This window comes from Pipistrellus hanaki (assembly GCF_964339955.1).
Source record: "Pipistrellus hanaki genome assembly, chromosome: 5".
Taxonomy (NCBI): Eukaryota; Metazoa; Chordata; class Mammalia; order Chiroptera; family Vespertilionidae; genus Pipistrellus; species Pipistrellus hanaki.
Window position 1 is genome coordinate 26,864,770 of NC_140507.1, and position 121,896 is coordinate 26,986,665.

The 121,896-nt window shown below is 43.1% G+C and overlaps 7 protein-coding genes and 2 long non-coding RNA genes across 45 annotated transcripts in view; 6 read left to right on the plus strand and 3 right to left on the minus strand.

Annotated features, from left to right (window-relative positions):
* DNAJC18 (DnaJ heat shock protein family (Hsp40) member C18) overlaps nucleotides 1-7,091 on the plus strand; it is a 21,014-nt gene extending 13,923 nt beyond the window's left edge. The window contains exons 8-11 of one of the 11 annotated variants that reach the window (XR_014795119.1): nucleotides 3,728-3,874; nucleotides 4,456-4,519; nucleotides 4,613-5,515; nucleotides 6,931-7,090. Coding sequence is in view for 3 of the 11 variants with exons in the window: in XM_084885103.1 (XP_084741229.1) it covers nucleotides 3,728-3,852 (125 nt within the window). In the remaining 8 variants the exon portion in view is untranslated. Of the gene's footprint in view, nucleotides 759-3,727 lie in introns of those variants that run through there. The other 10 variants (XR_014795121.1, XR_014795118.1, XR_014795120.1 and 7 more) reach the window with 10 other exon arrangements.
* A 6,542-nt stretch (nucleotides 7,092-13,633) lies between these two features.
* On the plus strand, nucleotides 13,634-18,641 carry SPATA24 (spermatogenesis associated 24). Of its 3 annotated transcripts, none has more exons than XM_084885116.1 (6): nucleotides 13,634-13,807; nucleotides 14,960-15,025; nucleotides 15,251-15,381; nucleotides 15,463-15,533; nucleotides 18,276-18,378; nucleotides 18,460-18,641. In XM_084885116.1, the coding sequence occupies exons 1-6, from the start codon at nucleotides 13,691-13,693 to the stop codon at nucleotides 18,473-18,475; spliced, it is 504 nt and encodes a 167-aa protein (XP_084741242.1). In that variant the 5' UTR covers nucleotides 13,634-13,690; the 3' UTR covers nucleotides 18,476-18,641. The 3 variants fall into 3 exon arrangements, with proteins under 3 accessions (XP_084741242.1, XP_084741241.1, XP_084741240.1); XM_084885115.1 differs by having other exon boundaries at nucleotides 18,471-18,641; XM_084885114.1 differs by having other exon boundaries at nucleotides 13,635-13,807; nucleotides 18,490-18,641.
* Nucleotides 18,642-19,811: 1,170 nt separating this feature from the next.
* On the plus strand, nucleotides 19,812-24,317 carry PROB1 (proline rich basic protein 1). Its single transcript, XM_084885039.1, has one exon. It carries the CDS (start codon nucleotides 19,826-19,828, stop codon nucleotides 22,901-22,903), a length of 3,078 nt encoding a protein of 1,025 aa, XP_084741165.1. The 5' UTR covers nucleotides 19,812-19,825; the 3' UTR covers nucleotides 22,904-24,317.
* Nucleotides 24,318-24,468: 151 nt separating this feature from the next.
* Nucleotides 24,469-26,972, plus strand: MZB1 (marginal zone B and B1 cell specific protein). Its single transcript, XM_084885109.1, has 4 exons — nucleotides 24,469-25,139; nucleotides 25,930-26,048; nucleotides 26,401-26,511; nucleotides 26,608-26,972. The coding sequence occupies exons 1-4, from the start codon at nucleotides 24,615-24,617 to the stop codon at nucleotides 26,762-26,764; spliced, it is 912 nt and encodes a 303-aa protein (XP_084741235.1). The 5' UTR covers nucleotides 24,469-24,614; the 3' UTR covers nucleotides 26,765-26,972.
* Nucleotides 26,973-29,275: 2,303 nt separating this feature from the next.
* SLC23A1 (solute carrier family 23 member 1) lies at nucleotides 29,276-46,281 on the plus strand. 5 transcript variants are annotated; one of them, XM_084885087.1, is made up of 15 exons: nucleotides 29,276-29,429; nucleotides 30,035-30,169; nucleotides 30,549-30,706; nucleotides 32,111-32,199; nucleotides 32,363-32,430; nucleotides 32,616-32,797; nucleotides 32,930-33,050; nucleotides 33,307-33,463; nucleotides 33,777-33,924; nucleotides 34,728-34,833; nucleotides 35,094-35,223; nucleotides 35,329-35,472; nucleotides 35,961-36,056; nucleotides 38,995-39,261; nucleotides 44,013-46,281. In XM_084885087.1, exons 1-14 carry the CDS (start codon nucleotides 29,394-29,396, stop codon nucleotides 39,240-39,242), a joined length of 1,818 nt encoding a protein of 605 aa, XP_084741213.1. In that variant the 5' UTR covers nucleotides 29,276-29,393; the 3' UTR covers nucleotides 39,243-39,261; nucleotides 44,013-46,281. The 5 variants fall into 5 exon arrangements, with proteins under 5 accessions (XP_084741213.1, XP_084741212.1, XP_084741211.1 ...); XM_084885086.1 differs by lacking the exon at nucleotides 44,013-46,281 and adding an exon at nucleotides 39,838-39,914; XM_084885085.1 differs by lacking the exon at nucleotides 44,013-46,281 and having other exon boundaries at nucleotides 38,995-39,820.
* PAIP2 (poly(A) binding protein interacting protein 2) lies at nucleotides 42,531-61,416 on the minus strand. Of its 2 annotated transcripts, none has more exons than XM_084885121.1 (4): nucleotides 61,258-61,416; nucleotides 47,675-47,838; nucleotides 46,288-46,467; nucleotides 42,531-43,521 (listed from the first exon to the last, which is right to left on the minus strand). In XM_084885121.1, exons 2-4 carry the CDS (start codon nucleotides 47,810-47,812, stop codon nucleotides 43,465-43,467), a joined length of 375 nt encoding a protein of 124 aa, XP_084741247.1. In that variant the 5' UTR covers nucleotides 47,813-47,838; nucleotides 61,258-61,416; the 3' UTR covers nucleotides 42,531-43,464. The 2 variants fall into 2 exon arrangements, with proteins under 2 accessions (XP_084741247.1, XP_084741248.1); XM_084885122.1 differs by lacking the exon at nucleotides 61,258-61,416 and adding an exon at nucleotides 58,105-58,219.
* A 338-nt stretch (nucleotides 61,417-61,754) lies between these two features.
* LOC311623212 lies at nucleotides 61,755-67,374 on the plus strand. Its single transcript, XR_014795128.1, has 2 exons — nucleotides 61,755-64,993; nucleotides 66,660-67,374. It is a non-coding gene; the product is annotated as an uncharacterized lncRNA (long non-coding RNA).
* On the minus strand, nucleotides 66,867-121,512 carry MATR3 (matrin 3). 20 transcript variants are annotated; one of them, XM_084885065.1, is made up of 21 exons: nucleotides 121,429-121,512; nucleotides 120,209-120,237; nucleotides 118,745-118,821; nucleotides 116,866-116,942; nucleotides 115,884-115,927; nucleotides 114,404-114,573; nucleotides 109,509-109,593; nucleotides 84,512-85,600; nucleotides 79,826-79,887; nucleotides 78,876-78,917; nucleotides 78,234-78,346; nucleotides 77,945-77,997; nucleotides 77,109-77,234; nucleotides 76,094-76,219; nucleotides 75,748-75,915; nucleotides 74,380-74,511; nucleotides 73,962-74,005; nucleotides 73,491-73,863; nucleotides 70,595-70,961; nucleotides 70,014-70,135; nucleotides 66,867-67,960 (listed from the first exon to the last, which is right to left on the minus strand). In XM_084885065.1, the coding sequence occupies exons 8-21, from the start codon at nucleotides 85,421-85,423 to the stop codon at nucleotides 67,910-67,912; spliced, it is 2,691 nt and encodes an 896-aa protein (XP_084741191.1). In that variant the 5' UTR covers nucleotides 85,424-85,600; nucleotides 109,509-109,593; nucleotides 114,404-114,573; nucleotides 115,884-115,927; nucleotides 116,866-116,942; nucleotides 118,745-118,821; nucleotides 120,209-120,237; nucleotides 121,429-121,512; the 3' UTR covers nucleotides 66,867-67,909. The 20 variants fall into 20 exon arrangements, with proteins under 20 accessions (XP_084741191.1, XP_084741195.1, XP_084741199.1 ...); XM_084885069.1 differs by lacking the exon at nucleotides 116,866-116,942; XM_084885073.1 differs by lacking the exon at nucleotides 115,884-115,927 and having other exon boundaries at nucleotides 70,595-70,817.
* On the minus strand, nucleotides 86,979-96,679 carry LOC311623211. Its single transcript, XR_014795127.1, has 2 exons — nucleotides 92,955-96,679; nucleotides 86,979-91,333 (listed from the first exon to the last, which is right to left on the minus strand). It is a non-coding gene; the product is annotated as an uncharacterized lncRNA (long non-coding RNA).
* Nucleotides 121,513-121,896: the final 384 nt, after the last annotated feature.

Consider the following 121,896-nt stretch of genomic DNA (forward strand, 5'->3'; position numbering starts at 1 on the left):
AATGCTGAGGCTTAGGAATCACAGAACAGGGTTAGTGTCCTAACCCTAGTCCTTAGGGACCTTGTCTCTGCCCCCAACATGCAGCTGGACTCTCAGGTGCATTCGGAGCATGGTAGGCAATGACTCTGGGATGCAGGGGGAATTAAGCAGGAGGAAGTTGTTTTTTTATTGAGAAGTCTGGGGGTTCAGAAAGTACCCTACCTCATGTTAAACTAGGTTTTGCAAGATTTTAAAAAATCAGAAAAGAAAATGGAGCAAGATAAAGGCCTTTGACTAAAAGGCCATATATTTGTGGATCCAAATCACATAAAGGCCATAGTGTGTGTCCTGAACACTCCCCATGTTTTGGACCCTGGGAGGGTTTGAAACGGGTTGCTTTCTACAAGAACTGGATGCAAATCTGCATTTCACATTGTTCAGACACACACACATACCCCAACGGGAACTATGCAAAGAGCTTATAATAAGGATTGCACCCACTATAAGGTGGCTTCTAGGCTTTTGTCCTCATCCCCATGAGGCCTAGTTTCGGGGTTTTGCGGTCTCCAGATATAAATAAAAATCCAGTGAGTAAACATAATGCATGTACCCACAAGTTCTAAATGGGGTTATCAGCACACATCCCTTAAAAATCTATTTCTGGTATTTAAGGATGGTGATGGTTGTCCGTAGCCTCCACACAACCCAAGTGCCATTTGAGAACCAGCAGCATCTGCCCTCTGGTTCCAGCAGCAAGTGCAGCCAACAAGGTTAAATTTAGCACTTGGAGATTGTAAAAATAAACCCACTTGAGAACAAAGTTCACTCTTGGCAAAATACTGAGTGGAAACTGTTTTTAGTAAAATTAGCCATTATCTTTTTAAATCTTTTGTTCATGTCTTTGCTCTCCCTGAGAATGCTTAATCTGAATGAACTTCTATGAATAATCCTTTAATATGAATACAATTGCCCTGTTTTCTCCTTCACAGCTGCATCTAGATAACAAACCTGATGCCAGGGGAAGTGGCCATGCCACTGGGCTGGGATGGACCAAAGCAATAGGCAGGAACTGCCTCCTGGCCTGTCTGAACTGATCTGAGGTCCTCTCCAGGCCCTGGAGCAGGGTCGCAGAGTGGGTAGAAGCTTAGGCTTTGAAATGGGGACAAATGAACTTCTTCCTAGGGAGGTTCTATGGATAACAGAAGATGATATGGGCATAACGCTTACCATGGTGGTGGAGCCCTTGCTTGCTAGACTGGATGCAGCACTGTCTCATGGGGCTGGCTCATAAGTGTGGCTGGGATCTGTTGGAGTCTTCCAACTGTCAAGAGTCTGATCTGAGCTTTTGTGCAGAGTTCTCTTGGGAGACGTTCTGGGACTTGCTTCTGTTGACAATTTGCCTGAGTTCGTTTACCTTGAAGACTCAAGCTCTGTCCAATTACACTGGCATTGAGGGCAAGGGAAATATTTTACAAAGAATAAAAGATGTTCTTTTGATACTGTCCCTCCCAAAGATTTTTTTCTTAGAAGTTATTGAATATTAACAGAACTTGTAAAAAGTAACATATTCATTAGTTGACCTTTTGCTTCATCAAAGGGCAAAAGAATTCACTGGCAGTTTAGAGAGAGGTTTCTTTAAGCATGGTGGTAAGGTGTGGGACATGGTTCCTTGAAACACTGACCTTGTGCAAGGTCATTGCTCTGGAGCAGGGGTCTCAAGCTCTACAGCATTGAAACCCAGTTTCATTGAATTTTACAAGAAGTAATGTGGCGTTTTGAGAAAGGCATTCATATATGTACAGTTATCTTTCACCAGCTTGCTACTGTGGTCTTCAGTGTAGAAAATATAATAGTAAGAATCTCCGAAACCGGTTTGGCTCAGTGGATAGAGCGTCGGCCTGCAGACTGAAAGGTCCCAGGTTCGATTCCGGTACCTTAGTTGCGGGCATATCCCTGGTGGGGGGTGTGCAAGAGGCAGCTGATCAATGTTTCTCTCTCATCGATGTTTCTAACTCTCTATCCCTCTCTATTCATCTCTGTAAAAAATTAATAAAATATATATTTTTAAAAAAGAAAATAGTAAGAATCACTAGCCTTAATGTTTTCTGAATGTGATGTCAGGCAATGAGGCATTTAGATAAGCTTGGTAAGCCAAAAATCTAAGGAAATTAAAAAAAAAAAATTAAAAAGGATGAGAAGGAAGAAGGAAAAACACCCTAAGAAAATCATTTAAAGGAAAAGCAAAGCCACAGAATCTGTTCTGTACACTGATGTAACTGTGATTCCAGAGAACCAAAGGGATAGACTGATTTTATAGAGGCCTCCTAAACAGCTTCCCACATGCCAAAGGAGCCAGAGAAATGGAGCTAATGCCACACGCTGGGCAGGACCTAAGAGCTTTCACTTGGGTGCAGCACATGATCCTTGTGAAGCCAAGGCAAGCTCTGGCCAGCAGGCCCTGCAGGCACTGCACCAAGGGGAGAGAGCGCATTGTTCTGAAGCCTAGGAGGCCGCTCTTTGCCAACAACTGCTGGGCGAGGGCCCAGACCCTGAGCCCTCATTGTAGAGGAAGGGTTTTCATGCATAGCCACCCCTCACCCTGGAGTCCTGCACTTAATCCGCACTCTGGGCCTTACTTGGTGTAAATAGAATCATTGTGAGCAGAAATGCCAGACAGTGTTTTGTGTTGATAGAAGCTTATTCAGAAACCAGTGCCCATTGTTCCCCCTGTCTAAGTATTAATTCCTGTGTCCAGGCAGCTTGCTGATTAACGACAGGTGCCTCTGGTTCCACCAAGGAAAACAAAACCTGTCGGCAGATGATTAAGAATGGATAGCACATCTCCAAATGATTAAAATGGCATTTCCACAAGTATGGTCATTTCAACATTGAGTAGCTACCCACTGTTGGAGGTTTTCAGAGGCCACACAGCCCATCCAAGCATGCCATCCTATTCATACATGTCTCTGGAGGTGCTTTTCAGGCCTTCCCTCCTAATATTACCTCTGAAACTTTACAAAAGAATAAAAAGTAGAGGCAGCCAACCACTGTTGAATTGGGGAAGACAGCAGAGATTATGTTCTGGTTAAAAATAGAATGTCCTTCTCCACCATTAAGAGAAAATGAAATTCCTTTAGTCAAGGAGACAAAAGTCACCAGATCCAGATGATTTCACTTTTTAAAGGGCCCGGCTGCCTCTGGCCTTTGAATCAGGGACTCCACATGTGGTGAGGGAATGAAGAAAGCCGCCAGCTTTCTCTAGCAGGCTTACCCACCAGAAGTAGGTGCATCAGTTAGTGTGTATGAATTATGATCCAGCAATGCAAGGGAAAGAATGAAGCAGCTGTCTTTGTTTCAGATGACAGGAACAGGCGATTGGACTCCATTCTCTCCCAACTGCCATCTGAATACCATTTGTAGAAGGACCATGAAACAGTCTCCTCTTACTGCACATGTGCAGGCTTCCCAACTCCGCTGCCAAATGTTCTATTGATAAGAACTAAGCCCTGTGCTTTTATAACGAAGCACAGATCCTGTAGCTCTCTAGGACCACAGGTGTCCTTTAATCCTCAGCACCTGGTGTAGTATAGCTGCCTGGTACTGTTTCTTGAATAAATTCCTGTTTCTTAAATATAATTGAAAGAGAAAGTATTAAATAAAGTAAAAGAAGCTTTGATTCCAGAAATATAGATATGAAACAAAGGGCCTCACGTCTTTTGATGAATTGGTTCTCTCTTTTATCTTTCAGAGTCCGAGCTGACCAATTTGGCAGGATTATACAGAGATGAGCGACTGAAAGAGAAAGCAGAGTCGCTGAAACTTGAAAACTGTGAAAAACTTTCCAAACTTATTGGCCTACGCAGAGGTGGCTGAGAGGATGATAGCTCTGCACAGGGTCTGGGTTTTGCTACTTGTTACTATTTATGTTCCTAATTCCATTTTATAATACAAAATTAGGAAATGATGAACATTTTACAATTTGCTAACTTTATTTGGTGGGCCGAGCTGAAAGCGCTTGAGCATGGAGCCAGACTTGTCATCACAGAATCCTTCCTGGGGATCGGCTCCAGGGCCAGGAGCAGTTCATCTAAGTTGAATTAATGACAAAGTGTTGGATTCAGCCCTCCTGCTCCACACCTGTCTGCCTCTAGGAATGTAGTTCAGGGCGTCCCAGAGCAGATTCATGTATTATTCTTTTTTTCTCTTCTTCGCTAACCATGCATTCCTAGGCAGAGCCAAAGCAGCTTAATATTAGTTGTTTACAAAGTGCACCAAGAATTATATCTCTCCCTTCATGAGAGTCCCCCCAGGATTCAGCCTTTGGAACATACTCCTCAGATTTCCACTTTCTAAGGGGAATGTGGTGAAATGTAAACTATTGTAGTCAATAGTTTCCTATTTTCCTAATCCCTATTCAGAGTTACTAGAAAAATGCCTGATTTTAGTTTTTTACTTCCTTAATTGTCTCTCTTGCAGAGGGACCAGAAATTAAGAGCTATTGAGTGAAACAGCTCAATGGAAGCAGGGGCCAAGGATGAAGGTAAAATATAACATCAGTCTCAGCTTCTCACTGAAAGTTCTCTAGTCCATCATAGAACCCAGAGAATGTTCTTTTTGCCATTTCCCCTTGCAGCATCACAGGAGCTGAACAGAGGAATTGTGGTCAGACTAAGAGGAAGCACTGCCAGCTAACTGGACTATTTGCTCAAGCCTAGAGAGAGCGGGGAGAGACCTTTCCATGGCTCTGGGGATCTGGTTTTGGCTCCAGCAGTCCTTTGTCTAATCCTATAGTTTGTGAAATGAGATGCTTTTTCCTATAGTCAACATACACTGAGTGCCTGGGATGAAGCAAGGGCACTTACATGCATTTCCCTACTTTAGCCTCCTCACAGCTCTGTGAAGTGGACATGTTTTTATGAATGAGAATATTGACCCGGAGAGGATGAAAGGTTAACCTGGGTCACATAAGCAGTAATGGCAGAGCTAGATGGAGGTCTGATTATCAAGTAGAAAGTGTGAGATCATCCTCATTTCTCAGGTCATTCTAGCCAGATTGATAAAGCTGAATCTTTCCCAAAGATGTCCCAGCCCCCTTTCCTCTGACCCTGTATCCTTTCTGTGGCAGTCCATCGTCCATTCAGGACACCTTTCCCCCTGTCTTAGGAACCAAGGCTCCATGCCAATTTTGTATACAAAACAAAAGGTCCCTCAGAGGCAGGTGACAAGGAAGGAGTAAATTGCTTCCTGGGCCATGTAATCCCAGACTTCCTGCAGAGCCCAGACTTCCTGCAGAGCCCAGCTGCGGGAGCTGCCTAGATTATCAGGAGTCCGAACCTGGAAGGATCAGTAAGTGACTGTGGTCTACATTCATGTTTTCTTCAGGATGGAAGAAAAATTCCTGTTGGAAGGAGACTGCATGAAAACTGATTTCCAGAGTGGAGTTTCTCCTTTCAGATGCACGGCCATGATTCAGACAGATGTGTCTAGCATGGTTCAACAAGTGGACATTCCACAGGGTCAGGAGATGCCTCCAGAGGTAAAGAGTGGGTCTTTAGTGGCTGGTGGAGGACAACTGCTCAGTTGTGGGGAGGAGCAGCTCCAGAGATAATCAGATTCTGCTGCCCAACTATGTCTCTCCTCCTGGATTTGGGGGGCTTTCTTGACTCCCTCTGAGTGACAGAGGGGGTTTACACAGTAAAATGTGCCTGTGAGCCAAACAGGCTTATAGAACATTTTCCTGTGCACACCAAAATCAACGCTCTCCTCTCAACCCCAACCTCTGGGCCATAAATTAAACTGAATTGACAGGTTAGAAAACCCTACTGTAGATGCCCCTGAAGAATGTGGCCACACATTTTATAGATTTCATGGCAGACATTAGTTATCTGTGATGATACTAAATAGAGGCAATACTAACTCCAATAAATGTCAGACCTATTGTCTGTCTTTATAGAACTGATAGTACTATTTATTACCTAGTAGACCACAACACTCACATCTGGTTTTCCTCAAGAGAATATTTGCATTTGGTTAAAGGATAGTTTAATCTATTTGGTACAGTCCAGAATATTGTTAAACTAAAATTTCATAGGTTATATTTTAGATGGGTTGCCTACATGGCGGTAATATGATTTTCCTCTAGCCGACATCCTTTGGAAGGTTTCCTAGTCATAGATAAGCTCTTTAGGTAAGGCTTATTCTTGCTGTCAGAACTTGGTGTGCAGCGCTATACTGTGTCTATGAGCATTAGAACAGCTTGAAGATGTGTAATGGGAGAAGGGCTAAGAAATAAGGCTTGAGGCTCAAGCAAAAATGGAAGCTCTCATCATTAGGATGATAGTGCTCTTTGCACTGCATGATCAGCAGTGAGGAGGGGAGCGGGAAAGTCCTCACCACAAAGGACACTACAGCTTGAAGGAATCCATGACCCCTGATGAGCAACCCTGGGGTTCATCTGCTCAAACCAGAAAATGTCTGAACTTCCTTATCAGCTCCAGGCCTCACAGGTTGGAAGAAGTGACCAGTAAAAAATGCAATTGCTTTGCTTTCTGTTGGAAACTATTAAAAATTACACTGAACTCCAAACCCAACTGGAACATGAGATCCAACAGTCTGGCCAAGCTATGTGTTATTCTCATTTCATCCTCACACTCAGGACACGCTTTGTGAGGAGGCACTTTGGGGATTCTAGAAGGTTTCTGTTACAACTAGCCACACATGCAAGTAGTCTCTGCATGCATAATCCTCACTGGAGCTAGCAGTTAATCAGTATTTATTTTGAATTCATTTAAGGTGTAAGCTTAGTTTTCTAATACACTTGTTTTTGGAAAGGGCCAAGTTATTGTACATCTTATTTTTTGAGCCTGCGTTGTTAATACCTCATGCAATGACCACCAAGTAACCACATACCCGTGTGTTAGATATTAATTACATCATTTGCATCCCATTCAGTATTTGGAATTAAAGATGTGAATGTTCTGTGACCAGAACCAGGTTTGATACAGATGGAATCAGCTCCGGTGGAGTCCTGAGAAATCTGGTCGCCTGATCTGCTGCATCTGAATTAATTGTATTTTAACACAGAAAGAAATTAAAAGATTTTATATATAAAATGAGGCTTTGTTTTTCCTTTCTTGTTTTTAAATACATTTTTTATTAATTTCAGCGAGAAAGGGAAAGGAGGAGATAGAAACATCAATGATGAGAGAGAATCATTGATCGGCTGCCTCCTGTATGCCACTGAGGATGAAGCTGGCAACCCGGACATGTGCCCTGACTGGGAATTGAACCATGACCTTCTGGTTCATAGGTTGATGCTCAACCACTGAGCAGCACCGGCTGGGCCTCCTATCCTTTTACCTTTGCCCATGGCACCTTTCAGCACTGCATATTGCCTGACTCCTTGAAGCCACTGGAGACTAGAGCAGTTGACCTTTTCCCTAGTCTTTCCTCATCCATCGGTGGAATTATTGGTGTTTAGAATAATAGCTTTGGTGGCATCACCCGTTCTGCATTTTCTGCAGCATATTACAGCCAATGTACAGATCAAAACTATTTAGCATCTGCAAATCGGCTGTTATTCCAGTTCTTTGCTGGCTTTGTCCCTAATGCCCTATATTTAGGAAAGTTTTTACTTAAAAATATAGTACATGTTTCAGTTGGTTTCTCCAGAGCTGAACTACTCATAATAATGCCTATCATTTGGAGAAAGATTGAGATGAGATGCAATTCAACAAAATGGAGAAGTTAGTGTATGCCAGGTGAGCTGAGCTTTTGGGATGGGGGTCGGGAACAGTGAGACCCAGCACCACGGCTCCTGGAGCTCGCATCGAATGTGGAACCTAATTTAGACAATGCTCCCCAGTGGGATGATTGTCAAAGGCGGGACCAAGAGAACCTTGGGAATACATAACAAATGGATTTAATCCAGTATGAGGGATCAGTGAAAGCAACTCTGAGGAAGAGAAGCTTGAAATATAGTCACCCTCCTTACAGAGTACAGTGATTTATTTTTTAATGGAGGAAATGGGAGCGACACCGTGAGTCTCCCATTTCTATGAATAGCATCATCATCCATGAAAGTACAAAAGTCAGAAACCAGAAAACGCTGGTATACTTGACTTGATGTCCCCCAATGGACCACACCTAATATTCATGCCCTACTGTTTGTAGTCCCCTTTCTGATCTAGGCCAGCCTTTGCTCTTTAATCCATAGAATGTGGCAAAACTAGCAGCTTCCATTTCGCCACTTAGGGGAAGCCAGCTGCCAGGTAAGTTCAACCTCCCTGAGACCACCAAGCTAACCACATAAAGCAGGTATGCAGAGAACCAAACGAAAATCGAGACCTGTTTAACTTAATCCAGCTGGTGGGCAGAGCAAAAATTAGCTGCCTCACCAAGCCCTCTTCAAACTGTAGAATCATGAGCAAATAATAAAATAGTTACTGTTTTAAGCCTTTAATTATGTTTTGTGGTAGTTTGCAGCAATAAGCAACCAAAACACCTTGGCTCCCTTTTCCCTCTATCTCTCTATCATTATTAAGTCCTGTCAGTTTTAACTCCAGAACATCCTAAATCCATCTCCTCTCTTATCTCCTCTGACACCATCTGACTTCCCAACTACCATCCATTTCCTCTGATTAAAAACTTGCAGTAGCCAAAACCGGTTTGGTCCAGTGGATAGAGCATCGGTCTGGGGACTGAAGGGTTCCAGGTTCAATTCCGGTCGAGGGCATGTACATTGGTTGTGGGCATATCCTCGGTAGGGGGTGTGCAGGAGGCAGCTGATCGATATTTCTCTCTCATCGATGTTTCTGGCTCTCCATCCCTCTCCCTTCCTCTCTGTAAAAAAATCAATAAAATATATTTTTTTTAAAAACAAACAAAAAAACTTGCAGTAGCCTCACAAGTATAAGTGTCTCTGTGCATCAACTCAGGGCCCCTCCAATCTGCACCTTGCTGCAAACCAGGAAGACCATATACATAATTGATTTCAGAGAGAAAGGAAGAGGGAAAGAGAGATAGAAACATCAATGATGAGAGAGAATCACTGATTGGCTGCCTCTTTCATGTCCCTACTGGGGATCAAGCCTGCAACCCGGGCATGTGCCCTTGACCAGAATAGAACCTGGGACCCTTCACTCTGCAGGCTGATGCTCTATCCACTGAGCCAAACTGGCTAGGGCAAGGAAGATCTTTTCTAAGCATAAATTATGTCACCCTCTTGCTTAAAATATTTCAGTTTTCTTTTGCCCCCCCAAATTATTATTTTTATTCTGGGGGCAAAAGTCCTTAGCATGACCTAATGCTTAATAAGACTCTACCAAGTTTCTGGCCTCCACCCCTGCTTGTCCTACATATCCTTTTCTTTTTCTGCCATACTAGCCTTTTCCTTAGACCACTCTGCCATCCCCTTTGGGTCTAGGAACTTTGTGTATACTGTTCCCTCTTTCTGGAACCTTTCCTGCTCACCTGGCCCTCCTCTCTTTGCTAAGTGCCACCTGGTTATCTTACTAGGTTTCAGCTCAAAAATCACTTCCTCACAGAAGCTTTCCCCATATCCCAGATTGGGCTAAATATTTAAAAATACTCTCATTCCTCTTTCTTAGCACCTGTCATAACTCTGGTGCTATTTATTTATTTATTTATTTATTTATTTATTTATTAAATATATTTTATTGATTTTATACAGAGAGGAAGGGAGAGAGATAGAGAGTTAGAAACATCGATGAGAGAGAGTCATCGATCAGCTGCCTCCTGCACACCCCCCACTGGGGATATGCCCACAACCAAGGCACATGCCCTTGCCCGGAATCGAACCCAGGACCCTTCAGTCCCCAAGCCGACGCTCTATCCATTGAGCCAAACCGGTCCCGGCTGGTGCTATTTATTTAAATAATTACTTACTTTGAGATTTGAGTGTTTATTATTGTCTGTCTCCCCCACTAGATTGTTTCAGTCTAATTTTATCTGAGCTGAACCCTGACCAGAATGACACACCATCTGTTAGGACTGCCTCTGACAGTGCAGCCCAAATGAAAACTCCTCCCATCAAAAGGTGGATGTGTCCCCTCTCCTTGAAGCTGGACTCTGGCTTATTTACCAATAGAATACAGCAGATGCCTCTTTTGGGGGGCCCAGGCCTTAAGAAAGTGGTATCTTCCATTTCCCGCCACTTGGGATACTTCCTCTTGAACCCAGTCGACATGCTAGGAGAAAGCCCACACAGCCAATGGAGAGGAACAAGAGGTGCAGCCTCAGATGAGCTCCCAACGGATAGCACCAATGTGCCAATTATGTGAGGGAGCCATGAATCATGGGGGTGGGACTTGTAGCCTCCCTCTCTCTCCCAACAGCTGATACTACATGGAGCAGAGATGAGCTTTCACTATTGAACTCTGCCCAAACTGATGATTCCTGAGCAAAATAAAATTTTTAAGGTATAAATAAACGTAGGGCCGAGACCGGTTTGGCTCAATGGATAGAGCGTCGGCTTGGGGACTGAAAGAAAGGTCCCGGTTTCGATTCCGGACAAGGGCATGTACATGGGTTGCGGGCACATCCCCGGTAGGGGGTGTGCAGGAGGCAGCTGATTGATGATTCTCTCTCATTGATGTTTCTAACTGTATCCCTCTCTCTTCCTCTCTGTAAAAAATCAATAAAATATATTTTTTAAAAATAATAAATAAATAAAATAAACGTAGGGTGGTGTGTTACATAGCAATAGATAACCAGAAAATCAACCAGGATGACAACACTATGCAGAAAGCCGCCCTTCCTGGGCAGGATCACAGAGCTGTTTGTGGTGTCATGTCATCCTGAGCCCCACTGAGCCCTGGTTGGCCAGGAGCTCATAGTGTTTGTTGATAATAGAGAGTAGGGGTCTGTGGCAGTCCCCAACCAGTCTATGCTGGTATGCAGAGTGCAGACCTGTATCCAGTGTTCTATCTTGCTCAGGGAACTGGCTGCAGGAGCCTATTGTACCCCAGGATTTTGGCCTAAGTGTACAAGGCAATCTGTCCCAGCTGGTTGAGGTAAATGGGTAGTGGCAAGAGAGATCAGGCAGCACCTCATGAAAAAACCCACAGAAGGGACACGGTTCAAAGGGAAGATTCAGGGATCCCTGCCCCAGAGGAATGTGCAGCTTTGTTCAGGGTGATTCAGGTGAACATTCACATTTGATAAAGTTACAAGAAGGCTCTGTGCTGAGGCACACAATCTATATATACAGCATCCTCTAGGCCAGTGTTTCCCAACCTTCTCTCATGATGAGAATCACCTGGTGGAGTTGTTAAAACACAGATTCCTGAATCCCAACTAAGAAGTGCTAAACTAGAATTTTTGGGAACATATAGGTAAAATTGTATACTTAACTAGTGCTCTAAGACAGATTTTATATACAGAGCACTAAGTTAGGTATGAATTTTACCTATATGTTCTCAAAAATTCTAGTTTAGCACTTCTTAGTTGAGATTCAGGAATCTGTGTTTTAACAACTCCACCAGGTGATTCTCATCATGAGAGAAGTTTGGGAAACACTGCTCTAGGCCCATGTGTCCAATATAGTAGCTACCAGCCATATAAAACTATTTAAATGTAAATTGTACTAATTAAATTTTTTTAACTGTTTGTTTGAATATATAATTTTTTTTTAATTTAAAAAGTAATTCCTCAGTCACACGAGCCATATTTCAAGGGTTGAATAGCCCACATGTGGCCTGTGGCTGCAGTACTGGACAGAAGTCCTATTGAACTGTGCTGCTCTGCGCCCTTTTTAGATTGGCCAACAGAAATAGCCTTGCCCTCAAGGATATGAGAACAAACATGAAAAAAAAAAAAAAAAAAAGGAAAAGTAAAACAAGGGTATCACACCCTGGGCGGGTAGCTCAGTTGGTTAGCATTCTCCCAAAACACAAAGGTTGGGGGCGTTGATTCCCAGTCAGGGCACATACAAGAGTCAACCAATGAATGCATAAACAAGTGGAACAACGAATTGATGTTTCTCTCTCTCTCTCCATGCCCCCCACCCCTGCTTTCCAATCAATCAAAAGTTTTATTTTTATAAAGGGCTATCCCTGGGAGACCCACAGGAATGACAATGTTTATCAGGCCACAACAGCTGAAAAAGAGGCCCCTAGGTAGTTCTGGGGAGCAACCAGAGCGGCTTACCTAACTTTCAGTTTCCTTTCTTGGACACTGAAAACATTTCTTGCAAACTCCTTTTTTGTTGTGAACCCTCACCTGAGTTTTAGAAAGAGTGGAAGGTAAGAAGAGGGAGGGAAGGGAGGGAGAGGGAAAGGGAGAAGGAGAGGGAGAGGGAGAGGGAGAGGGAGAGGGAGAGGGAGAGGGGGAGAGGGGGTGAGAGAGAGAGAGAGAGAGAGAGAGAGAGAGAGAGAGAGAGAACACGAGAGAGAGGCATCAATGTGATAGAGACAGACCAATTTGTTGCCTCCTGCACAGCCCCCACCAGGCTGGGGATCCCGCAACTCTTCAGTGGGAGGGTTGGTGCTCTAACCACTAAGCAACAGCAGCCAGGGCCGAAAACTCTTTAATATAATTGTTCATGCTTCCACAACTTTAGTATCATGTTCAACAAAAATGCAGCCCAGTATCAAGACTGAGAACATGAATTCTAGAATCAAACTGCCCACATGAAAACCTTATACTGAGGCTTAGCAGCTTGACCAAGTTAGTCACTCTCAGAGAATCTGTAAAGTGTGGAAATTAGAACTTACTTCCCAAGGTTTTTATGGAGATCAAGTAAAATAATACTAATATGGCACAATTGTGCCACGAAATAGTGAATACTCAATAAATATTAGCTCTGATATTCCCCAAGCTTAATCTTACTGGTTTTCAAAAAAAAAAGCGGGGAGGGAGTTGGTGAAGATGTGTGGTCACCTTATCCTTTCCTACTCCATACCTGTTTTAGAAATCTCCTTCATGCCCCACTTCCGTTCTAATCTCTTCAGGCTCTTCCGTGCCCTCCGCAGCACCTTGATACGGTCGCCCTTGGCTCCAAGTATGACTGACTGCTCAGAGCTTGGTACCAGACTCTGAGGACTTGCCTTGGGTGTGTTTCCACCATGATGCTGGCTATGTACACAGTTCTTTGTTCTTGTATCTTCTTCCCTCCTCCCTACGTACCGCTTCCATTAAAAGTTGACTAGCTGAAGTCACAGAGGCCCACTTCCTACACTTTCCTTGTCTGTTCTTGAGCCCCACCATCATTGCTTAGGTTCAGGACTTCTAAATAGTGAATATGCTGTAGGAGAAAGACAGCTCTGAGGAGGCTGGAGTCTCACACTCCCTGCTAAATTTCGAGGTTAGGGGCGCGTGGAGCTAAAAAAGATGCAGGTGTTGCCTTAATTGGCTCGTGCTTCACGGTCTTGCAGATTAACAGGCCCTGGGAGAAGGCTGGGGGCGGGTGTTGCCTGTTCCCTGGCTAATGAAGGAAACGTAAACCTGCTCCTCAGGATTGTATGAGAAACACAAGATCAACTACAGGTGCAAATTCTCTATAAACTTACATTCCTAAGGGTTGGTTCAAGTCCCCGGGCGGCTCCTTTAAGAGGCGGGCCCCTCCCCTGGTAACAAAGGAAGTCCCCGCCCCCGGTAGCCAGGGTGCTCTGTGGCGTCGCACCCTCATTGGTGGGCGTCGTGGTGTGCCACCCAGCGGCAGCCATTTCCAACGAGCTGGCGGGGGCAAAAGATGGCGACGCCCGTAGGGTGGGCGCAGGGGGGGTCAGGGTCGGTGTGTCTCGCCTTCGACCAACTGCGGGACGTGATTGAGTCTCAGGAGGAATTGATCCATCAGCTGAGGAACGTGGTACGCAGCCGGAAGAGCTGGGGGAGAGGCCGCACCGGAAGTCTAAATGGTGGGGTCGGGGCCGGACCACATCACCCCCCCCCTCCCCCCAAGCCGGGGCGTGCGCAGTGCACATTGCCAATAGCGTCATCAGAAGGAGGCGGGACCCAAAAGTGTTATGGCTGCCGGGGGTGGAGCCAAAGGGGGCAGGGTCTCATGAATATTTTACAAGGGAATTTTAGTCAAAATCAACATTGTTCCCTGCTCTCTTTGCCTGGTTGCATAGGTCCTGGTAGATGGATCCCTCTCTATTCACTGAGCCTCAGTTTCCCCATTCCTAGTTGGAGATGATTTCCCAAGGCTGTTGTGTTCAGGCTAAGAAATTGTAGTATCCTTTCTATTAGGGACACCCCCTCCGCAGTGCCTAAGTTAGTGCCATTCTGTGTGCGCTAACAGGCCCTGGGAGAAGGCTGGGGGCGGGTGTTGCCTGTTCCCTGGCTAATGAAGGAAACGTAAGCCTGCTCCTAAGATTTGGCCCCTTGCACATGACAACTTAAGGGATTCCGACTCCTTTATGTCTCTCTGTTGTTGCTTTCTCAATCAAACCACGGTTTATGGGTGCAAAGGCTTGGATGTTCTGGACAGGCGTGGTAAAATCCTGGCCAGGTGGAGTTTTTGTTTTTATATTCTGCCTTGAGGGGAAGGGAAGGCTGGGACATAGGAGATAGCTCCATCTCAGAAATAAGATGTCTTCTCATCTCCTTCTTATTCTAATGGCTGTATGCAGCCTTAGGCATTGAATTTCCTTCAGTCCCCTGAAGGCTCCATTCCTGGCCTTTTTCATCCCTACATAATGATCAGAGCTTAGGTCTGTTCTGATGTCCCCTTTTCTAGAAGCAGTTCTTCTCTTTCCCAGGCCAGGTCAGGGACCTCCTCTGGACACCATCACAGCACACGCTGTGTTACAAGTGCTGGCCATGGGCTATCTCTTCTATGAGACTGGTTGTTCCTTGAGGGCAGAGCCTAGAGCTCTCAGCAACTTGTGGAACCGAGTTCTCCCTTTCCAGGGTCTCATCCTAGATGCCCTGGGCATCATCCCATTATCCACCCTTGCTCCCAGCCCCTAGAGGATGTCCCAGCCCCAGTCCCTCCCTGAGCCAGGCTCTATTGCAGATGGTTCTCCAGGATGAAAATTTTGTCAGTAAAGAAGAGTTCCAGGCAGTGGAGAAGCAGTTGGTGGTAAGTAATGGCCTCTGCAGGTTCCCAGTCTTGCCCTGTTTCCCAGAATCCCTGTGGTTGAGCAATCACTGAGTATTGGCCTCTGAGAGCCTTCAGCCCCAGTAATGAAGACAGTCTTTCTGTCCTCTGGCTTCTGCGTGGCCCTCTGAGTAAGGGGGCTGGTTAAGGAAGCTTAGGAGACCCAAGGTCGCTTGGGTAATAAGGTCACTGGTGTTGCCCCTGCAGGAAGAGAAAGCTGCTCATGCCAAGACCAAGGTCCTCCTGGCCAAGGAAGAGGAGAAGTTGCAGTTTGCCCTTGGAGAGGTAGAGGTGCTGTCTAAACAGCTGGAGAAAGAGAAGCTGGCCTTTGAAAAGGCGTGAGTGGGCCTCGGTGGGGATGTAAGGTTAGGGGTCCCGTTAGCCTGGCAGCCTTCCCACACTTTATCTTCTCCACCCAGGCTCTCCACTGTCAAGAGCAGAGCCCTGCAGGAGTCCAGCAAGAAGGACCAGCTCATCACCAAGTGCAATGGTAGGCGGGAGGCCCGTGTTTCTTCCCAAGCTAACATTCACGGGATCTACCCCAGCCACCCAGCGCAGGTGTCCAGGGCAGGGTTTCACCCCAACTTCGGTCCCCGACAGAGGATACAGGCAAGCCCAAGCGGGCCTCACCTTCGCAAAGGCCTTCAGGGGCCAGGCAGGCCACGGAAATGAGGGAAGCAGTTGGTGTACGATATTCTTCATGGGCCATAAAGGAATGGGCTTGCTCCCATTTTTTTGAAACATACAACTTTCTTAGTCCACCTTTTGTTTTCCACTTTGGATGGAGATTAGAAATAATGTACTTTACTCCTAACTCTGATACAAGAGGAACAACAGGGTAAGCACAGTCCTGTTTGAGAGCTGACCCTTAGTCTCGGGTTTGGGATGCATGTAATGTGGAAAGCCATGCTCACTCTCAAGGGCTTAGCCCCTCTGCTGTGGGAGGGGGAGTCCAGTACTGTCAGAGCTTTAAAAAAAAGAAACCAGGTTTTAATGGAAGTTTTCCTGACTCTTTAGTGTTATCAACTGATTGAGAAGCTTTAAAAATATTGTGCAGGCCAAGGAGAGTATGCCTGTAGGCCGTTGGTTTTCAACTCTGCTCCATGCAGATGCATGTAGCTACTTGGCTCAGTTGGGGCTGTGAGTCAACTACCCAGTGTCCCTAGACCTCAGGAACCACTTCCATTTTCCCAGAATGCTAAGCTCCCCTTACCTAGCTTGAGAAGTGGATGTGAATTCCATACATCTGCTTCATTCACTGCAGTAGATTTTGAGAGCCCAGAGCTCAAGCCTAAAAGAGGTTCAGGGTCTCTCCGGATGGGCCCCCCCTGGAGCCTTGGGCACCCTCTGTCCTCCAATCCAGCCTTCTTTCTCCCCTGGTGAGTATTCTCACTGAAAAGTTGCCAGCAGACTACTATATCTTGATCTGGCTGGGTAGGCTGACAGGTCTCATGGTTGTTTGATCAAGAGCTCCCATTAGGGCCTCTTGGGGCCCAGCAGGCAGTCACTGCCTTCATACCCAAGATGCTGGTCCCTAGTCCTCTCCCTCTCTGACCCCTCCCCACCCCCACTTCCCTAAAAGGAACCTAGGGTTCTTTCCTGGTGGTGTTAGGGAAAGACATCCTTCCTTCAGGGCATTTCCTAGAGCCCAGCCAAGGCCACAGGCTCTGCGTCTGGAAGGTGTGTGTGGGTCAGGCTGATGGAGCCTGGCTGCCTCCCTCAGAACGTCCTGAATCCCTGCAGTGGGCACACGCCTCCAGTGGTGGCCTGGCCTTCTCCTCGCCTGTCCCTCCCCGCTGCCACCTCCCTTGGTGTGGTTACCATTTGGTTGTGCTTCCATAGTTCCGAATCTTTTCAAAGGGCTTTTCTAACCATTCTCTCATTGGGTGCTATTTATTTTACATTTATCTAATTTATTTTATAAGATTCACACAAATTTATGACACTTTTTCTCAAGAGAACTTCACAAGCAGTGAGTCTGGATTAGCTGGATGACCTGGGGAAGGAGTTGTGATAGTCCTGTTCCTAGGATTCCGTGAGCTCATGTTTTCCTTCTCTTTGTTTACCTATGTCTCCTTTCCTGCCAGACCGTCTCTTCTGAAACCTTAAATGTTTTAGCATGTCTGCGTTTTCAGAGCTTGTGTTCTAGTTAATCTTTGTCCAACCTTTAAAGGCAGTGGGATTTTCTTCCTGTGAGGATCAGAATTTTCCAGGGCTTCCTGAGGGATAGTTATGTATATGAAGCACCCCCGGAATCCTACAGCCTCATTGGATTCTGACCCAAGTCACAAAAATCATCCTGGCATCTAATGAGCACTTAAGTAGCGGGTAAGCTTTCCACCACTAATCTCCCTGGGTCCTTCCCACCCCACATAGTCTGTCTCTGTCCCCATATTATATAGATGAGGACACGGTTCTGAAAAGGAGACATATTCCCCAAAGTGGTAATAATACTGTCTCACCAATATTAACTTCATTGAAACGTCACTTATTCTGTCCTCTGGTCAGTTCCTGAGTCTTAACACTCCTTTCGGGAGCTCCTGCACGGGAGCAGGCATCTGGCTGGCCCTCAGTAGGTCTGGTTGGATTGAGATGACTGAACGAGGTGATGCTTCTATGTCCTAAATCCTCAGGGGACATCCTGGTCATTCATTCCACAAATCTATGGTGCACCTACTATGTGCCAGGCATTGTTTTAGGCCTTGGGGTTAAAACAATGAATGAAACAAAAATCCTTGTCCTCACATCCTAGAAGGGGAGAAAGTAAATGAGTAAAATATATTGTATGTTAGATATAAATGCTAAGGAGAAAAGTAAAGCAGGGAAAAGAGATAGGCAGAATTAGGAAGGGTTGTACTTTTAGACCAGGAGAGGTCTCATGAAAGAGGTGAGATCTGCAGAGATCTGCAGGAGTTGAGGCCAGGAGCTGTTCATCCTCCTGCCTGTGTGCAGGGCTGCCACCTCTCTCCAACGGCCTTTGCCTGCCTTCATGTGAGTCACCTGGTCCAGAATAGAGTTGTGAAGTCACTGACACATTCATCAGACATTGTGTCCCCACCACCCATCAAGACTCCATAATAACCTCATTCTTACTAAGGTATTGGCAACTGCTCATGGAGAGCCTGTGGGTGGAGGGAGCCAAGTCTGAAAAGACATGTGAGGAAATGAATGCCTTACTCAGGAAGGAGCCCATGGGAGGGAACCACCTGCTCCCTGCCTCTCTCCCCCACAGAAATTGAGTCTCACATTATAAAGCAAGAAGATATACTTAATGGCAAAGAGAATGAGATTAAGGAATTGCAGCAAGTTATCAGCCAACAGAAACAGATCTTCAGGTGAGGGGTCATGGACAGGTTGGGGGTTGCTGATGGAAGTGGGGAGCCAGAACTCTGGTCCCTACCTTGGGCTGTCCCCAGCCCCCGCCCAGCCTAGCCGGCTCCTTGCAGGAATCACATGTCTGACTTCCGGATCCAGAAGCAGCAGGAGAACTACATGGCCCAGGTGCTAGACCAGAAGCATAAGAAAGCCTCGGGGACCTGTCAGGCCCGGAGCCACCAGCGTCCCAGGGAAAAATAAAATAATTATTTCCTTTCTGTTATCTGGTTGTAATCTGACTTCTGATTTCTCTGTCGTGGGCATTCCCATCCTGACCTTTTCTAGTCCTCTTAGGCCTCACCAGTGGCCTGACCCCCAGGGAAGGGGCAGGGTAGGAGGCAGAGGTACTTTCCTTCCTCCCTGCCTCTCATGGATCTTGGTGACCTAAGTGAGAATCAAGTTACCAGAGACTGCGTGTGGAACAGGCCTTGGACCACCACCTACCAGGGGGTCCATGGAGTTATGGGGTTGCAGCCGAGGGGAAGACTGCTTTGTTATCTAGTGAACACTGCCCTTTCTTACTCCGTGCTTAACTCCTGCCTATATTAACAGCCATGTGTATGTGAGAGAGAGACAAAGAAAAGCCCTGACTGGAGACTTCAAAGACAGTGGGTTCCAGGACCACAATAAATTTGGGAAATCAGTTTCCCCTCAGGGCAAGTACAGAGGTGGTGGGGGCTGCAATGAGTACTTGGAGGAGCATAGAGCTATTCCTGCCTCAGAGCGACTTTAGCAAGGGGACCACAGCTTCCCAAAAGCTTCCTAAGAGAGCCCGCATCAGCATCCACAGCTTGGTTGTCAAGGCAACCTGTGGATGAGCTGTCCACTCCAGTTTCTTCCAGTAATTTACCACTAAAGGCAGTGGATCTAGCCGGGACAGCACCTCCCGAGGCCCCAGCATAACTTCTGGAGTGGGGGAGCCCTCCAAGCAGTGCTCCTCTATTAGAGGCTGTGGAGTGCCAGGTCAGGGAAAGTGGGTGCACCCTTAGGAGCTCCAACTGGGATGGGATGACAAGACCAGGGAGGAGGGGTGTCACACCGTGATGGGGAAATGAAATTGCTGGTAACACCCGAATTGCCTGACCTGAAGGTCTGGTCCCCTGGGGCTCACACCGATCCGCATGCCCTAGGTAGTGCTTTACCTAAGGTCCCCAAGCAGCCTCAGTTTCCTCACCTGTGAAGAGCGGAGTTGGGCCTAGCTTCTGGCTCCACTTTGCACACCTGTCAGCCAGAACCTGGAGCGCCACCCAAGGCGCTCTGGCCCGCGGGCCGGCGGAGAAGGAAGGGGCCTGGGAGAATAAGGCCCAGCGCCCAGGTCCCCCCTGCCGGCCACACCGCAGGCTCGGGAGCGGCCGCGGCCGCTTTAAGGCGCGGTGACCCCACGGCCCCCGCGGGCGGGGCGGGGACATGTGGGCGTCCCGGCACCAGCGGAGGCGAAGGCGAGGGAGGGAGAGCTCGGCGTCCGGCCCCACCATGCTGATCGCGCCCGCCCCGCCGGCCCTGCCCGGGCTCGCAGGTCAGCTGCCCTCGGCCCCCGCGCGGCGCCAGGACTCCTCCGGTTCGTCAGGCTCCTACCACACGGCGCCGGGCTCCCCGGAGCCCCCGGACGCCGGGCCGGACGCGGAGGGCCGGGCACATTGGCCCCGGGTGGCCCCTGAGCTGGGGGTGGGGGAGCAGCTTCGCCTGTCCATCAGCGCCCAGAATAGCCGCCAGCAGCTCCGGCCCGGCTCGGGTTTCCCGCGAGGCCCGGGCGCCGGCCCGCGGCCGCCCCAGCCCCAGCCCCAGCCCCAGCCCCGGCCCCAGCTGCGCATGCTGCCGTCGGGGGAGATGGAAGTCATCTTCGGCGCCGGGGCCCTGTTCGGCCCCTCGGACTCGGCGGACACGGAGGTGCAGCAGCTCACGGCGCGGGCTCTCCACGGCCTCTCCCCGCCGGCCTCCCCCGCCGCCGCCGCCCCGCAGCCCTCGCCCCCCGACGGCGGCTCCCGCTGGGCCACCTACCTGGAGCTGTGGCCCCGCGGGCCGAGTCCGGCCGCCCCGGCGCAGTTCGAGTGCGTGGAGGTGGCGCTGGAGGAGCGGGCCCTGCCCGCCAGGTCGCGGACGGTGCCCAAGCGGCAGATCGAGCTGCGCCCCCGGCCGCCCCGGAGCCCTCCACGGGAGGAGGAGGCCCCGCGCCCGCGCCCGCTGCTGCGCACCGGCTCCCTGGACGAGTCGCTGGGCCGCCTGCAGGCCGCCGCGGGGCTGGTGCAGACGGCGCTGGCCAGGAAGCTGGGCCCCGCGGCCGCCGCCCCCAGCGGCGCCACCTGCAGGCCCGCAGAGCGGCCCGAGCCCGAGCCCCGGCAGCCGGCCCGCGGCCCCCGAACGGCCCCGGAGGACGGCCGGTCGCGCCCACCCCGCCTGCACTGCGGCTCGGCCCCCGCCCGGGCCCCGCGGCCCTGGCCCAGCCTCCGCGAACGCGCGATCCGTCGCGACAAGCCCGCCCCGGGGACGGAGCCCCTGGGCCCGGTGAGTTCCAGCATCTTCTTGCAATCGGGGGAGAAGACCCAGGAGGCGCACCACCAGGACCCCAAAACCCGGTTCCCAGGGGAGACCCCGGATCGGACCGTCCCGAGGCCTCTCGAGGCCAGGGACCCTCGGGGAGTTACGAGTCAGGCTGTGCGGCCGAGGAGCCCCTCCCCGCGGAGGCAGGCCCCGAACGGAACCCCGCAGGGCGCTCACTGCCCAGCCCCCCGGAACCTGTCCCCGCGGAACCGGGCTGAACCCCCCGCGTGGGAGAAGCAGGATCCCGCCGTCGAGGAAGCCGTCAGCAGGAGCCCTTCCCCTCCAACTCCTTTCCAATGGAATCCGGGTGCCGCCGCCGAGGCAAGAAGCCCGCCCGCTGGAGGGCCTTCGCGGTGGGAGGCTCAGCATCCCACAAGCGGAGCTGCGGGAGAGGGAAGCAGGAGCCCGACCCCGCCGGCCTGGTCCTCCTGGGAGGTCCCAGATCGTCCCACTGGGCCGTGGAGTCCATCGCCCCAAGAGAGGTGGGGCCCCCCAATGCAGGGTTCCCCGATAGTCTCTCCGCAGGACGCTTTGAACGGCGTCGTCCAGGGGGAGCTGGCGCCGCCGACACCGCCCGCACCCAGGACCCCGGAGCTCGCAGAGGCTCAGGGTCCCTCCGCACGGGGCGCGCCGGGTCTCGCCTTCCCAGAAGGTCAGCCGCTGCCCCTCGGCCGCCTCGCGGGCGCCCTGGACTCGGATGTGCCCCCAGAAGCCCTGGGCCCCGGACCAGCGGCCCCCGGGCGCCCGCGCGTGGCCATCCCGCGGCCCCGCGACCTGCGCAAGATGGTGAAGACCACGTACGCGCCCAGCTTCCCGGCGGGAGCCCCCGGCTCCGGGCCGCCCGCGCCCCCCGCGCCCCCGGCGGAGGAGCCCCGCCCGGAGCCGGAGCTCCCGGTGCCGGGGACCCCCGCCCCTGCTCACTACACCTCCGTGTACCTCAAGGACTTCCTGCCGGTCGTGCCGCACCCCTACGAGCCCCCGGAGCCGCCCCCCAGCGCAAACCCTTGGGACGCTCCGCAGCCCAACGGGGCCCCGCGGCGGAGGGCGGAGAACAGCACGGCCAAGCCCTTCGCGCGCACGGAGATCCGCCTGCCGGGGGCCTCGGCCGTGGGCCACGGGCCGAAGGAGCCCCGGGGCGGCCTGGTGCGCGGTCCCGGGGACGAGAACCGGGTCGTGGAGGCCCAGCGCCTGGCCTCCGACGGCGAGGGTCCGATCAACCCTGTAGGGGGCGCGCTCTCCTTACCCCAGCGGCCGACCCTAGGGCCAGCGGGGGCCCACCCATCCGGACCCTCCCGCCCCAGCTCCCCTCAGGCGCACCCTGGCTCGAGCCCGGGGAGAGCACCCAAACTGGAGACTCCTCCTCCTCCCGTCCCCCAGCCAGCCCCGGCGGCCCAGGCGCCCCGCCCGCGGGAGCCCCCGGCCTGGGCGGGCAGGACGGCCCCGCCCCAGCCCCGCGCGGCCTCGGCGCCCCCTCTGGACCGGCCCCCGGAAGGCCCCTCCCCAGCGGCGCGCAGGCCGGCCGGGGCCGCGAACACCGGGAAGGTGCTGGTGGACCCCGAGAGCGGCCGCTACTACTTCGTGGAGGCGCCGCGGCAGCCTCGGCTGCGGCTGCTCTTTGACCCCGAGAGCGGGCAGTACGTGGAGGTGTTCTTGCCGCCCTCGCCCCCGGGGCCACCCCGGCGCCTCTACACCCCGCTGGCCCTGAGTCCCGGCCTCTACCCGCCAGCGTATGGGCCTCTCCCTGGCCTCTCCCTGCCACCCTCCCCGGGCCCGCCGGCCTACGGCGGCACCCAGCTCCCCTGGGCGTCCGAGGCGGGGCCCCCGGAGAGGATGTACTACCTGCCGGTGAGCGGGACCCCCAGCCCCGCGCCGCCTCTGCTCCTCTGCGCTCCCCCCACCGGCGTGGGCCCCGCCCAGCCTGGCAAGAGCTCCCTGTTCCCTGTGTGAGGCCCCCCGGGGCCTGATCCCCATGGATGGCTTTTAAGGTTCAGGCATCCAGTCAGTACCTGCCCTTTTCTCTCACCTTTTTTTTTACCCATCTCATCTAGTCCCGAGACCGGAAACTATCTTCAGAGAAGGTATCTGAGACCCAGGGCGGGGGCTGATGGAACTGGATCTCGGGAAGTGACTGCCTTCCTTCTACAACATTTTACACCCCTTTCCCAAGCATTCCCACGAGTGTGGTGTGTTTGAGTGTGTCTGTGTGTGTAAAAGTGAGGCGTCTCAGGATTTGTCCCCAGGAACTGACCTGAAGAGTGGTTGGGGTTCCCTAGGAGCAGCAGGGGACCGGGCTGCCCCCCAGAGGTAGTAGCTGTCTGCCCCTCCCTGAAAGGTGGGCCCAGGTGAGGTGGAGCAGGCTAGTGAGCACCAGGGGGATGGAGGGAGGACTCTGGCCGTCAAATCTGTTATTCTTCGGAGGAGGATCTAAGCCTTGGCCTGGGAGGCTGAGGTGGCAAGTAGCTAGTGCAGCCAGGCCAGGCTGCGTCTGAGAAAGGGAGCTGTGGGGACCAGCAGGTGAAGGGGAAGCAGGGAAGTAATAAAGGAGGGGCTGTGGGGGGTCAGCCTGGGATATGGGGGTACTTGGAGGGAGGTGGGGAAGTGACTGCAGTCCCTACCTGGGAGCTCTGTCCTTTATTCTCCCCTCAACCCCAACCTCTGACATGGCTTCTCTAAGCCCTCAGAGCCAGCCTGGCTCTTCCTGGGGCCAGGAAAGGGGGCTCAGTCATTCCCATCCTGGGTGGGGAGCAGAGTCATCGGGAAGGACTTACAAGCAGGGAGAATGGCTAAGCTGTTGTCCCAGAGGAGCCTCTGGGTGAGGTAGAGGGTTGGTTAAGGCTGGCAGTAGAAAGGATGCCTCTGTGTGGGGCAGGCCAGAGAAACTGGGACCCCTCCGCTGGTGTTACTGCCCCAGTAGCAGGCGTGGCAGCCGTGCCCAGCGAGCACAGTAAAGGACAGGACCAGAGCATGTGCTCCAATTGCCCTAAGAGTCCCAGAGCCTCTGAGAGGGCAGAGGGAGATACATGGAGGGAGCGGGAGGTGCTTTACGTGGGTTCTGTGTGAAGTTGTAAGCTTGACGTGCCTGGGCCTTGCCAGACAAGTGTGTGTGATGAGTTTGGCCGTCAGAAGCAGTGTTAGGGATGGAGATGGATGCCGTCCTTCAGTTCCATGCCCGAGTCCTTTGGAGCCCCTACCCCCCTGCCTTGAACTGGAAGCTGACTGGGAGAACTATGAGCCAGATAAACCTGGACATCTTTTTATAGTTGGAGACGCTGTTTCCAATAGCATGGAGGGCCCTGGGCTCGTCACCTCATCCTGGTGAGCAATAAATCACGGACCCAATGAGCTACAATGGCTGGAACAACTGGTGTAAGGTGTCTGATTTCCTGCTGTGGCCCTTTAACACCCCCACCATGCCCTCTCATGCCCAGGTTCAGCTGGGGTGTAGGGCTCAGGGAAGAAGACCAGGAGTGTCTTTCATGCACAGCGGTGTTCCTACCTCAGTGAATTTGCCTCCCAGGGAGGGGACCCTTAGACTGGCATCATTCCTGCTGCTGGCGGAGTGGCAGTCAGGCCTGGGTTCTAATTTCCGCACGGCCCCTCTAGGTATGTGGCCTTGGAATTCCCTCAGAGTCTTTGTGACCTTGGGGGAAGACTAAAGATGACAGTAACCAACCACTTCCTCCCCCAAGGTATTCTGCACAGTACCTGCCTCGTGGCCAGATCCCTGGCTTGGGAGATAGCAGCCCCCATGTGTCCTTGCCCGGGCCCAGCCACGCCCCTTGCCTCGCTGTTCTCTGCCTGTGAAATGGAGCTTTGTTGGCTGGAGCGGGGGTCCTCCCAGAGGAGGTGCACACGTGGTGTCTCCTGGGGGAAGGGAGAAAACGGGAGGGCTGAGGTGTCAGTTCCCCATTGGCCTGGCCAGGCGTTCTGGGGAGGTCCCCGCCGCACACACCAGTACATTTACATCCAACCACAGCCCGTGCTCACTGAGCCGGCTCCACAAACCATGAGGCTGCCGCTGCCGCTGCTGCTGCTACTGCTGGGGGCTTGGGCTATCCCAAGGGGCCTTGGGAACAGGGATTCGCTCACAGCCACTGCCCCAGAGCTGGACGATGAGGAGAAGTATTCAGCGCATATGCCCGCTCACCTTCGCTGTGATGCCTGCAAGGCGGTGGCCTACCAGGTGAGTCCCTTCCCCCAGCAGTTCCCCTGCCCGGTCCTCCTCAAGCCAGAACCCTCCAGCTACCTCAGATTCCAGCACTGGCCTTTGATCCATCTCCAGACCCCCACCCCCAGGCCTCCAGCTAGACGCAGCCTTCCATGATATTGCCATCTTCCCCTCCATGCCTCAGTTTACTCATCTGTCTGCCCAACAGAGACTGGACAATCCGGGACACCCCACAGTGTTTTGAGACTCCAAGGAGTCATTAGTTTGTCGTCTCAGACTCCTCCCTTTCCAGGCCCGTCTCAGGCCTGGACTTTTTTTTTTCTAAAATATGACTGAGGAGCATTGGTATATGGGTGCACGTGCTGAGTGCGTGACTATATGAGTATGTGTGTGTCTGAGCTCACACACACAAACTTGTCAAGTGTTCGAGTACCTATGAGTACTCACGTCATTAAAGAGTGGGCTGTGGGGTGTTTTTTTCTTCCCTTGTGTTTGTGGTTTAAAATAGCACCTGCTGGTGGGCAGGTGTGCCCTGGGGGAGAGACCCCTGTGCCTAAGCCTAACTTTCCACCTCAGCATTTCCCACCCACCCGCTCCGTCCCAGGAAAGTGGATCTTGCCTCAGCTGGCCAGGTCCCAGCCTTGGGAGAATGGGGGGAAGAGCCTGAGGCCTGCCTCCCAGGTGCTTCCTGCTCGAAAAGCTCCCGTGGCTACCTCATTCTTCCCCGAAGGCCCAGGTTCCTGTCCTCCCCTCCCCCACACCGAGCAGTCCCTAAACCCTGACTCTCAACCCCTCCTTGTTCCAGATGTGGCAACATCTGGCAAAGGCCGAGGCCAAGCTTCACACCCCCAGGGGGCGTCAGCAGCTGAGCGAGTCGGTGTATACAGACGTCCTGGAACAGAGCTGCTCCCAGGCCTGGCAGGAGTGAGTTGAAAATCCGGTCCCTCCCTTCCTCCTCCAGGGGCAGGGCTTGGTGGGTGGCGGTCCCCACTCTCCCACTCACATCACACACGCTCTCCACTGGGACTCTGGTTCAAGCGAGGGGGGCTGGTGGGGACCAAGGGTGAGCTCTAGAGCTAGGAGCACGCAGAAGGACAGGTGGCCAAGGGACAAGTTCATGGTCCAGGAGCTTCCCCTCCCTGGTCCTCTGTTTTCCATCAGGGAGGACCAGAATCTGGGCCCCGAACTCAACCAAGGCCCAGTGTGCCCAGTGTCACGTGGAGACAGGTCTCCCCGGGCCAGGCTCTCGCTAATGCTGTGTCCTCACTGCCTCCAGCTACGGGGTCCGAGAAGTGAACCAGGTGAAGCATCTCATGGGCCCGGGACTTGACAATGGGCCACAGCCAAGCGTCAGTGTGATGATCACAGGGGGCCCCTGGCCTACCAGGTAGGACGGTGGGGTGGAGGTGAGATGGAATCCTTGGCGCCTTAGCCTGCCCGCTGTGGGCCGGCAGACTTGGAAGCCTCAGTTGGACTCTCCTAGGCTCTCCACGATGTGCTTGCACTACCTGGGGGAGTTCGGAGAAGACCACATCTATGAAGCCCACAGACAAGGCCAGGAGGCTCTGCAGGCGTTGCTGTGTGGAGGCGCCCGGGGGGTCTGCCCAGAGGAGGCACCAGTCACAAGGGCAGAGCTCTAGTCCAACGCCTGCTTCCCTGTGGTGGGCAGCCCCTGGAGACAGAGAGGAGCGTCTTCTGGATCTGCCCCCCTCCTCTCTGCAGGCTGCGGAGGACGAGGAGAACTGGCTCGTCTAGGCTGCCGCTCTCTCTGCTCCTCCAGCTTGGGGGCGCTGGGGCCTGGGCGGGGGGCCTTCCCCTCTGGACTCAAATAAAACTCAGTGACCTCAATTCCTTTTCTCCGCAAAATGTGCGTGGGGGGGGGGGAGGGGCTGGGAGGACAGATATTGGGGTTCCTGCTGATGTTACTCCCAGAGAGGGCCAACTACACATCCCTGCAAATTCCTCAGAAGTGAGTGGGGTCTGTCATGGTTAGGAATGTCAGTGAGTGGACAAAGACATGCAGACCCAGTTGTGTGAATGGGAAGCCCCAGGCCCATCGGGAGAAGGAAGAAAAGCCATGGGAAACTCCATCAGCAGGCCACCTGGTGGACACGCCTACGGCCACCACTGCGTGCTGTCAGCTGTCGGTGCCCCTCCTGGAGCAGCAGTCTCACCGGGTCTACACCCGGCAGCTGCTCACTTTCTGGACTCGGTCTCTGACCCCAGCTGGCATGGTTGGGCCTGGTGCCTGCCTGGGACAGGGTGGGACCGGGTTCCTGGAACAGGCTGGTTTCAGCATCTTGGCTCTAAGTCCCGCTCTCCCCGGAAGGTCTTCTGTCCTGGGCTCTTCCCTCGGGAAATGGAGGAAAAGGGCTCCACCTGGGGCCTGCCTGGGTCAGTGGACGTGACAACTTGCCGTTTCCTTTGTGAGTGTCTCTCTGAGCCTTCAAAGCCTTGGGAGGTGGACAGACTCTAATCCCCCGATGACAGATGTAGACACCAAGACATAGACAACAAAGGAGGCTCAGGACAAGTCCCAGGCTGAAAAGCGGTAGGACTTAGAGGCAATTCGGATTTGGGGGGTGGGAGGGAAGGTCATTGCTGGAGGAATAGGGGTACCCCAATCATGCCCTGACCTCTCCAGCTTTCCTGAGCTACACTGCAGCCCAGCCCCATCTATCCTATCTCCTGTCCCTGATCTGCCTGCGGCACCCCCTGTGTGGTGCTCCCGCCAAAAGAAACACAGTGGCGCCAGGGAAGGACCCAGGGCACAAGGAACTGCTGAGCTGTGTCGGGTGTGGAGTTGGGAGCCCGTGATGTCACCCTGGGTTTCTGTGGAGTCTGCACCTGAGCCAGGGTGCTGTGAGCCCTTTGTGTGATTGTATCTGAGATCCTGTGCAACCCAAGGCTTTGTCTCTGTGTGGTTGAACTGAGTGCCTAGGGGACTGGATGAGGTAGGGCCCCCTGGGGAGCACTAGGGAGGAGAGGGTGGGAAGGAAAGTGCTGAGGAGCAGCTCTGAAGCTTCAAACTGGTCAGACAACTTCGGGAACCTCGGAGCAGAAAGCCAAGGAGGAAGAGGAGAGAACAGGCAGACAGAGAAGCAGCTGGAGGCTGGACAGGCCGAAGCTACTTCCCAACTGTGGCATGAAGCTACTTCCCAGCTGGAGAGCAGTGCTGCCCGGGGGCCACCGGGGCCGGGTCTGGCCATGGGCACAACAACCCAGAAGTAGGTGGGCCCTGGGGGGTGAGGGAGGGGGAGGGGGCTGGGCCTGGGACAGCACTGCAGGGAGCAGAACCTCAGCCCCTTGGACCCTCCAAGCCCCTCTCAACCAGCTCCAGGCCCCATGGCCAGCCTTGGCTGGACCTTCCAGGAGGCAAAGCCAGGCTGGGCCAGGGCTGGCTTCAGGGGCTGAGTGGCATGCAGTCACACAGGGCCCGGCACTTGGGAAGGCTCCAGACAGTGTTTACTGTTCTGCTACTATTGCCTTGAAAATTCATAATGCCTTTGGAACAGGGGCCCTGCATGCTTTGTTTGGGATGGGGTCCTGGCTGGGAGGGGAAGGGAATCCCTGGACCCGGGGGACAGCAAGGCCAGGCCAGCCTCGGTAGCTCCTCCAGAGGTTCACGTGCTGTGTGCCTCCCGGACCCCGAGAGGTGAGTGGCGGAGGTCGGGAGGGTGATGCCTTAGCACACCTAATGTGTGATCTACGGCGTGAATGTGGGGGTTCAGGCCAGCCTGGATGTTAGGAATAGTTTCCTTGTCAATCAATCTACCAATGAGGTGTAAAGGAGGTTCCCACGGCCCAGCACCTGGGGTTAAACACAGCGACACAGAGAAGCTCCCTGGCACACAGCCATTCCTCAGTGAGAGCGGCTGTGATGATGGCAGTGATTAACTTATTAATATTCAGATGGTGACACAGTAAGTGCCCATTTTTTGCCCTTTTTCCTGTCACTCACACAGAGATCGTTGTCTGCCTCGCTGCCCGCGCTGGCCCTTTCTTGGAAACCAGGACGAGGTCCCGTGCCCGGGCTCGGGTGCGGGCAGCAGGCGAATGTGGCGGAGCTCGGCGGCCTTTACCGCTCCGCTATGGCCAGAGTTAATACATTACCTCCACCCAGGGCCCGTTTCGCAATCGCGATAGGAGTGGGGATCTGGTTACAGATTTACCTCGCACCATGTCTGATATGTGGAGTAAAGTCCTCCTTGGCCGTTCTATAGCCATCTCCTCTTCTCTTCAGGACCTGCTCCCACCTGCGTCCCAGAGATGAGGGCCCAGGAGGAGCCCGAGGGCCGGCCGCAGGTGCTGGGGGAGGGGTGGGAGCTGGGCAGGGCGGGGCGCGGTGGGGGCTGGAGGAGCCGCACACAGGCTTTCTCCCTGGGAGGGCAGAGACAAAGGTTCTTATAAACTCGATCAAGAGTGACTGTCCTCGGCTGAGCCTGGCTATCGGGGGGTGGGGTGGAGGTGGCAGCGGGAGTGAAGGAGCCTCGGGGCTCGCTGACTCCAGCTTGAGTGCCAGTGGGACACAGCCTATCCCCCCACAGTGCCACCCCAAGGACCTCTTCCAAAGGGCAGAGGCAGACCAGATTGGGCCCAAATGGGCCTGTCCACAGTCTCCAGCCCTCTTGGCCCCTTTCCTGTGTCCCCCCAGGCCTCTGACGTAGGGATGGAATGCCTGAGTCCCGAGGGCCCCAGGGGCCAGCACAATGGACTGTGCGGTGGGAGCCGGGTAGAGCCAGGCCGAGGGACAGCTGGGTGTATGCACCGTGAGGGGGGTGAGGAACCCAGGCTCAGAGCCCATTCTGAGGAGCTGACGGGCCACTCAGGTACCTGATGGATTCTGGGGCAGAATCGGCTCTCCAGTGTCCACCTCTCCACCCTGAGTGACTGTCCTCTGCTGCCCCCAGCGTGAGGACCTGGGCTCAGCAGGGACCTCCACGAAGGACCTGCCGGCGTCCCCGCCCCCGGAGCCCAAGTTGGACATGCTGTACAAGATCGAAGACGTGCCGCCCTGGTATCTGTGCATCCTGCTGGGCTTCCAGGTGGGCTTCCCTGACCGGGCCCCACCGCTCACTCCCCAGCCCCTCCCTGGCCGCCAAGGTCGTCCTGGGTCACAGGAAGAGAAGCCCAAGGTCAGCAGCAGTGACTGGACCAAGCACGGGTGGGGAAGAGGGTTATGGGTCCAAGAGAGGATCAATCCCCTGGGAGCAAGAATCAGTGACAGGGGAGAGGGCCACGCCATTGGGGACAGAGAAGCAATCCCAGCCAGGGGAGCATAGCCCTCTGGGGACGTCCTGGGCGGATATGCCGCCTCCGAGGGCAGCATAGCTTTGGGCCCACGGAGGCTGGCATGAGAACTACCAGGGGGCCCTGTCTCCATGTGAGTTCTGTGGGTCTCATGCACCCCCCCCCACCCTCTAGCATTACCTGACGTGCTTCAGTGGCACCATCGCTGTGCCCTTCCTCCTGGCCGAGGCGCTGTGTGTGGGTCGTGACCAGCACATGGTCAGCCAGCTCATTGGCACCATCTTCACCTGCGTGGGCATCACTACCCTCATCCAGACCACCCTGGGCATCCGGTGAGCTGCCCCACACCCTCCCCCACCCCGCCACACACACACACACAGACACACACACACACAGACATACACACACAGACATACACACACAGACACAGACACACAGACACACACAGACACACACACAGACACACACACACAGACATACACACACACAGACACACACACACAGGGACACAGACACACACACACACAGACACACACACACAGACACACACACACAGACACACGCAGGGACACAGACACACACACACACACACAGGGACACAGACACACACACACAGACACACACACACAGGGACACAGACATACACACACAGACACACACACACACAGACACACACACACAGACACACACACAGACACAGACACACACACACAGAGACACACACACACAGACACACACAGGGACACAGGGACACACACACACACACAGGGACACAGACACACACACACACAGACACACACACACAGACATACACACACAGACATACACACACAGACACACACACAGACACAGACACACACACACAAACATACACACAGACACACACACACAGAGACACATAGACACACACACACAGACACACACACAGAGACACAGACACACACACACACACAGACACACACACACACACAGAGACACAGACGCACACACAGACACACACACACAGACACACACACACACACACACACACACACAGTGCAGCAGCAGCAGCTGGAGCAGGTGGTCTCTCTCAGAGGACTCATGGGACAACAACAACAACAAAAGCTGCCCTCTGCCCCAGCCCGCTGCTGCTTCTCCCAGACCAGCCTTAGAGCCGGGCCGCTGCGGTCCTAGCCTGGCACCTGGCACCCCTCGAGGACGAGGAGTCTGTGGAATTAGGGGATGTGCCTTAGCTGGGCGAGGATTGGGCCTGGTGCCCGCTCACCAGGCTGATTCCGTCCTTCGCGGGGACCACCCATTTCCCTGGTCCGGGCCTCTTCAACAGTCTACCTACCTTCCCGCCCCCTGTGCACAGCCCAAGGTGGCCAGAGCACGGTGGTGTGGCGAGAGGAGGGAGGAAGGTTGTCAGTGCGGCTTGGATGCAAGAAATAAGCTGTCCACGTCTCTGCATGTGGCCCTCACAGTGCAGAGAACACGCTGAGAAGGAAAGGGGCAGGTGTGGGCCAGGGACTCCATTTATTTTTCTCCTTGGGCCCCCAAAATGTTAGAGAGTCCTGCCTAGGGCCTCAAGGACTCCCTCTGCTCGGTCCCTGCCCTATCCCCATGTCTCTGTCCCTTCGTGTGATCCTTTCTGCCTCCCCCCGTCTGTGCCCTTTCCCCATCTCCCCTGTCTGTGTGTCCGTCTCCCCCGCCCACCCGCACTGCTCCCCACCCTTGCTCTGTGCTTCCCCTTCCAGGCTGCCGCTGTTCCAGGCTAGCGCCTTTGCATTTCTGATCCCAGCTAAAGCCATCCTGACCCTGGAGAGATGGAAATGTCCCCCAGAAGGTGGGCACCCTCGGGGGTGTGCTGGAGGGGGGACCAGAAGCCTGGAGGTCTGGGTGACTGTCCCAGGTCCAGACACCAGGATGCATTTCTGGCAGCAGCATCTTCTCTCCCTGTGTCTCCGTTCCCTGTTCACGTGTGTGTGTACCCCTGTCTCTGCCCCCAGAGGAGATCTATGGCAACTGGACTCTGCCCCTGAACACGTCTCACATCTGGCACCCCCGGATAAGAGAGGTGGGTTCCCACGTGGAGCAGAAGGGCAGACACAGGACTGAGGAGGGGGCTAATAGGGGCAAGGGCCACAGGTGAATTGGGAGATGCAAGACAGGTTAGTCCAGAGCTTCTTTTTCTTCTTCTTTCTTTAATGTAGAGGTCATGGCTTCTATATAGCGACTTATAACTGACCTTCACTCTTCCAGGTCCAGGGTGCAATCATGGTGTCCAGCGTAGTGGAAGTGGTGATCGGGCTGCTGGGACTGCCTGGGGCCCTGCTCAGCTACATCGGGCCTCTCACGGTCACCCCCACCGTCTCCCTCATTGGCCTCTCTGTCTTCCAAGCGGCTGGTGACCGAGCTGGCTCCCACTGGGGAATCTCAGCTTGGTGAGCGGACACCAGGATCGATCCTTGCCCAGCCCCAGCCCCCTGACCCCTGCATTTCCTTCCCCCCTCATCCCTGCCTTTTGCCCCCAGGCTGGCCTACCAGCCACCTCTTCTCTGTGCCTCTGCCCTCAGCTCCATCCTCCTGATCGTCCTCTTCTCCCAGTACCTGCGCAACCTCACCTTCCTGCTGCCCGTCTACCGCTGGGGCAAGGGCCTCACCCTCCTCCGCGTCCAGATCTTCAAGATGTTTCCTGTGAGAAGCTGACAGACAGCTGGGTCTGGGGCTAGGGCAGGGGCTGAACGTGTGTCTAGGGCCAAGGTGGGGAACAAGGGCCGGAAGAGCAGGGGAACTAGAGCCAGAGCAGAGATGAGATCCCAGCCAGAGCCTGGAGCAGGTGCTGGGGCTGGGATCGAGAGCTGGGGCTGGGGGTTGAGCTGCGGTAAAGGCTGGTAGCTCGGAACAAGACCCCCGGGGTCCTCAGCGTGCCCGTCCTCACGCCCCCCTTCAGATTGTGCTGGCCATCATGACCGTGTGGCTGCTCTGCTACGTCCTCACGCTGACGGATGTGCTGCCCACAGACCCTGCGGCCTATGGCTTCCAGGCACGAACGGACGCCCGAGGGGACATCATGGATATTGCACCCTGGATCCGAATCCCCTACCCCTGTGAGCAACCCCACCGGGGCCCCTTGGCCTCCAACTCTGACCCCAGGACAGCTGGTGATAGAAGTAGCACTAGCTGCACATGGATCGGGTGCCAGGCAGAGTGCTGCTTAACTCAAGACGAAGCCTCACCCTGAGCTTTGTGACTCTGAGTGGTCCCAAATGAGCTCCCGCAACTGTACAACTCCCACCCCAGCTTGAGATCCCTTTAGCCACCCCCCCCCAAAAAAAAACAAAAAAAAACAAAACCTGCCTAGCCTACCTCCTAACCGACACGGGGGCACTGTATCCATCCTCTGGTCTCCCCTGAACCCAGGTCAGTGGGGCCTGCCCACAGTGACTGCGGCTGCTGTCCTCGGGATGTTCAGTGCCACACTGGCGGGCATCATTGAGTCCATCGGAGATTACTATGCGTGTGCCCGCCTGGCTGGTGCACCACCCCCTCCAGTACATGCCATCAACAGGTATGCCCACCTGCCCTCCCCAATATGATTCCCTCTGAGGCCACTCAGGAAGCAAACGTGGGGACAGAGTTGAGTCCCCAAAGATGTAGATTTGAGCAAGTCACTAGTACTCTCCAGACCTCGTTCTCCTGACTCACGATATGGGGTGGATGTTCTCATCTCTCACCCTGAGTGTTGTGAGCAGTGGAGGAGATAATGGAGTCCGAGGGAAACTAGTCATGGACAGCCTTCCATGCGCTGAGCCCTCAACGTGTGTTCTTTTATGCAATCCACCAATGGTTGTGAGACAGCTCTCCTTTAAAAAAAAAATAAATATATATATATATATATATATATATATATATATATATATATATATATATTTTTTTTTTTTTTTTTCTTTTTATTGATTTTTTTACCGAGAGGAAGGGAGAGGAATAGAGAATTAGAAACATCGATGAGAGAGAGAGATGTTGATCAGCTGCCTCCTGCACACCTCCTACTGGGGATGTGCCTGCAATCAAGGTACATGCCCTTGTCTGGAATTGAACCTGGGACCTTTCAGTCCACAGGCCGATGCTCTATCCACTGAGCCAAACCGGTTTCGGCCAGCTCTCCTTCTTATCCCCGTCTTACAGATGAGGAAATTGAAACCCAAAGGGAGTCCATGCCCAGGCACGGCCTTCGTGCTCAGACCTGGGCTCCTGGCTCCCAGACCTCCCTCCGCCCCGGGGAGGAGAGCAGCATGCAGACAGCTGCGGCGTCCGAGCCAGGGACACGGGGCCGAGCCCGGACCCAGCCCTCCCGGCTCCCTTTTCTTCCAGGGGCATCTTCACCGAGGGCATCTGCTGCATCATCGCAGGGCTGCTGGGCACCGGCAACGGGTCCACCTCCTCCAGCCCCAACATCGGCGTCCTGGGCATCACCAAGGTGCCTCCCCAACCAGCAGCGCCCGGACCCCGCCCCCACGCCGGCCCCCACTCTGGACTATCCCCACCCCGTCTTTAAGAGGCCCCCTCCGCACCCCTTCCCCCCTCCATCGCGCTGCATCAGGCCCCCGCCCACCTGAGCCCCCTCTAATCAAGGCTCCGCCCACCCTCTCCCACCCCACCCACCCCACCCCAGAACTCGCCCCTGCCCACCCACCCTCTGGGATACAGCCCCACCCCCTGGTCCCCGGCTCCCGGCAGGTGGGCAGCAGGCGCGTGGTGCAGTATGGCGCGGGCATCATGCTGGTCCTGGGCACTATTGGCAAGTTCACAGCCCTCTTCGCCTCGCTCCCGGACCCCATCCTGGGGGGCATGTTCTGCACCCTCTTCGGTGAGTGCTGCGCGCGGAGCCCGGGGACAGAGCGGGTGGCTCAGTGGTGGGGCCCGCCCAGCCCGCGCCAGGCCTCTCAGGCGGCTCTCCTGCGCCCTCCCTCAGGCATGATCACCGCCGTGGGGCTGTCCAACCTGCAGTTCGTGGACATGAACTCCTCCCGCAACCTCTTCGTGCTCGGGTTTTCCATGTTCTTCGGGCTTACCCTGCCAAATTACCTGGATTCCAACCCCGGCGCCATCAACACAGGTGCCCCCACCCGTCTGGATGTCATGGAGGGGAGGGCAGGGGTGGTGGGTCTGACTTTCCAAGGCTCCTCCGCGCAGCCCGAGCAACAACTGCACAATTCTGGGTGCTAGTCAGCAGCCGGGAAGCTAATTAGCAGGTGTCCTGTACTGAGACACTTTCTGTGGGCAGGCATGGAGCTCGACACGTGCTCATTTGATTTTCACAGCAGCCCCGTGAGACAGATGCTATCGCTTCCACATCAGATGAGGAAGGCGAGGCTTAAATGACTTGTCTTGTGACAAGTAGGAGCTAACTTGCAAAACTGGGCTGTGAGTCCAGGGGTGGGAGAGGCAGAGGCCCAGGCGGGCTTGAAAGCTGGGGTCTGTAGTGTCCACCACCATCCGGCTCCATACCTGCTCCAGGGAGTCGGCAGGCTGCACACGTAGAGGGAAGTCCCTGAGGTCTGTTCTCCAGGTGGGTCATCTACTGGCCCTTGGCATATCCCACAGGCGTTCCTGAGGTGGACCAGATCCTGACTGTGCTTCTGACCACGGAGATGTTCGTGGGCGGGTGCCTTGCTTTCCTACTGGACAACACAGTGCCAGGTATGCACCAGCTCTGGAGGCAGACAGAATGAGGCTGGGCTCATCTGCATTTCAACAGAAGGCTCGGACCCGAGCCGTGGCTGGGTCCTAGCGATGTAGGCAGGGAGAAGCAGGGAACAGACGGGCTGGTGGAGTGCCCACTGGCTGGAGGGAGAAACCTCTGGCCAGCCGGGCACAGGCATGCCTCTCATAGGTCCTGAAGAGGGTGGGGCTAGGAGTCACTCCGGGGCCCTTGTCTTTTCTCTCCATTTTTTGTTAGCCACTGGAGTGAGGGGTGCTTTGCTTTATTAGGACAGATACAAATGCGGCTTTAGTTTTTTGGTTTTTTTTTTTTTTTTGCAAAACCCACTCCAGTGCAAGCAGCCTGCAACAGTGGCTAATAGGAAGAGCCCTAACTTTCTTTGCTATAATTAGGGCTTTTTGGCGGGATTGTGGAGGATACTTTGTGAGTGTTCCCGAGAATCCTCCTGGACCACATTTATGTGCCCAGTAAATATATAAAATATGTCACCAGGTGTCCTAACTAGTAACCGACATTGTTACCATTTACCAAACATCTTCTAGGCATCTCATCCTTAAAAAACTATCCTGTGAGGCAGACTATCGCATACTCACTGAAGGCCACGTTAGCAGATTTGTAACTTTGCAAATCTGGGATTTTAACAAAGTCCATGTGATGCAGCCTGTGGCCTGTGAGTCAGTCACTGCCCCCCAGGCCCTCTGCTGGAAGGTCTCAGGGGAACCGGAAGGTCAGGGAAAGCTCCCCGGAGAAAGGGTTCAGACTGCCTCAGTCCAGGGAGAGGAGGGATGGCCACAGCAGGATGGCCCCCTATCCCCCACCATTTGCCAATTTAAACATGGCGGCAGACCCACTAGCTTCCCTCTCTCTGAAGATGCAAGCAGAGGCTGGCTATGCACAGCTGGAGAGCTGCAGTGTGGGCCAGGGCCAGGGCTCCCTGGCACTTTCAGACGGTATCAGATGATGAGGGAGTTCTTGGTAACAGCTGCCCATTGGATGGATGGGTGGTAAGCGAACATGGCACCCACCTTTCCTCATGTAAGGAAGCTGGGCTGGGGACTGGAGCAGCCTATCCTGGGAACCTGAAACAGGAAACTTGCAGCCTCGAAGCCTAGGGAATCTGGGGAGGTGGAGGCATCAGGTGGGCAGCTATAAACTGAGGGCTCCTCTGATTTGGGTGGCTGGATTAAGCTAATTAGATGTTAACAGTCTTACACTGCTTCGTGAAGTTCCTCATATCCCATTCCTCAACCCAACTGCCCATCAGCAACCATCCTTGCAAGATTATATATTATACCACACAATCTTCAACAGTTTTTCAATATACACTGAGGAAGAATCTGAAGCTCAGGTTAGTGAAATCACTTGCCTACAGTAGTACAACCTGGATTCCAACCCAGGTCTGGCTAGCTCAGAACTCAAGTCCTTACCACGGAGTCAGTTTTCTTCTGTGGGATGAGAACACTTTGCTGATATACCACTTTACGTTTGCTCTTTCTCTTTGTCTAGCTGCAACCCAACCTTAGAGAGGAAGCCAATTTAGTCCAAGTGGTAGAGGAACTGACCAGTTTGGCTCTGGATTAGACACTAAAGGAGATGGGCCAAAAGAAAAAAAAAAGTGTTTGTTTTGAGGAGCTCCTAGCACAAGACAGGAAGTAGAACTGAGTTTAAAGCAATTCAAAGCAGTAAGATCAATAAGCCTGGGCTGAAGTCATCTGGAGCAGCGGTCCCTCACAGGTGGTCCGTGGGTCACTGGTGGTCTGTGAGGTTTTCCTGGTGTCTAGAATGGAAGAGACTTGGGAAAGAAGAGAGCACTACAGCTAGGGAGGGATAGGAAAGGCGAGGGAACTCTGGACTACCTGTTGTGTGTCCTAGCAGTGATGGGGAGGAGGTGCAGTCAGTCCTGTGCCACACCATCTCTTCCCCTTCCACTCTGCCTACCGGTGCTCTTTGTGCAGCCAGGCCCAGGTCAAACAGCACCTCCTCCAAAGACTCTTCCTTGAGGACCCCAGCCTAACCCTAGTGCCCTCTCCTCTGAGCCTAAGACACTTTTCATTTGCATTACTCATGGGGGGTCTCAAGCTGGGTTGCAAGCAAATAGAAATCTCTCTCACCATAGATTTATACAGTGCCAGTCTTCATCAACCAGCCCTCTTGTGAAAACCTCAAAGATCTCATGCACCCCTCGCCACTTTGTAGGGCAAATTCCCTGACTTATAAAAAAATTCCTGCCACCACTACTGAAAAATTTACATACCTTGACTTTCTGAGGTTGTATTATAAAAACAAAAGATTATTTTCCAAATATAAAATCATATTAACACTGATTATAATGTTTCAATATACACCAACCTTCCCCCATAGCAGAGTCTGGGCACTTTATGGTATCCAATAGCCCAGCATACACTAGCCCCGTGGTCGGTAAACTGCGACTCTCGAGCCACACGAAGAAGTTTAAAGTTTAAAAAATTTGGCTCTCAAAAGAAATTTCAATTGTTGTACTATTGATATTTGGCTCTGTTGACTGAGTTTGCCGACCACTGCACTACCCCCATGTTCAAGATGTAGGATGACAATTACTGAACCTTTCTGCCAGTTTCTTCATCATAAAATTTTGTGCATTCGTGCCATTAACCTCCTTCAGATATATTTGAAGAAATAAGATAATGAAATTAAGGCACTTAGCACAGAACCTGGCATATTATAGGTACACAATGAACACTAATTGTAACCATATTCTTTAGAGTTCCCTAGAGCTCTGGCCAAGTTAGCAGCTGAAAAAAACAAATTCAACTGTTTTTAGAACCAGACAGTATTTAAGAGTCAAGACAATTCCAGAAGTCTGCTTCAGAACTAGATGGGAAGGGCAGGAGCTGATTGTGACTGGCTTTGATGTGTGGTCCCACTGTCCTTTTCCAGGAAGCCCAGAGGAAAGAGGCCTGATACAGTGGAAGGCTGGGGCCCATGCCAACAGTGAGATGTCTGCCAGTCTCAAAAGCTACGATTTCCCCATTGGGATGAACATGATAAAAAGGATTTCCTTTCTGAAATACATCCCTATCTGCCCAGTCTTCAAAGGATTTTCTTCAAGGTCAAGCAATCAGCTTCCAGTTCCAGAAGATATTTCAGAAAATAGAGAAACTGGGACTGTTTGCACCAAAGTCTGAAAAATTACTCCCAGAAAAGGTAGGATGTGTTAGTCTATGGCTTTTGTAAGAGGATTGAAAAATCATTCTTATATGCTTTAACCAAAGGAAAACCAAACTATTTGGTTTCCCTTTTTGTGAGCTATGTGAGCGTCTTCAAGGGAAAGGTAAACTGGGTTAAAAAGTCAACATGTGGATTTGGAGTAGAATTCCTTAGCCATGTTATAAATGAGAGTGGAACTTCCCAACTGGTGTGGGACACTAAGAGGTCACAGTATGCTGAAATACCGATCCCGTCAGCCTTCTGGGTATCTGGGCAAAAGCTCAATCAACTGAAATAAACTCCAGCCACCGGCAGCCAGCCTCATCTCTGCATTCCCATAACCTGAATAAATAACACTTTATGACGTGGAAAAGTTTGAGAAATGCTGACATAGCACAAGAACCAGAAAAATTCTCTCATATGCCTTGTTTCAGTAATGGCCAAAAAATAAAAACAGGATGACTTTAGTTACCCTAAAACTGTACCATATAGGCCTTGGGGTGAATATTTGTCCCAAGGACTTCAAAAGGAAGTAGCAATGCTTTGAAACTTTCATTTCTACCCATAATGCAGGTGCCTGGCTCTCTAGTTAAACATCAGAGTAGTTTTAATGTGCATGTTCCCTAAGAAAAGGTCTAACAAAATGAATAATAATCCCTTCAATAGAACTTTCTATGTGCCAGAAATTGTCTTAAGTGCTTGATGTATATTAACTAATCACACAATCCTAAGACAAATATTGCTACTACCACCATTTTAAAACAGCGGAAACCAAGTCACAGAAAGGTTAAGTGACTTGCCCACAATTTACTGGATTCACAAGAAATCTGGCTAGTCTTTGCTCTTAATCATTAGGTCACAGTGCCTAAATTTATAAACTCCAAGTTTATTGCATTACAGTAATTTGGCAGTATGTGGAAACATGTCTGAGCTGAGAGAGAAGAGGATCTGTAAGCCTTATGATTTGGCAGCCTTCAGTGCCACTTGTGGTACTGAGCTCTTTGAAAACAGAGAGGACTGGTTACATCATGGCTCCAAAATGAACAAGAACTAAGCAGGATCATCTGCTTTAGTTTCTTAAAAAACCTGTTTATTAATTTGTTACATTAGCTACTAAAAACAAGTGGGGCACAATTGCTCACACCCAAAGATCCCCAGAGAGAATGTGAGCCAGAACTGATTAAATGGCCCTCTTAATCTTGAGCTCAACAAGCTCAAGGAAAGCAAAGAGGACATTATTAACAACTGAGTAGGGGCCATGAGGCAGAATTGTATGTGAAATCAGGAATTTGCTAGTTGCCCGACAACCTATCCCAAATTAAGATTAGCCACAAAACATTTCTATATATAGAAAGCCTAAGCAACCATTGTGACAGAATAACCAGTCACTATGACCTGCACTGACCACCAGGGGGCAGATGTTCAATGCAAGAGTTGCCCCCAGCCTGCAGGCTCTGATTGCCGAGGTTCTTACCCCCAGCTGGCAGGTCCCAATTGCCTGATCGTGGCCAGGCGTCTGGGCTGGGATGGGGAACCAAGGGTGGGGGTGGCAGATGTGGCCCCTTTCCCAGGGGGGCTGAGGGCTGGCTTCTTCTTTGGGACTAGTGGCCAACCTCCCCGGTCCCTCCCCCAATCCTTCCCCCTGGCTGGCAGGCCCGCATCACCGGATTGGGGCCAGGCCAGGGCTGGGGAACTGGAGGTGGGTGGTGGTAGACGCAGGTGGCAAAGACAGGAAAAGGCAGGGAGGTGGGAAACCTGATTGGCCCTGATCGCCAGCCAGGCCTAGGGAACTCACCAGTGCTTGAATTTTGTGCACCGGCCCTCTAGTATTTTATAAATAAACTTGTGAGGAGAAGATGGGGAAGGTCCAGATGAATTAAAATAGCAAACCAGTCCAATTTGATTAGCAATGATTTGTGAAGGGAAGAAACCAATGAAGATTATAGTAGGGTAAGGTTACCACTATACTGGTCATCCCGTTTCTTAATTGTAGGGATATCCTACAATTGCCCTAACATTATACCCTGAGGAGATCAATATGAGTTACAATAGAGGCTGTGTGATTTATTTTGCTGTTGTATTTTAATTTTTAAAAATATATATATATTTTATTGATTTTTTATAGAGGAAGGGAGAGGAAGAGTTAGAAACATTGATGAGAAACATCAATTAGCTGCCTCCTGCACACCTCACACTGGGGATGTGCCCGCAACCAAGGTATATGCCCTTGATCGGAATCAAACCTGGGACCTTTCAGTCTGCAGGCTGATGCTCTATCCACTGAGCCAAACCGGTTTCGACATGCTGCTGTATTTTAGATACTTATATAACACTAGAGGCCCAGTGCACAAATTCGTGCACAGGTAGGGTCCCTCAGGGTGGCCTGCAGGGATCGGGCCCCAGCTTGTGTCCCCAGCCTCATAGTCCTGTAGCCCTGTCTGGCACCATGCCTTGGCCTAGCACCACCCTTCCCGTGTTCCACCATCCCACCTATGGGTCAACTGATCAGGGCCGGGCCTCCCACACACAACTACTGCCATTGGTCCGTCTGTGGGGCGATTGGGCCTTTGCTTGCACATGCCTTGGCCTGGTGCCACCTGCTTACCTGCTCCACCATCCTGCCAGGGTTCCACTCTCATCGAGGCCCATTGGGGTGGGCAGTGTCTCCACAGCCAGCATGACATCACTGATGCCTGCCATGTTCTGCACTTCCCTCTGGTGGTCAGCGCATGTCATAGCAAGCATTCGAACTCCCAGTTGCGTATTAGGCTTTTATTATCCTATCTATTATAATAAAGAGGGAATATGTTAATTGACTGCCACACCCTCAAGGATGGTAGCGTCCAGTCCCCTCAGCCCTACGGGGGCGGCAGGAGCAGCATGCCTGCCTCCAGAGTCCCCTAATCCCCTCCGTCCCCCCAGGGCCACACAAGGCTCAGGTAACCAGGGCTGGCTGAGGCTTGCGCTGCTGGCAATGGCAGCAGCAGATGTGTGATGGGGCGTTGCCTTCCCCTGATTGCTGGGTGGCCTCTCGCCCGAGGGCTCCTGGACTGTGAGAGGGGGCAGGCGGGCCAAGGTCCTTGGTCACTTGGTGAAGTTTCATGCACAGGGCCTCCAGTATAGGATATCTGACACAATGGGACCTAACAAGTCTGTTCTCTCAGCAACTCTTGCCAGCGGAGTTGTCCTGAGGAACTGAGACCACATTAAAGTGAAAATCACCACTGGAGAGTCTGCATTCAGCACCAATAAACACAACCATCAGCTCAGTTCTACTATTATTTATTTTTTTAAATATTTTTGAAAAAATATAATTTTTTTACAATATTTTCAACTTAAACACTATTCACACTGAACACGTATGGCAGCTTAACCTACCCAAATATGAAGTTTAAGAAGCCAAAACTGTTCTAGCTTTGTTAAAAGGAAAGTTGTGCTGCAGACTACTGTAGTGACGGTTAACAAAGCAAGGAAAAGCACCATTCAAATCACGTTACAATTTCTTTGTTCAATTAGATTATGGGTTGGTCAAATGTTAGACTTCACAAAGACACAACTACAATGAGAATTGCAGAAGATGCAATTCTCAAATCACATACTCTCTCAGATGTATTTCTTACATGATAACATACCATAAAAGCCAATACTAGTTCTAATCTTATCACTACCTTGTAACATCAGTGACCAAAGACAGATGTGTCTACAATGAATTATTTCAAATTAACTAACAAGCCTTCCTCAGAGGATTCTTTTTGATGGGTGTAAACTTCAGTCTGAACTGAGAAATTTGCTTAACTAAAACTTAATTTAAATTTACTAATTTAAAAAAAGTTTAGAATTATTAGCAAGTGCTAGTTAAACCCAAGGGACCAGTTTAGCTTCAAAAAAGACAATTCACTAAGCTTTAAAAAGGTCATTTAATTTGGTGCTTTAACACAACTTGACTGGTGCTTCTTTCCTTGCTGTCTTCACATCCAGCCATGGGGCCAATTCTACTTTTCAGTAAATGTTTGACAGCTCTTTACTTAATAACAGTCTCAGCACTTTTATTAAGCATGCAAGACTAACAAAACTTTGGCAATGCATAAGTGTAACACAGTGACAAGAGAGAGCTTTTACAATTAAGTCTTCTAATACTGCCTTCACAGTGTGGAAATTGTGCTACATCCACCAAAAGAGGGCCCCGTCTACTCAAATATTTTAGTACTTCACCCCAGGAACAAACTCCTTTGCATTTGGATTCAGATTGCTCTTGACCTGGAAAATAAGTACATAAAAAAGCAAGTTCATTAACAGATAGCTTCAGATACTCAGAAGCATTCAACTTAGATCCACATGCAAAAACATCTAAAAACAAAAACAAAAAAACACAAGACAAAAGCAAGAACTCAGATTGATAAACTTAACCTCAAAATATCTTTGGCTAGAAAGGCAGGAACCAGATGTAAACTATATATATTACATCAAATTTAACAACTTTCTAAAGTACAAGCAGGAATTGAAATTAATTTTGCTTAAGTGTAAAAAGAAGCCTACATAAACTAAAAAAGTGTTACAGAACAAGGAATTCTGTTTCTTTACCAGTAATATTTGACTTTCTTTAAGCAGTTTCATAATATGCAAAAATATTAAACAAGTATTAAAATGATGATTAAAGTGACTGGGGAAGTGTTTATAGATTAATTTCATCTTAAGGTCTTCATTAAAAATGTGGTTATCTTTCAACAATTGTATTCTAATTCCCACAGGAAGCATGGTATTTAATAGGAAAAGAAACTATCTGGGGAGTCCGAAGACCTAGGCTGGAACCCCAGACCTGGCCCGAACTTCTTATGTAAGCCCGGCAAAGTTACTCTCACTGGGACTTCATTTTTGCATCAGTGAGGGAAAGAACCGGGCAGTTTCCAAAGACCTTAAGATACTTATACCAACATTATTCTATATTTCTAAATCTTTACTTTCCTAAGCAAATGTCAGCATTTAGGGAATAGCTGGACGTTTCCCTCTACCACATCTTGGAATACAAGTTGAAAAAGATTAAAAAAAAACAACCCAGGATGGTTTCCAGGGTCTGAAATGGAGGCATGCTGGAAGGCTTTTAGACTAATTTCTGAGCCCCCTATGTCACTTCAAGACCACAAAGCACATTAAACATGATGGAACAATAATTTAATCTTAGTTTCATAATTTATACATATACACAACCATTTCCTTGCACAGAACATATTCTTTCTTCTCTCAAAGGAAATATATATAAAAGTGTGAGGTTTAAAAAAAAAAAAAAATCAGTGTTCTTGCTTGGCAGGTGTGGCTCAGTGGTTGAGCGTTGATCTATGAACCAGGAGGTCACAGTTCGATTCCCGGTCAGGGCACATGCCTGGATTGTAGGCTCAATCCCCAGTAGGGGATGTGCAAGAGACAGCCGATCAATGATTCTCTCTCATTACTGATGTTTCAATCTTTTTCTCCTCCTCTCCCTTCTTCTCTGAAATCAATAAAAAATATATATATTATAAAAAAAAAAAAAAAAAAAAGCAGTGTTCTTTAATATGTAATCTTTTGGCAGCAACAAAAGAATAAGAAGGAATTATGTAATCTTAAGCAGATGAGATGAACAAATCAGTTTCTACACAATAAAATTATACTGGTTCTAGTTTCAAGTTACACATTATATCCAGCAAAGGGCTACACTCATCACAGCAACCAGGATTATTTGTGGAGTGAATAAAGTAGCCACAAACAAGCATAATCCAACAGACTATTCAGATCACATATTTGCTTATTTGGGTCATTTATTGCAACAAAAGCTATCTCACAGTTTAGATTTCAGTGTTCTCTAGCCCTGGCTGGGTTGCTCAGCTGGTTAGAGTATCATCCCTATACTCCAAAGTTGTTGAGTTTAATCCCCATTAGGGCACATATAAGAATCAATCAATGAATGCATAAGTGGAACAACAAATAGATGTTTCTCCCCCTATCCCTTTCGCTCTGTCTAAAAATTAAATAAAATTAACTGAAAAAACCAAATAATTCTAACCCCCCAACCACCAATGTTTAGAAGGATGGTTTACTAATGCCTGATAAGGTAGGCTGGCAGTACCCTCTGGGAGTGCTTTTTTAAAAAATAAACATGCCTAGATGATTGATTCTACAGTTCTGAAATGTAGCTGAGAAACTTATTTTGTATTTAATGCTTCATAGGTAATTATGATGCACAGCCAGGTTATAGAAAATCACTACACAGTGAACAGAAAACAACTGCAAGAAATATTTCAGTTTAGGGGTAAACTTTAGAGACCTTGTAGAAGCAAATAGATTATCAATATGAACAAAAAGTTAACTTTCTAACTTTATATTATTTTTAAATTATTTCTCATTTTAGTGAAGGACTGACTCATTAGGTTTAATTCTAGTACTGATGCCTTGTAATGACAATTCCCTAAAAATACATTTTACTATAATATCAACAATTAAACACTGAAAATAATTAAAGATGCAAATAGGTTTCTTTTCTACTAAGAGCTTATAGATGCCCTCATTAAATCACAGTTCCAAAAGGAGTTTGGGTTAACTCAAGTGAAAATCCTGGAGTTCCTGAATTCAGGAAGAAAAATCTCCAAAATTTTACCTTCCAGATAAAAATTGGCAAATTTCACCAAATGTTTAATACAAAATTTAAAGAGCAAAAATCTCTCCATCAAGCTACTTTTAAATAGGTAGGTCACATGGACATATTGTGTACTTCTTTTGGATTAATGTTTTTTTAAAAGACATTTACATATCCTAGGGCAACTGTTATCAAAGCTAAAAGCAGTGGCAAGAAGTTTGCTAGTAGTCTCAGACTAATTCCAGAGTGTTGCCAGAAGTCACTCTGTGTCATAAGTGAGATTGAGAGGCCTCTGCTTCCATAGTAAAAAGCAGTACAATTTCAGGAGAAGAGATGTAGAACTCTTCTTAAACAGATGATTGCTGGCTTTTCCATTTATGGGAAAGGTTTTAAGAAGATGAAAAATAACTTTTTACCACAAGATCTTCCAGAGAAGAGCCATCACCGATAACAAGGTCATTAAATTGGTCTTGTATTTGGTCCATGGTTTGTGGAAGATCTCGAGCTGGAATAAACCACTCATGTTCTTCTTCCTCTTCCAGCATTTCTTGGAAACAGCGTTCAATAAATTCTTCTTCCCATAACTCTTCTTCTATCTGGATTTATAATAAATAAGGGACAGTTTACAGCATACTTGGTAAGACATCATTAGAAACAGCTTGAAATATTTTGAACTATTTAAAAGCACAATGTTGTACTTCCTCTTCTGCGCTAAGAAAAAAAAAATGTTTACCATAACATCTGGGAAGATCTGTTTAGGATTTTGCTATGTCTTTACTTGTCATTGCAGAATACACTTTTTTTCCATTGAAGGTGGAGGGAAAGAAGTAACAAATAAAGGAGTGCTGACACTGAGGAATGCATGTCAGAATTACCTATGATACTTTAAAACCACATAAACCCTGAACCTACCCAAAATAACTGAAAAAAATCTTTAGAGGGTAGGCTCAGGGCATGAGTAACTTAAACAACCCTCCTCCCACAACTGATTCTCACTGAAATAAGACTACATTGTTTTACTCTTGGTTATCCATCATTGGATATGGCAAAATCAAGCTGGCTACTTATTACCCAAACCATAATCTGAAAAAGTGACAAAAGATAGAAATAGAAACTAAAAATATTGAAATAAAAGATAGTATTTATCAAGGTAGGAGAGTTTTCTAAAGAAAACAGTGGTGTTAGATTTTCAGGCTGATTGAGAACTTCAAGTGAAAAAACAAAATAATTCTGTACCCTAGTACCTATGCCTGTCTGCTCTTGAATCCCACTCTCTTGACTTTCACTGCAGCAGAGCAGTATGACTGGTGTAGCATAGTGGTTTCCAAACCTAATTGCTCACTGGAATCATCTGAGAGCTTTTAAATAACAAGTTTCCCAGGCCACACCCTTCCATCTGAATTAGAATCTCTGGGGTGGAACCCTGAAAAAAAAACTAGCTAACCTGGTAATAATCATCATCCAGATAAAATAGGAGTAGTAGCACAGAAATTCATATATCTCATAAATAAGGGACCAGATACACTGAAAATAATTAAAGATGCAAATAGGTTTCTTTTCTACTAAGAGCTTATAGATGCCCTCATTAAATCACAGTTCCAAAAGGAGTTTGGGTTAACTCAAGTGAAAATCCTGGAGTTCCTGAATTCAGGAAGAAAAATCTCCAAAATTTTACCTTCCAGATAAAAATTGGCAAATTTTTGCAGATAAAAAAACAAATACATTTAAGGAACAAATAGAGCTACATTATTTGAAGGTTGTCATGGAGTACAAAAAAAGAACATGCTTGTACATAAAACTAACTTGTCTGTTGAATTCTTCTTCATTTTCCATCCACATGTATTCTGCAAATGGATTGTCATCTTCATGAGAATGACCGTTAATAATCACATCTTCATTGATGATGCTTGGGCTAGTACTGCTGCGACTTGGATCTTTCATGGTTGGCGTTAGTTGTCGTTTTTAACCTTAAAAGAACAAAACAGTTAGTCATTTTTTTTCTTGGTGAGCATTTATTATCACCAGGCATCATGGTTAAGTGTTAAATGCACATGATATATACACACACACACACACACACACACACACACACATACATACACACACACAAATTTATTGATCTGAGAGAGAGAGAGGGAGAGAGAGAGAAACATTGATTGGTTGCCTTCCATACCTGCCTCAATTGGGAATCAAACCAGAAACCTTCTTGGTGTACAGGAGGATGTTTCAACTGAGTCATTGGTAAGGGCAGACGCACACAGTATATTAACACACATAATAAACCAAGCAATAAAAATTTTCATCCCCCCCCAAATGATTTTAATGTTTATGAAATAGCTAAGAACCCAGACTCATCTAATGTAACAATTAGTGAAGGTAATCAACTGCTTAAATGCAATACCCAAACCATTCAATTTTTAAAAATATTAGATATCCCTTGCTTTATAAAACAAGCATAATCTGGAAGGCTTAAGTCATCAAATGACTTTAAAAACCTAGAGATTGAAAGTAAAAACGAAGAAATTTAATAATCTTAGTTCCTGAGTCCTAAGATATAGTGCTGCATCTCTTGGACTTGTAACCACTCTACAGTTCACAGTTAAACCTTGAACAATATGAGTTTCAACTGTATGTGTTCAAACTTACACACAAATTTCCCCCCCAATTTACTGCAGTTCAATTGGCCAGCACAGTTCAAAGCCCTGTTGTTCAAGGCTTTGAAGTTGGGAATTTGCATATGTGGAGGGCCAGCTCTAGTTATACACAGATTTTGACTGTGGGAGGTTGGCACCTCTAACCCCTGTATATTAGCTCTATCTGTGGGTTGAGGTCAGGATTTCCCCATAATACAATGAGTTTTAGGCAACCCATCTCTTTGTGCAACCACCTCTTTATCATCTCATTTCTCTTTATTTGTGTAAAAATAATATCTAATGCTTATCTAGTTGATTTTTATACTCAATACAGGCATACCTCCTTTTTAAGCTCCACAGGTGATGTGATTTTTACAAATTTAAGGCAAATCACCAACCAATAAAAGGATTACCAATGGCTCTTAATTCAAGACTCACTTTTATGGTCGTCTAAAATTGAGCCTTCAATATCTCCGAGGTATGCCTATAGATGATAACTTGATCTAACCTAATTGATATATTGCAGGCTAAAAGTTCAACCATGAAATTTCAGATTTTTTAATATTCTACCAATTTATTAATTCTGAAATTGCTAAGAATGGGTTTATATTAAACAAGAGTTACTTATACATAATTTCAAACAGTGGTGTGATTTGTACCAAAGGAAGGAAACATATCCGATGAGTATAGTTTAAATTAAACAAAACAAAACAAAACACAAAACCAACACCTCGTTAGACCTAATTTCTCCAAAGTTATCAGGTAAAACACTAAGTAAATCTACTAGAAAAGTTTTTCTCTTGGGTTAAAACTTGCTGTGTGTGTGCTGCCTGACCCTTTAAACTAATTTGCTGGTGGTAGGTGGTCTTAACCTGATAGAGTAATGTCATTTTTCATTAAGAGGTTCTCAAACTAAAAATTACTGAGTTGTTGTTGTGTGTACACACACACACACACACACACACACACACACACACACAAAGAAGCAGAGACAGACTGAGATTTTTGTGCTAGGGGTGGGGAAAAAGAAAACATGATTTGGGTTAAGAAATTGAGGCACTGTGAAAGCAGACAAGACAGAAAACAGACAATGAGTATCTTTGATATTTTTATTTATCATCAATCTTTAATTAAATAAACCTTTATTATTAAAACACTAGAGGCCTGGTGCACAGGGTGTGTGTCCCTCAGCCCAGCCTGCACTCTCTCCAATCTGGGATCCCTCTCACAATCCAGGACTGTTGGCTCCCAACTGCTTGCTTGCCTGTCTTCCTGATCACCCCCTAACCGCTTCTGCCTGCAGGCCTGATTGATGCCTAACTGCCCCTAACTACCATCCCCTGCAGGCCTGGTCACCCCTAACAGCCCTCCCTGCAGGCTCGATCACCCCCAACTGCCCTCCCTTACAGGCCTGGTTCCTTCCAACTGCCCTCCCATACTGGCCATCTTGTGTGTTGGAGTGATGGTCAATTTGCATATCACTCTTTTATTAGATAAGATTAGATAGGATAGAGACCTGGTGCACAGGTGGGGGCTGGCTGGTTTGCCCTGAAGGGTGTCCCTGATCAGGGTGGGTGGGGGTTCCCTTAGGGTGTGGGGTGGGGTGGCCTGAGTGAAGGGCCTGTGGTGGTTTGCCAGCTGGCCACATGCCCCAGCAGCCCAAGTGGAGGCCCTGGTATCTGGGATTTATTTATCTTCTATAATTGAAACATTGAAGCCTTGACTGGAGCCAAGACTTCTGCTTGCTCTGTGGCCGCAGCCATTTTTGTTGGGATTTACTTATCTTCTATAATTGAAACTCTGTAGCCTTAAGCAGAGGCCAAGGCAGGCCAGGGCAGGCAGAAAGCTTGGCTTCCTCCATTGCTGGGGAAACCCAAGTCTCCTGCTGTCTCTGTGGCAGCAGCCATCTTGGTTGGGTTAATGTGCATATCTGCTCCTGATTGGCTGGTGGGCGTGGCTTGTGGGTGTAGTGGAGGTATGGTCAATTTGCATATTACTCTTTTATTAGATAGGAAGTTTTGACTAAAAAGGAATCAGTTCCTCTAAAGAAAATTACTAATTTTTTTTGGTTAATCCTCACCTGAGGAGATTTGTTCCACTAATAGGCTACTGAACATTTATGTGTTCATATTACACAAATTAAGTTTTAGATTTGCCTCAAATATTATGAAAAGCAGAGGCCATCAGTCAGTGTGGCTTAGTTGATGGGCACTGATCTATGAACCAGGAGATCATGGTTCAATTCCTTGTCAGGGCACATGCCTGGGTTGCTGGCTTGATCCCCAATAGGGAATATGCAAGAGGCAGCCGATCGATGATTCTCTCTCCTTCTCCCTTCCTCTCTCTGAAACCTATAAAAACAAACAAACAAAAACAAACAAACTATGCTTTTAAGGTGACTAAAGCAGGTCTAAATACAAAAGCAAATTTTTTAAAACATTTAAACAATTAGCTAATTAATTAATTAATTCTTTGTTAATACTCACCTGAGGATATTTTCCCATTGGTTTTTAGGGAGTGGGAGAGGGAAAGACAGAGAGAAACATCGATGTGCAAGAAGCACATCAATTGGTTGCCTCCTGCATATGGCCCGACCAGGAAGGAGACTGCAGCCGAGGTACATGGCCTTGACCAGAATTGAATATTGGATCTTTTGGTCATCAGGCCAATGCTGTATCCATTGAGCCAAACTGGCTAGGGCCCAAAATTTTTTGTTTTAGAAAAGTGTTTTCCATACATTTTATGAGCACAAGTTTGCATAGCACAATGAAAAATCTGTTTCAGCAAACTTTATAGTCTGGGAATCCCAAAGAACTTGAACAATTTCCTCCTTGTTTAATGCCAACCAGTAACAAATAAAATATAAACAATCCTTGGGAAAAAGGGCCCAATTCTTGCATTCAACAAGGCCCTCTCCCTCAGCTTTTTGCCTGTTAGCATGTCATCAAACAACTTATAGATTTGGTATAGATCCCAATGAAAGAGTCTATGAAATATAAGTAAATGAAATTACTTTATCATGCAATATTTGGGAAACAAATCATAACTGAAGCAAAAAGAATGAAGTTGGAGCCTGGGCACTAATCTTATACCTTAGACAACTAAGGGAAGGACAACTGCTGACCAATTTCTGGCTACAGCCAGAGGGGTAAAGATCATTTACTTTCAGAAAGTTAATAGATTTATAATTATTTAATCCAAGGTATTCTAATATAAGGTAATGTATTAGATTTTTAATTTTCTTCTATGACCTGTTCTTGATCCTACTTTTTTAAAAAAATATTTATTGATATTTTACAGAGAGGAAGAGAGAGGGATAGAAAGAAACATTGATGAGAGAGAATCATCAATCAGCTGCCTCTTGCAGACCCCACACTGGGGATGTGCCCGCAACCAATGTACATGCCCTTGACCGGAATTGAACTTGGGACCTTTCAGTCCGCAGGTCAACGCCCTATCCACTGAGCCAAACTGGTTTTGGCTCTTGACACTTCTTGAACCACTTTTTATAGTGCTTCCTTTTTATGTTTGCTATTTTAAAAAATTGAATATATAGTTCAAGCACCATAAGGTTTACAATTTTAAAGTGTAAAATCATAAAGTGATTAGCATATGTTCAACATATAAAGCCAAATGTAGCCAATGCTGCCTAAATCAAGAAATAACAGTTGGGACAAAAAAAAAAAAAAAAAGACAAAGTAAAAAGACTGGGAGGAGACACTGGTGAAGGAGATGCTTTAGGAAAAGAACTTTGAAGACCCTATAACAGGGGTCCTCAAACTTTTTAAAGTGGGGGCCAGATCACGGTTCCTCAGAGAGCTGGAGGGCCGGACTATATGAATTACTAATTCCTACTGTAACACCTCGGCTGCGCTCACTGCCCAAAAAACCTGGCAGGCCGGATCAGACTCCTCTGCAGGCCGCATGTGGCCTGCGGGCCGTAGTTTGAAGACCCCTGCCCTATAATCTCACCTCTGGACGACCTTCAGGTTTTGCACATTAAGTGGGGCTAAGAGTTGTAAACTGCCTGAGAGTTGAAGGTGTGCCTCAACATACACAAGAAACCATCTGAAAAGAGTAGGAGAGTTTTGTGTGTTTTTTTTGGTTTGTTTACAGGATTTAGGAAATCTCTTTTAAATAACCAGCTAACCACTAAGCTAATGAAACAGAGACTTCAATGGCCACACACAAAAAATATTACAAAGTTTTACAAAATTAGTTTAGAAAAGTCACTAAGCAAACAACTACAACAAGCAGATCAACCCTAGGGAGAGGAAAGAATCTGGTTTCCAAAGCTGCCACATTATAATATTCAAAATGTCCCGTTTTCAATAAAAATAACATAGGAAGCAAAGAAATAGAAAAATATGGATTATACACAGGAAAAAGAGAAAAGAAACTGTCCCTGAGGAAGTTCCGACATTGGACTTACTAGACAAAAACTTTCCGCAGGTATTTGAAATATGTTAAAGAACAAAGGGAAACCATAAGAATGATGTTTCATCAAAAGGAAAACATCAATAGAGAAAATAAAAAATAAACCAAAGAGAAATTGTGGTGCTAAAAATGACAATAACTGAAATAAAAGTTGCCTTTCAGTAAGTTTTAATATCTAATAAGCAGAACTCCTTTCCTCATCATTCTTTGGGGTTTTAGAGAAGCTTGCATATTTATTCTTCATATGAACTTTAGAATCATTTTGCCTGTAAATGATCTGACTGGAATTTTATTAAATTTTGCAACTTGATCTATATTGATTTTTTAAAAACATATTAAGTCTTTGGTCAAGAAGACAGTATACCTATTTACTTGAATTGTTTTAACTTCTTAAAATATAAATAAATCAGGACTTTAAAACAAACAAACAATGGTGGAATAGATTATTTGAACCAGTCTTTCTACTAAAAAGTAGATATTTTATAAGAAATCCTTAAAAGCACTAAGTGTTGACAAGAAAATAAAGTGGGAATTCAGAAAGCAAAGGGGAACTTTTAAACAAGGAAGCTGCCTTTGCGCTGATGGCTTTTGCCCATTAGGGTTCTTTGGTTTGACTCGTTGGATGCTTCATGGAGCAAGAAGCATAGAAGTCAGGGTGGAAAATGAATAGCTCTAGCCGGTTTGGCTCAGTGGATAAAGCGTGCAGATTGAAAGGTCCTGGATTCAGTTCCAGTAAAGGGCGCATACCTCAGTTGTAGGCTCCTGACCATGGTTGAGGCATGTGGGAGGCAACCAATAGATGTATCTCTCTCACATTAATGTTTCTGTTTGTCTCTCCCTCTTCCTTCCACTCTCTCTAAAAGTCAATGGAAAAAATAATCCTTGGTTGAGGATTAAAAAAAGAAAAAGAAAAATGAATACAAAATCCTCCCCACTCTAAACCAGGACCCTTAAGGGCTATATGCTCAGGGTAGGGGAAACCAAAAGTAACCAAAATTAAGAGGAAAAGGTAGAAGGGAAAACAGACACTGCCTATGGATGATTCTCCTGAGGATAGGAGGAAGAAGTTCTCAGTTGTCGGCAAACTCATTGGCCAACAGAGCCAAATATCAACAGAATAATGATTGCAATTTCTTTTGAGAGCCAAATTTTTTAAACTTAAATTTCTTCTAACACCACTTCTTCAAGATAGACTCACCCAGGTGTGGTATTTTGTGGAAGAGCCACACTCAAGGGGCCAAAGAGCCACATGTGGCTCGCGAGCTGCAATTTGCCAACCATGGACCTAGGAGGTCAGGAACATCCCAAGCCATGGACAGAGTGTGAAGTGGTCCTGAACTGTTAGTGTCCCAGTGCCCCTGCCTGGTCCTGGGAGGAAGGCATCTTCATTCTAGGTCTTAGGACCTCCACAAATAATTTTTCCAGGGCAATGAACAATGTATCATTAAAAATAACTCCAGAAGGAAAAAAGATACAATGAACAAGAAGCAGCACAACTTACACAAGGCAATGTCAGACCCATACCTAACTTTAAATATTGGGATTATATAACACAGATGACAAAACAAATGATTATTACATGTCAAGCTTGAAAATATCTTTAGAGAACAGCGGAGTATAAAAAAGTGCACAGTGGAATGGGAACAGACAATAAAACTTCTAGATATATAGACATCATAACATAAAGTTAAAACAAAACAAAATACAAAGAACTGGAAGATAAAAGATTATCCAAAAAACATCAATGACTAAGATAGAAAATACAAAAAAGGGTTCAAGCAATGTAGGCGCAGAGGGAAGAACATCACAAATGCAGCAGAGGAAGGATCTGATTATTCCAGATTTTTTAAACAAATCCGCACCAGAGGATATTATTTTCCCATTGATTTTTAGAGAGAGTGGAGGGGGGGGGGGGGAGAGACACACATCAATTGGTTGCCTCTCCAACTAATGTCTGCATGGAACCTGAAACTCAGGGTACTGGGTGGGGTGGGGGGAAGATGGAAGGATGACACGTGAGCCTGCAACAGAGGTAGGTGCTCTTGACCAGAATCAAACACCAGCCACATGTGTCAAACACAAGGCCCGCGGGCCAAATCCAGCCCGCCAGGCCTTGCAATGTGGCCCGCACGGCGCTGTCATCACTGCACTACGCTGTCAGTTTATGACATTGTCAGTTTATGACTGTTCAGTAAGCCATTCGGCCCGCGATTTAGGCTGGATTTTAGATTTTGGCCCCTTCTCTGATTGAGTTCGACACCCCTACCCCAGACCCTTCAATCCGCAGGCCAACACTCAATCCACTGAGCAAAACTGGCTACGGCTGATTATTCCAGATTTGATGAAGCCTTCAACCAATATGTTTAAGAAGCCCAAGAATCTCAAAATAAGATAGATACAAAGTTTGATACATTAGTCAAACAGCAGAATATCAGAGAATTCTTAAAAGCAAAATTCAACAAAATTATTAAAAAAAAAACCCAAAAAAAAAAAAAAAACGATAAGAAAAATCAGCTGCTTTTAAAAAATAATGAAAAGTAGCCCTGACTGGTTTGGCTCAGTGGATAGAGCATTGGCCTGTGGACTGAAGGGTCCTGGGTTCGATTCTGGTCCAGGGCATGTGCCTTGGTTGCGGGCACATCCTCAGTGGGGGGTGTGCAGGAGGCAGCTGATAGATGTTTCTCATCAATGTTTCTGACTCTCTATCCCTCTCCCTTCCTCTCTGTAAAAAAAAAAATCAAGAAAACATATTTTAAAAAATAATGAAAATTAAAACTACATTGAAAGAAATGCAAGCTCAGAATGCTAGACCCCTGCAGAAAATAGCTTTCAAACATATACTAGAAAAAAATTTCATCCCTTATACTCAGGAATAGTTTGTGATCATTAGGCGATTCCTGAAGATAAATGAGTCTAAAACTATATGGACTTCATATGATATAAACCAACACATTTTTTTAAAAAATATATTTTATTGATTTTTCACAGAGAGGAAGAGAGAGGGATAGAGAGTTAGAAACATCGATGAGAGAGAATCATCGATCAGCTGCCTCCTGCATGCCCCCCACCGGGGATGTGCCTGCAACCAACGTACATGCCCTTGACCGGAATCGAACCCGGGACCCTTCAGTCTGCAGGACGACACTCTATCCACTGAGCCAAACCGGTCTCAGCCCAACACATTTTTAAAAAGAGAATTTTAACGAAAGTTTAGTTAAGCCAAAACTAACAATTGATGTGAAAAAAAATATAAATTTGTAAAATTTCAAATGCTTAAAACTAGTGCATCTTTAACAAGACTGGTGAATGCACATGTTTAATAAACCTAACAGTATAAATTTAAAATTACAGCAATACATATAGGAAACTTCTGTGAAACTTTTTTTTTTTTTAATATAGTTCATTGACTTTGTACGGAGAGGAAGGGAGAGAGATAGAGAGTTGGGAACATCAATGAGAGAGAATCATCGATCAGCTGCCTCCTGCACACCCCCCACCGGGGATATGCCCACAACCAAGGCACATGCCCTTGACCGAAATCGAACCCGGGACCTTTCAGTTCCCAAGCCGACGCTCTATCCATTGAGCCAAACCGGCTTCGGCTAAAATTAAACTCTTCATAACACTTTTATTTACACAAACATGTCTAGGTAAGCAAAAACAGGTAAACTAAATAAATAGGCAATTTTTTAACATATGCATTCAAAAAACCTACTTCATTATAGATATAATGGACTTTAGGATTTAACAGGCACCCCCCCCCCCAATTTAGTCAGTTATATCGAGATTTTTACTGTACTAAATTCATATATGTAAAAGAAAGGTTCTATGTGTTTTTACGGTTTACAGATGTAGAGAATCTCTGATAAATTATAAATGAAGCTGAGAAGCAAATCATATCTGATTAGAGATTTGTATCTAAAACATATAAAAAACGATCGCAACTCAATAAAAAAAATTTAAAAATGGGCAAATGATTGTATAGACAGTACTCAAAAGGACATATAAATGGCCAATAAACACATGAAGAGATACTGGAAATTATTAACTATCAGGGAAATGCAATCAAAACCACAATTAGATACCACTTTACACTAGATTGGCTAGAAAATACTTAATACAAAACTTATAACAAATATATAGCAGCAGTACATATTCTAATATATATTATTGATTTTAGAGAGAAGGAGGGAGAGGGGGAAATATTGATCGGCTGCCTCCCATGTGCAGCCCGACCAAGGATCCAGCCCACAACCAGGGCATATGCCCTGACTGGGAATTCAACTGGCAACCATTTTATACAAAGAATGATGCTAAACCAACTGAGCCATACCAGCTAGGATAACAGCAGTACTATTTTTAATAGCCATAAAGTAAATACAAGCTAAAGGGACTAAGCTAATAAATTGGTAAATACAATGTGGTATGTCCATACAATGTAATATTACTCAACATTAAAATAAATGGAATACTTACATTGATAGACAATAGTATGGGTGAATGTTGGTGAAGGCCTGGGGTGGGGTGTGTGTGGGTGTGGGCTAGAAGGGGTCAATGGAGTAAAAATAGGGACATATGTAATACTTTCAACAATAAAGATAAATTTTAAAAAATTAAATACTTGATACTTTATATCAGGAACAATAAGTGAAAAAAATTAGTCACAAGGGATTACTACATATTAAATGACAGCTAAGGAACACATGGTTTCTTTTTTAAAAATAAATCTTTATTGTTCAGATTATTACAGTTGTTCTCTCCCCTGACCCATAGCTCCCCTCCACCCAGTTCCCACCCGTACCCCTGCCCTTACCCGCCCCACTGTCCATATGTGTATGATTTTTGTCCAACCTCTTCTTGCATCCCCCACACCCTCTTCCATGAGAATTGTCAGAGGCCATTCAAACTTTTAAATACCACCATCCAATGTGGTAACCACTGGCTATGTTTGACTATTTAAATTTAAATGAATTGTAATTCAATACAATTAAATTTATTTCTTCAGTTGCACTGGCCATATTTCAAGCACTCAATAGATAAGGCTGCTTAATAGCTATCTCACTGGGCAGCACTGATCTAAATAATGAGAAAATTAAGAGGAAAAAAAGATTGAATTACTGGAATTGAACCTTGGAGTACATCAAATGCAAACTATTAAGTCACCTGTGAACAGGGTGGTCCAGATCACAGATGCAATAACTTGGGACAACTTTAATCTTGGACTGGGTTCGAATCCCAGATATGCCACTAAGCACCCACAGGATCCTGGGTAGGTCACTAAAATCACAGGCAGCAAAGTATAATGGTTAAGAGCACATAATCTCTGGACTACTTGGATTTTAAATTCTGGCTCTTAGTAGCTGTGGAACATTGGGCAAGTTACATCACATCTCTCATTTGTTATCCTTGGTAAGTAGTACTTACCTTTAGAGACAGCAAAGATTAAATACTTCTAAAAGCCTTAGAATAACACCTGGCATTTCTAAATGCTGTAGAAGCATGTGCCTAATAAAAATAACCTGTCAAGCTTTTATCCTTGATTTCAAAATGGGCAAGATAAAACTTGCTCTGCTTATTTCAAGGTTGTTATAATTTTAAAAAAATATATACTTTATTGATTTTTTACAGAGAGGAAGAGAGAGGGATAGAGAGATAGAAACATCAATGAGAGAAAATCATCAATCAGCTGCCTCCTGCACATCCCGCACTGGGGATGTGCCTGCAACCAAGGTACATGCCCTTGACCAGAATCGAACCTGGGACCCTTCAGTCTATCCCGACGCTCTATCCACTGAGCCAAACAGGTTTTGGCAAGGTTGTTATGATTATAAATGTGAAAATAGTTTGTAAATTATAAGAATATGCAAAAGCACAAAAAGAAATCATGGCCTTGTTTTCCATCTTCTTTCATTTCCCACAATATTCAGACTTTTTATAAATGTTTATATATTTTTAATTAAAACTAGAGCATCACTCTCTGGAGTCATAAAGATGTAAGTCTGAATTAGATGCAGAATACTTATTGGGGGAGAAATTTCTTTTAAAAAAATATATTTTTTTATTGATTTTTACAGAGAGAAAGGGAGAGGGATAGAGAGTTAGAAACATCGATGGGAGAGAAACATTGATCAGTTGCCTCTTGCACACCTACTGAGGATGTTTTCGCAACCAAGGTACATGCCCATGACTGGAATCGAACCTGGGACCCTTCAGTCAGCAGGCCAACGCTCTATCCACTGAGCCAAACCGGTTGGGGGGAAGGGGGGGATTTACTATAAACTTATTCTGTCCCAAATAGGGTAGAGGTTACCTACCTCAATTCGAACTCTTAAGGAACAAAATGCAACATACTGCCGGGACCGGTTTGGCTCAGTGGATAGAGCGTCGGCCTGCGGACTGAAAGGTCCCGGGTTCGATTCCGGTCAAGGGCATGTACCTTGGTTGCGGGCACATCCCCAGTGGGGGGTGTGCAAGAGGCAGCTGGTGGATGTTTCTCTCTCATCGACGTTTCTAACTCTCTGTCCCTCTCAATTCCTCTCTGTGTAAAATCAATAAAATATATTTAAAAAAAAAAAGAAAGGCCTTAAGCAAAGAATATTTAAAAAAAAAAAATGCAACATACTATAATAAAAATTGCCAAGCTTCCAAGCGTTTTAACCATTACATTGAGCCTCCATCATCTAATTCTCATCCCTTAAAAAATATAAATCTGCTATAATTTGTCAAGTTACCTATTTTCATTTTTCATAGACGTATTTGAGGGGGGAAAGTTTTTGTTTTAACTTTGCAGTTAACAAGTAGCATGAACAGGCTAACTTGTGGAATATCTTCTTTTTTAAACTGGGAACAGAAGCACAAACAGTCAACATGAAAATACAATTTAAAATCCTTATGGAGAACCTTTTCTTATTTGGGGACCTAACCTGCAGGGTATGAAAATTCAAAGGCTATTTAATAAAAATGCAAACTTAACACCTGATTAAATGCTCAAATGCAATTTATGAAAAATCATGCCACAAAGGTACAAAACAAAACTAGCCAGCCCTACCCGGTTTGGCTCAATGGATGGAGCATAGGCCTGCGGACTGAAGGGTCCCAGGTTCCATTCAGGTCAAGGGCACGTGACCCGGTTGTGGGGCTCGATCCCCAGCAGGGTCGTGCAGGAGGCAGCCAATCAATGACTCGCTCTCATCATTGATGTTTCTCTCTCCCTCTTCCTTCCTCTCTGAAATCAATAAAAATACATTAAAAAACAAAAAACAAGCCAGCACAAGCAAAATGAGAGCTGTCCTTTGTCAAAGTAAGCGTCAAAAGCTGTCAGCTGTCACCTTCTCCCATGGCAAATTGGGTGCCAAATTCCTTCCAGAAATTGTGGTTTCTGTGAGATGATGCGGCGGCAAAAGCAGGGAAAACAAGGCAACGAAAGGAAGCAGAAAAGACCCCTTTTAGGAATCACTAGAAAAGACTACTGCTGGCTGCTTCAGCAAATGTTTTGAAAAACTTCATCATAAGCCATATATTTTTGTTGATGGTGGGGAGTAAGCACAAATTAGCAGAGAGAAATTAAGAGTAAAGTGACCAGAATCCAAGCATAAATTGGACAGGCCCTGAAAGTTCATGTGGCTCAAAACCCTCCTGGGGACTAGGGATTCCAGTAACAAAGGCTCTCCTATCTGGAGCATGGGATGCAATATAACTAGAAATAAGGAGTATCGTTAAGCGAAACAACGCGAGAAAGGAAATCAGAGATACAGGCCGGTGGTCCGTTGCAGAAAGCTCCCCTAGGACGCTCGCCAGCCCGCCAGTCCCTCCGCCCCTTTCTCTCCCCTCTCCCAGCCTCCGGAACGCGCACGCGCAGCAAGTAGGGGCTGCGCGTGGTGACGCGCAGGCGTACACGGGGGGAGAAACAATGAGCTTTGTTGCCAGGCGGCCGTGGGGGAGAAGGGGAAAAGAGTACCAGAGGGGTGTGTGTGAAGGGACTGGAAAGGGGGGGAGGAGGGAGCGAGAAAGTGCCATCCCAGCAACCCTCGCGCGCCACCGAGGACCCGGATAAAGTGCTGCGAGATCCAAATCATAAATAATAATGACAATGAGAAAAAAAAGCGACGGCCATTTCTTAGAGAAAAAAGAGAGTAAGTCAATTAAAGCTCATTCTGCACACTCGGCCGAAAGCAGCAAAAAATTAAGGAGCTACAAGGCTCCTTACCAAACAACCCGAGGGACCCTCTAAGCCCCTCAGCCGTCGTTGAGGGACTGTCCCTCGACCGCCAGAGCCGTTGCACCCTCCTTGCCGCTCCGCCCGAGGGAATCACTCACCCAGTGCACGGCAGCGGGGACGGCAGCCAACGAATCCGGTCGGCCTCCGCGGATCTCCACAGGCAGCGCCGCTCCCCCGCTCGACGCGCGCTTCGCCCGTCGCCTCCCTTCTCCAGTCCAAACAAACACCCAGCCCGGAAGTGACTTAACTTCCGCCGCCCTGGGCTCCGCCCCCTCGTCCTGTCAGCGCTGCCCTCTGTGGCCACTAGAGAGCGCGCGATAGACCGCTCAGCCTCAAAGTTCTCATCTCCCAGGTGGCTCCTGTGTGCATGCGCAACGGCCTTTCCGTTGTACCCAGGCGGCCGCGGGGTAAACTGGGATATACTCGAATGGAGTTCCCCCCAACCCCACATTGACCATACACTCTCCTCTTTCAAGAACGATGGGATGCAGTGAACAAGGAAGCTAGGGATTGAAGAAATCCTTGAAATGACACAAGGATTTAGACTCGCCTTCCTGCAGACTTTTTTTTATTTTTATTTTATTTTTTTATCATATACAGGGATGGGCAAAAGTCAATTTATAGTTGTGAGGTCACATAAATTTATATTATACCAGAGGCCTGGTGCACAAAGTATGTGCACTGGTATGTGTGCGAGTCTCAGCCTGGCCTGCCCCCTCTTGCAACCTGGGAGCCCTTAGGGGATGTCCAGCCCACCCCCACAGGAGTGGGCCTAAGCCATCAGTCCGCCATCCTTAGTGCTGCTGCTGAGGCAGGAGTCTCCTACCACCTTCCCAACTCTCACCAGCTGCGAGCCTGGCTTCTGGCTGAGCCTTGCTCCCCTGTGGGAGCGCAGACCACCAGGGGGCAGCTCCTGTGTAGAATGTCTGTCCCATGGTGGTCAGCGTGCATTATAGCAACTGGTCATTCCACTGTTTGGTCAATTTGTTTATTAGCCTCTTATTCTGCATTATTCATTATTAACCTTTTATACCCTTGTATGTAGATAACCTGACTGAAACACTCCACATATGGGTTTGATGTTAAGCATATATTCATATCTATGTATAATAAAAAAACTAAAAAACCTACCAATAGGGAATCAAAATATTTTGAAGTTATTAGAAAGATGCATACACATTGATGTGGAATACCCATAATTTCCCTCAAAGCAGGTTACAAAACAGCATTTATAATTTTCTAAAAGTATAGGCATATATAAATGCAAAGATGAGATAAAATAGTATCTCTATACTAGAGGCCCAGTGCATGAAATTAATGAATTGGTAGGGTCTCTAGGCCTGGCTAGTGATTAGGGCCGATTGGGGAATGCCTTCATTCTATGCTGCCCCCTGGTGGTCAGCCTCTGGGGTTAGTAGAACACCAGAGGGGACAATTTGCATATTAGCCTTTTATTATATGGGATAGGTGGTCAGATTTTGAAGGATTTACTGTCTCCTGTGTATCTTTTTGTCTGAATCTCTATGAAAGCTTGAACTTGTTAAACAAGAGAAAAACAACACCTGAAATGAAGTCTGACCAATTTCTATAGGCTGGTAATAGCCTTGTCCCCATGCTCACTTGTATCATGTGTAGAGAATGTACACTGCAGCATTACCGAGTCTTGAGTAAGAGCCAAGCACTGTGCATGGAAGTAATAGTCTGCTGTTCTGAATGTTGACAATTTCGGTGAGGAGATAGCAAAATGCAGTACATACATACAATGGAGTATTACTCAACCTTTAAGAATGAAAACTCTGCAGTATACTACATCACCCTAAGTGAAATGCCACAAGACACTTGGAGTCCACTTACATGAGGTAGTAAAAATCATAGACAACTTGCAATGATCATTGGGTAATAGCTGGAATGGTCACTGTTTAATGTGCATAGTATTAAAAGATGAAGTTATGGGGATAAGTGATGATTGTACAGTATAATTATATTACCACTTAAAAATGGCTGAGAAATTTTACTTGTATATAAAACAACAAAAAGTCTGTTTTGATAAAGGTTTTAGCAGAAGGATGATGTCTGCCTACGTGTGGAGTACTGGAGGGCAGAGGCAATTCCTTTTTTCCAGCATAAGCCAAGCCTTCCCTGCTGCTGGTTTTGGGCAGGTTGGCTGCTCCTTAAAATGGTATAGGTCTGTCCTAGCCAGTTTGGCTCAGTGCATGAGCATCTGCCTGTGGTCTGAAGGGGCCCAAGTTCAATTCCAGTCAGGGACACATGCTTGGGGTGCGGGCTAGATCCCCCAATGTGGGGCATGTGATTGGCGATTTTCTCATCATTGATGTTTCTCTCTCTCCCCCTTCCTCTCTGAAATCAATAAAAATGTTTTTAAAAATATGGGTCTGCCTGGCTAGTGTTGCTCAACAGTTAAGTTGGTAAATGAACCAAGAAAGATTCTCAGTCAGGGCACATGAACGGATTGAGGGCTCAGTCCCCAATAGGGGGTGCACAGGAGGCAGCTGATGAATGTTTTTATGTATCCCTCTCCCTTCCACTCTTAAAAAAAAAAAAAAAAGTGAAAAACAAAACATGGGTCTGAAAAACACTTGGTGCTTGTGAGCTTAAGTAGCAATGTCATCAACAAAATGAATTAGGAGGTATGAATAATTTCACCATCCCACACACCAATCATTTAAACTGCTATCCTTTCCAACAAAATAAATAAGAATGCAGAGATTTTCCAGACTTATACTTTTTTTTGTCAGAACACAACAAAATAAATAAGAATGCAGAGATTTTCCACAGACTTATACTTCTCAACACCCACGATTTAAAAATATTACGGATATCCTACTATCGGAGCGGGAGTGTTGATTTTTGTGTACCACGCCCTTTTACCTTTTCATATTACCTACTGTATACCTGGCTTTTAGAGCTCTTCAATGCTATAATGATAAAACTTAAGAACTCAAGTTCAAAAAAAGGGCTAAAATTTTTAAGGTAAGTTCTTTTAAAAATGAATCATATTACCTGAGTCTTCTCATTCAGAATTTCCCCTATATCTCAAGTAATTTGGTACCTATATCTTCATTTACCTAATACTTTTTTTTTTTTTTTTTTTTTTTTTTTTTTTAAGAAAGATAACCTGCATATTTAATTGGGCAGGAGGGAAGAGAGTCACGCAGATTTTCAGGGTGAATTTGGTGTTGAAGGAGTTTCAGGGTGTGAAGGAATTTTAGGGAGTAACTAATTGGAAAGCAAAAATAGGGAGAAAATTATTCCCTAAAATTCACACTGCAATGAGAATATTCCTTCCTTTGATATTCCTTAAGAGAGCATTTTAAGTACCCTTAATTACCTCGTAAGTACCACATTATTCTTTTGAGAGTAACTTTCCAGAGACTGTGACACATGGGACCCAATAACAAGGTTTTATGTATGAAGCAGTAGCAAAACCAGTTCTTTCAAGTAATAGTATCTACATCAGATATCTCACTGCAATTACCTATGAAAAAACACTTCTTGCCCTGACTGGTATGGCTCAATTGGTTGAGTGTCATTCTATGCACTAAAAGGTCCGCTTTTCAATTCCCAGTGAGGTGGCTGGGAATCATTAATCCCCAATAAGGTACATATGGGAGGCAAATGATCAATGTTTCTCCCTTCCTCTAAAAAAAATCAATAAAAACATTAAAAAATGAAATGCAGCACTTCAGCTACAGGTAAAGCAATTTCCTCAAAAGTGTGACCTCTATACTTGACATCATCATCATCCATAACTTGTTAAAAATGTAAGTTGAGACCCAACTGAAACCTAACGTATTAGAAATTCTGCCGGAACCGGTTTGGCTCAATGGATAGAGCGTCGGCTTGGGGACTGAAGGGTCCCGGGTTCGATTCCAGTCAAGGGCATGTACCTTGGTTGCGGGCACGTCCCCAGTAGGGGGTGTGCAAGAGGCAGCTGATCGATGATTCTCTCTCATCGATGTTTCTAACTCTGTATCTCTCTCCCTTCCTCTCTGTACAAAATCAATAAAATATATTTTTTTTTAAAAAAAGAAGAAATTCTAGGAGCAGGACTCAGTAATGTTTCAACAGTGTCCAGGTAATTCTGATGCACTACTATAGAGAACCACAGCATAGTATAAAGAAAAAAGTCTCCATATATGTTAATACCTTAATCAATAAAGAACAAGAAGAAAAAAACAAAACACTCAGCCTTACCCGACATTCATAGGATAGGACCCAGAGCTGAAGGGGCACTTTCCACTCAATCCATGAGTTTTCAGCTATATTCAATGGAGATCAATAAGGGAAAGTACAGAAATCCTCTGCACACTACTGTAAATTTTCTTAAATAGACTAGACTCCAAATATTATTAATTTGATTAAAAACAAAAACAAAAAAACAACTACCCTGCAGTGTTCCTGCAGATTTCTACTACACACCAAAAACCTATTTTGTTTAAAGATACCAAAAATCAACTGCAGACAAAGCCAGATTAAAATTTGTGTATTCTTCCTGTTTTACCACCTTAGTAACACCTACCACAATAATTAATAGGTGCTCCCAAGAGTTTCCCTCAAAAGAATTAACTTAAGATTAAACCAAAGACTAAAATTGAGGTGGAAAAATGTTTTTAAACTTTACAGCAAGTTTGAGTAGAAACACTGCTAAATAAAGGCTTGCTATAATCTGAGAAATAGCTGTTAAGGTTTATTTATCACTATCAGTTAATGAGATGTTCTGCTTTCTAAAGATTACAAAAATACTAAACGTTCTTTTCTGTAACTTGGTACACTGACAAAGTAGGACCTCTGGGAAAAAAACTATTATTGACAAAACAATTAGGAATGCTGTTGAACACATAAAACTTTGTGTTGTTGCTGTTAGTTAAAAGTCAGGATTAAATAAAATTGGGTAGTTAGTAAAGGCCAAAATTAAACTGCACAAACTGGCAAGGATTTTTTTTGTGCATGTTACATTAAAAAATGATCATCTGACCTTCAAAGAAAGACCATAAAATTGTATCCAACTATTAGATACACCTGGATATAAGTGTTTCAAAAATAATTTGTAAATCATTTGTTTTTTAAATAAAAAAAAAAAAGAGAGAACATATAATCTTGAAAACCAAGAATCCTAACATATTTTAAGAGGCTGCTAGAACTAATTCTTGTTATTACATGTTATTTCCAAATAGACTATTAAATAGGGCATGTCTGAACACCAGTGTTTGCTAGTGTTTGCTATTTCTTGTCTTTAGTGTTTTGTTTTGTTTTTTTAAATACATTTTTATTGATTTTTTACAGAGAGGAAGGGAGAGAGAGAGAGAGAGAGAGAGAGAGCTAGAAACGTCGATGAGAGAGAAACACCGACCAGCTGCCTCCTGCACACCCCCCACCGGGGATGTGCCCGCAACTAAAGTACATGCCCCTGACCGGAATCGAACCCGGGACCTTTCAATCCGCAGGCCGATGCTCTACCACTGAGCCAAACCGGTTTCAGCTTGTCTTTAGTGTTTTAAACTCACTCCCAAGGTTTTAAAAACCCACAAACAGCCCCATTTTTTGGTTATGTAACAGGAACAAGAAATCCACTAGCACCAAAACTTTAAAACTCAGATCTTTAGTAGCACTCTTTAGATTTAAAATGTAGTAATTTGTTAAAACATGCAAGAAAGTGTAATAGCAAATAAAAACCACAACTGACAAATTATATTGGTTAACATTTCAAACATGTATAACCAATGAACATGACCTAAGTTTTTATTTCACCTCAGAAACTTGAATCCACAGATATAAGCAGTATATAACCAGAAAGTTACAAGTAAACACAGATAATACATGCAAATTTCTGTTCACAAAAGTCACATGTGCAAGTATATGGATTAGAAGCGTGCGTTTAGATTATGGCCAAACTGTTTTTAAATGCAGAAATGTAAAATTACATCTTAAAAATTTGAAAAGATGGTTTACACACTTCAAAAATCAAATGTTGCTTATACCAGGTGTATGACAGCTACAGGATTCAAGTGACAAGCAATAAAGTCTATAGAAATTAATACTGGTCAAAGAGAATGAGGATATTTTTACATTTCACTGAAAATACATTGACTACTAGAATACGAAATCTAGCAGAAACTTAGGGGGGAAAATTACAAAATCTAAAGCCAGTTACTTAATATTTCTTATTACCTAAACTGCATAACATTAAAAGAAAACTGCACCTGTATTTTAATTGCTAACTTCAGTTAATAAAGTTACCAAAAAATGAAATGCATTAATAATAAAATAAAAAAAAAGCTTCAAACTCCAAATGAAAAGTCTGCAAGGCTCAGATTAAAAGGTGGAATGTTTCAGATGAAAAGTAATAAAAATACAACTGGTTTTGTTCTTTATTGAATGGAATCAAAAGTTTTGACATTTCTTTGAAGCTTAGAACTACTAAATTTCATTTCTTTGAATAGTTCTACGTATCATTTTTTTAGTGGTGCAAGTTGTCTCAAGTAGCTTACGAAGTCAGTCTCTACAAAGTACTTGTCTGTTACCATTCTGATAAAACAAAAATTCTTCATTAATTTAACCGTATGTGTTTTTGCTATAACACTTAACACAAGAACAGACATCTATTATTTTCCCACTAAACAAAAGAGTACAATAGTTTTCTTCTAACTATCAATATTGTATTTAAAAAAGGTTAACATTAAAAACGAAGAACTATTATTTTCCTTGAAATCGTTAAGCTTCTTGCACATCTTAAGCTTCTTTTTTCTGTCTGCGTTCTTCTGCCAATTTATTCAGAAATTTCTGGAAAAAAAATATAAAGGTGTTGAATTACTTAAGAGAAACACAAATTAATTAACTCTAAAATAAAACAGTCTATCCAGATTTGGGGATTTGAGTGTAATTTAACCTATAAGCTTATCACTATTTTAAAGATTATTAAATAGTTATTCCTATTAGTGTACAAAACTAAAATGGTTCGGGACACTATAATAAGGCATGGGGGGAAAATAGTGAAATGTGAAAGACAATTATTTCAATGTGTAATTAACATTAATTTATGAAGATAAGAAAATCTATCACTTCAAGAGCATAGATTAGTTAAAATGACACGAATTTATTTAAAGTCTCCTTCCAGTAAACCAAGTGGGCAGCCTTTTCTTAAAAGGCTAGCAGCAAATTTTGTAGTCTGTGAACCATTTGGTCTTTATTTCAACTATTCAATTCTGCCATTTCAATAATATAAGTAGCCATAAACAATAATTAAGTGAATCACTGTGCTGTGTTCCTTTCAAACTTTATTTATAAAAGAAGGTGGCTGAGCTGCAAGTAGCTTGCTGACACCTTTATTAGATGTGTAACCTCTAGTGTTCCTGGACACCAAAGATCTGTTAAGACATTAATAAAAGTTAAAAAAAGAAAAAAAGAAAAAAGAAATCTACTATAAAACATCACATTTCTTTACTTTTGGCTGAAATTTATCAACTTTATAGTTACTGTAAATTGATGAAGTTTAGAAGCCATTATATCCTTAAAAAGAAGAAAAATGGCCACTGTGGAAAATATCAAGTAATTTATCCTTAGCAGATATTGGATTACATAATATTTTTTAAAGTATTCTTTATTCTTACTTTTAAAATTTGAGAGGAAGAGATGAAAGGAGAATCAATTTGTTGAAGAAATTCATTTAAAATAGGAAATAAGAGAGTTACCTCCTATAGAATATCTAGAAAATTAGAATAGCTAGAAAATATTAGAAAGCATGATATTCTTTAAAAAGTGTTACATATCCAGAGACCACTTTTATATTTCTATATCTCTAGGTAATATAGTTTCTGCCATCAAACAGCTTAATATTTTGAACAAAGTAAGTTATTAGAAAGACGTATACTTTCTAATTTATAAATGTTTTTATTTATAAATATATATAAATTTATTAACCACTGTTGAAAATAACCACCATTCTTTTTTCATATCCTTAAGATACATATAAAATACTCACAGCAAAGAATACATTTAAAACATGTGATACTGCCAAAAACTAGATTTCCTGAATTCAATGTTATCCTAGTCAATGCATAGAACATGCTGGCTGACTACTCTTGTAGTTTTGTGCTATAGAACAGTTACCTACAATTATGAGTGCTTAACTCCTCTACTTTTAGGGTCCCCCCCACCATTATCCATCTCATTGCTCAGTCCTTAAAGAAGCCACTAACTGAAATACCCACTTTAAGAGATAAAACGAAGGGCTTGTATTAAGCATAACCAATGATGCAAGACACTGGGAATAGGGCGTGAGGTCATGTGCTGGGGGATAGGAAAGGCTGGGGGGAGGTCAATGTGGGGGAAAAAAGGAGACACATGTACTAATATTTGTAATGTTGGATTGCTATTTTTTGCCCTATTCATTCACCCCTTTAACTTTGTATCCTGTTAATCATAAAACTTACTAAAGAGTGTCATTATTAGTAAATAATAAAGCCAATGTAAAAATCATTAAGTATGATAGGACACAGTATTTTATAAAGCTGAAAAGGCTTTATGTCACTTGGTCTTCAGGCTTCCAGTATTTTCCAAATTAGACAAATTGCAGTCCAGCATCCATTTGAGAATACTTAAAAATAGATTTAATTTCATTATGTTTTTTTTAACATGGTTAGAAATTACTAAATTATCACTTAATTAGAAGATCCTATAGAAAGAGGCAGAATAGATGTGTCTAGAATTAAAATGCTTATGGCCCATCAATAAGGAAAGAAGGAGTCCACAGAGGGTACTATACATGTTTTACTTTCCATAAACTTACATGATTTGTTTTCACAAAAGAACTGTCCTCTTTCAGTGTTAGCCTTACCTTTAATTTCTGATAATGAGGAAGGCTGCTGCAATGAGTATTCTTTGCAACTTCTTCATTTGTATAAAAGAGTGAACACAGCTTACAGTAAAACCCTGTTTTAGGTATCACATAGTCTATACCTAGAACACAAACATATATTCTTACAAATTCAGTAAACTGAGTAATTTAGTGTTCTCAAATGTTATTTTTGTGTGAGAAGTCCAATATTGCCTAAGCTAAAACAAAATCCAACAACAACAAAATGACATTAATTAATAGAGTTGTATTTAATTGATGTTCAAGGTCCCACCTAATCATACTCTTAAAAGGCAGAAACATAACAGGTAAACAAAACAAAAAGCAAGGTGAAATTCTTAGAAAGCTTTGAGAAAAGAATACATTTCTGTAAGGATAACAAAAGATAATATAAAATCAGGAGACTTGTGTAAGAAAAAAAGAATATATCAATTATGATTAACAAATTGTTCTATACAGAAATAAATTTAAAATGCTATCAGAGCTTATGTAAGACCAATTTAAAAATCTTATTTAAGAGTATGGGAAGGGTGAGAGGGGAAGAACAAAACCTTAAATCTCACCAACAGGAACATTGGGTTGATATGGTCCAATTCTATACTCATCTGGGATTGTATAGTCCTCCTTGTTTTCATCACTTTGGCCATCTGCATTCTCATTTGTATCTTTGTTGGGATCATCAGCGTTCTCAGCAGATTCAGCACCTGGTTCCGTATTTTCCTCATTTTTAATCCCATTTTCCAACGCTGCTTCATTTTCTTGATCAAGTTCCTCGATCTTGTCCACCTTAATTTCAACCAAACCATCATCATTTTTGTCACTAGATTTAAATGCCATGCCCGATTTATGAAGTTTCTGAAGTTCCGAATCTTCCTCATCACCAACCTCATCTAGAGTGACAAAACCTTCCATATTCCCTGGGAAACGACGCTGTTAAGAAAGACAAATTTACTCTGCAACAATTATCCTGCAGCATCCCTTCCATTTGCTTTACTTAAAGGGAGAGGGATAGCGTCTTTTGTCTTTATTCATTCTCTCAAAATACTGACTTCCCCCCCCTAAAAATCACTGATTTTAAAAAACGTAGCTTGAAAAAAAAAACCACCAATACAAAACAAAAAAAACCCCAAAACATAAAAAACGTAGCTTGTTTTAAAACTAAATAATTGAAGGCTTGCCTTATATGGAAAGCAAAAAATTAAATATGAGGCTATTAATATTCTAAGCATTTGGAGACTTATACTTCTAGGGTGTGTGTGTGTGTGTGTGTGTGTGTGTGTCTGTCTCTCTCTCTCTCTCTCTTTCTCTAATATGCAAATTGGGAGTTCAATTGCTATGACGTGCCTTGACCACCAGAAGGCAGTGCAGAACAAAGGGAGGTCCAGGCTGGGGCTGGCAGCAGGAAGACCCAGATTAGCGGTGATTGCAGACCAGGCCTAGGGAACCCTATCTATGCATAAATTTTGTGCAGTGGGTCTCTAGTATATCAAATAACTAATTAATTATAAATACCTTAATGATATCCTTTGGAAAATAGTATCTGGCAACACAACTGTTTTTTAGAGAATATCCAGTCTAAAACACTGTAGCAGTTAAAAAAATAAAATTAAAAAAAATCAAGCTCTGGAGCATGATGGCCTAGGCTTAAATTTTGGCTTGACCACTTATTAGCAATATCATCATGGACAACTAATGAACTTCTCCATGCCTCAATTTCCTCATTCATGAGAAAGGGATAATGATAAAAGCATCTGTTGTATATGGTTACTGTGAGGATTAAGTTAATTAACATATACAAAGAGCTTAGAAAATTTTATAGGATGCAATAAATGCTCAATAATCACAAGCTCTTTAAGAGGCAAGAGGTAAAAATTTCTAATAGTTTGTCCTAGCTGGTTTGGCTCAGTGGGTGAGTCACAGGTTCGATTCTGCTCAAGGGCTAGTACAGGACACAACCAATTGATGTGTTTCTCTAACACTGATATTTCTCTCTGTCTAACCCTCTCTTTTCCAGCTCTTCCTAAAAATAAATGGAAAAATATCCTAAGGTGAGGATTAACAACACAAAAATTTCTAATAGTTGAATGTTTAGAAAGAAACCACAGAACAGGATTACAAAAGTCTCATTTTAAAACCCTTTAAAAAACTATAGGCCCGCCGAAAACCGGTTTGGCTCAGTGGATAGAGCAGAGTGTTGGCCGGGACTGAAAGGTCCCAGGTTCAATTCCGGTCAAGGGCATGTACCTTGGTGGTGGGCACATCCCCAGTAGGGGGTGTGCAAGAGGCAGCTGACCAATGATTCTCTCTCATCGATGTTTCTCTCTATCCCTCTCTTTTCCTCTCTGTAAAAAAAAAAAAAATCAATAAAATATAAAAACAAACAAACAAAAATATAGGCCTGGTGCACACAATTTCTGCACGGGGATAGGGGTGGGGATGTCCCCTCAGCCTGGTGTGAGCCCTCTCACAGACGGAAGGCCCTCCAACTGACAGCTTGGGCCTGCTCCCCGCCACCACGGCTGTGCTGGCCAGCCCAGGCACTCAGGGCTTCTGGCTGAACAGCCTCCCCCTGTGGTAGCGCACTGACCACTAGTGCAGGTCATAGCGACTGGCACTTTTATTGTCTGGTCGATTTGCCTATTAGCCTTTTATTACATAAAAAATGTTTGTCGATTTTTAGAAAAAAAGAAGAGGAGGAGGGAAGGAGGGAGGGCAGGCAAGAAGAAAAACATAGATTTGTTGTCCCACTCATGTATTCATTGGTTGAGTCTTTTATGTGCCCTGACTGGTGATTGACCTGCAACTTTGGCCTCAGGACCACACTACTCCAACCAACTGAGCTACTTGGCCAGGGCTCAAGAACTATTTAACCAAAGTGGCGTCAAAAACATTTTAATGCTCCAATCCTTAGTATGCATGGGTCTTTGCTTTACTGTTCTTAGTATCATGTACATATTTTTATGTTCATCTTATATGCTATTTGTAATATCTATTCTAAGAAAAATATTTTAAAAGTTACTGAAATGTCTGATCAAGCTTATATTTCTCATATAGGAAGAGTTTTTAAGCTCAACAATTTTTTAATGAGTGGGAAATGTTTTAATCATCTTTTGGTCAGTTAATTTATTGCATAATCATATCCCATCTTTTAAAAAACAAACTGACCTATACAGTTGCCTAAAAGTACTTACAATGTAGAAGTATATATAGTTTTAAGTCTTTTCCCTTCATTACTAAGAAGTCCTCATTTTGCATTGATATTTTTGGGCAATTTTAAGAGGTCCTATTTAATTCAATTATTGCAGAGTTTAGACTTAAATGCTTGTATTATAGTTCACACCTGATTTTTTCCAATATAAATGATTTTATCTCTTTAATCTGATCTTGCTAAGGTAAATAATTTGAACATTTATCTGATCTAGTTTTCTATTAAAACAGGTCAATACAATTTTCCTTTACCTTTTTAAGCTTCTTCTTTGCAGCTGAAGCACTCGTATTTCCATCTTTTTTCACAGCTTTGTCTGAAGGTTCCTTTTTCCCATCAGAAGTCACATCACCTAAATTAGCAAGATCTGTCTCATCTCCCACTGAACTGCCACTTTCTAGTAGTGCTGCTGCCTCTTCTTCATCTACCAGTAATTCATCTTCAGATTCTAGAAGCATGCTGGGTTCTTGTTCTGCCTGGTCATCTTTTGTATCTTTCTCACCATCTTCACCTGACTTTTCTTCTTGTTCTTTACCTTCAGTTGTACCTTCAGTCTTCTGGGAACCATCAGTTTTGGATTTCTTATCGGTTGGAGATTCTTTGCCATCTGGAGAATAAGATCTTTTTCTGAAATAAAAAAGATATATATCAATTAATTCTGAGTTAGAAAACAATAGTTTAATATACTATTAATTTAGACACATACACACACAAAATGAAATTACCGGGATTTATCTTTTTTCAGCAAGTCAATGCCTCTGTTAGGAATCTAAAAAGACAAAATTTTGTGTTAAATTAACATTAAAACAACATTCACATGCAGAATACATAATCATTCAATTAATTAATAAATAATAACCATCCTTCATATAATCAACTAAGCTTATTCAATCCCTATGAATATACCTAGGAATTTAAGGTAACTTTAATCAGCAATTTTTTACTATCAACATTTCAATCAATCAGTGGATAATAAACATTTTAGTAGCAGAACTTTGTTCAAAGAATCCAGGTGCTTTTACAGAACACCAAATAGAAAACTTCTGCTACTAAGGAAGATCAGAAAGAAAAAAAAAGAAGAGGTTGCTTTTTTTCAATTACTAACCCTACATTCTTAAGTAAGACAAATAAAGGACTACATACCCTTAGTACCAATTTTTTGTATTTTTCAGACAGGTCAACTTTCACACATCTCCCCTGAAACCAAAGGGCCTTTTTCAAACAGTGGTCAACCATTGCCATAGCATCTTCTCTGGTCTCCATCTCAATAAAGGCCTTAAAAAGTAAGAAAGATTATTTCTTAAGAGAATTGTATAAAATATGGTGCTTACTATTCTTTCCATCCACTTGTTAGGAAAAATTTGTCTTAGCACACACAGAGACATTGGTAAGAGTTAAAAGTCACCCAATAAAATAGAGACAATTGTCAGATTTACAAAGTAGGACCAAATATAAAACTACCTATATAAAGGCTTCCGGGGGGTGGGGGGGAAGATTAAAGTAATAAGTTTAGTAGATATTAATCAAATTCTATAAGGAAAAAATAATTTTAAAAGTCTAAAAGGATATGAACTCAGAATGCTATTAAAGAAAGTAATTATTGCCCTAAATGGTTTGGCTCAGTGGATAGTGTCAGCCTGCGGACTTTAAGTCCCCAGGTTTCATTCCAGTCAAGGGCATATATATCTTGGTTGTGGGCATATCCCCAGTAAGGAGTATGCAGGAGGCAGCTGATTAATGTTTCTAACTCTCTACCCCTCTACCTTCTCCTCTGTAAAAAATTAATAAAATATGTTGAAAGGAAGGAAGAAAGGGACAGAGGAAGGGAGGAAGAGAGGAAGAAAGAAACTATTAACCCAGCTGTTGTGGCTCAGTTGGTTGAGCACCATACCCAGGAGGTAGCTGGGTTTGATTCCTGGTCAGGGCGCATGCCCAGGTTGCAGGCTCAATCCCCAGTAGGAGATATGCAGGAGGTAGCCGATCAATGTTTCTATTTCTCTTTCCCTATCTCTGAAACAAGAACATTTTTTTAAAAGAAAAATATCAGATGATACACCAATCAGTTCAACAAATAAATAAGCAAACAAAATTAAAAAGAAAAAATCATGTGTAATGTAGAAAATAGCAGTATCCTAGTTTAAGTAACGAGGGAAAAAAAAAAAAAAAAAAAAAAAAAGGAAGAATGAATACCTATATATAGGAAGATTTTTGGAAGCAAACCCTGGACACAAATAGTTGTTTCTAGCCTGAGCAAAAGAGAGCTTTACTTTCCACTTTTACTCAATGCTTTACCTTATGCATCTATTTCAATGCAGAAGTATCATTGTGTGACTAAAAAAATTAATCTATGAGAAGATAAAGAAAATTACTTCCCCGTGCTGAGGATACACAAACACACACACACGCACACACGCACACACGCGCACGCGCGCACACACACACACACACACACACACAAATATTAAAGCACTTTAAGGAAGAGTCTTTTTCAAAACCTCTAATGTATATTACCTGACTTTTCATCCTCATCAGTATATAATTCTTTATTTTCCCATAAGGCTCAGCAAGCTTAAGTACAGCACTGTCAGAATAGCCAGAATGAGGTAAGTTGCTGAGATGTATCACACGTCCAAGCTCCTGCTTCTGATCAAACTTCTGGTCTGGTTTCCCTTCTGGTTTCTTTAATTTAATAAATAGGAGAAAAGGGCATCTCAAATGTTTGTAGGTACACTATAATTATTAGTTAATATTATCCTAGTTATTAGCAACAATTTAAAGTAGCTAAAGTTAACAAATGATATAATAAACAAGTGGCAATATAAATCTGAAAGAAAGAAAAAAAGAAAAAGATATTTACCTTTATTCTTTTATACTTCTGGGATAAATGGACTCTCACTGGCTTGCCAAATACTAATGCTGGTGTGGTTGTATAATAATCCACTGCAGCCTGAGCATCTTCTGTGGTTGCCATTTCAATAAATGCCTGAAATCGCAAACATAAAAAACAAAACTATTTCAAACATTGTTCAAAATCTTTCCAGACATATTTAATCATTAAATAAAAAATACGTTCAAGAATCTAAAATCAGAAAAACTAACACTATTAGCTTGCTGTTTTGTTTTTAAAGGTTGTCCCAGATTTTATCTTCATGGCACAGAACTATCACTTATGCCTACTGGACTTGAAATAATGATCTGGCATGATTTTGGTAAAAGTTTTAAATGACTTTCCAAAGATTTATCCATTTACAGCCATTATAATAATTTGATTAATAATGACAATTTACTGCTCAAGAATATAAACTTATAAACTCACTAATTATATATTAATACTAGAATTTAGTATTAGAACAGGTCCTTGAATAATGTTGCATTGTAACATTGATGAGATGCCATAAGAACTTGTCTTGATTACAGACTATGGTAAAAATGATTTTATTAATGTTCTTTTATTTAAAAAATGCATTGATATTCACTGACTTAAATATTAACATACTTCAACTATTGGCTTTTCATTAACCTCATTCCATATTGATGATTTAAGATTACACTGAGCCCTAACTGGATAGAGTCAATAGTAGATAGTGTCAGCCTGTGGACTGAACAGTCCTGGGTTTGATTCCAGTCAAGGGCACATGCCCAGGTTGCTGGCTCAATCCCCGGTAGTGGGTGTGCAGGAGGCAGCCAATCAAGTTTCTCTCTCATCATTGATGTTTCTACCTCTCTTGCTCTCTCCCTTCTTCTCTGAAATCAATAAAAATATTTTAAAGAAAAAAAGATTACATTGAATTAGTTTTCTAATACAAAACCATGTAGTAATCTCTTTAGGAAATATATTAATGATAAATACTATACTTATTTTAAACTCATACCTCATTAATTTTGTTTAAAATCAGATGATTTGAAATGACTCCAAATGGTTCCACCAGCTGTAATAATTGATATCTCAAGTTTTTCCCTCGCTGGAAATCCATGATGTGAACAACTCGGCTAGTTTCCTATCCAATGCAAAAGAGAATCAAGTCAATAAATCTCTTTAAAAGCAATATGAAATAAGTTATGCCTACAAATTTTATAGTCTAGTCTAATGTTAACCAGAACAGATTAAGTATCCTATATAATAAAAGCCCAATATGCAAATCAACCCATCACTATGATGCACACTAACTACCAGGGGGCAGAGGCTTAACGCAGGAGCTGTCCCAGCCCTCAGGCAGCCAAGATGGGTGCCAACAAACTTCTCCCCTTTTCCCCCCATCACCCCCATTACCCCACAAAGGGAGGCAACTGGAAACAGCAACCCACAGATAGCTCTGATAGCTGGCCAGGCCTAGGAACCTTACCTATGCACGTATTTTATACATCAAGCCTGTAGTTTAAAATATCAACTCATATAACTTTCTAGGGAATTTAAAAACTATACAGGAAATCACATGTCAGTGAGAAAGGATCTCAAAGTTTCAGAAAACAGTTTTAAATTGAATACTATAAACATTACTGGAGAGGAAAGTTAAGACCCTGAATCAAGATGAGACCTCTGAACTATAAGCACATTAAAGATGAACTCTTATCAAAGTAATATAATAGAAAAGCCTGATGGCTTTCAAACTATAGCAGTCTTTCAACAGAAAGGACTATGACACATTCAATTAGTATATCACATTCATAAAATAGTAATTATAGTAAAAGCAACAGTTGTGTTACTGACCACTCTGCCTTTTTGCATGTGTCTTGGTCCTTGCAGGTTCCCATTTCCAGCACCTTTATGGGGGAAAAAGTACTTTTTTCATTCTTGTAATAAATATACTTGCTATAATAGGCTATTTCAATTGAAAAATAAACTTCAAACAATAAAAAAAGATAATACAAATATGAGCACCATGTCTTTTCGTGCAATGTTATTTTTTTTAATAACAGTTTAATGAGTCTTCTTTTGCCCATAATCAGTTTATTTTTATAGTAAAACTCTTAGAGAATAACATTAATTTTATAATCACCCAGATTTCCTCTTGGTCCAACTGCTGGTCCCCCAAGATGAAACGAGGGAGGTGGAGGCCCCAAAATTCCTGGCGCTGGGTTTGTAGATTGTTGCAACATGAAGGGATCACCCCTAGTAATGTGAAGGCATAAATATAATAAGCATGATAAAGATGTCCTTCAGAAATAATTAAAATTCATTATTAAAACAACCCCCATATAACTATGATTCTAATCTTTGGGAGCACTTATGTGTGAAGCAATGAAGAGAATTTTTTTTTTTTTTTTTGAGAATTCTTAATAATAATACAATAAAAATTACTGTATAAAATAGTTTCTGAAAATTCACCCACAGTACTGGAACTGAACCCAGGACCCTTCAATCCGCAAGCCCACACTCTATCCACTGAGCCAAACCAGCTAGGGCAGTAAAAACTTTTTATTAAAATGACAGACATGAAAGACACCAGAAAAATTAAAAGAAATAAACTGACTTCATTAAAATACTTTTTAATCAACATTAAAATTATAAAAAATAAAATTTACCCAGTGACTTTGCCCTCACATTCAATAAAAAATAGTCACAAAATATTTTGAAAGTTTAACCTGAATTCCTTATATTGATCTCCTTTACAAACAATAGCTTAAAATTTTTAACTTACATTGTGTGTCCTGTATCATTGTCAGGGTTCCATTCTGGGTAGCTTAAAAAAGACCAGAAAATTAACTTAAAAATAAAACTGTCCTTTTCACAAAATAGCCTTGTTTGGCCTTTAAAATAGGTTACTTATTAATAAAGTTATATGAAAGTCTAAGTGTTAAAAATATTACAGTTAAAAATATGCCATATATTGTTATTTCCCAAAGAAAAACTTCAAAAATACAAATCAATCCAAAGGAATGAAAATAAATTTGTTCTGTACTGCTTGAAAATATAGGTAATTAATGTTGACTTTTTTTCCTATATTTGTTAAGTCTTAAATAGAATCAATGCTGTATGAGGAATTAGAAATATGGCTTATATAAGGAAATAAGGACCAACCACACAGGGTTTGCTTCTTCTATATAAGTACCAAGAACACACTAAAAAGGACAGCCCCAACAGAGGTAGGCATATTTGAAAATTTCAACACTAATGAACAATAAATATTATGTATGCTGCTTTGGCAGGGAGATTCTCTATGAAATCAATTTTATTCTAGTTTAAACTCAGAAACAAATATATGTCAAAACCAAATAATACATCCTGAAAATTTTTGTTTAACAACTAATTTGTGATTTCTATCAACTTTCCCTTTCTTTGTATATTCAATATTTTTAGAGCATGTGTTTTTACTGAAATACTCTATGTATCAAAAGCTATCTTAAGTCTATTAAAAATTATCTCAATTTGTATAAAAACACCAGTGTTTATTTATACTAGAAATATTAAGTAACAAAAGTATCACCTATCACTGTATCTAATATTTCAATAAAGATCACAGATCTAAACATTGCCTATGCAGTAGTAACAATGTGGATATTACAAGTAATTGACCAACTTCCCCAAACCAATCAATGATAGTTTCCAATTCACGATTAAGGATGCTTTAAAGGTATTTCAAACTCCTACATTTCAAGCAGCAGCTGGCATCGACGACTGTGACTTGCTCCATTGATATGTTGACTCCACTCCTGCAGCAAAGTAAATTCGTAGAATTAACAAATATAAAGCTAAAATATTTCCATCTGAACCAAACGCTAGGTGTTAATTTATATGCAGTATCATAGGCTGTTCAAACACCTGCACATTCACTAATCGCACTTAATTTAAAATATTTTCTCTGAATCCCTATATGTTGATCCTGCCCTCAAATACAACATGCACACTCTTGGAAAAACTGGATAACTTGGTTAACATATTAATAGGCCCGACAGGGAAAAGATAGTTAATAAAGATCAAGAATAGTAACTGACCTTGCTTGAAATTAGCTGGACATAATTTCTGCTGTAGAACAAACTAAATTATTCATGTCATATATTATAATTAGTTTTTTATAGTACTCTAAATATGATAAAATATCCACGCTTATATCTACTTTTCTAGGAAATGTTTTAAATGTGAACAATTAGTTAAAAATGAAAGCTTTAATTTCATCTAGCCTTTGAGATATGACCCAAGTATATTACAAACAAAAAGCTAAGATGATTCAACAGAAATGGCTTTTCTAGAACATATTCCCCATTTACCCAAAATCTAAGTTCCCATTATATTTTCCAAAAATAAAGAAGCAAATTTCAATGCCAGTTCTCATCTTTTAAAGGAGGGAAACGTATTTGGCCAATATTTGCTCCTTTGTATTTATTTCAAATTTTAAGGGATTAACTTTTCTGTTTTATGCAAATAAATGTTCTTCTCTTTAGTTAAAACAAGTAAAGGATTAATGTTTTAAGTAATATAAAAATAGTTGTTAGGAAAAGTAGGCTCTGCTGCCATACTACCTGGTTCTATTTTCAAGGTGTCACTTGCTACAGTGTTTCCCCGAAAATAAAACATCCTCCGAAAATAAGACCTACTTACAGGTTTCCTTCTGAGTGAAATATAAGGCATCCCCCCGAAAATAAGGCCCCCCTAGGCTCTGTCTCAGAATGAAAATTAATTTACCGTAAACTGGTCGCTAGGGCTGCCCTGACTGGTGTCTAGCAACCAGTGACGTTAGGCGGAGTCCTGACATCACTGCCGGGTGGAGGCGGAGCAGAGGTCTGAGTGAGCGGTGAGCGAGGGGCGGAAGAGAGGAGACTTTCGCAGATGCATGTAGAACAGGATTAGAGCGGACTGGACACGGCGAAGGTGGCGAGTACTGGTCTGTCTCTGGTTGACACTACCTGATGCCCTCGGCCGCCCTCATAATGACTGAAGGTTCTCAGTCAGTGGCAGACCCTGCTCCAGCCCAGATCCAGGCTCCAGCAAGCCCAGTGACAGTCCCCAGGCAGGCCCCAGGGGGTAAATGTCTGATAAAAGGGTAGGGGGGGATGTCTGGTGAAGGTTCAGGGGCACAGGGGTCGGGGGAGGGGATCACTTAAAATGACACAGGAGGATCAAAAGGGGTTACTAAAATGGTAATCCCCACTCTGATTCTCCTGTGCCATTTTGATCCCCCCGTGGCATTTTAAGTGATCCCCCTCCCCTCACCTTGATACCCCAATTCCTTTTTTTTTAACCCTAGAAATGAGCGCAAAAAGAAAAAGCTACTCCGTGGAGTACAAGAAAGGAATCGTGGAAGACTCTTGGGGCCAAAATCTTACTGCTTTCTGCAAAGAAAAGATGTTGAGTATCCGATTGGTCTGAAAATGGCGAGCAGAGTCTGGTAACCTCATTGAACAAGTGGACAAGGGAAATGCTAAAAAGCTCAAGTGTGGATCAGGTCGGCAACCATTATTTTCCGAGCTGGAAGACCTGATCTGTGAATGGGTTGTTGACAGGAGAGCAAAGACTTTGGTTGTGAATAGAGCTCAGATTCAAGAATTTGCCCTTGCAATGGCACCACAGTTTGACATAGCCCCCGAAATCTTCAAAGCATCACAACACTGGCTGGGTAATTTCCTTCAGCGAAATGAACTGTCTTTAAGAAGAGCTACAACATTGTTTAGGTTGGAAGATACTCAAGTTATTAAGCGAGCACTTGCATTCAAGTCCTTTATTGATGATGCTGACTTCTCTAAATACAATCTTTCCAACATGATTGCTATGGATGAAACTGCAGTGTTTATGGGCCAATCATCTCAAACAACAATTGAACAGCGGGTGCCTCCTTAGTGTACATTCCCTCCACTGCTTACGAAAGTGCACGTGTTTCCTGTATTTTGGCAATTTTTATTTTTGAAACTGAAAAAGCCTGGGCCACACAAGCAGTTATAAGGAAGTGGGTCTATTTAATGGTGCCGCTTGTTATGCGAAGGAGCCAAAGAGGTCTGCTAGTCTGGGATGCAGCCAGCACTCACCACGAAAGAAAAATAGATCAGATAATGATTCCCGCAGGAATGACGGCCTATCTCCAAACTCTTGATATTGCAATAAACAAGCCATTCAAAGACAATTTGCGCAAGGAAATTAATGACTACATTGAAAATAGAATGGAGAGAAATCAGCCTGGAAACTTTGTGAAACCTAAACTGCAAGAAGTTGTGACTTGGGTGAAGAATTCAAGGGAGAAAATCACTGACAGTTGCATTGCAAATGCACTGCGAGCAGGCTACCTTGACAAGAAGTACTCATTCAAAGACAGTGCTATTGCTAAACATGAGAGATTTGGTCAACTGATTCTGAAAAAAATGGAGTCACAAGAAATTCACCAGGAAATTCAGGAATTGGATTGTTATGATGATGTTCCAGAAGATGATGACATGATTGTCACTGAATAAATGAGTAAATTCTTGATACTGTAGGATTCACAGTTTGCCTGGTTTGTGTTGACAACTACCGTACCGTATACATGTAATAAATTTCCTTTATTTTCATTTAACAATAAATGTGTACCATATTCTTCTTCATGGAAAAATAAGACATCCCCTGAAAATAAGATCTAGCGCATCTTTGGGAGCAAAAATTAATAAGACACTGTCTTATTTTCAGGGAAACGGTATATTTCACTCAGAAGGAAACCTGTAAGTAGGTCTTATTTTCGGGAAAACACGGTAGTGTCACCAGAGACAGACCAGCATTCACCACCTTCACCGTGTCCAGTCCGCTCTAATCCTCCTGTTCTACACGCATCTGCGAGAGTCTCCTCCTCTTTCCCGCCCTGCGCTCACCGCTCACTCTGACCTCCGCTCTGCCTCCACAAAGCAGTGACGTCAGGACTCCAAGTAACGTCACTGGTTGCTAGACGCCAGTCAGGGCAGCCCTAGCGACCAGTTTACGGTAAATTAATTTTCATTCTGAGACAGACCTGGGGGGGGGCCCTTATTTTCGGGGGATGCCTTACATTTCACTCAGAAGGAAACCTGTAAGTAGGTCTTATTTTTGGGGAAACACGGTATATATCATAATACATTATTACTATTAGCCAACAAATTTGAAAAAGGACAACAGCCAAATCACCTATCAAATTTCCATGCGTTTGAAGTTCTACATCTTAAATGAAAACTGATCTATAAATTTAAATTTAGCACTTAATGTTAATCTATTTTGGTATAGATTCAAATATTTGTTTACTTAAACAAAATCTCTAAGGAAAGAAAATGACCTTTCCAGATATTACTGTAAATAAAAAACCCTATGTAACAGTAACCATTAATTTCATGGCAACATATCCCAGTTAAATAGAAATGAACTATACACCACATCAGGAAAAACGGATGGTCGTATTGTTGACTTTAAGTCAACTGCACTGTATATTGAAAAAAATAATCATCAGAGAACAAGTAAAATCTAAACATCGAAAGAGAAAAAGACAACATATTTAAAAGAGCATTTTGTAAAAGTTCCCATTTTGCCAGATGTGATAATTAAAGCAAAGGAGAATTGAGATATATAATTTTTTTTTGTTCAAATGACTATACCAGAAGTCTAACCCTAAGTCAGAAAAAGAATATGTTTATGAGGAGCACAGAGCAGGATACTGCAGTAATTGATTTTTCCAAGTCTCTAAAGGGATAGATGCAATATGGGATAATAAAAAGTGAATTTTGAAGTATGTTTAAGAAAGTTGTGGAAAAGGAGAAAAAAAATGATGAAAAATTTCAGTTATAGTATGAGAGTTTGTGTTAAAGGGAAATTAAAAAAGGAAGAATGAACTAATCTAAAATATAAAACATACTGAAACAAACACCAGGGCTCTACATTAACTCTTTCCCTATAGCCAAAGATAAGGAAAAAAAGAGAATCGTTCAAGAATCCATCTTTACTACATACAAATCCGCAATCAAGACAGATGGAGAGCTAAAATCTAGCATCCTGAATGGCAGAGCATATTGACTGCAAAAAAAATAAAAATACTTAAAACAATTCAACAAAGCAGACAAAAAACTGCTTAAATATGAATAAGAAGATTATACTGATGCCAAAAACCAACAAGATAATCCCAGTGGATGATAGTTTTATGGCCAGAAGTAATCTCAGCAGATTGTATTAATGTAAAGCCCTGGTTTAAAATGCTCAAAAACCAATTACCTTCCAAATAAAGTGTTCTCAAAAGTATAAAAATTCTTGATCAACTCAGTGTCACCAGACTACAGAATTAGAGTAAAAGATATAGGTAAATACAGAATAGACACTACAATGTACAAGAAATTAGAAGCATCTGTTGTATTAACTCACCTTATTAGAATGAACTGGCAAATCACATATAGAGCACAGATGGGGATAACCCTTCGGTAAGAGTCCATGGAAGTCTTCAATATTGCTACTTGGAGGAGCGCCCCTCTTTTTCTCAAAGAGAGATCTCTCTTGTAAGGGGCCAGGACCACGTCCCATTCTCTCATAATCACTGTCAAATTTATGATAGTTATGCGAGGTCTCACCAAAAAAGGAATCATCCCTACACCTTTCTCCATCTCTTAATCTGTCATCTTCATAATCCATTCTGTCATAATAACCAGATTCTTGAGAACGACTTCCATGGTCATAATCAAGCACTGGGTTGAGACTAGGCCCACGATCATCAAAACTATCTCTTCTAAAGTGCCTTTTTTCTTCCCAATCATCCCTAGGTACTCTGTATGGTGGCTCCCGTGTAGCAGATCTGCCATCTCTACCATAACTCAATGTAGGGCCTTCTTCAGTTCTCCTCCTTTTAAGTTGTAGAAGGATTTGGGGCAAATTCTCAGGAGTTATCTTGTCCTCTGGATAACGGCTCAGTTCATCTAAGTCTCTAGCAGACAGACCAAAGCTGGCCAAAATGTTAATGGCCTGGTCTGCATCTCCACGGTGTTGAGAAGACAAAGGGAGTGGACCTCTACTTCCAATGTTAAATATAGATTGCAAATTATGGGAAGAAGTACTAGCAGAAGACAGTGCACTATGAGCTCCTTGTTGATTCAATGAAGAACTCATTCCAAGATTCATTAAACTAGCAAGGCGTGCAGTACCCTGGTTCATCCTTCCAAGAGATGCTGGCATACTTAAAGACTGGGTAGCAGCAGCAAGAAGGCCTATTCCTGCTGCAGACAGGTCACGCCCATGACCCTGCGTGTCCCTACCGAGAGATGACTGCTGGAATGACTTGGACATTGTAGAACTATCTCTTGGCTAGTTTATAGATTAAAAAAAAAATTTTTTTAAAGATGGCCAAAAAGAAAGCTCAAACTAGAAAACTAGATTAACTGTGCTTCAAAAAATGGTAACGCCAAGAAAAAGGATCAATAAGGACTGTAGAATCTTCTTCAAGCTGAGAACCAGCAGACAACTCTGTAGAAAAATAAGCAATTTTAGTCATAAATCCCTTTAAGTAGATGCCGTTTTTTAAAGAAAAAAAACTTATGCATCATGTTGATAAAAAAAAAAACCATTTAAGATTTCAAATTTACAAGGAATTTATTATATATCTTAAAACAGATTCCAGATGTATGCAGAGCCTGCATATAGATATTTTAAAAGTAATCTTTCATGCTAAAGTTTAACTATTAAAGGGAATTTCATACTAAATTTAAAAACATTTCAATTGAAGGGGCAGATAGATGTCTGAGCACATCAAAATTTCAGTAAAAATATAGATGGGTTCTTCTTTCAGAAGAATAAAAATACACCCTATATAGTATGATGCTTAAGTTCCAGGAGAAGATTAAAAACAAACAAAAATCAATGTCAACAAGTCAAAGATGAATCAGTTGTATTCTGCTTTAGAAAATGAGACCTATTATAACTATCAGAAAGAACCAAGTAAATCACAAGTAACTGAAGTTAGGTGTCAAGTACCTAGTATAAGATATAAGACCAAACACAATAGCTGAGACCTTTATGTAGTAAAATCAATTGGAGGTGAAGATAGATGTGAAGAAAATTAAGTGGCTTCCTACAGTTCAAGGATTTCTGCACAAATTAAGCCAAATAACTAACTGCCTTCTTACTGTCCACCCTATGTCAGGCAGTATTTATTTCATTTCTAATCTTATAAGGTAAGAACTAAGTATGGTCGGGACAGAAATAAGAGACCTCCCAAGAAAAAAAACCCAAATACAGGAAGTGTAGGTGACTTAAAGAAGTGAAATTCCCCAAGTTTAGCATGCACCAACACTCATTTAATGCTCAGGGCTTCAGCACCTAAAGAGTTCAAAACAGGTAAAAATGAAAACAAGATCGTGCTTGCATAGCCTTCGGGAAACTTTTCACAAGAATAGTCATAATCACCTGGAAAATGTAAATTAATTCTGAATCTGATCACCCAAGATGCATTTCTGAATGAAATTATTTTCATTTTCTTTCTTAAATTGTTATTTTACCTCAGAAATAGGTATGTAAGAATTTGCAAAGCATTTATGTATGATTCTCATAAAATATTAAATGATGTACATTAACAACTGTCCTTGATGAAACAATTTTTTATAATTGCAACCACATATAGATGTTTTAAATTGTTTGCTATACAATTATATTTGGAAGCTTTGTTAAATTTTTGTATGTTTGATGATTCATACACCTAAGCACTGATAGTGCAGCAATACATTAAACTTTATTACAGTAAAAACCAGGCAATATTTAATAGCTACAAATTTATTATGGAACCAAATCCCACTAGTAATAGAATAATACAAGGAAACACTGGACAAATACAGTGGTAGATGAAGTTTTCTTTCTTTTTTTTTAAAAAAGGGTTACAGGTAAAACTACATTTTACAAAAAGATGTAAAAAAGTTAAAAAGACACAGAAAAATCTATCAGAGATGACTGGAATTACAAGATGTTTTTGTACACCAAGAAAGATGAATTTGAGAAAAGACACCAAAGAAACTAGTTCTGGATGAGATCTATTATATAAACTACTTAAGCTTTAAGATGAGATTAAAAAAAATAAAAACAAGAATAAGTGGACCTCTTTTGATTTAAGTTTCTTTGATTTGTCTTATAAATGCCATACAGAAAGGCAGTTGAAATACTGTGTAAAAACATTGATAGGGACCCTCTAAATTTTCATGTATACTTTATTGAAAAAGATAAAAACTTAAGAGGGTTTTTCAAAATCACTATTTCAAAGTACCAAGGTTATTATTATTTTTTTCCCAAGGTTATTATTAATTGCAATTTTTGCTCTTCATGTTATAAGCAAAATTTTGTGTTATGGAAAAGCCAGTTTTTAAAAAGAACTATTCTTTTCCCTCAGGAAAATTATACAATAGTATTATGATCATGTGTAAAAATTTTAAATTCATCATATTTTAAGAAAATAATCGTTGGATTAAAGACCTCAAATACTTTCCTTTGTAAGGTTCAATGAAAACAATGGCTCTGCAAAAAGAAAGGTTATGAGAAGGTAAAAGATAACCTTAAGACAAAACAGAAAATGGATGTCAGAAATAGGGTAAGACAAACAATGCAAATCCCATGACAACTTATAATTTCATTAAGACTAACCTTAAAATTAGAACAAAGAAATTGAGAGAAATCAGACACGACTATTTAAAGAGCTTTTATGAAAATAATTCCTTTAATATCTTTGGTTAATGGTAAACGTAAGAAAACAAACCTATATAAAAGGCTCATTTAAACAAGACCTGCCTAAGCCAATCAACTATTCTCTCATCATTGATGTTTCTCTCCCCCCCTTCCTCTCTGAAATCAATACCCCCCCCCGCCCCCAGCAAAAAACAACAAACCAACAAGGCCTGCCTCTTCAGTTAGTGCAGATGTTCACTAAATTATTTAAAATATTAGCTTACTTTACTGTAGGTTTCTTCCTTATAATTATAAAATTCTTTTTTCATAGCATATTATGAGATTATTTTAAATTTGAAAATAGTTCCTTGGAAAGAATTCTAAATTGTTATGTCAAAATCTAATTTACCCACTAAGATCTTTCTATAATAAATTCTAAATGCCCATCAGCACAGAAACTTTCACTCCCATAAAGAAAGTAATTCTACCCCAAAATCAGGAAAATGTAAGAAAATGGGACTAACGCCATCCATAATTAGGCTTCACAAATATCGTTTACTACAATCTGATAATCAAATTTTTAACAGGCTTAACACTCGTTTTTATAGACAATTCTATTAAATAACCGAGAATTTAAAGCTAGTTTATGACCTAATAGTAAATACTAAATATGTTAGCTACATGTTCAACATCTGAACAATTATTATCTGGATGTATGGTTAAGAATTAAGTTTCCATGAATAATATTCAATCCTCCCACTCCATGAATAGCTATCTGATAGTCTTTACTGGATTTATTTTTGTCTCCAATTAAAAGTGGAATACTAAAATATTTCAAAAAACAAAGCTTTTTCAGAAAACACACTCAGAAAGTTCTTGAAGCAAATGGTTGTTTCATATTTAGATATTCTCCTATATAACTTAAAGATTACGTTAGTTCTATTATTCATTCCTTCAGAGGACTATTTATTCAGCAGAATTACTAAAATAAGCATAAACAAACTTTAGTTCTTTAAAAGATATTATAGCTCAATAGTATTGTTCAGTGTTTGTTGACCCTTGGCTCATGAACCAGGAGGCTGGGATTCAATTCCTAGTCAGGAACATGGGCTTAGTCCCCAGTGGGGACCATGTAGGAGACAGTTGATCAATGTTTCTATCTATCTCTTTCCCTTCTTCTCTCTAAAATCAATTTAAAAAATTTTTAAAAAGGAAAAAATATATTATAGAAAAAAATATTCAGCTTCTAAATTCAAAATTTAAAAATGCAATGTTTTAAAGGTATCTACTACTATACGGATCTTTAGCTATGTTCTTAAATGTGTGAATTATTTCATTACAACAACTAATTCTAAGAACCATAAAACTTGTAGAGATAACTCAGGAAAAGATGCCTTCATACTGACATTATTTTAAGCCTTCACTTCACATAAAAACTTTTAACAGTCAGAAACTATTTTCCTTTTTGGAATTAAAAACAAAGAAATTTTCAGATTTTCCAAGTGTTCTATCAAAGTCAAGCATCTTTGTGTTTTAACTTATTCTTGTGAAAATATGCCAAATATATTTAAAGTAGCAACTAACAGTACCAATACAGTAAAAATGCCCTAACCATATTACCAATAGATGGCAGGGACAGCTCACTGTTAATAATTTCAAAGTAGCATCACTTGGGCCCAGGCTGATGGCTCAGTTGGTTGGAGTGTTGCCCTATACACTAAAAGGTTGTGGATACGATCCCAAGTCGAAGTGTGTATGGAGGTAGTAACCCATCCATGTTTTTTGCTCTCTTTAAAAATCAATCAAATACTCTGGTGAGGATTAAAAAGAGAAAGAAAAGCACCATTTGAAAAGGTAGCTGCTTAATTTTGCAAATTACAAAAAAAAAAAAAAAAAAAGAGTGGGGGGGCATTCATTCCTGTGGTCAGAACTTTTACTCATTTCCAATTAAAGTACAAGGCAGGATAGGATAGCTCAGTTGGTCAGAGCATCATCCCAAATACTCCAAGTCTGGGCTTGGTCCCAGGTCAGGATACATACAAGAAGCTACCAATGAATGTGTAAATGGGTGGAATAACACATCCATGTTTCTCTTTCTGAAATCAATTTTAAAAAAATATGTAGATTCCTGGTATCCAAGAGAGAACTACTGAATCTACTGGAAATGGTGCTTAGAACTCTGCATAAAGTACAGGGTTAGGTTAATTATTCCATATCCTCTCTGAAATCAACAATATATCTAATAAATAACTAATTAAATAGTAAACCCCTTAAGAAATAAGGCCCCAATCTAATAATTTCAGTTTTGTATAAAGCAATGCATGTAATATGTGCCTCATTACAATAGGAAAGATGAAACATTATAAAATGCAGTGCCAGAAAGGCTCACAAATTACTACTATTTTTAAGTGCTTTAGGACTATTGTTCTGAATCCATCTTACAAACCTGATTCAACTTCTAGCCCACTCCTTGATTCTTAGGCTAATGATAAAAGTGGTGCAAAGTTTTTTCTGCTGCTAAAATAGAAAATGTGTTAATCAGTAGAAGGTATTCCTATTTGGACTTGAAATATTTTTCTTCTTTCTAGCTTTAAAGTTTTTTCCCAGCGACTTTCAATTAAACTTTAAATATTTTCAGATTAGAGCAAGAAAGGAAACTAATTAATAACCCCATATCACAGGATAGAATATCCCATTTATCGAACAATTTTGACTCTTGATTTGTTCTGATATTAACTTGTCTTACTCTTTTGTCCACTAATAAATAGCAAAATTATTGCTATTATTGCATGGTTTTCATGCAAGCACCATTCTGCACCCTTACAATTTTCCTCTTTCTATATTCACTTTATGTTCTTTGTTTCCATAAAAACGTGCACAACTCTTTGATTTGTTATATAATGCAGTACAGATTTTTGGTGCTCCAAATGCCTTGATCTAAATGCTAGCTAGTTCTATTACAAAATAGCAATGTGACTTTGGGCACATTACTTGTTTCCAAATTCCACAAAATGGGAATAAAAATACATATTTCATAAGACCTTTAAGATTTCATACATTAACCTACACAAAACACCTAGAATGGTGTCTGATACATACTAATAATCACATATGTAATCTGATCCTCAAAACCTAGGAGAAAACAAACTTTAGGGATAAAAAGACTGACCAAGATATATGAGTAAAGAATGTATAAACCTTTCACTTTTTAAAATATTATTAATTTTTAAGGAAAGGGAGAGAGAAACATCGATGTCAGAGTGAAACACTGGCTGCCTCCTGCATGCCCCTGGGAATTTGAAATCTGAAAACGGGGGCACGTGCCCTGATGGGAATTGACCCTGCTACCCTTTGTGCATGGGACCATGCCCAACCCAGCCACACCAACCAGGACACACCTGTACCTCTATGTCTCATCCATTTTTATCAAAGCCAGAATTCTTTTTTTTTTTTTTAAAATATATTTTATTGACTTTACAGAGAGGAGGAGGGATAGAGAGCTAGAAATGTCGATGAGAGAGAAACATCGACCAGCTGCCTCTTGCACACCCCCTACCGGGGATGTGCCCGCAACCAAGGTACATGCCCTTGACCGGAATCGAACCTGGGACCTTTCAGTCAGCAGACCGACGCTCTACCACTGAGCCAAACCGGTTTCGGCTCAAAGCCAGAATTCTTATTTGAACTTTTTTACTGAACCTGAGGTAAGCTTAAAAGACCAGATTTAAAGACTGGTAGTAACCTAGACAAATAAAATTGAGTAAGAGAAGTGAATTACAGTGAAAGCAGATAAATTAAACTAACCTTCCTTCTTCATCATCTATTGCCAATCTACCTCTAAATTACCTTCTCCTCCTCCAGAACAAAGTCCTTACTTCTTTATTTCCTCTACCTTAACCTTATTGGAGATCAGTCCTCCTGTCTTTCTGCTGGACTCCTTGCATCCATGTTCGGCTTCCAATATAAACTTCCTAAAACATCACTCATTATCTTACACTTCACTGTTTAAAAACATACTACACATTACTGCTTACCATAAGAAGTCCACATTATGGTTTTCAATGACTTTCATATGTTGGTTGCATCCTAAACCCACTTTCTACCATATGCCAACACCTCATGAAAAAGGTTGTTTTATGAGCAATTATAGAGGCTGCTCCTGTGCAAATTATTAGCTTGAATATGTCTCTCCTCTTACTTAATACTGGTATGGCCCAGCACCTCCACTTTCTTTCTTTTTTAAAAAAAATATATTAAAAAAAAAAAAAAAAAAGAGGAAGGGAGAGGGATAGAGAGGAAGGGAGGGGGATAGAGAGCTAGAAACATCGATGAGAGAGAAACATCGACCAGCCGCCTCCTGCACACCCCCCACCGGGAATGTGCCCACAACCAAGGTACATGCCCTTGACAGGAATCAAACCTGGGACCTTTCAGTCCGCAGGCCGACGCTCTACCACTGAGCCAAACCGGTTTCGGCCACCTCCACTTTCTATAAGGCATTTTTATACAAACCAGTGTATACAAATATTCAAGATGAGAAACAGAACACGAACATGACCTCAGATACCTATTACATACCAATTTGCAATGCATTCTTCTTCCTCTCCTGAAGTCCCTTGTCTTACCACTTTATATCTTAGAAAATGTTACTTTTGCATTAACTTTTTACAAATTGATTTAATATGTATTACCTGCTTTTAGAAACTGATTTTAACATGAATTAAACCTACATTTTCACTGCAATATACTGTTACAGTACATATACTTATCTATTCTTCAATTGGTGAACATTTAAGATTGTTTCTAATTCTTGCCTTAGCAAGAATGCTATGAAAATTTTAGTGCCTCAATGTTTAAGGGTGAAATGGCCTCCTCCATAATGCTTTTCCAGAATACCATAGCCTGTACAAGGATACAGTTAAGCATTAAAATTGTTCTCACATTTCACACTTCACAGCAAGAATATTTTAAGTACAAATGTTTGTATTTGATATTGCTATTTCTTTCCTAACCACTGCCTGCTCAAAGGCTTGACTTTAAAATTTCACATTTGGTATAGGGTCTTTTTTTTTTTTTTTTTTTAAATATATTTTATTGATTTTTTACAGAGAGGAAGGGAGAGAGCTAGAAACGTCGATGAGAGAGAAACATCGACCAGCTGCCTCTTGCACACCCCCTACTGGGGATGTGCCCGTAACCAATGTACATGCCCCTAACCGGAATCGAACCTGGGACCTTTCAGTCCGCAGACCAATGCTCTATCCACTGAGCCAAACCGGTTTTGGCTGGTATAGGGTCTTCTATTGTGAGTTAATATACCAAAGGAAAATGTTTAACATCCTAGTAATCCCCATAAAGGGGGGAAAGGGGAATACAATTACCTTGAAAAATCAGAAAGTTCTTCATTAGCAACATATGATACTCCAAATCAAAGATCCTATTTCAGACCCTATTATCAACTGATTTCTTTCCATATCTGCTATATTTATTGCTTGCCCACTATGACATCTACCATAGATGGTCTTTATTTTCTTCTATGCTCTCCTTATCCAGCAGTTTATCCAACAGCAATGTCTGGGAAGAACAACACCCAACCCCTATCCTGGACACCCTTCTTTGTTTTTCTACTAATTAAATTCTGCTATACGATATGTAAAAAAATATATATATGTACCAAAAATTACATTTTAATTGGGACTCTAGATCAAGAGAGTGTCAGACATAAGCCCTTTAAAAAACTTCCCAGAAAAAAAAAGCAAGTATTTTATATAAACTAGGCTTTAAATTTTAAAGCAGCTTTTAAAAAATTTTTATTGACCCTGTGAAAAGGCCCACTACAGAGCTAAGAATTAAAAGAGCAGCCCTAGCAGATTTGGCTCACTGGACAGAGGGTCTGCCTGCGGACTCAAGGGTCTCAGGTTCCATTCCAGTTAAGGGCATGTACCTTGGTTGTGAGCACATCCCCAGTGGGGGATGTGCAGGAGGCAGCTGATTGATGTTCCTCTCTCCCCCTCTCTCTCTCTCTAAAAAAAAATAAAAATAATAATAATAATAATAATAAAAAATCAATAAAATTTATATATTTTAAAAAAGATCAAAGCTACTGTCTACAACCCTTCCACCCCATCCCCAAAAAACTTAGTATTGTCTACCCAAAGCCAGTCAAGTATACTCAGAACACATCACAAATGTGGGGCACAATGCAATTCTGACTAAAAACGAGGCATATAAAAATGAAGTACTTTTATTTTACTTAATTTTTAAAATTGATTTTAGATAGGGAGGAAGGGAGAAAAGGAGAGAGGTGGAGCCATTGCCACTCCCATAGGTGCCCTGATGAGAATGGAACCCACGATCTCCGGACACACAGAATGACACTCCAGCCAACTGAGCCACAAGGGCCAGGGCCAAAACAAAGCACTATCTAATTCTTTGGTTTTGCTCATAACATAGTTAATAGCTACAGCTCATATAGTCAACTAATTAGCATTAGTCCCAGTGACAGCAAACTTAATATTTTAAAATAAGACTGTTTTTAGATTCCAATATTTGTCTACACATAACCAGAGTATCTTACACAACAAGCACTATTACTTTTTGTCACTTTTGAAAACTACACCTCAGACTTAAGAAGCTGTATCACTTCTAGCAATTACCCTAAAAAAATACATGAGAATCCTAAAAAACAAAACACCACAAAATTCTGGTCTTTTAAGCAGTTGTAACATTTACAAAAAAAAAAAATGTTTCCTTTCACCTCTCATTACTAAAGTAAATATAATTCCTTATGGAAATTTCTGAAAAACATAAGGAAATGCAAATCACCCATAACGCCTATCCAGAGCTAACATTCTGAACATATCTCTATTTTTGTTTCACACATCTCTTTGAACAAAATATTAAATTTGGCAAAAGCAGAATTTTATTACATTTTCTTTCTTTCCAATTAATACTATATTTCATTATCATTTCCCCATCATTACTCTCCTAAACAGTTTTAAATAGCTGTATAGATTTCCATTTGATGGTCACACTATGATTAGCAGACCTCTAAATGTTGAACCTTTTAGATTTTTAATGTGCTTAATAACTGAGATTAACATTCGTGTACATAAATCTATTACCTCCCTTGGGCTTTAGTCTTCCATAAAATTAGCGATCAGAACATTTTATTTCTAAAATTATGTAATACATTTCCTTTGCATTCCTCAGTTGTTCAAATTTGTTTAGTTATCATTAACTGATTTGCAGTATTATTTAGCGTTTACACTTCCCTAAAAGCATTAGTAAGATTAGTGTTTTAATACTCCTTCAACATAAAAATTCAAATTAAGCATAGTTAAATCCTTCCCAATTAGTTCAAAATGTTAGGTAAAAGCAAAACCACTTACACATAGCTGATAAGGGAGATATGTAAAGATAATAAAGAGAAAAATTCCTCTCTGAGTAAAGTATACGCTGTTACAAACATGTTAAATGGAAAGGAAGAAATGGAATTTAAAAAAAAATTTAAAGCACTTTAACACAAACATCTTCTGGCTGAAGATCGATTTTCCAAATGTTACATAACCAGCTAGAAAAATCTTCATGTAGTACTTCAACTATGTTTTATTTCGAGTTTGAAAAAAAGCATTTTTAAGTGGAAAGGCACACCATAGAGCTTTTTTGCAACAAAAATCTGTCTTCCCCGCCTTTTTGATTACTAAAACCATTCTAATGTTGAAAGAACGATGTCAATAGGCTGCATGGATAAATAACCATTGAGTTTTTAAAAGGAAATTTTATTCTGAGCATTTAATCCTCATATTATTTTTGCTGGAGAGTACAACTGTTTGAATCTACCTGAGAGAAAAATCATGTCTAATTAAAAATCTTAAACCAAGCTCTGTTCAACAAGCAAAACGCAGCATCCATACAAAAATCTCATGATTACGACCTGGGAAATGAACGACTCTCACATTCCTCCAGCGCGCTTGAAAAGACTAGAAATTTCGGAATCGCCGTAACCGTTCTAGAAATATCCAACTGGAAAACTGTTAACTCATCCAATAGGAATATTCCACAGAACAGTATAGACACCTAGAAAACATTCCTCCACGGTAAATGGGGAAAATCCCTGCAGAACACCGCGCAGCCCTTAGCAGCAATGAAAAGAACAACGATGCGACTACACCGCGGTACTCCAAACCCTTTGTCTGGAAACCGGAAGGTCCCACACCACACGATCCCCTCTAGGGAGCCTGGACTGATGATATTTTAATAAAAGGAAAAGGAATGTGAGGCGATCCTCTACCACCGAACACATCTCCTGCCTGGCAGCGTACTGCAGATGGCTTTATCCACGACGCAATACACACACAAAAAAACAAGCGTTAACGTTTCAATTTTCGGCCATTTTTAAGCGATCGGGGGGTGGGGACGGATTGTTCCGGGGGTCCGGCTAAGATAGCGCGCGCGCGCGTGGGCGGGGGACGGAGGAATCTTAGGGGGCGCTCTGAAGCGATGGGCGAGGAGCGGAGCGCAGGCCGTGACACCGAGAGCCAACGCTGCTCAAACCGCCAAGCCTCTCAATCTGCGAAATCCTCCATTTTGAGGCACTCTTTCAGGCGCAAGAGGAAAAAAATAAAGCAAACGTATGGCACTGGCGCCATCCAAGGGCTTCCCCATCTTAACTATCCTTCCCAAACGGCAGGCCCCCTGCGGACAGTCGGTCCCTCAGGCCTCCGGTGCTCCTCCCTCCTCAGCGCTGCAGCTCGCGTGTAACGGGCTCGGCGTCCCGCCCCCGCCCACAGAAAGCCCAGGGCGCGGAAAGCTCGGACGATTGGCTGTCCTCCGCGCCCCCCGACTCTCTCACCGCACCCCGGGCCCTCGGCTGGCTGCGTACGTCCTTCCGGGACCGCTCACCTCAGCCGCCCGAGGAGGCTGGTTGTGCCGCCACTGCGCTCCTAACATGGCGGCCGCCGTTGAGGCGGCTCACGTACGCAGCGCGGAGGGAGGCAGAGCGGACAAGCGGGAGCGAGCAAGGAAGGCGCGCCGCCGGCTCCCCGCAGCCCCCCGTCACTGTCGCTGCCTCCTTCAGGCGGGTGCGGAGAACCCCCGGCCACCCCACCCACCCCGGTTCTTACCCGCTTCACGCCTACCTTAAGGAAAGGGAGAGGGGAAAGGAGAGGTACCTCTCTCCCAGCGAGCGGGACACCGAGGCTCCCACAATCCTCCGCAGCAACGGCGCTGGTAAGAGGTGGCAGCCGCGGCAGCAGCCAAAGAACTCCTTCTCGCGAGAGCTCGCCCCCACCCACCTCGGGTCGCCATTCGGCACGCGCCAGGAGCCGCCCCCTCCCCGGTGCGCGCACTACACTCCCGTTCTCAGCGGCGGTGGTGGTTCTCTAACCTAGGAGCCCCCCTGTGGAGGGAGATAAGGAAGCAGCTACAGTTAACAGGTTCGAGTCCCATGTCCCCCCCACTAAAAAAAAAAAAAAAAAAAAAACACCCTTTTTCGAAACCCCTAAATTGCATGGGGTTTCGAAATTTTAAATAAGGTATGTGTTAGAAGCGAGAATTGGGAGTCCTTGGCTTAGATATGATTTATATCCTCTCAGGCAAATCTGATTATTTGCGGAGGAATGGTAGGAAGCACCAGGAAGGAGGAACCCATGCCATTCGGGCTGGTTTTTCATCTCAGAAATCGAACCTGGGACCCTTCAGTCCATAGGCCGGCGCTCTATCCACTGAGCCAAACCGGTTTCGGCCATTTAGTCAGATTTACCAAATGGCGGTGGCGGTGGGATGGGTTTGCTGTCTTACCTCTCAATGGTCTCCCCCCACCTATGGACTGAAGGGTCCTGGGTTCGATTCAGGTCAAGGGCATATACCTTGGTTGCGGGCATATCCACAGTAGGGGGTGTGCAGGAGGCAGCTGATTGATGCTTCTCTCTCATCAATGTTTCTAACTCTCTATCTCCCTCTCTGTAAAAAATCAACAAAAATATATTTTTAAAAAATCTGACTAAATGCAAAACACTGAGACTGATGGGCTCTCTGTAAGTATAGTACGTGTTAAAAATACAAAGGCGCAATGGGGAATAAAAAGGGGGGGCATATGTAATACTTGCAAAGATAAAGAATTATTAAAAAAAAAAAAAAAAAAAAAAAGAAAAGAAAGAAAAAAAGAGAGAAACATAAATGATTAAAAAAAAAAAAAAAATCGCCGAAACCGGTTTGGCTCAGTGGATAGAGCGTAGGCCTGCAGACTGGAAGGTCCCAGGTACGAGTCCATGCAAGGGCATGTACCTTGGTTGCAGGCACATCCCCAGTGGGGGGTGTGCAGGAGGCAGCTGGTTGATGGTTCTCTCTCATCGATGTTTCTAACTCTCTATCCCTCTCTCTTCCTCTCTGTGAAAAATCAATAAAATATATTTTAAAATAAATAAATAAATAAATAAATAAATCACACAAAATAACTGAGGCGGATTTTGATAAATTCATAGATCAGGCTGGAGGAAATGGCCATTTATATTCCTGGGGTTTTAAATACAAATGCAGAGGAACAGGTGTGTTCTGAAGTAAATCAGTGAATATAAGTCCTGATTAATAGCACTCAAAATTTTAAAACCTTAAGTATGCCGAGTCAGATTTGCATCCTTGAAAAATTATCCTAGGTCCAATGTGAAGATTGTGGAGGGGCATAAATGAAGACTAGAGACAAGTAGAAAACGAGATAATTTAGTACGAAAGCAGCTAGTCCTGCTAATTTGATTGGATAGAGAAGATGATTGAGAGAAGAGCCATGGGTGAATGACAACTCTAGGGTTAGCAGTGCTATTAAGGGGTACTGGAAGATGTTTCAGCTGAGGAAACAATAAGCACGTTGAATCTGGGCATCAACTTTTCAAGTCAGGACTGGTATTTACAGTTCTTGAGCTGAGGGAAATAGGTGTGTGTTAGAGGCTAATTCAACTTGATATAAATGGCCCTAACCGGTTTGGCTCAGTGGATAGAGCGTTGGCCTGTGGACTGAAGGGTCCCGGATTTGATTCCGGTCAGGGGCATGTACCTTGGTTTTGGGCACATCCCCAGTGGGGAGTGTGCAAGAGGCAGCTGATTGATGTTTCTCTTTCATTGATGTTTCTGGATCTCTATCCCTATCCCTTCCTCTCTGTAAAAAAATCAATAAAATACATATTTTATTAGGATCAATCCTTGAAATCTAATCAGGTGAACGCTGAATGGCAAAGAAGAAAGAGTAGAGGAGGGTAAGAAAAAAAAAGAGAGAGAGGAGGCACAGAAATTGTGCTGCCTTGACAGCCAAAATACCTTTTATTTGATTTCAGAGAGAGAAAAAACAAACACTTCTATCCACTGCTCCATCCATTGGTTGATTTCTAAAGGTGCTCTGATCTGAATCCACCTGCACTCCAACAAACTGAACTACCTGTCCAAATTTCAAATGGATTAGGAAACAGAAGCATGGCAAAAATGACTTAATAACACATTCAAAAGTGGGCACCCATAGTACAGGGACACAGCCTATTTATTTAGTCCCTCCTCCAGTTCCTCATTGGCTGAGTACCACTTGGTCACCTATTTCCTAATAGGTCACCTAGGTCTTGCCATCTCCCATTAAAGGAAGATTAAACTATCCAAAGCAGAAAAGGCTGGCTATTGAGGGAGGTTTCTTGTTTTACTATTTTGAGCACAATTAAAAAAAAAAGGGGGGGGGGGGGTCTTTCCTAGTTGTCCCCACCACCCCTTGTCTAGGGCAGTGTTTCCCAAACTTATCTCATGGTGAGAATCACATGGTGGAGTTGTTAAAAAAACAGATTCCTGCCAAGACTGGTTTGGCTCAATGAATAGAGCGTTGGCTTGGGGACTGAAAGGTCCCGGGTTCGATTCCGGTCAAGGGCATGTACCTTGGTTGCGGGCATATCTCCAGTAGGGGGTGTGCAAGAGGTGGCTGATCGATGACTCTCTCTCATCGATGTTTCTAGCTCTCTATCTCTCTCCCTTCCTCTCTGTACAAAATCAATAAAAAATATATTTAAAAAAATAATAATAATAAAAAAATAAAAAAAACAGATTCCTGAATCCCAACTAAGAAGTGCTAACCTAGAATTTTTGGAAACATATAGGTAAATATGTATACTTAACTTAGTGCTCTAGTTATATATAAATAAACTGATTTCAGGGGGACAGAGGCAAATATAGAAACATCAATGAGAATCATTGATTAGCTGCCTCCTGCACCCTGCACCCTGGGGATGGAGCCACAAGCTGGGTATCTGCCCTGAATGGGAATCAAACTGTGGTTTCTGGGTTTATATGTCAATGCTCAATTACTGAGCCACAAGAATAGAGGAGCCAACAATCTTAGGGTTTAATTACCAGGTGCTTCTAAATTGTGGAAGGTCACAGCAAAGAAAAAAGACCTTGTTTTTGTCTTACAAGAATTATAGTCAGCCCTAGCTGGTTTGGATCAGTGGATAGAGCATTGGCCTGAAAACTGAAAGGTCCCAGGTTCAATTCCGATCAAGGGCACATGCCCAGGTTGTGGGTTTGATCTCCAGTGCGGAACTTATAGGAGGCAGCCGATCCACCATGATTCTCTCTCATAGATATTTCTCTCTGAAATCAATAAAAATATATTTTTAAAAAATGGTCAAGGAACTAAAATTTTCCATCATTAAGTTATCTGTTGAGAGGTCAAATTGTACCCTGGGAAATTTTATTTTATTTATTTATTTTTTTAAGGTCATCATTCTCCCTGGGAAATTTTAAGGAACTACTGTAGATTGTATCTACAACCCCACATCTCTATGGTCCTCTACAAGATTTGAAAGGTATTTCAAGGCTCCTATGAGTAAACGATGTTTAAGCCCACACTACATAGCTTTGGAATGAAATGTTGGGGCTTCTAATTCTCCAGAGAATCTTGGGTTTTCCACTCAAAACAAGATATGCTTTTTACTGAACCTCTGATTCCAATTTATCTTGGCTAAGACTTTTCTTTATGTTGTCCTCAGTTATTTGATGGCACAAGCTCTGCTCCTCCAGACAGAAACATGCATTTGCTCATGCTTTTGTGTAAGGTTGTAATGCCATCTGGTGATTCTAAGAAGAAAAGTCAAACTTTTTCAATTGAGTAATTATTTATTGAGGATCTGCTTAGTGGCTCATCAGCAAATATACATTGAAAGCCAAATACAAGATTTCAGTCATCAAATGTCTATTTCCCAAAGAGGAACAAAATGATGGATATGACAAATTACCAGGCTGTGTGGCGATGGATCTGATCAAGAGCTCTACTCATGTTTGTATTACTATAGAGTGGATGTGCACCAGGGATGGTAATGATGGTACAAAGTAAGAATGCCTACTGAGACTCTGAAAGGACTAACTAAAAAGTTTGGTACAGCTATATTATAGAAGCCTTTACACTTTTTTTAAAATTTAATTTTATTTATTTTACACAGAGAGGAATTGAGAGGGATAGAGTTAGAAACGTCGATGAGAGAAACATCGACCAGCTGCCTCCTGCACCCCCCCCGGAATCGAACCCGGGACTTTCAGTCCACAGGCCGATGCTCTTCCACTGAGCCAAACCGGTTTCGGCAAAGCCTTTACACTTTTAAAAATTGATTTTACAGAGAGAGGAAGAAACATTGATGTGGTTCCACTTATTTATGTATTCATTGGTTGACTTGTGTATGTGCCCTGACCAGAGATTGAACTGCAACTTTGACATATCTGAAAGATGCTCAACTCAGCTGCCTGGCAAGGGTCTATTATCTGAGCCTTTAAATAACAGGATAATTGCTTCAAGATCAAGTGTAAATACCAGAATAGAGTATGGATTCAAGTTCATAATGAAGACTGGCTGCAGTTTTGAGCGCAGGAGGCATTGAGGACTTTAATTTTGACACCAATCATTAAGTAGCCTAGAATGCATTGTAATTATAATTTAGAGGGTTAAGTGCCATTATTCTGGTTTTACATAAGAAATTAAGGACAGGAAGCTAAATAGTGACAAAGCCAAGATTTGAACCCAGTTCTATATAAATCTAACCCCAGCTTTTGAGCATATGTATTGCTGCCTTCAGCAGAGCTGTAGTCTCAGAATCATCTGAAAGTCCATCATCTAATTATTTTAAATCAGACTTAATACCCTGGAACCAGGTCATTTCTATACTTTGGGTTATTTAAAAACATAAAACTGTTAACCAGTGGTTCTTTTAGCAGTGGCATGGTAGTGGAGGTGAAGGGGCTCAAAGTTTTTGAAATAGGTAATATTAAAAAAAATATATGGCCGAAACTGGTTTGGCTCAGTGGATAGAGCGTCGGTCTGGGGATTCAAGGGTTCCAGGTTCGATTCCAGTCAAGGGCATGTACATTGGTTGCGGGCACATCCCTGGTGGGGGATGTGTAGGAAGCAGCTGGTTGATGTATCTCTCATTGATGTTTCTAGCTCTCTATCCCTCTCCCTTCCTCTCTGAAAAATAATTTAAAAAACAACATATATATATATATATATATATATATATATATATATATATATATATATTGAATACATATAATAAAATTCAAATACAAGTTTTCCCCAATCTCTATTTCCCTTTATTAAGGCAACCTTTATCAACCATTTCTTGTGTACTAGGTATACCGGTTAATAATGGCAGATTTTGTAATAACATGATCTCAAGAGAAGCATCAAAAATGCTTTATTCAAAGTAATGTTCATTGCTAGCTACACATTTCCCCCCATCTTTCAAATAATTTGTGGATACGTGCCAATAGAACTTTTATTTTTAGGCAAACCATTCAGGGACCCAATTTTCCACTTCTCTGTATGTTTTGAAGTGCTGCTCAGAAGGTGTGTGTGCCATTGATTAGAACAAGTGGTAATCTCAAGGAGCAAGGTCTGGTGAATACTGCGGGTGGGTTAATACTTCCCAGCTAAGACCTTTTAACGTGTCTTTAAGTGGTTTTCAATTGTGTGACGTTACGTCATCATGAAGCAAAATTACTTTGCTGTATCTTCTGGAACATTCTGGTCATTTCATGATCAAAGCACGGTCCAAATTGATTATTTGTTGGTAGCAATCAGTATTAAATTTCACCTAGTTTTAGCTCATAACATACACCTTCCTGAACCCACTGAATGCAGAGTATTGTCTTCTTTCCTAAGCGATTTGGCCTTATAGATATTGATCTTTGACCTGGGTCAACCCATGATTTTGTGCATTTGGGATTATCAAAACAAACCCACTTCTGATTGATGTTTCTAGCTCTCTATCCTTCTTCCTTTCTCTGTAAAAAAATCAATAAGATATATATTTTTTTAAAAAATCCACTTCATCGCCAGTCACAATTTGATACAAAAAAGACTCTTTCGTGCCATTGAAGCAACATTTTACTGATGACTTTTTGGTTTTCCATTTATCTTTCATTCAGTTGATGTGGCACGCATTTCCCTCCCTTTAAAATATTTCCCATTGCTTGCAAATGATCGGAAATTGTTTGCTGAGCAACATTTAGTATTTCTACAAGTTGTTTTTGAGTTTGACACACATCTTCACCCAATAATGCTTGTAATTGTTGGTCTTCAAACTTTTTCAGGTGATCTGGATGTCCTTGTCTTTCACATAGAAATCATCACTTAAGTTTGTAAAAATAATAATAAAAAGAAAAAAAAAAGAAATCATCACTTAAAATCTGCATTATTTAACCAGTACACCTAATATTCTAAGGATTTTCTATAAAACAAACACTTTGAATGTGTGTGCACATAATATGAATTAAAAATAGACACAAGCCTGGCAGGGGTGGCTAAGTGCTAGAGCATTAATGAACCAGGAGGTTACATTTACCATTTAGAGCGCATGCGTGAGTTATGGGCCCAATCCCGTGTGGGGCGTGTAGGAGGCAGCAGATTTGATGACTCGTCATTGTTTCTCTCTCTCCGAAATCAATAAAAATATATTTTTTAAAAATGCCATAAATTCTACTCTTCTCATGAAATAGTGGAATCAATCTTTTATCTTCCTGAATCCAGAAGGTCTCATAACTGGCTTTGACCAACAGAATACATAAGTGACAACTCATTTGGAACCCAGTTGCCACGTTGTGAGAATCTCAACCAATATGAAAAGGTCCCACATCAAAAGAACCAAGGTACTTCAGTGTATAGCTCCAGCTGAACCTACAGGTGCCAGCCAAGGCCAACTGCCAAGCAAACTGGAACCTCCAGATGGCTGTTCAGCGTTTTTCAACCGCTGTTTTGCGGCACATGAGATGTTGCCTGGTGTGCCGTAGGTGCAGACAAGACAAGAATTTTATAATTTTTCACTATTTTGTTTACTTAATATTTCATAATAAAGTAATTATAAAATACTTTCTTTGTGTTTATTTGATTCCTATTCAAGAGAATTACTTTATATATAGTCAATATAGGCACAGAGTTAAATTTTTTAACATTTTCTAATGGTGGTGTGCCTCGTGATTTTTTTCATGAAACAAGTGTGCCTTTGCCCAAAAAAGGCTGAAAAACACAACCACCCAATAAAACCCAATAAAACCATATGATTTAAAAATATCTTTTTTATTGACTTTTAGAGACAAAGGAGAGGGAGAAACATCGATTGCCTCTTGCACACACACTCCAGCACCTTTCCCTGCATGGGACAAGTCTAACCAAGCCACACCAGCAGAGGCTCAACACAGAATTTTAATACTTGTTTGCACTAGTATGTTTTAAGGTGGTTTTGTTGCAGTGATACGCTAAACAAAGATTAAAGATCATACATTGTTCTTGCTTTACTTCTTTGGTTTTATTTCAATAAGTCTTTCAAGTATTCCATTATATGGATGGTACAAAATTTAACCAATGTTTTTTCAATTGACAATTTAGGTATTTTCCAATTTTCCACTATTCAAAGCAATAAAAGAAAAAAATTTATGTTCATAGTACTCAAAACATGTAAAACTATGTGTGGTTTAAAATACACCGTTTTCTAGAGTTATTACATTATACAATAGCCATAAGTTACATTCCTTTTCAGTTTTACATTTACATTTAGCTAGTGAATATTTTTGCCATTGCAAATTTTTTTTATTAAATATATTTTATTTTTTTCCAGAGAGGGAGTTAGAAACATCAGCTGCCTCCTGCACACCTCCTACTGGGGATGTGCCTGCAACCAAGGTACATGCCCTTAACGAGAATCGAACCTGGGACCCTTCAATCCGCAGGCTGATACTCTATCCACTGAGCGAAACTGGTTAGGGCACCATTGCAAATTTTATTATAAGTGCTGTTCTAGAGCAGGCAAATTTTTGTAGAGGGACAAATGAAATTTTAGGCTTGTGGGCCATATGGTAGTCACAGATAATTGATGAATAAATGTGACTGTATTCTTAAAATTAAAATCATATAATTTTTAAGTCACAAAATATTTTGACTACACTGAAATTGCTTAGTTTAAAAATTAGATTTCCCTCATTGATTATGCCAATTTACTCAACAAATGAGTACCTCTTGGCCCATTTCTGATAACTGTTATCCGGATCTATTTGGAAGTCTGATTGCCCAACTGAGGTTAATCATCCTTCAACTGTTTATCTATTGGGTTGTTGAGCTTTTGCTTTATAGAAATTGATCAAAGAATAATTAATGTTTGGCAAACATCTACCTGCAAACCTCTTCTTTATGGTTCTTTCCCACACATACTCTTTAAAATCCAGTCACATGTATTCCTTCTATATATTCACTAGAGGTCAGATGCATGAAGATTCGTGCAAAAATGGGCCTTTCTTCCCTTGGCTGCTAGCACCACTTTCACTCTGGCCAGGGCTGCCTTCCTGCCTTCCCATATAGCCCAGTGTGGGATACCATGGCAACAACGCAAGCAACCCAACCTGCCCTTGGCCACTTCTGACCAGACCATGGCACTGTCCAGGATCCTGGGTATTTTCTCACCCTCGGCCACCTTCCCTCCCGGATTTGGATGACCAGTGCCCTGCTTGCTGCTGAACCCACTGGGAACATTCCCCTCACTTCAATCCATCTTCATTGGGTAAATTTATATACTTACTTCTGATTGGCTGGTGGGTGTCATAAAGGTATGGTCAATTAGCATGTTTCTCTTTTATTAGTGTAGATTTTGCTTTTCTTAGAAGGTAAATTAAATACACAATTGTATTTTTTATTTATTTATTTATTTTTTTTATTTTTTTATTTTTTTTTTTTTATTTTTTTTTTTTTTAAATATATTTTATTGATTTTTTACAGAGAGGAAGGGAGAGAGAGAGAGAGAGCTAGCAACGTCGATGAGAGAGAAACATCGACCAACTGCCTCCTGCACACCCCCCACTGGGGATGTGCCCGCAACCAATGTACATGCCCCTGACCGGAATCGAACCCGGGACCCTTCAGTCCACAGACCGACGCTCTACCACTGAGCCAAACCGGTTTCGGCTGTATTTTTTTTTTTTAAATGCTTATTTCTGTTAGTTTGTTTTAGGATCTATTCTGGACATACATTTCAATACCACCCCATTTTATTCTTGCAGTTTTCACATGGGTTATGGCTAGTTTACCTTTGACTCATTTTCCACAATATTAGTTTTCCAAATGCATGTTAGAATCAACTTGATTAGCTCCAAAATTATGTTACTTTTATTCAGCTTTTAAATAACTTAGTTTTCTCTGGGAGAATTATTATGCTAAGATTTCTTGGGCATGGTATAGCTTACCATTTAAGATCTCACTTGTCATTATTTATTTATTTTTTTTTTTAAATAAATTTTTATTGTTCATATTATTACAAATGTTCCTTTTTCCCCCCCTCACCATTGCTCTCCTCCACCAGATTTCCACCCCACCCTCTGCCCTTTCCCCACTCCCCATTGTCCTCATCCATAGGTGCACAGTTTATGTTTAGTCTCTACCCACACCCCCCTCTCCCCTTTTCCCCAAGAATCATCAGTTCACTCCCCTTCCATACCTCTGATTCTATTATATTCAACAGTTACTATTGTTCATCAGATTTTTTTTTTTTAATTTCCTTGGTTTTTAGATTCACTTGTTGATAGTTACGTATTTGTTGTTCATAATTTTTATCTTTGTTTACTTTCTCTTCTGAAAGAACCCCCTTCAGCAATTCATATAATTCTGGTTTGGTGGTGATGAACTCCTTTAGCTTTTTTTTATTAGTGAAGCTCTTTATCTGACCTTCGATTCTGAGTGATAGCTTTGCTGGATAGATTATCTTTGGCTGTAGGTTCTTACTATTCATCACCTTGAATATTTCTTGCCATTCCCTTCTGGCCTGCATGGTTTCTGTTGAGAAGTCAGCTGACAATCGTATAGGTGCTCCTTTATATGTAACTACCTTCTTTGCTCTTGCTTCTTTTAATATTCTCTTTGTCTTTTGCTCTTGGAATTTTAATTATGAGGTGTCTTGGTGTGGTCCTCTTTGGATTCCTTTTGTTTGGAGTTCTGTGCGCTTCCTGGACTTGTAAGTCTAATTCTTTCACCAGGTGGGGGAAGTTTTCTGTCACTATTTCTTTCAGTATGTTTTCGATATCTTGCTCTCTCTCATCTTCTGGGACCCCCATAATTCTGATGTTGGTTCTCTTGAAGTTGTCCCAGAGGTTTCTTACATTATTTTCAATTTTCTGGATTCTCTTGCCTTCTAGCTTCTGTGGAGGAGTGTCTTCTGGCTCTTTATGTTCCAAATCTTTGACTTGATTCTTGCGATCTTCCCTTTTGTTTTTAGGACTCTGTAAAATATGTTTTATTTCAGACAATGTATTCTTTATTTCTTGTTGTTCTCTTATCATTTCTTGATCTCTTTTCATATCCTCATAGGTCTTATCCATCTTTTCTAGGAAATTCTTGAAAAACCTTATAAGCGTAGATTTGAACTCTATATCCAGACGCTTTTTGTCCTCCATTTCTTTTGTTTGTGATTTATTTTGTTGTCGCATTTCGCAGTTACAGATGGGATGGGGTTTCAGGGTGGAGCCTGCAGCTTTGGCTTCCGTCAGCCCCGCCCTATGCGGGTCCTTCAATGCTCGCTGCCGGCGCCTCTGAGAGAAAGGTGCCCTCGATTTTCGCCTGCTGCCAAACTGTCTATGCTCTCCCCCAATGAGCCTGGTATTGGGGTTCAGTTCAGTTGGAAGTGGAGTTGGAGGTGGCGTTCACAGCAGTCTGGAGCCCCAGTCTCCTTCCCGTCAGGGCAATCCCGCGGCACAGCCGGCCGGCCCTTCTCTGCGCGCGGTGTGCGCGCCGCCGGGACCTTTCGCCGCGGCTTCCCCGGGGTCCCGCCTTACAGCCCGGCTCCCTATGGCTGAGCCTGGGTCCCCGGGGTCTGGGGAACTGGGGTTCAGAGCCGTCGGGGGCCTAGCACAGTCAGAGTTTTATCTCCTTTCCGCTAGGGAACGCCCGCCAGGCACTCGGTCTCCCCCTCCTCTCTGGCTCCGTCCTCTCCGCGCTCCGCGTCTCCGTACATTGGGCTTTTCCAGCTCCTCCGCGCCTCCTTCTGGTTTTGTCTTTGCTTCTCGCTGTAGAATTTCCAGTCAGTCAACTTTCCTGTAGTTCTGGGCAATGTCCGTTTTATATTTTAGTTGTATTTTATTGAAATTGTTGTGTGCGGCTGTGGCTAGGTCTTCATCTGGGCGCAGCCATCTTGGATCCTCTCACTTGTCATTATTTTAATGTTTTATTCATATGTCACTTATACACATCTCCATACTATTCAAACTTTCATTTTTCTCTCAGTTTACCTTCAAAATGCTTACTTGCTAGTTGAATGAACTATTTCTAGTTAACACTCATACATTTAGGAAAATTCACCACCTACAAGGGATTTTTACCCCCCCACCCCTATACATTTGTTTTCTTATCTTTGAACAAAGCTTTTTTTCCCCAAAAGGAACACTTCTAGAATTTCACTATTAATCATTTCAGGCATTTGGGGAAAGATAGGCTAGAAATCTTCACTCTTAGCAACTTCAGCAAATACTATGTTAGCATTATAGGGAGATCATGTAACTTTTTAGATTAATTGCAAATATCCTCAATGTATTCTTAAATAATCTAGAAATGACTTGTGTTGTATTACATAATGATTTGTTTGTAATGTGTACCTATTCAAGTTTTTTATCCCTTAATCTGGCAGGTATATTTGTGAAATTACAAAGGGAACCCAACTTCACTATCCTCTTAAATACTAGTAAGACCTTAAGGAACAGGAAGCGATAGGCCCTATCATAGGCCAAATATAGGGATGGGGATGTGTGACCCATTCAGACTCCCCAGAGAGACATTTTTTCTTTCTTTCTTTTTATTTTATTATTATCTGTGTACATATCTTACCACTGCCCCTCCCTCCCCCCAGAGACATTTTTATAAACCTGAGACTCATGGGTATGTGGCTCATGGATGGTATGTATAAGAAAAAGAATAAAGTAGATAGGGACTCCTTTTAAAGGTTAAAGGGTATGTCTGTATAGGTTCTGTGTATGTTAAGAGCAAAATGGATTATCCTCAAGCAAGAGTAGCTAAGATGTTAATGTCCTGAAAAAAGGTCTTTTGCATTTGTAATACGTGTAAAGACTCTAGAAGACAGACATTTCAGCAGACACTGAAAAATGCTAGTCTGAATGAGTTGATGACAACAAAGACAAGTAGATATTTATTAGTGTTAGTTGTAAAGACCTGGGAGCACTATACCTGAAAGTCCCAAGCCAAATGCCATCTTTGGAGAATCACTGAACACACAGGTTCCTGGATCCACCAACTATGTTACCTTGTGAGGCTGTTGAGAAGATTAAAAGATGTGCAGAATGAGTTTATTAGCAGTTCTGGAACATAGTCAATGTGTAGTAAATGTTATCAATATTCTATGTCGCCACATATCCTGAAGAATATTTACATAAAAAAATCCTAAAATGACAAAAGCATAGTTTCAAAGATTATTCATTTTTATAAAGTCCCAGAGTAAACATGTTAAAATTATCCATATAAGTCTGGATCCAAGTTTTATCTTGGCATCTCCTTGTCAGTTATAACTTAAACACAAAGATGTTTCACAAATTTTCATAAATGAAGACATTTCAGGTTACCCCCCCCCCCCAATATACACAAAAGCCCACATATTTTAGTTAAAATTTGAACAAATCCTTTGCAAACCCATTATTTTCATTAAGTACTTTTTGAAGCTAAATTTAATTTCAAATAGTTTTACATTCTATTCTATCTTTTAATGTCCACTATGAAATGATTTGGAAATCTGACACCTTTGTTTTCAAAAATTTTAAAGAAAATTAGCAATCTCATTACTCTTACGTGGGTATTATTTAAAAAAACACAGGATATTCCTATGGCCTTATTTTAGGGTACAATATAATACATAAATATTAATATTACCAGCTGAGGCTCTTTAGTTAGCTGTCAATAGAACCAAGGCTGCTTAGTTAGGGAGATAAACCTTTAGAAGATGGTAAATGCCTTTTCAAAGGACTCTTGCATGGCATCTGACTCTAGCTGTGATGACACATATAATGGGCAAAGTGGCTTCTCTGCAGAAGTGCAATCTGAGCTAAGATCTCAAAGTGGACAAAGTAGAGAAGGAAAATAGAACCAGAAAGAGAAACTATATGTGCAGAGTCACAAAAGGCTTATCAAAAACTAAGAAACCAGCGTGACCAGAAGAGAATCTGAAGGTGCTAGATGAGGTGAGAAAGTTATGGGCTAGATTTGACAGCCCATGTTAAACAGGGATAGTGTCTTGTTCACCACCTATCCCCACTATCTAATATAGGATTCAGTTGATAAAAGCCACCAAAGGGTAGTAGTTAAATGACCAGTCTTCTGAAAAGATGAATTATAGGCTTTCTCTTTCTCAATTTCACCCATGTAGCTATCATACAAAGAGGGGGTTTAGGGACCTGAGAAATTTAATATGAAGAGTCCCTTGAAGAAAACAGATTATTAAAAAAAAAATATATATATATATATTTTATTGATTTTGTACAGAGAGGAAGGGAGAGAGATAGTTAGAAACATCGATGAAAGTCATCGATCAGCTGCCTCTTGCACACCCCCTACTGGGGATATGCCAGCAACCAAGGTGCATGCCCTTGACCGGAATTGAACCCGGGTCCCTTCAGTCCCCAAGCCAACGCTCTATCCACTGAGCCAAACCGGTTTTGGCAAGAAAACAGATTATGATTGGGTGCTACAGGAGCAAGAAATGGAAGGCCAGTGCAGAAAAGGATAGAATGCCATGGGAGAAGTAGTATAGGCTGGGACAGAACTTCTCTATTCTGTCCTTTCATTATCCTGTTCATTGCCTCATGTCCAACCCATCACTGCCTGGAACGGCTGGCATATACATTAGTTAACCCCTCTGAGCTCTCCTCTAGAGAATCACAACTGAGAAGGACAAAAAGTTCCATCTACCACATTGGTGAAGCCAAGATTCTAACTCAAGAAACTGTTTCTTGATGTCATCTCCATTCTTGTTTAGCTCATTAGGATACTAAGGCCTGGGATTGGTCCTCCCTTTGACCAGCAGCTGATTGAAAAAATTTCCCATCCTCTATTGTGAGCTCTAAGGGTAAAAACAATCAGTTACTTGGGGTCTACAGCATCCACTATAAAAGGCAAGAGGCTCTCTTGCAGATGAAAGAGAATAAACAATGACAATGGGACAAAATGCACTGCATATTAAAAAATGGAATGATATAAAATATAGGGAGCAATGAACTATGGATCCTGGTATATATACACATATTTTCATAGTTCTACCATGAGCAGCCAGATCTTAGTTCCTTAATATTATTCAATAATAAAGGAACCAGGGCCCATAAAATAAATGGTTGACTCTGGGATTGAGATAGGAAATATATAAGATGAGCCTGGAGCATTTTATAGTGTCATAAACTGAGAAGTACTTAAAAAAAAATAACAATAACCCCACAATAATGGGGCATACTGAAAGAGCTCCCAATGGTCAAAGATGGAACAATCTGAACAAAATAAAATATTGGATTATTTCCCCAAGTATACAGTAAATAACCATGAGTCCATAGTGATATAAATAAGTTTAATAAATGGTGAAGAAAAGACCAGTTTCTTTCTGAAAAATTCCAAGGAGAGCAAAACTCCCCTTTCCTTAAGTATAGGCTGCACACGGTGATTTTCATGGCAGAGTGCAATATTGGATAGAGAGGAATTTTACAATGGATAAAACTGGCAAATAAGACCCAAGCCAGGTGATCAAGGGTAAGATAAACAGTAATAAATCACCCCATGGCCAGTGTGGCTTGGTTGGTTAAATGTTGTCCAATGCATCAAAAGGTCTCCGGTTCACCCTAACCAGTTTGGCTCAGTGGATAGAGCATCGGCCTGCTGGCTCAAGGGTCCCAGGTTCGATTACGGTCAAGGGCATATACCTTGGTTGCAGACATATCACCAGTAGGGGGTGTGCAAGAGGCAGCTGATTGATGACTCCCTCTTCCTTCCTCTCTGTAAAAAACAACAACAAAAAACAACAAAACCCCAAAAAACAATAAAATATATTTTAAAAAAAAGAGAGAGGAAAAAAAAAGAGGTCTCCAATTCAATTCCCAGTCAGGACACATGCCTGGGTCGTAGGCTCAAGGCAGCCCACTGAGCTTCCCTCTCTCTCTCTCTCCCCCCAAAATCAATAAAAACATACCAACATAATTTTTTAGATAGTAATAAATCATGCTGATATTATGTATTCTTGATTATATGGTTAGAATGGCACTTTACTTCTGTGGTCTTCTTCTCAAAATCCCTTAACCCCAATCTAATCATGAGAAAAACTCAATCTTAACTGAAGGACTTTCTACAAAATACCTGACTCAAAACTCAGGTCATCACCCCCCCCTCCAAAAAAAACCCCCACCAAAACAAAACAAAAACACACAACAAAACAAGGAAAGTCTAAGAAGTTGTCACAGCAAAGAGGTACCTACAGAGACATTAGATGAAAACTAAAGGAATCAGACTAAAGTATGGACGTTAGTTAATAATGTATGCATTAGCCCATTGTGACAAATGTACTATGCTATTGTAAAATAGAAAATATTAGGGGAAACTGGATGAGAATTCTTTATAATATCGTTACAACTTTTCTGTAACTAATCTAAAATAAAACAAATGTCAAGGTCCATTTTACCACCCCCTTTTCAGGTAATAAAGCAGTATAGAACATTCTCATAACCCAAAGGCCCTTTCCTGGAGAACTGGGAGGGGCAAAGTTAGAATATCTTTAAACCAGCCCTTAAGATATTCAACGGACATATATATGACCCACCAAGTTGGTTCATTAAAATAGCAATAAAGAGAAAGATATTTTAAAGCAGACATTCTAAGTATTATAGTTGATTTGTTAATTCAGGGAAATTGTTTCCCAAGAGAATATTGACAGGCCCATTAACTAGAAGCTATTTTTAAAGCCCCAATTAAGCAGCAAAATTAAAAGGAGTCACTGTCACTTTTTAAAGCTCTTAATTAATTGCTCTTATAAGGTTGTTTTCTCCTTTGTGTAAATGCCCAGGCATCGAGCCTCCTTTCAGTGTCCCTTTGGAGCCTGTAGAATTTATTCCCCTGAAATTTTGTTTCCTGATTACTCGAGGCCCCCTACTCATCCTGATCCCTGTACGCCAGACCAAGGGACCCCACTGGTGCATGAATCCATGCACCTGGCCCCTAGTATGATATATTAAACTTGAAACTTGAGCAGGACAATAAAGAGGGGCTCTTGTCTTTACTAACTGCTGCTTATAGTAGGAGGTGGCTGCTTGGATAATTATAGACCAATAAACCTGCCAGTCCAATTTCAGTTTCCACTGCAGCATGGGAGAAAGATAGGGAAAGAGAAGGAATGAGTAAAATACTTTGAAATGTTTTACTTCATCTTAGGCTCACCAAGAAATAAAGAAAATCAAGTCAGCAGGGAGTAATAGCTGACTAACTTCACTTATCAAATAGGAAACCCCATAAAATTATCTTAATGTGCATGATTAAGTCATTGAAACCTCTTAGGTATTAAATACAAGCATAAATACCAATTAAATTATCCCTTTTCAAGTAGCAACTACCCAGGTGCAAAGAGGACCTCTCTTTGCACCTGGATAGTGTTACCATGGTCAAGACAATCTGTACGCTCAGGGGAACTGAGATCCCGTATTTTAAACCCTCGCTATTCATGATATATAAATATTTCCCCTTTCTGTAGAAGCCATTTCTCCCTTTTTTTTCAGTTCATCTTCACTGGAGAACATTTCCCCCCATTAATTTTAGAGAGCAAGTAAGGGAGGGGGAATGGAAGAGAGGAGAAACATTGATATGAGAGAACCACATCAATTGGTTCTAACTGGGGCAGGGAATCTGCAACCCAGGTACGTGCCCTCAACTGGAATTGAACCTGAGACCCTTCCAGTCGAGGGCAGGCACCCTGACCATGAACCATGTCAGCCAGAGATCTTTTTATAATCCTCACCCAAGGTCATGCTTAGATATGGGGGGATGAGGACTATTAGACAATTGCCTTCCTTACATGTCCCCCTCAGCCCCATATCCCAGTTCTGTACCTGATCAGGAATTGAGCCAGCCAACTTTCCGTCCATGGGATGATGCTCCAACTAAGCCACTCCGGCCAGGCGAAGCCATTTCTATTTCACTATCTAGGACTGAGGCTGTGATCAGGCTCTGCTGGAATTCAAGACTGCTGTTCTTTCTTAGGACCTCCTCCTTAGGTATACTTTAAAAGAGAATGATTAGTCATTAAAAGATGAAGGCTGTATGGTAAAGGTTCGCGTAATGCAAAAGTATTAACAATATGGAACTTTTCATACGTTGGTACTAACCCTGACCCTGTCAAGACTCAAGGCCTGCATTTCATCCTCTAGAACGGGTTAGTAAACTAGAACTTGCAGGCCAATTCTGGCCTCCCATCTATTTAAATATGCTTTTATTGGTTTTTAGAGGAAGAAACAGCCATTGGTTGCTTCCCATATGTACCCCGACCTGGGGATCAAACCAGCAACCTGGATATATTCCCTGACCAGGAATCAAACCAATGACCAATTGAGTTACACGGGTCAGGGCCTGACACCTGTTTTTGAAAGACCTTGGAGTAAAATGGTTGAGGGGGAGATTTTTTTTTGCAACACTAAAAACTGTTATGAAATTCTCATTTCAGTGCCCATGAAGTTTTATTGGAACATAGCAATGCTCACTTGTTGCTATGTTGTCTATGGCTGCTTTTATACAACTGCAGAGTTGAATAGTTGCAACATTGATTCTGTGGTGTACAAGCCTAAAATATTATCCTGACCTTTACAGGAAGTTTGCCAACCCTCCTCTAGAACATTGCATACTAAAACTTTTGCATTGGTGGAATTATTCTGAACTGTCCAATGGTAGTCACTAGATACTGACATGGAAAAACTGGCTCTACTTAATCTTTTGTCAATTTAAATAGCCATTTGTAGTGCATAGCAGAGCTCTAGAAAATGAGTTTAGTTTAGGTTGTTTTCTACCTGAAAAGAAAAACTCACTTCTCTTTTTCCTTTGCTCTCACACTCTCAACACTTCTGACACCAACTACGTGGGTTTTTCCCCAAACCAAGCAAATCTGGGTCACCAGCTGGGTTTCCTACAATTTAACTCAATTCTGACACTACACCTAGAAACTGTCAGATATCACAAATTAAGGGCACATTCCACAGACTGTGCTCCTCTCACCTCCAAATTCTAGTCCAGTTATTACAGTGCTTCTGACTCATAGGTGTTTCTGGTGACCATCCCCCATTAGAAGAATTTCCTATCACCTGGGAAATGCTATGGGCTTTTAGGAGCTCTGGTCAGGAACCAAAATTTAAGAAAGCTGAATATTAAACACAAGATGCTCTTAATGCTCTTATCACTTAGGAAATTACAAATGTCTTAAGAGCTCTGGGGCGGGAACCAGGGGCAGAGACCAACATATATTTATCTTTCTATTATTTCATACCACCCATTTGAGCTGAAGCAAGTTCATTAGAACCTACACACGAAAGAATTACATACACATTTGAGGTTCCGATGAAGACAGGTTTCTCTGGTGAAGGCACCTAGAATTCAGAGAAAAGGAATGACAGGGGCTATTTTCTAATAGAAAAAAAACTGGCATGTCTCAGTGGTTGAGCATCAAGCTACGAACCAGGAGGTCAGGGTTCAATTCCCGGTCAGGGCACATGCCTGGGTTTCAGGCTCGATCCACAGTGTGGGGCATTCAGGAGGCAGCCCATCAATGATTCTCTCTCATCATTGATGTTTCTATCTCTCTTCCTCTTTGAAATCAGTAAAAATATATTTAAAAAATTGTTTGCACCCAATCTAGGACCAACTCCACAGGAGGAGTTATTCCTCTCTCAGAGGTGCAGAACACTGCCCAAAGGTCCTTGGCCACAACACCAAAACAGTGCTGGGAGCCAGACCCCATGAAAGGCAGTGCTTGCTCTTCCAACAGTGTAACACCATCCAAGGCATCACACCAGCCTGAACAGCTGACAACCGCTGGATAATTCCTGAAACAGCTTTCTTATTTGTTTCAGATAACCAGGTACCCCAGGCTCAAGACATGGATACCAGTATTCCCATGAATTAAATGCTGACTGCAAAACAGAGGCCTGGAAGCACGGATTGAAGACCAAGCTTCCAAATCCTTTAAATGAATAGGAAACAAGAATCCCTTTGCTATGCCTTCATCATTTTATCCAACATTCAGAGAGTTCTTGCCATGTGCCAGGCACTGTGCTTGGGATATAGCAGTGTTTACAGTATCCTTGCCCTTATGGAATATACACTCTCCCTATAAATTCCTCAGATGGAATAATACAAATAATCTCAAAGATCCTACATGCCTTCACACCACAACCATCAAAGCCCTACTCAGGCTGAATTTGTTGGAAACATATATAGTACCTTTGCCTCCCAATGTTTTCTGATGGACACCAACTAACAAAAGGCCTGGCACATAGGCAATATTGGGATGAATAGGGACATTTACCTGAAAATTCAATACACAGACTGTCCACTAATTTCCTCTGTTCAGGAGGGCCAAGCGTGCCCAACTTTCAAGTCATCCTAAAAAAAAAAATTTCACTGTTCAACACCACAGATTAAAACAGCAGCTCCTAAGGCTACACTTCTGTAGATGTAAATAGAATGACATCTGCTAGTTATAATTTACTATAATATATTTTTATATTCACATAAGTTATTTCCCATTATTTGCCTTTTTCTTGCCTATGATTACCATTAAAAGTAACCATTCCTCAATCCCTATAAATAGCACTAGTTTTAAGACCCCATATGTAAAAGGCATCTTCACAATGAACATCTGAAATATTCAAACAAAGCATCCAGCTGAGAGAATCCTTATAAGGGGAAGCCAATTGACAGAACAAATCTAGCTTTGATAAAAAACCCCCATCTCCTCAACATCCTCACCAGTTCCTCCTTTGGAAACTAGAAAATCACTTTTCACAGCAGCAGCAACTAAGTCAGCTCTAATGGATAATCTCCTGCATTATCCTGAGTGAAAAGTGTTTGCCTAGAACTGAGAATGATCCCTTCTCAGGAAATTATCATTCCAAAACAAAATCATTACCAAGGGGGCTCAAGATTTACTGTTCCAAAAAGGCAACAACTTTGTTCACCCCTGAAATAAGAAACCACAAATATCTGGTCAGCCTAAACCAGGCATTATTACAGTTGTAGCTAGGCCAAGTGTCTAGAGCTCCTCAATCAATTGCTATTTTTATATTTTATTAATGAAGTAGTGAAGAATGCCCATAATTTTAAAGCAAATTCACATCTACATTTTCCTATAAGGCATTCTCATACAAAAGTACAGCTATGAAATCCCTCTATAGAGGGATCATCTTGACTAGCTTTGCATGATGGGGAGGGGGAGCCATGAACTTTTATTTCAGAGAAATTAGCAAAAATCCCATGGACTGCCAAAACCGGTTTGGCTCAGTGGATAGTGTCAGCCTGCGGACCAAAAGGTCCCAGATTCGATTCCGGTCAAGGGCATGTACATTGGTTGTGGGCACATCCCCAGTAGGAGGTGTGCAAGAGGCAGGCGGTCGATGTTTCTCTCTCATCAATGTTTCTAGCTCTCTATTTCTCTCCCTTCCTCTGTAAAAAATCAATAAAATATATTTTTTTAAAAATTGTTTGCACCCAGACTAGGACCAACTCCACAGGAGGAGTTATTCCACTCTCAGAGGTGCAGAACACTGCCCAAAGGTCCTTGGCCACAACACCAAAACAGTGCTGGGAGCCAGACCCCATGAAAGGCAGTGCTTGCTCTTCCAACAGTGTAACACCATCCAAGGCATCACACCAGCCTGGACAGCTGACAACCGCTGGATAATTCCTGAAACAGCTTTCTTATTTGTTTCAGATAACCAGGTACCCCAGGCTCAAGACATGGATACCAGTATTCCCATGAATTAAATGCTGACTGCAAAACAGAGGCCTGGAAGCACGGATTGAAGACCATGCTGCCAAATCCTTTAAATAAATAGGAAACAAGAATCCCTTTGCCATGCCTTCGTCATTTTATCCAACATTCAGAGTTCCTGCCACGTGCCAGGCAGCCCATCAATGATTCTCTTGGGATCTAGCAGTGTAAAAGGTAAGATACAGTACCCTTCCCCTTATGGAATGTACAATCTCCCTATAAATTTCTCAGATGGAATGATACAGATAATCTCAAAGATCCTACATGCCTTCACACCACAGCCATCAAAGCCCTACTCAGGCTGAATTTGTTGGGGACATATATAGGTACCTTTGCCTCTCAATGTTTTCTGATGGACACCAACTAACAAAAGGCCTGGCACATAGGCAATATTGGGATGAATAGGGACATTTACCTGAAAATTCCATACACAGACTGTCCACTAATTTCCTTTATTCAGGAGGGCCAAGGGTGCCCTACTTTCAAGTCATCCTAAAAAAAAAAAAATTCACCGTTCAACACCACAGATTAAAACAGCAGCTCCTAAGGCTACACTTCTGTAGATGTAAATAGAATGTCACCTGCTAGTTATAATTTACTATATTTTTTATATTTACATAAATTATTTTACTTCTCATTATTTGCCTTTATTGCCTATGATTACCATTAACCATTCCTCAAACCCTATAAATAGCACTAGTTTTAAGACCTCATACGTAAAAGGCATCTTCACAATGAACATCTGAAGTATTCAAACAAAGCATCCAGCTGAGAGAATCCTTATAAGGGGAAGCCAATTGACAGAACAAATCTAGCTTTGATAAAAAACCCCCATCTCCTCAACATCCTCACCAGTTCCTCCTATGGAAACTAGAAAATCACTTTTCACAGCAGCAGCAACTAAGTCAGCTCTAATGGATAATCTCCTGCATTATCCTGAGTGAAAAGTGTTTGCCTAGAACTGAGAATGATCCCTTCTCAGGAAATTATCATTCCAAAACAAAATCATTACCAAGGGGGCTCAAGATTTACTGTTCCAAAAAGGCAACAACTTTGTTCACCCCTGAAATAAGAAACCACAAATATCTGGTCAGCCTAAACCAGGCATTATTACAGTTGTAGCTAGGCCAAGTGTCTAGAGCCCCTCAATCAATTGCTATTTTTATATTTTATTAATGAAGTAGAGAATACCCACAATTTTAAAGCAAATTCACATCAACATTTTCCTATAAGGCATTCTCATACAAAAGTATAGCTATGAAATCCCTCTATAGAGGGATCATCTTGACTAGCTTTGTATGGTAAGGAGTGGGAGCCATGAACTTTTATTTCAGAGAAATTAGCAAAAATCTCATGTGCCGAAACCGGTTTGGCTCAGTGGATAGAGTGTCAGCCTGCAGACTGAGGGGTCCTGGACTGATTCTGGTCAAGGGCATGTACTTTGGTTGCTGGCACAGGCACAATAATAAAATATATTAAAAAAAAAAAAAATCCCATGGACTTCCTGCCTGTCTAAGGTCCCCTGAGTACTTGGTAGCCTGACTTTTTTACATCCCTTCATGGCTTAATTACCTATTTTTCTGTTTCCAATGTGTGATTCAAGAGACCTCATACCAGCCAAACCTGTTGGACCAGAACCACTCAGAAAGGTCTGGATTTTTAGGTTTCTCCTTGCTAAGTCATGCTCTTACAGATTAGATAAGCACATATGCTAGCATCCTGGTATAGTTAACAACCGAGTTGGCATGAACCAGGCCCAGAATGCCAACCAGCTATGGGCTGCTGTTCTTCCAGCAGTGTAACACTTGCCTAGGTATAAGGCAACCTAGGCAGCTGCCTACAGCTGGGGCCAAAGCTAGGTGAATGGAGTTGTACTCACCTGAAGCTGCATCTGTCCAAACTCCACAACTGCAATCAAAGCACTCCAGGTTAGTCAGCCAATAGGTACTTAACACTCGTGTGGGGTTCAAGACCCCAGGCCCCCAAACCCCATAACTCTGTGAGGCTTGAGCTACAGAACAGTAACAGGCAATAGAACAATTTTCCTTTGGTTAATGCTATTTTCCCATGTTATTGTTACTTATGTCCCTCGGCAGTTCAACAGGATCAAATCAGTGGTCTGGTCAATAAGTATCAGGAAGCTTAACAGCCAATAAACAGCTGGCAAGTCTCTACCTCAGTCTCCCCATTTGCAAAATAGGAATGTTATTAATAGTACTCTTTATACAAGGTGGATGGGAAACTTAAATGGAATATAAATTATGCTCATAGGATAATATCTGGTATGGAACAGGCACTCAATAAACACTTGCTATTATCAGGAGTTACATTGACAGGCAAGGAGACGATGGATACAAGTGAGCAGGAAGGAAAAGTTTACTCTTGGAGGGGAAATGGGAAGGCTTGTTAAAACTAGGTTGAGGAGGGCCTCCATTATGGGATCTCTAAGAACTATAAAGCAGTACTTCGGAAAAGTAATTGGTAGCAGTACTGGGTGTGAAAGGACATTCCTGCCAAAGATCCTCGTTTACTGGTTGAAAACAACCAAAATGTTTGTAAGAATGCTAATAAACATTCCCACCCAACTCACCCTTATAACTTATCTTTTTTTTTTTTTTTTTTTTTTAATTTCAGGTTAGGATATCTAAGACCATACCTTTTCCCAGCCATCTCTAATTTCATTCCTAACCGCCTCCAAATGATTTAGAGGGAAAAGTAAACTACAAGGGGTTTACTGTCTGGGCCTAAAAACGAATCCCTTTCAGGGCCTTGGGTTGAAGGAACCATCGGAATTCCACCGGCCACGTGTTCCTCACAGCCCTGCCCAAGCCCCTGGCCCTGGTGCCTGGGGGAGCGAGCATCTATCTCCACGACCAGCTCTAGGTGACTCTCCAGGGACAAGAGGGATGGTAGGAAACAAGGGGCGACCCTAGGGCCACAAATCCCAGAGTCTTTCCAAGATGCCCTCCAAATGCGGGGTCAGGAGGAAACGAACCCGTTTCGTCTCGTGCCTTAAAAGAATCCTCCCCACTGCTGCCTCTTGCCTCTTGTCCCGGCGGGTAACCCTCCAAGGCGTCCCCCAACTTGGTCCTTACTCACCGCGTGCGCGGAGCTTGGCCGGGACACTCCTGTCCCCGCAGGGACCGCAGGGGAAAGGGAAGCGGGGAGCAGAGCAGAGCCCCGCCCCGGAGAGGCTCCTGGGCGGGGCCCCAGTGGGCGAGGCCCTGAAGTCCCGCCCAGGAAAGGCCGAATTGGAAACATGCGAATGCCGAGGCATAGATGAGCATACTCCTTATTGGAGTTAGACCCCAGAAAGGAGAAAGGGTAGGAATTGTATAACAAGGACTGCATTTATTTGACTCATCCCCTTGGTTGCTTATGGATTGGAGGGGCGCTGGGTTTGGAGATGCCAAAGAGAAAACCTGGTGTGTCCTGGTGCAGCCGTGTGTCCTGCCTACCCACGCTGAGCGCCCCCGGGGCGCAGGTTCTAACACGTGTGGCGCCTTTCGTTTCCTGCAGGCTCAACCCACGCTGATCCTCTTTCTGCCTTTCTCCAGCAGCGCCCTC

What these genes read in the sequence shown, in the direction of transcription:
- PAIP2 (XM_084885121.1), bottom strand. Translation starts at nt 47,812, where the DNA reads ATGAAAGATCCAAGTCGCAGCAGTACTAGCCCAAGCATCATCAATGAA. An exon ending in AAGAAGAATTCAACAGACAA is followed by an intron (nt 46,468 to 47,674) that starts GTTAGTTTTATG and finishes TTATAAATCCAG; the next exon opens with ATAGAAGAAGAGTTATGGGA. An exon ending in CTTCTCTGGAAGATCTTGTG is followed by an intron (nt 43,522 to 46,287) that starts GTAAAAAGTTAT and finishes CTTATTTTCCAG; the next exon opens with GTCAAGAGCAATCTGAATCC.
- SPATA24 (XM_084885114.1), top strand. Translation starts at nt 13,691, where the DNA reads ATGGCGACGCCCGTAGGGTGGGCGCAGGGGGGGTCAGGGTCGGTGTGT. An exon ending in TCCATCAGCTGAGGAACGTG is followed by an intron (nt 13,808 to 14,959) that starts GTACGCAGCCGG and finishes GCTCTATTGCAG; the next exon opens with ATGGTTCTCCAGGATGAAAA. An exon ending in GCTCATCACCAAGTGCAATG is followed by an intron (nt 15,534 to 18,275) that starts GTAGGCGGGAGG and finishes TCTCCCCCACAG; the next exon opens with AAATTGAGTCTCACATTATA.
- MATR3 (XM_084885070.1), bottom strand. Translation starts at nt 85,423, where the DNA reads ATGTCCAAGTCATTCCAGCAGTCATCTCTCGGTAGGGACACGCAGGGT. An exon ending in TGGACCAAGAGGAAATCTGG is followed by an intron (nt 77,998 to 78,233) that starts GTGATTATAAAA and finishes TCCCCCATAAAG; the next exon opens with GTGCTGGAAATGGGAACCTG. An exon ending in CTGAAAAAAGATAAATCCCG is followed by an intron (nt 73,864 to 73,961) that starts GTAATTTCATTT and finishes TTTTTATTTCAG; the next exon opens with AAAAAGATCTTATTCTCCAG.
- SLC23A1 (XM_084885087.1), top strand. Translation starts at nt 29,394, where the DNA reads ATGAGGGCCCAGGAGGAGCCCGAGGGCCGGCCGCAG. An exon ending in CCAGTACATGCCATCAACAG is followed by an intron (nt 33,925 to 34,727) that starts GTATGCCCACCT and finishes CTTTTCTTCCAG; the next exon opens with GGGCATCTTCACCGAGGGCA. An exon ending in GCGTCCTGGGCATCACCAAG is followed by an intron (nt 34,834 to 35,093) that starts GTGCCTCCCCAA and finishes GGCTCCCGGCAG; the next exon opens with GTGGGCAGCAGGCGCGTGGT.
- PROB1 (XM_084885039.1), top strand. Translation starts at nt 19,826, where the DNA reads ATGTGGGCGTCCCGGCACCAGCGGAGGCGAAGGCGAGGGAGGGAGAGC.
- MZB1 (XM_084885109.1), top strand. Translation starts at nt 24,615, where the DNA reads ATGACAGTAACCAACCACTTCCTCCCCCAAGGTATTCTGCACAGTACC. An exon ending in TGCTCCCAGGCCTGGCAGGA is followed by an intron (nt 26,049 to 26,400) that starts GTGAGTTGAAAA and finishes CACTGCCTCCAG; the next exon opens with CTACGGGGTCCGAGAAGTGA. An exon ending in GGGGGCCCCTGGCCTACCAG is followed by an intron (nt 26,512 to 26,607) that starts GTAGGACGGTGG and finishes GGACTCTCCTAG; the next exon opens with GCTCTCCACGATGTGCTTGC.